General features: G+C 43.9%; 11 protein-coding genes across 12 annotated transcripts; 5 read left to right on the forward strand and 6 right to left on the reverse strand.

Annotated features, from left to right (window-relative positions):
- Positions 1-14,022: 14,022 nt before the first annotated feature.
- camk2n1a (calcium/calmodulin-dependent protein kinase II inhibitor 1a) lies at positions 14,023-15,293 on the reverse strand. The gene is made up of 2 exons (XM_071536844.1): positions 15,125-15,293; positions 14,023-14,135 (listed from the first exon to the last, which is right to left on the reverse strand). The coding sequence occupies exons 1-2, from the start codon at positions 15,291-15,293 to the stop codon at positions 14,065-14,067; spliced, it is 240 nt and encodes a 79-aa protein (XP_071392945.1). The 3' UTR covers positions 14,023-14,064.
- Positions 15,294-21,879: 6,586 nt separating this feature from the next.
- mul2 (mitochondrial E3 ubiquitin protein ligase 2) lies at positions 21,880-25,527 on the reverse strand. Its single transcript, XM_071536838.1, has 6 exons — positions 25,467-25,527; positions 24,567-24,728; positions 24,241-24,328; positions 23,991-24,111; positions 23,325-23,556; positions 21,880-23,133 (listed from the first exon to the last, which is right to left on the reverse strand). Exons 2-6 carry the CDS (start codon positions 24,681-24,683, stop codon positions 22,618-22,620), a joined length of 1,074 nt encoding a protein of 357 aa, XP_071392939.1. The 5' UTR covers positions 24,684-24,728; positions 25,467-25,527; the 3' UTR covers positions 21,880-22,617.
- Positions 25,528-25,633: 106 nt separating this feature from the next.
- On the forward strand, positions 25,634-30,706 carry alg3 (ALG3 alpha-1,3- mannosyltransferase). Its single transcript, XM_071536837.1, has 9 exons — positions 25,634-25,826; positions 26,333-26,432; positions 26,543-26,690; positions 27,208-27,368; positions 27,487-27,607; positions 27,724-27,929; positions 28,921-28,990; positions 29,243-29,418; positions 29,527-30,706. Exons 1-9 carry the CDS (start codon positions 25,643-25,645, stop codon positions 29,711-29,713), a joined length of 1,353 nt encoding a protein of 450 aa, XP_071392938.1. The 5' UTR covers positions 25,634-25,642; the 3' UTR covers positions 29,714-30,706.
- A 455-nt stretch (positions 30,707-31,161) lies between these two features.
- Positions 31,162-41,511, reverse strand: vwa5b2 (von Willebrand factor A domain containing 5B2). The gene is made up of 21 exons (XM_071536836.1): positions 41,373-41,511; positions 40,986-41,201; positions 39,872-40,097; positions 39,531-39,688; positions 38,962-39,093; positions 38,752-38,876; positions 38,264-38,440; positions 38,017-38,127; positions 37,044-37,246; positions 35,542-35,656; positions 35,126-35,311; positions 34,813-35,029; positions 34,330-34,664; positions 33,970-34,207; positions 33,529-33,879; positions 33,270-33,407; positions 32,857-32,985; positions 32,663-32,717; positions 32,242-32,325; positions 32,035-32,158; positions 31,162-31,929 (listed from the first exon to the last, which is right to left on the reverse strand). Exons 1-21 carry the CDS (start codon positions 41,509-41,511, stop codon positions 31,162-31,164), a joined length of 4,227 nt encoding a protein of 1,408 aa, XP_071392937.1.
- Positions 41,512-47,249: 5,738 nt separating this feature from the next.
- On the forward strand, positions 47,250-49,042 carry LOC139658693 (COP9 signalosome complex subunit 7b-like). The gene is made up of 6 exons (XM_071536846.1): positions 47,250-47,408; positions 47,646-47,721; positions 47,810-47,898; positions 48,063-48,265; positions 48,684-48,789; positions 48,872-49,042. The coding sequence occupies exons 1-6, from the start codon at positions 47,250-47,252 to the stop codon at positions 49,040-49,042; spliced, it is 804 nt and encodes a 267-aa protein (XP_071392947.1).
- Positions 49,043-62,995: 13,953 nt separating this feature from the next.
- Positions 62,996-67,846, forward strand: chrng (cholinergic receptor, nicotinic, gamma). The gene is made up of 12 exons (XM_071536847.1): positions 62,996-63,066; positions 63,843-63,979; positions 64,115-64,159; positions 64,451-64,575; positions 64,754-64,909; positions 65,511-65,608; positions 66,104-66,304; positions 66,447-66,561; positions 66,734-66,848; positions 66,969-67,233; positions 67,331-67,464; positions 67,625-67,846. The coding sequence occupies exons 1-12, from the start codon at positions 63,003-63,005 to the stop codon at positions 67,844-67,846; spliced, it is 1,677 nt and encodes a 558-aa protein (XP_071392948.1). The 5' UTR covers positions 62,996-63,002.
- A 2,109-nt stretch (positions 67,847-69,955) lies between these two features.
- LOC139658698 (phospholipid scramblase family member 5) lies at positions 69,956-72,666 on the forward strand. Its single transcript, XM_071536850.1, has 7 exons — positions 69,956-70,301; positions 70,389-70,466; positions 70,620-70,812; positions 71,868-71,979; positions 72,073-72,172; positions 72,357-72,415; positions 72,544-72,666. The coding sequence occupies exons 1-7, from the start codon at positions 69,956-69,958 to the stop codon at positions 72,568-72,570; spliced, it is 915 nt and encodes a 304-aa protein (XP_071392951.1). The 3' UTR covers positions 72,571-72,666.
- Positions 72,667-72,864: 198 nt separating this feature from the next.
- eif4e2 (eukaryotic translation initiation factor 4E family member 2) lies at positions 72,865-76,873 on the reverse strand. Of its 2 annotated transcripts, none has more exons than XM_071536833.1 (8): positions 76,742-76,873; positions 76,057-76,168; positions 75,837-75,971; positions 75,510-75,614; positions 75,122-75,274; positions 74,874-75,010; positions 74,211-74,286; positions 72,865-74,094 (listed from the first exon to the last, which is right to left on the reverse strand). In XM_071536833.1, exons 1-7 carry the CDS (start codon positions 76,759-76,761, stop codon positions 74,238-74,240), a joined length of 711 nt encoding a protein of 236 aa, XP_071392934.1. In that variant the 5' UTR covers positions 76,762-76,873; the 3' UTR covers positions 72,865-74,094; positions 74,211-74,237. The 2 variants fall into 2 exon arrangements, with proteins under 2 accessions (XP_071392934.1, XP_071392935.1); XM_071536834.1 differs by having other exon boundaries at positions 74,870-75,010.
- A 963-nt stretch (positions 76,874-77,836) lies between these two features.
- capn10 (calpain 10) lies at positions 77,837-85,685 on the reverse strand. The gene is made up of 13 exons (XM_071536835.1): positions 85,423-85,685; positions 84,103-84,357; positions 83,388-83,519; positions 82,899-83,095; positions 81,734-81,963; positions 81,379-81,520; positions 81,025-81,191; positions 80,652-80,908; positions 80,369-80,571; positions 79,308-79,563; positions 78,616-78,809; positions 78,431-78,476; positions 77,837-78,288 (listed from the first exon to the last, which is right to left on the reverse strand). The coding sequence occupies exons 2-13, from the start codon at positions 84,244-84,246 to the stop codon at positions 78,259-78,261; spliced, it is 1,998 nt and encodes a 665-aa protein (XP_071392936.1). The 5' UTR covers positions 84,247-84,357; positions 85,423-85,685; the 3' UTR covers positions 77,837-78,258.
- Positions 85,686-86,077: 392 nt separating this feature from the next.
- ccl20a.4 (chemokine (C-C motif) ligand 20a, duplicate 4) lies at positions 86,078-86,891 on the reverse strand. The gene is made up of 4 exons (XM_071536845.1): positions 86,760-86,891; positions 86,450-86,561; positions 86,260-86,337; positions 86,078-86,139 (listed from the first exon to the last, which is right to left on the reverse strand). Exons 1-4 carry the CDS (start codon positions 86,827-86,829, stop codon positions 86,115-86,117), a joined length of 285 nt encoding a protein of 94 aa, XP_071392946.1. The 5' UTR covers positions 86,830-86,891; the 3' UTR covers positions 86,078-86,114.
- Positions 86,892-89,449: 2,558 nt separating this feature from the next.
- Positions 89,450-91,116, forward strand: ccl20a.3 (chemokine (C-C motif) ligand 20a, duplicate 3). Its single transcript, XM_071536843.1, has 4 exons — positions 89,450-89,594; positions 89,796-89,904; positions 90,035-90,109; positions 90,237-91,116. Exons 1-4 carry the CDS (start codon positions 89,519-89,521, stop codon positions 90,277-90,279), a joined length of 303 nt encoding a protein of 100 aa, XP_071392944.1. The 5' UTR covers positions 89,450-89,518; the 3' UTR covers positions 90,280-91,116.
- Positions 91,117-107,500: the final 16,384 nt, after the last annotated feature.

A 107,500-nucleotide genomic window follows, 5' to 3' on the forward strand; every position in this document is an offset into this window, starting at 1 on the left:
CACACACACACAAACAAACACACAGTTTTTGTCTCAGCAAGGCAGGGGTGGATGAGAGGAATGGTGAGGGAGAGAAGAGAAAAGGAGAGAAGGTCTCTGATGTATAATTCAACTATGCAGTGGGTGGGCAGAGGAGATGGGGTGCGAGCTGGGTGAGGAGGGGAGGGGAGGGGAGCGGAGGGGAAGTTCGGAAGAGCAAAGGTGGGTGGGCAGAATGGAGGAGGGAGGGAGTGGGAGGCTAGAGAAGAGGATGGGTAGAGGGAATCCAGTGCTGCGCACCTCTTCTCACGTTACCCCCATCATCCATCACCGCAAGTGCTGTACATCTTTCACTGGGGATATGGGTCTGTATGAAGGAAAGTATTCTCAAGCTGTGTGTTGATGTTTTGTTTGAGTGCATGTAGTGTACCTAGACCCATCCAGTGAAAGATCAGCGTAGGCTGTTAGCGGTAGTAAATCATTTTGGAATGCATTTTATTTTTGATGTGCATGTAAACATAAGCAGTTTTAGATTTCACCTTAATGGCTGTCTGAGTAAAACAAGTTCCCGAAGAAGGCACTTTGCTTTCAGCCAGGTTTGTGCAATTACAGCCCACACGCTCAAGCAAATTTATACTCACACATGCACAAAATCAAGCTTCTGTCTCCACAGGGCAGATGGTGGCTTATAGCATTTGCACATTTGGCTCTTCAAGCCAGGAGCTTGGAGAGAGAAAAAGAGAGAGGGAGAGAAGAAGAAGGATAAAACAGGAATGGAGGGATGAAAGAAAACAAAGCAGGCTGTTGCACCCCTGGAGGGAAGAGCAGATCTGCTTTGTTAGGAGGCTGGCGTTGAAACCTCATTCTCTTACCCCCCCCCCCCCCCTTTATCTCTCTCCCTCTCACCCCTCCCTCCCTCTATATTGCTCTCTCCCGCTCCCTATTCGTTCTTACTCTCCTCAAGACGTTTACACGTTTCTGCCATCCACATGCCTGGCTGCAGGCTATGGGTGAGGTGAAACGGAAAGGAAGAGAAGCAGTTGATTTCAAATGCATGTTTTTTCAGGGAGGGGGGGTCTGCAGTGAGAGTGAGGGGTCTGCAGAGCTACAGTAGAGGAGGGGCTGGAAGAAAAACAACCACAGAGAGGATGGAAGAGAATTTAAAGAGAATAGAGGAAAATATGACCTAAATAAAAAGTGCACCTCTCCCCCGCTTTTCTCTCTGTCCCAGTTCAAGAGTGTGTGCGTTCATGCAAGTTTAAGGGCTATACAGGCATATCAACCCATGTGTGTGTTTGTGTGTTATTGTGGGTGGGTGTGTGTGTGTGTGTGTGTGTGTGTGTGTGTGGGTGGGGGTACAGTACCTCTGAAGCAGACAGTGAGCTGTGGTCCATAAAGGTCTGCTGTCCAGAGATAGTGCTCTGTTGTTGTTGCTACCCACTGATCAGCTCTGTCTCACCCACAGAGGGAGGCACGCACATACACACACACACACATGCACATGCACACAGAGCCTCCACCTCTTCCTTCCCCTCACTAATCCTCCCACATACTGCAGCCTCCATCATCAGTTTGAAACAGACAAGACTGACTCTTTAGTGGGCAAGTTGCAACAGGGTTCTTAAAGGTTTTGGTTGAAGGAGAGCAAGCATTTATGTTTTTATTTAGGGCACCAGGCACTTCGATCTTCTTAAATGGCTTCTTCCGTTTTCGTCAAGTTGACTAGAAACTGTTGGACATGTGAAACTGTTTCAAGTTTAGAGCTTTTTGCTGTCCATGTCTGTTCAGGTCATTTCAAATTAGAAAGAAGAAGGTGCTGGGATGACAGTAGCCCTAGAGGAAAAATCCATCCTAAAACACGGTAACACTGTTAAAAAACAGCTATTGGTGATGTACCTTGCATGTCTGGGTCTATTTTGTTGTTTGGCGGTGTATTTTTCTTATTTCAACTGGCCAAATGTAGATGAAGTCACGTCATGTCCAGATATTTACATTGCAGAAAGTTTTGCAACTATCTAAAACATCAATGGTACACAGTTTTGGTGTCAGTCCCTTAGAATCAAAGAGCAAGGGCTTCATTCCAGACTCTTTCTAGAGATTTTGCACCAGCGGTCAACAATCATGCAGGGAGAAATCCATCGTAGAAGAGCCATAGACACCAATTTCTTTGCAGGCAGGGAACATGAACAAGAAGAACATCTGCATCCCTCAACAGCTGCCCTTGAGCAAGGCATTTAATTCACAACTACAGCAACAGATATTCCCTGGGTAAATAAAGGCTGAAAAAGAGAAAGGGAGTGACATTAGACTTCTGAGACATTAGTGAAGGAGTGGAGAGTTATCACAAATCATATGATAGCCTGGGGGGGATATAAGGGTAGTGGAAAAGACGATGACATGTGCATTCTGTGGATTCACCTTGGACATACTTCAATAAAGTGTCATAGTACAGTACAGCTCCTCCGCCTCAGGGGGCAAAGACATGCAGTACCTTTTCACTTTCAGATGAACCCAGCTTATGTAAGATGAAGGTTCTGCAGAGTATAATAACAGAACGCTCGAGCCCAGTGTATGATGTGACCACACAGCACCCTGTCCTCGACTGACCAGGGTGGACTGTCAGTTATCTCATCTGTCTTGAGGCAAACCTGAACTGAGAGAGGAAAGAAAGCAGATAAAAGAAGAGGAACGGTAATATTGCGGCCCAGTGAGGACAGGAAAACAAAGTAGTGAATGGGAGAATTTGAGGATACACACCTTGGGGAGAGAGAGACACACACAGAGTAGATTTAATATCATTCTCTTCGGATCGACAGCTTATCATCTTCTCTCTGACTAATGCGGAAAGGTCAGACAGGGACTGGGAGGGTCATATGCAAAGTTAATATTTCAAAGGTTTGTACAAGTTCATCTGTTTCCCCCAATACATAGACTCATCGGGCCATCTCTACCAAATCAAGTATTATGGACAACATGCTAACACATTGAAAAGCTTTAGAGTTGAATGCCACATGAAGAAAAAAAACCATAAGAAATTAGGTGTTTATTTAGCAGCATTTAAAACCATAAAATAGCGCTGCAATTTCTGGGAAAATGTTGCCTGTTTGTTGATAAGTTAAATTGAAATTTTCAGCTGGGGTTATCAGTGCTGACCCTGCACCTCCAGAGCAAGAATTTCCCTGCGGGGATCAATAAAGTGTTACATTAAAGTACGTCATTCTGCCGAACGTCTATAATATTGTAATTAATATTATAATGTAATATTGTACTACTGCTACAAATGGCAGTGGGATTAATAGGGATTCCAGATGGGGACTTTAACTGAGGATCTAATGTTACCTTGTTGTTGCAGTACACTGAAGACAGGTCAGGTCGCTTAGAAGCAAGCTTCCGCCACCACACTGAATAATTCAGAAGAGGCCATGATGCCATCTGTGTGTGTGTGTGTGTGTGTGTGTGTGTGTGTGTGTGTGTGTGTGTGTGAGAGAGAGAGAGAGGCAGAATGTACCATGTCATGTTGTGGAAAAGCCAGGACACCATTTCAGTGGAGTGTGAGTGTGCAGTGATGGGCAGTAACAGAGTGGTTTCCTCCTGGTCTGTCCTCTTGGAGAAGCCCTATGGCCCATTTAGGATCAGCTTACAGATGTCCTACTGAGGGTGGACAGACTGAAAACCGACTCAGTGTTTTGGGGATGCTGTTTCCCCACTCCAGTGTTTGGGTGTAACACCCAACAAGTCCTCATCCACTTGCTTGCACTTGCTTTAGAAGAAGAGAGACTCTACATGAGACACTGCTTCAAAATAGCAGTTAGAAGTGTGTGTGTGTGTGTGTGTGTGTGTGTGTGTGTGTGTGTGTGTGTGTGTGTGCGTGTGTGTGTGAGTGTGTGTGAGTGTGTATGAATGCATGTTATGTCTGTATTGATTACAGGGCATGTCCTGAAAAATATCCCCTCCTGTAAGTAAAACACCAGTTTCATCACCGGTGGTATTTAGGTCAGTACATCACAATAGTGCAGACCTGCCATTGTCGACCATTTACCGTAATAATACCAATACTCTAATGTGTGGATGGGGCCAGAATTGCTGTTTTAGTGTGTGCGCGTTCATACACATATGTGCATGAGTATGACTCACCGCACTTAATGCATCATCTTCCCTCTCAGAAGGTTTTCTCTGTGTGTGTGTGTGTGTGTGTGTGTATGCAGCGTACAAGCGCGTACGTGTTGTGTGAGAATCTGGGTCAGCAACGTATGCTGTAAACACACTCTGTGGGATGGGGAAATGTGATGTGTGAGCATGTGTCAGTGTGTGTGTCATGGTCTTAAACATCACTGAATCCATCGGTGTTTGTTTAACAAACATTCAAGCCGTCATCTAGCCGGCAACAATTTCCAAACAGCCATGATTCACTGAGTAAACCAAACTTTGTCTCCAGCCAAATTTGTGGTTAGTATGAGGCCATATTCCCAGTTCTGAACATATCCCCCTGCTCATTTATGATCACGACATCCACTGCACACACACAAAGCTCGGTCAGCTAAGCTGTTTGCTTCTAGTATTCACACAGTTGGAAAATGCGCTCTGTGCTGATAGTCGTCAGTAATCATTCAGCATTACTGGGTTTTAGCTGAGTCGACTTTGCTATAAGTCAGTGTCATCTTGGGTTGCGATGACGTCAATCGTCCCGTCACCTGTGGCATAAGGCTCTGGAGTTACACACCCGCAGGCAAAGGATGTGGGCCCATACATCTCATTGTCATGAATAATGGGTGAAGGGATGAAGGCAGGATGATGCACTCGGTTAGCTCATGCCCCTGTTTACTCACTCCCTAAAGCCTCTGGAGGGCTCCACCTGCATCTAGACTTTTCCTTCAGCTCCAGCGATCTGACAAGAGACTTGGCTTTCTAAGGAAACTGTCATTCTGTATTTTTTTTAATGAGAAGGGGTATACGCTCATCTCTCTCATAGTTGCTGGGTGAATTTAAAAATAGTAATTTGCAAAAGTAGACCTGCACACAGCGTTACAAATTATTACAGACACATAAGCAACATTTTGCCCTGAATAGATATTCATCATTATAGTTCCCACTGAGTTTTCACCCAACAGTCATTGAAGTACAGGGACAAAAGAGGAAGATGAGGAAAGCACTTCAGTCTGTTTATACTGTATAGGTTGGCTGAGGAAAGGTTGAGATTTTTGGACCGCCTTGAAACATAAAAGCAAGGTTTTGAAAGGATAGTCCATATTCATGACTGATCTATTTCATACCTCTTCACGTCTCTGCCACCTTTTTCTCAGGTCCTCCTTATCCTATATCGACCTTTCCCTCTCCCTCCCGTCTCCCTGCATTGTGTTACTCAATTTACCCTATATCCAACGACCCCTCCACCTCCTTTCGCTCTTCTTCCCTGTCACAGTGGAGAGTGAATAATTCATGTTGGAGCTACTTGCTGGTGGAGATGAATCACGTGAGAGGAGCAAGATACATGTGCTCTCGCAGTCTCAGAGCGGCTCTTCTCTCCTCTCCAAAGACCCCGGGACAGCATAGGGGGAGCCACTCTGCTCCACTAGAGCCAACTGTACAGACACCAACCACCATACTAAATCCTGGCTGCATGACATTACTTTGCATAGCTTTCATGACAGTTACACGTGAGCCCTGCCCTGGCTGCTCCTTCGCCCCCAGAGCCCAGGCACAAAGCCACCAAAGAGATACTGTTGCTGCTCACTATACATTCACATGTGCCGTACCTGCATGGCATTACAGCTTCATGCATTAGCTGGGAGGAAGACTATGTGAAAGGGATATCCATTTTGGGAGATTTTTTTTATTTTCTTGTCTCTTGTGATCCTATACAACATTTATAGCATGATGGGCTTTAAATCTCTCAGGACTGTACAAGAATTAGCTACAGATTTATACCAACTGGTCGCCATAAAATATATGCCCTATAATCATTCTTTAGCAATTTATTTGACTAATAACCTCCAATGTTCCTGTATTCTAGTTATGCTGCTTTTTACTGCGCTGCTAAGTTGACCCCATTCACATGATTGTTGTATCAAACACAAAAAGTAAAAGTTTGTTGTTCACTGCTTGAACATGCACTGCAGATTCTGTGCTTTCACTCCCACACACACTTCTGTCTATGGAGAACTTCCCTGCTGTGCTTTTCTAACATAAGTCTAGCTAAATGTGTGTGTATGTGGGTCTGCGTGAATGTGAATGATTGTGTTCATGATTGTGTGTGTGTGTGTGTGTGTGTGTGTGTGCGTGTTTGCCTGAATGTGTGTTCTGCAGTCCTCTCATCTATGAAGTGTAATGTATCCCGATGCACACGTGCATCTCACATGAAGGCTTCACATGCTGGAATGTTGATGGACCCAGAACAGCAATTATTCATATGGCAGGACCTTCATAGTTTATGTGCTGTCAGGCAATATTATCAGACAAGCCTCTGCAACTGCATAGCTAAGCAACCAGCACTGTGGACTGACAAGCTGACAAGCTCGATACTAGAGGCCTGCTATGACTTCCAGTGACGCAATGCCTGTGTGACTGTCTATGATTTAATCTCTATTTTTTAGATTTTAGATTTTTAAATCCTCTTTGTTCTTTGTTCCCTGTTCCTCTCCCAGGTTAGTCGTGTCCTGAAGCCTGGAGGGCGTTTTCTCTCTGTGACCTTCGCCCAGCCCCACTTCAGGAAGCGCCTCTATGCTCGCTGCGACTACAACTGGTCTATCAAACACGATAGTTACGGAGACGGCTTCCAATACTTTGTGTATGTACTGACCAAAGGGGAGGAACTTAGCCCTGAGGATGCAGCTCTGGAGAGAAGGCTATTGGAGGAGGCCAAAGCCCCGCCTACTAGGATCACAACAACATTAAAAGAGGATAAGGAGGACTTCCTGAGTAATATTCACTTATAAAAAACGGCTGGATTAGGGGATGTCTCAGTCAACCTCGAAATATTTATATATGTATCTATAGACATACATATTGATATTATTTGTTTTCACCCAGCCTTTTAGTATGAATGAGGAACAGGAGCAAGCTCGTTACAAAAAGCGTGACAAAAAGCAACAAGAATTTTTTTTTTTTGTCTTCGACTTTGCCATGTGGATTCCATGGCCAAGTAATCAGAATATCGTTTAATGGGGGGTGTGCCTAATGCCTCACCTCACAACTTCCTTTGTTTCCCCAAATTTCTGCCTCACAGTCATTATCTGATTTTGTATGACTTCTAGTTATTACATATCTTTAGTTGAGGTCTGAGGATAGCTGTTCATACAGACATCAGTAAGGAGTGATTACTGTGGCAAAAATAGATTTATTCTCCACACCACCAGTGTGCCTGACTGTTAATGTATTTTAGCATCGGCCTTCAGCATAATATGAACCACCATGGACATTCTAATGAGATATTTTTACATTAATGTTTTTTATAATGTTTGTATGATTGCATGGTGTATACAATCGGCAGTGGAATGATTTTTTTAGCCATGTTAACAATGACTAGTATGGGTAATCATGGTTGCTTTCCTGTCATAATTTTCTTTCTATGCTGCTATCAATCTCTACTCTAGCTCAGTTCATGATAGAAACTTTTATTAGTCATAAACTAGTTAGCCATTCCAGTGGCCTTAAATGTATGTCAGAAGGAAAGATACTTGAACAACAGCCTCAGATTCTGTAGTGCACTACAAGCCTGTCAGTGTTAGACAAATCGCAAGGCAAGCCGGCATGTCAAGACATTGTATAAGAGCAGCACCAGCCTGCATGTAAAGTCAGTGTTAAAGTCTATTAATATGTCAGCCAGCACCCCCCCCCCCTTCCCCCCCTCCCCTCCTCTCCCCTTCCCCCACTGGTGTTGTCTGCATCTGTCCCACATCTCCTTTAGATTCCAGACAAAAGCTTGGCCTATGGAGACATGCTGTGTTTGATACACCTGTCAAGCACGCAGACACTACATGAGCACGCACACACACACACACACACACACACACACAAGTAATAGCTCACCCTGTGTGTTATTTGTTGAGGAAACATCAGATGAGTCTTGGGTCCTGTGCTCTCTGCTGCTTAAATATAGACCGGAGAGAGGGAGAGAGCCAGGCAGGCAGACAGGCAGGAAGGCTGGTGACTGGAGGGGGGACCACATTAATAAAGTAGAAATCATTTATTTTTAATTCTCCGCTGAGATCTAATTACTGTCTATTTTTAAGACTTGAAAAAAGGTGTGTGATCTTTCAGATGGCTCCTCTTTCTGTCCGTGATTTTCTGCTGGTGTAATGTGGTGGTTACTTTGTTTAAGTTTTTGGCAATTTGGTTGCAATGGAGATTTAATTGACTGTTCTTGAAAGGAATAAAATTTTGGAAAATAATCTTTTTTTGTCTCTTTTTTGTGTGCTTGATACTGAATTAGGATTCTCAAGTAATTGTGTAGACACAGTTACTATAGCGATGAAGTGACTTCACCCAATCTGTATTTTGAAACATGCAGACACACTCTTCCTCCTAAGGTATCACTTTTAGGTTTGGAGTGATTGTGTACCACTATCAGCGAGTTAGTGACCACACTCACTAACACACACACACACACACACACACATGCACGCACACACACACACACACACGCTATGACCCTATTAAAATAGATGTATCACTATCAGACAGTGATGGACTCATTCTCAGCCGCTCTGCCTCCCTCTCTTCCCCCACACCGTCCCGTTGTCCCAGGCACACCCCATTGGTTCATTTGACTATCATCAGGTTTCCATGGTGACAAATGAGTGCAATGCTCCGGCCACCCGAACAGGAGCGTTAAAAAAAACAGCCCTGGCACCTATTTGGCCTGGCAGGATGGACGACGGGAGGGTGCTTATGTAAGTCTTAAGTGGCAGTGGGCTCCATATTGACAATAGAGGCTTTGGCCTTGGCAGGGGGCCAGTCGAGCCCCACTGCAGGGTTGGGACAGTAAAAACCTTTGATGGAATCAGCTGTCTGTGTGGGTGGGTGGAGGTGGAGGTGGAGGTGGGGTACGTGCATGTTAACAAGATCAACATAAATAGATGTTGATGTAATGTAGTGTGTTACTTTTCTGCTCTGTTTTCCCCCCAAAGCTTTATGCAATTGCTGTTTTATTCTCCCTCTTTTCCTCGGTTTGGTGTTAGTTCCATTTAAATTCATACGATATAGGCAGTTCTTAAATTTGGTTTTCAGCTCCCTCAGTTGGACTGACTGATGTGCAGTGGCGTAGACCCTAACAGTGAGATTTAACTTGACTGGACTTAAGTTATGTAACTGTAGAGCGGGGCACAGGCCTCATGATGCAGGAGAGCTTCAGTAATCACTTTCTCATATACACAAAACCTCTTTTCCTCTTTTCTTCATTCTGGCTTTCTCCCACTGTTCCACTGTTTTACCCTTTTCTGCTCATCACCTGCATTATCCAGGTGTCTGAGACTATGATTTGGTGTGTGTCTAGGGTGGTGTGTGTGTGTGTGTGTGTGTGTGTGTGTGTGTGTGTGAGATAGTAGAGCCAGTATTCTCTCTGCTTTTCCTAATTGTCCTCCATGCTCTGTTGCCCAAGGGCAGCAACAACAGCGATTTACTGCATGCTCAATGCCTCTCTCTTTCTGTCTGTCTCTCTCTTTCTGTCTCTCTCTGTCTTTCTGTCTGTCTCACTCTCACCCCTCCCTCCCCTCTTCTGCACTCAATCCTTTCCCCTCGGTTGTTTGTATCGATTGGCCCTGAGTGCTTTTGGCATGTGGGTGTTTGGTCGGGAGTGTGGGGGGTCTGTGCAAGTCAAAAGGTCTATTGCATCTTTTCACCCAGGGCCTTTGTGTTTTAACTCTCACGGTGTCAGTGTTTGTGTTTAAACGTGCTCCATCATCACTACGTGGCGCCTCTGTAAGTTCTCGACACAGTTTGCACTCCCTTGAACTGCTGCATGTCTCCTCACTGCAGCTGCACTCCCAACTTCTTCTGTAATTCTTTAGTCAGTGCCTATATAGCCAATGGAGCCTCTGTCAGTTGGTGTAGACCGGTGTAGATAGTGTAGAGGGAATCACATGTCAATGGATGCCAATCTGCATTAGATGGTCGCTCTGAACTGTACTGTATATATGTGCCAGTCTCCCTTGGGACAGTATAATGGCATTATATACTGGATGGCAGGGTTATGTAACTGGAGGAGGAATATTAATGGATGTCCACTCAGGATGGGGGGAAAGGGGAATCATAGATCAAAGCTGTCTGCCACTGTTACTGTCTACCACTACACACTCTCAGATTGAACTGTTGGAGAGTGGCTTTCAGCTGTGCTTTGTGTGTGTTTGTGTACTTGAGAGACAACAACAGTGACAGAGAGGGAGGGATAGCGTGCTTTAGTGTTTGTTTGTTTTGAACACTCACACGTGTGCATGCTTGTCATGTTTGTGTTTCTATCCATCTCTTTCTGTGTCTGTGTGTTACATGGTGACAAACCATTGGGGAGGCATGTACAGCACGTCTGTGTTGACCTCAGCGTGGCCTGCTCTCCCAGCCCATCCGCTAGGTCAGGACACAGGAGCCATGAAGACCCTGACTTATATCTACAACTCCAACTAACAGTCAAATGACTTCTGACCCTCAAAGCTGCAACATGATGGCGGAATCCAGCAAAGAGGGATAATGTACAACAGTAGTAGGTTAGTTGTTTCCCTAGCCATCCCTCAGCCAGGTATCTATGCTGTATTAGAACTTACTAATATAAACCTATTCTTTCTCAAATGCTCTAGACATATTTTGATTTACTTTGTAGACAAACGTGTGTTCTCTTTCTTCATTCTTTGCACCTTCCTGAGGCTGAAAAGACTACAACATTCAAATTTTACCAACATTTCCTCTTGGAGGCAGAACAATTAGTGCAGCACTAACTAGTAGGACTTCTGTGAATGGGCTTTATAATTGTTGTCCAGAAAATCACATGCTCACAGTCACACACAGAGAGACAGGCGGGGCAGGGCTGAGACAATATGTGCCCAAATATGTCAATCCGTTTCCGGCCTTCCAGGGCTGCCCATTACTGTGAAAATGTAATTGTCTGTGGCCTCCGACAGCCACAGACACTCACAGACACACACACACACACACACACACACACACACACACACACGACAACAACAACAACAGCAACAGGATCAATAGCACTGTGTGTTGATTCAGTCCAGTGGTGATGTTATCAGAACAGTCAATAATCTCAGTGATGGGAACATGGTTGGGGGAGAGGGACTTTATAGCGATGGCACTTTGTTGATGTTCTGTGGTTGGAGGGAAGAGCAGTTCAAGAGTAGTGTTGGGATTGTTGTTCACATATTGTTGTCAGAACATGCAGCTTTTTATATATGTGGCAATTGTGGATGTTTTGACAAGCTTGCTGAATGCTGCTGCTGCAGTTTTGTTCAAACCCAAAGCAGAATTGCTTGGAAAAGTTAGGTCTGGCAGACCTAACACTTCAACAATGGCTATCAACTTACTGTAGTGAGATTTCAAGGAAAGCAAATGCATTGCTGTTATTTTTAACGCTTTACAATGCAGTGTTGTGTGAGTGGAAGAGGGGTGATATCAATGGACACAATTTCCTGACTGACACTGTTGGCAAACAATGTAGGAGTAGACTTCATCTTACCTCATCTTAGAAATCTGTTGATGTAATAAACCACAGAGCACACGGCTACCTTGATTTTTGAGGTTAATGAACATGGTATTGGTAATTTGTGTGACAATTGAAATGTCTCAACCTGGTTGGTGCACCAACAGAAACTGCTGTTTACATGGCCTGCTGTAGGCTTTGTGTGATAGCTATGGGAACACGATGAGGCCAGACTTTGATAGATGATCCTGTGGCCAGACGTGGATCCCCAGGGGTCTCTGGTTTAATGGATTCACTAGTCTCAGCTAGCACAGAGCTGTTTAACAGCTTAACAGATGGACCACTGTTCCTTCTTCAGTGTTTAATTAGGGATCAGCATTTATAGTCATGGAGGTGATGGCTGTGGAGGCCTAGGCCAGTTCCTCAGTGATTCCCAGTGCTACTAAGATGGAATGTTAAAATTAGATGCCCTTTGCTTTCCTGTGCTTCAACTCTATGTACTCTTTGCTCAGTAGATTATTAGTATTTTTATGGTTCAGACCCTATGATGTGGTGAGGTGATGTGCTGCATGTGATTTTCCTTCTACTATCTTTCATTTACAGAGAAAGCTGAGCCTACTCTGATGTTGGCTTTGTCTCACTGATTGATGGCTTCCAATGGATTGTTATTAGTGATTGTGTCTTGGAACAAAAGCCATACCAAAGAATCACATTTACATGTTCTTTCACCATTTATTAGTTCACCAAATACAGTGAAAATGGCATCATAATATACAATGACTCATTCTTAGAATGTCATGACATTTTTGTTGCTTTTTTGCTTCATAAAACGATGTTTCATTATTGAAAATATTAAGGTTTCATGCACAACAAACCATATCCAGTTTCTTTAAAAGAATGGTACAAAATAAACAAAATAAAAAACATAACTGTAATGTCCAAAATCGGTCAAATAACAACGTGTTATTTGAGGATACTCGTAAACAGTGCAATATACTCTAAAACTGCCATTTTCTAACAAATTCATCAACGAAGCTCAAGTCACAGTATACGATTTCTTAATAATAGTTTAACATTGATGTGTGCAAAAACCCCAGACACATTCAGTTAGTCTTTAAAAAACGTCCAACCTTTGATATAGAATGAGACCAGTCAACCAAATCTCTTAGATTCTCCGTTATGTAGCCTAGTCTCGATCAGTATATCCTCTCTGAAGTATAAATATTTTTGTTGATGAACTGTAAGACGATAGACTAGCATATCATTTAAATAACAAATATTTAGATATAAAAATACAAATATGAATTTTGTTAAAAAGAAGCGTGCCAGGGTAAGAGTGGTGGCACCTGTGTTGGCACCGGAGCGAAAGTTCATGCAAATAGATGGAGAAAAAAGTCGACTTTTAATTTATAGAAGACGAAAACACGAATAATTGCAAAATTAAAATAACCAAATAATAGAAAACATCTTTTCTTTTCCCATCAATTTCATGACTATTAGTTCAAACATTTACTATAATTTCCACATCTCTGCTGGCCTCTGTCGATATTTGAGCATTGAAAATGTAAAAAAAAAAATTAATAATAATAAAAAAAATAGATATGTGCAGGTGTATATTAGCTACATGAAGGCGCCAGCCTGCACCCTTAACCACTGGGGAGTAATGCAAGAAAAACTGTAGCCTATGGTTCAATTTAATCTGTGGATTAATGTTTTTTTTAAGGAGTGGGGCCAAAATAAATGGGGCTAATAAAGAAAATATTAACATTGCACCATCCTCGGATATATGTTTTTACATACAATGGGTCTCCTCTATTTAGTAGACTTGAGAGTTTGGTTGGTCTGTCTTTAAAAAGCGTTAGCAGCAACAGGAATGCATTGGACCAGTGCTGAAAGGACAGCTCCCTTGAATGCACCGTCGCTGATTGAATCAACAAAGCAAAGCGTAAAGAGGGGGGGGGGGGGGGGGTTCTGAGAGCTTAGCCTACCTACTGTACAACTTATTGAAATAGGGCTTGAATTTAGGTTCAGCCTCCAGTTGCAGTATTTTGTTGCTTACAGCGCTTTTGGAAAGAAAGAGATGGTCGTGAAGTAATGACAAGTTCATCCATCATAAATTCAGCAGAGGTTGAGACACAGAGCAGTGTCCGCCATCTCAACATCTTGCTGCGCAGCAGTAGTTAAAATCGGGATTCGATTGGAGAATTGCCAGCAATCCCATGATAAATCTCGGTCTTTTCCAGAGTCTCTCTCTCTTTCTCGCTCTCTCTCTTTCTCTTCATTTTGCCTTCTCCATCTTCCCTTCTTTTTCCTTCATTCCCTTTCTCATCCCATCCTTGTCTTCGCTTCGTGCCATCGTTTCTCCTGCAATCCTCGTACATGCACAGCCGACAAGTGCTTCAAATCGGTGATCAAAATTAAAAAAGTCTTCAAGGCATCGTTCCTGTTTAAACGCCTGGTGACGACTTGTCTGTCATCCCCTTCAGGACCTCGTCTATTCGGTCGTCCTCGATCACCACTGTGGAGAGAAAAGGGAAGATGATGTTTACTCACACTGACTGTCATCCGAGTTACACACGTTTTCAAAGACCCTGAGGAAAGATCACTACAATATCGCTATAATATCCCTAGAGGGACTTACAGTGTGTCTGTGGTACTCAATAGTGAGTTTGTCGTACTTTATGATACGATTTCTTCTATCTCCTATGATATCACTATAATATTCCTATAATATTCCTATAATAGGATATTCATATTTTGACTTATTTGTATAGTATCCGTCCTCGTCAGGGGAATACAGCGCACTAAATAACAAAGAGCAAAAGGGACAATATGTAATTCTAGTGCAATTCAAATAAATAAATAAATAAAATCCACCATTGCAAATCCCAAACCTTGGCGTAGACGCACTTGATGAAAACAACGCATTCCCGATAATGGCGCCGAGCCAGGCTTATCGAGGCTGCGTTTATTAGGCATAACCCCATTGTTTTACGAGTGTTGCATGGGGGGTATCCTTTCAGAAAGATCATTTCTCGTGCATGACTGTAAACAACGTTACTGTCGTCGATGCACAATTCAAAAGGAGCTCTTTGGAGCTCAACAAACCCTTTGGATAAACAACTATGACTAATCCTGTGATAGATTTTAGGAGCATATTATACAAATATTACAGCAAAACTACAAGTCCATATAGGAATATTCTAGTGATACCACAGGAAAAAAAATACTACGAAGTAGCCTACAATAAGATCACTATAAACTTACTACTGAGCACCACATGAACACTATAAATCCCTAGGAATATTGTGGGAATATTATAGTGATTTTTCGTTGGGGAAATTCTATAGGCTATTTTGTAGCAACAAAATCAAAAATCCCTGAATTATACGTAGGCTATTGTTTGCTCATAGGCATTTTCTGTCATACATGGATTAAGTATGGCCATGTATTAGTTATGGTGACAACCTCCCCAGTGTCAGTCCTTTCCATTTAACCATCCTTTACCTCGCTTGGCTCTGCCGATCTGTCCAAGCTTTGGGGGTCTTTTCGCCTGCGACGCAGCGAAGAAGGCGTTTGTGTCCTGCAGTCCGCAGCTAAAGGACATCTGACTGACCTCGCTGTCCGCCCCGTAGCCGCTCATTTTCCCCTCGTTGTATGGCAACACCTCGGACATTGTGGCACGGCGGAGAAGGATCACCAGCGATTTGGAAAAAAGACAAAAGTCGTCGGCGGTGGCTATATAATCGATATAGCCCTAGATCCCTTTTTGTGGTAGTTGCAGTGGTCGGGTTTCTCCTGCCGGGTTCCTGTTGGAGTGTCAGTCGGGGAATAGATGTGGATGCGGGGCCAGCCTCGGAGGTCCAGGTGGTGCTGTGGTCGCTGTGGTCTCTGGATGTGGTGCACTGTAGCGAGCAGGGAGAGAGAGAGTTGTGATCGCCTGTGTTGCTGGCTGATGTCTGGTGAGGGAAGTGGGAGATCCCGGGATCATAAAGGAAACCCAGGCGGAACGGTGAAGTCATCCATCCGGGTTTGAAGCGTGTGTGTGTGTGTGTGTGTGTGTGTGTGTGTATGTGTGTGTGTGTGTGTGTGTGTGTGTGTGTGTGTGTGTGTGTGTGTACGTGCGCGCGCGCGCGTACCTGCGTGTGTATGGTTGGGGACTCCGTGTGCTAGAGGAGTAAGGGTGACATCAACAGGCGAGAGATGTAATTGCTGAGAAAACCGACATTGTAGCAGATCTGAGGCTTTTCTTTAGGCCACCATCCCTGACGAAAAATAATATAGGAACTCAATAGTAATAATAATATTTTTTAATCACATAATATTGTTATTAATATAGGGATTTATAGTTTTGATGTCATATTTGTATAGTATCCTTCCAAATTTGATTATAGGATTATTATAGGCTATGTGTTTTTATTACTGGATTTCACAGAGGATCATTACCTGTCCTTCTGTGCCTCTGAGAACAGATCGGAAGTGCCATAAAATGACTCATTTCCTCGCACAGCCTGTAACCGAGGTTGTTTGGTTCGACTAGTTTATGGTAGAGCTGCCCAAAGACACTGGTGTTAGTGGTCGGTCAGAATGTGGGTCGGACAGGTGAGGTTGCTATCAAAAAAACATATTAATTTTCCTACGAAGCTACAGCAATTATTGTCTACTGTAACATAATATCATAGAGTATGAAAAACATACAGTTGTAGGCCCCCGGGACACCTAATGTGTCTGTCCGCGTTATGCGAGGGCCAGAGAAGTTTAGTTAACTTCAGCACCATGGACAGTACCAGCAGAACTCATACATGCATCTTTAGGCTGGAAATTTCTTATTCCAAAGCTTTTTCTTACTGTTGTAGGCTACCTTATATGTATCTACACAGTAGATGGTCTCTCATAGGGAGTATGAGCTAATATGTTAAACTGAAAGTAGGTGGGGCTGTTACTGGTCCAAACCCATTTTGACTCTATTACATGGGCCAGCTGACCGGCTTTTCACCATAACAAACATGTCATAAACCTATCGTTGTGTAAGAAGCAATGTCCCTTCGCTTAGCCGCTCTGCTGGGCAGCCAGACGGCATAGCTGGCTGGGGAAAGTGAACAGCTGACGGCCGTGGGATCAGTAGTGTTGGATATCTCCTCCGGGATAAGACGGGGGGGCGCCCGCCGAGCCACAACGAGCCCCTGCCTGTTGGCTGGCTGTGAGCGCTGGCTGCCCGCAGAAATGTGGCCCATATAACCCCCTTTAAAACATGTTACTGCGTCCCGAGAGCATTCCTGTTAACGACCAGTTTACGGAGGGTGGCTGCACCAAGAAAGCACGCAGCCAACATCTTTAGAGGCCGAAAGCAAACCCAAACGACTATTTCCAGACATGACAAAAAGCTGTGAGGGCAGCTCAGACGAGGATGTCGTTATGTTGTGGGCTACTCTTTAATAGAAACAATTTAATCTCCAAACCAAGAGTGGACTTAAATAACCGAAGCTTAGCATGGAAAAGGCATTCTTTTTGAATTGATGATTGTTGTCGTTGCATGTTGTTGGTATTTCATTTCATTTCGTTTCATGTCCTTTTTTCGTTTCATTTCATTTAATTTCATGCATGTATTGACGGCATGACTCCAAACTCTGACCATTTGACTTTCAGCATCACTATATAAGGCTACAATGTATTGGAGATCAGAAATCTGCCACTATATCCTAATGTAGTTTCCTAGGGATGAATCACAAAGCCTCCTCCTGTCCAATATGCTGTGGCCTCTAGGTGTCAACAAGACAACCAGTTGATTCATGCAGCAGGGTTCAGGCAAGGGCCAGGGGTTTCGCATGATGTCATCAGCTAGCGACAGAGTTAGAGGCCATGGGGAAAAATTTGACCTGCTGCCCCACACGGTAACAGGTGCTGCTTCATGCTCCTATAGGCTCCCCAGGAAAAGTAATGTGCTGTTGTTGCCAGCCAGCACAACTATTTAGGGCAGAGACATCCATGTGTTACAAGAACCACTCGGAAACCTGTCCTTCTTTCTTGTACCTCTTCCCTCAGTGATGCATTACCTCAGCCTCAGGCCTGCGTAGGTCACAGGCCACATACTGGATCAAACATATATAGAAGGGTGTAATCCCATATGCCCTCATCAATCCTACATAATATTGAATCCATGCTCAAGTGTAGTGACTCCTCATTCTGTCTGCCTGTATTTCAATTGATCTCTCTCAGTCCCCTTTCACGCCAAACCCTGTGGTCTCTCTCTCTCTCTCTCTCCTCTCTCTCTCTCTCTCTCTCTCTCCTCTCTCTCTCTCTCTCTCTCTCTCTCTCTCTCTCTCTCTCTCTCTCGCCTCTTTAGAAGGCAGCAGTTCTTAATGACCAGGCTCACTCAATCAGTCCCATCCTCTCTGACAAGGGCACCCATCCTCAAGGAACACTGTGTGTGTGTGTGTGTGTGTGTGTGTGTGTGTGTGTGCTCTTGAAGCACTGCCTCCAATTACAAATGAATCACAGTGCTGAGTCACTCACCCCCTCCCCCATCTCTCCCATACAGCGGACCAACCACTGCTGGGCTTATACACACACACACACACACACACACACACACACACACACACACACTGTGTTCCTCCTTAAGGAACACTAGCCGAGGAAAAAACACCAATAACAAGCCTGGAGCCTAGAGCCTAGATCCAAGATCGATTCTTAGTATCTGTTTGTGTATGTGTATGTGTGTGTGTGTGTATGTGTGTGTGTGTGTGTGTGAGTGCGTGCGTGCGTGTGTGTGTGTGTGTGTGTGTGTGCGTGTGTATGCATGCACATGTGTGTGCGCATGTGTGCATGCAGTTTTCAGGGAAACTAAAAGTGTAAGTGAGAGGACAAGGAGACAGAAATATAATCCAAATACTTTAGAATCATTTGTTTGTAATTAGAGGAGAGACACACACCATCTGCAGCCACGGACCAAATGAAAGTACTGTGTGTATCTCTCTCCTCGTCATGAAGATTAATGCTGTTTGTTTCCCTGCATAAACATCCTCCAATGGGCTGTGGGAACGTTGGCAGTGCTCCTGCCCTTGGATCAGTGAGCACACAGCTGAGATAGAAATGCTCACAGCTGTAGGCTGCTGCAGACTGTCTCTCTGCAGCGACACAGAGGCCTGCCTCTCTCACCTGACACCCCCCCCCCCCCCCCCGCTAGTCACTGGGTAAAGGTGCGATCCAAGCTGTATGTTTTGTCTTCTTTAGTCCCATATTGGTAAAATTCATGGGGGATTTTAAAGCAAAAAGTGTCTCTCAATTTCTGTTCTCTTACAGTTACTTTCAAGTCAGGGCAGTGCTGGCCTAAAGGTTAGAGAAACAAGCTTGTGACCGGAAGGTTGTCGGTTCAATCCCCGGCCCGGCAGGATAAATCTGGGTGGGGAAAGTGAAAAGCAGCGCTTGCCCCTCCCTTATTACCACCACTGAGGTGCCCTTGAGCAAGGCCTTTAACCCCAACCGCTCCAGTGGAGCTGCTCAGTGGCCAGCAGATCAGACTGTGGTTGTACTGTTCAGCTTCCAGGTGTGAATGTGATCAGGGCGTTCCTGAAAAAGAGGGCATTGCTCTCAGTGAAACTCCCCCCTGAATAAATAAAGGTAAAAAAAAGTCTCTTTTTCATTTCTTTATTGGCTCTATTCTGAAGACAAGGCAGATGTGAGAAATATCTCTGGGGATCTGATTTAACTTGTCAGTTTATTTCTGATGAGTGCAGATGTAGGCAAGGAAAAAACAACAATAACAACAATGGAATGGAGTTTAATACGCCGTCTGTCTGATACAATTTGAATGCTTTTCCCAACCTCCACTAGATTGCTTCCAAAACACTGAGCAGGATTTATGGGTTGATGGAGCTCTATAAATACATTGCAATCTGCTGCAAATTGAAGGTCCTGCAGAGAGGAAAATCCTTATATCTGACCATTATGTCAAGTGACTTTCAGAGTCCCTATGATAGCGCCTGCCTCTATCCCTGTCCCTCTCCTTGGGGAGGGGCGCTTGGTTTGTTGATGAGAGGAGAAGCTCTGCAGTCACGCTACTGTTAGAAAGTAGGTCACAGATCACACATTTCACTGCATGCCCAAGGCAGATGGGTGACAGCGGTAATTGGCATCAGGGACTAGCAGGCTGTAGTGGCTCTCTCTCTCTAGAGATACCGCATCTCTACCTTTTCCTCCTGCTGTCTGTCTCAATGTCTGCTGAAGCCTGTTAAAAATGCACACCCCCCCACCCCCCATCACGAACACAAACACCCAAGGTCATGTCAGGATTCCAGAGGTTTAGAGAAACATATCTTACCTTTGCTGCAGAACTGAAACTGTGCCATTTGCATTTCACAATTCATGTGTGATACAGGCAGCACTGTCGCTCTGTCTGCTGTGGTTGTGCTTCTACTGCTATTGTGACAACCTCTGAATCAAGGCAGACTGTAAGCTAATGTGCAGTAGAAACACAGGTGAAACATTCCCAGCGACTTCTCCATAATGCAATCCATAACAAATTACTAAAACACAAAAACATGCGCACCAAAACCAGCATTAAACAGTTGCCTCATCAGAATGATATGGATGATTTGAACATTATGTAGCACAAAATATCCACTTATTGTTGTGGAATGATAACAATAATGGCCACTGTGAATAAAGACTTTTAATAACTTAGGAAATTGATAATAATTGCTATAATCAAGCTAACGCTGCATAAACTCCCTGTATTTTAAAATGGCACCCCTCCAAAATGAGGTTTCACCTAACTCGCTACCAGTATCTGCAACCTCATTAGGCTTTAATTTCCACTACAAGCCCTTGAAGTATTCCAGTATTCTTTCTTTGGATGTGACACATCAGGGTCCTCACCCATGAAGCATAGCCAATTAAAGAATAATCATATCATCCAAATTGTTTGTCAGCCATCAGAATGGATTAAATAGGATGTCACAGCGTGTGTTAATTGCATGTGACTTGGAATCAGTCCACTGGAGTTGGTGTCTTCCCTTCCTGTGAGACAGTATGTATTTTCACAAGCTGAAGCGAAGAGAGATGGACACCTAGTGGCAGAGAAGCACTAGTCAATTTCATAAAATCTGATATTTTGAAGGAAATGCCTGTGCTTTTAAGCTTTGATCTTATCTATTTTCTCAAGGGAAAACAGTGCTGATGAACAATATCCTACAGACAATGAGAAGAAAAATAGCACTATTTATTTATATTTCAGAGATAATTCTGACATGGACCATGCATACACGGCAGTAAATGTATTATATATTTAATTAGAGACTCATTTTCAGAGCTTTCACTACTCTTACTCATTGGCCCACATGAGAATAACCACACCCCTTTTTGCTGTGATGTTTTTCCGTCCTCTCAATTATTCAATTATACTGGAATGACCATTGCACAGCGAAATCGAATGCCAGTGTTTTTCCATGCCCTTAGAGCTCTGTCAGTTGGTACAGTAATAGTCTGTTCCACGAGAGCTCCAGCTGTTGTTCCGCTGAGAGAGCTCATGAAGAATTTGTCAAAGTGAACCCTTACGACCGCTGAGGAAGATTTATGGGATCCTGCGCCCCCCCACCTGCTCCTCCCTCACCCCAACTCGGGCCTCGCGCCTCACCCCTCACCTCGCCCCCTCCTCCGCCTCCCCAGTCCCACACATGCTTATTAGTTTCTCCCTTTCCCATAGCACTGCTGAAAAGAATCTGGAGGTGGCTTTTCATCTCGCTGCCGCCCTCCGCGTCTCCTCGCCGCTTGTTAGAGATGACAGAAATAGTAAGCTTGCTGACTCACTACGCACAAGTCTTCTCAGAGACCAGGTGCAGTCAACAAGCATTTCGCGCCCGTGGAAAAACATCATCAATTCATCTCAGCTTGAGAGAGTCTTGTGAAACTCGTCAGTGTATTCAGACATGAGCTACTTTCCCACTGTTTGACAGGAGCAGCAGCCATTTGGTGAAACAGCTGTTGTTCAGATGTCTGTGGATCGTTCAGAGGCGCAGAAAAACAGCGCACCAAATCGTGACTCTGAAATAAGTTCTTAGCATATACATCTGAACAAATACTGTATATGATGCTGGATCTCCATCCTCAGATTGTAATAAAGTTTAGAATTGCCATTTGATCTTTTATAGAGAATCTTAAGTCAAGTGAGACAAGAATAGGTATGTTGTGTATCCTCCATTCATCCATAGTGGATAGTGTTATGAAGTATGAAGTGAGGTACACTGCACACAGAGTTTAGGGAGTGACGCTTTATTGACCTGATTGTTTCAATAAACCAACATTTTTCACATTGTCACCTGTCCTTTATTACAGGCTGGTGCATTGAATTAATCTTAATACTCAAGCTATTCGGTGTAACAGTACCTGGTTTCCCCACAAGCATCTTGGCACCAAACACATCTTGTTCCAGTGACTTCCTAAAGCTCAAACATTTTCAAAGTACTGTGATTGGGATTCTCTCCACTCGAAGCTAGTATGTTGAAGCTGGGTGGGAACAAAAGCTTAGCTCCTTATGACCAGAATCAAGCAGCCAAGTTATATGCAATCAGTCCATGACAGCAGCAGTCATATACTGTAAGTTACCGAATTAAGGCACAGAACAAACATGTAAGAAAATAAACATCTATCCCTATTGAATATATTTACACTTTTTCCAAGTACTTAATTTTCCCATTAATTACACACATTTACAATTTGAGCTAAAACTGAAACATACATGTGTAGTGATCAAAAACTTATACACAATTCACAATTCACATTTTGTTTACACATATGTTCATAAGAGCGCTAAAAACCCCTATTATAATAACTACAGTATTTAGATCACCAAAGAGAGTTACCTTTGTCCTTTCTAAAGTATAAGTGCAGGGGTTCAGACCTTTTAAGTGTAAAGCTGGTAGAGGGAATAGTATTTGCACGGTGGTCAAGTTCCACTGAGGTCATATGGTCACTACGGTAGCAACAGCTTTATAAAAGCTGCCTCAGGCCTGGTAGAGAGGCACCACTCTCTTGATGGTCTGCCTACATATGGGGCAGGTGGGTTGTGGAAGGGCCTGGTAGCAGCTAAAGCAGCAGCACACATGCCCGCAGTCCAGCAGAACACAGCCACGCGGCTGGCTGAGGCATATCACACAGGCGCTCTCTATGGGAACCTCAGCCCCGTCTTGAGAGGTCTCGGAGCCCGCTGACCCGGCTCCCGCTCTTGGGGCTCCGGCATCCAGTCTCTCGAACTCCCTCCTCAGGCGGTCCTGCTCCCAGCGCAGCCTCAGGTTGTGGTAGTAGCGTCTACCGACCCAGAGGAGGACCGCGGCCCCTGCCAGAGCAAAGACAGAGGCCAACACCTGCCACACAACCGCCTGGCTCTCCTGCTCCATTTGCAGGGTCTCAAAGTCTGATGTGCTCAAGAAATACTCTGAACCGTCAGTAGGGGGCCGCAGCTTCAGGGCACGGTCTGTGTCCAGGATCAACTCCCCTACACCTGTGAGAGTAGCACCAACCTGGAGAGAGAGGAGAGTAGGTGTGCAACATATCATTAGGATCAGCTCGTCTACGTTAACACTAGCATCTTGCTCTGGTGGTTAGCAAAAAGAAAACAAAGAAAGATGTCTAAAGCATTGAAAGTTATGTTGTTTCAACTGATTATGAATGAATTGTATTACATATCTGACCAGTTAATCTAACAACTGACCTTGAGCATTTCCTCAGTCTCCAGTTGCCCTTTAGGCTTCTCCCCACTGAGGTACTGTCCTATGATGTCGGTGAAGCCGTAAGTGGCCTGGTGGAACTTCTCATGGATGATCTCCATTTCCAGCCCAGAGGCCTCCAGAGGACACAGGACCCTGACTGTGGCCTCATCTGATCCCACCAGACTGAAGGGCACTGCATTCACTCTCTGGTGTAAGACTCGCTCGCTGTCCGTCCTGCAACAGTTGGGGAGGGGGATTACAATGAGTCTTTTTTTACCTATATGTTGCTACAGAAAAATATATCAAATATCATATGTCCTTGAAACTGAAATTAGGGTTGTATCAATTAGGACTGTGCAATTAATCATTTTATTGTATTCCAACTGAGCAAATCCATAGTATCTCATTTTGTAACGAAGATTTTTTATGGAACATTTCACAAACATGTATATTCATCCATATTGTAATTGCACTTTTCAATGAAAATATGTATTTTATCAGTATCGTGCAAAACTGTCAACACATCCCCAGTAGAAAGCAGGAAGCAGCCAAAGCAGTTTCTCAAGCCGGGCAGTGACAACAGATGAACTGGAGGTGTCATTGCATAATTCAACAAGGCATCTGTGTAATGTTGTTTTGTATTATTGTCTTGGTGTAATAGTTCTCACCAAGTGCGAGCGAAGCCGTTCCATACCAGCTTGTGTTCTCTCAACATGAGTTTCTGCACCACTCCGACACTTCCGTCCTGGAACTGACTCCTCAGAGGTTCCCCCACCGGCTGCACTGCCCCTATACACACATACACACACACATACATACGAGACAGAGACAGAGAGAGATAAGTTAACACATTTTTCAAGGAGAAGACATGACACATCAACTCCTGTCTGGATCATAAACAGCAGAAAAACTGATTACCTTCAATGACAACATACTGCAGACACTTCCCTGGAGTAACATTCAAAATGTCTGTGAGTTTTCCATCTAAGGACAAGTGTGGAGCATCCTGACAACACAAGAAACAAGACACGTATAGTATATTTGGCAGGTTTCTGGTTTGACGAAACTGCACATTGCATTGTAGGACTGTCATCCAGAGAGTTGACATGCTCTCTGAACATGGTCCAGAGCTAGCAATACATCAGTCATTAGCAGAGTGCAGTCATCTTCAAGAGGATTTCAGAGGATTATGACACATAATATAAAGTTATGTTCTGGACAAATATATATGATACTCAACTAACATTGAGTTTCTCCACTGTCTTCCGTTTCTTCCTGTAGACATAGTAGAAGATGCCAGAGATGGCAAGGCTGGCCCCAAGACACAGTGCCTCAACAGGCCTCACAGGAAATTCATCCATTCCCTCTGGGTCTCCTGTCACAGCCTTCAGAGCAGACCTGCACAGCTAGAAAGCCAAACATATGATGTGAAGGAGGCTCAACACATGAGACTGGGTCATGTGTGTCTACAAAGCTGCCATTTAAACCCACAGCTGCAACATTCAGTTCGACATTTCTGTGAATTGCTTTAAAATATCTACAATAGTGGCATTGAGGACTGATTGATCAGATATGTTTCACTATGGAACCAAACTTTTCAAGTCCAAGCTCAAACTTTTTTGTCCCTTAGGGGAAATCTGGTTTGCAGTAAAAAAACAACAAAAAAAAAACAGTAAAAACAATTAAAACACATGAACCAAAAGCACAATAAAATGCATAACAAATTGCCCAAACATATGTCCATATACACCACATTTTCTTAAATGGAGTCCAACTTTAAGTTGATATTTTAACTTAGCTTGCCATCAAAACACTCAGGTGTCTGCGAGCATCCAGTCACGTTACTTCTACTCGCCATGACAACAATAATCTTGAATAACAAAACAGCATACAAGTTAGTTAGTTAGTACTAACATCTATTTGTTAGATAACATGTTGAGAGTCCATTTGCTGTGCTGTAAGCTGAACTATTTCGCTAGCTCAATGCTAAAAGATTAGCTAGTTGCTAGGCCAGCAGGAGGACGAGCCATGCCATGACCTCTACACGTTTTTGATTTCTGCAGTTTATCATGCGAGCGACTAGAATTTGCGAACTGCTTGTCATAATTGTCCAACACGATTAATCATAGATTTGAACTATTTACCTGTCACAAAAGTCTCTCGAGTTGTCACACCCGGAAGAATGTGTCCAATGTTTTGTTCACGTGATGTGGGTGATGAAGCCAAAGAGCGTCAAGACAAACGTTTTCTGCGTCACGTGTCAGGGTACAGCGCTGTTTGACACGCGTGTTGCGGCCTCTGTCCACGTCGCTACGCCGAGATGGCAGGAGGAGGTGTAAAGAAAAAGTCTCCTGGTCCACCGTCCCGACTATGGGGGAGACTGCACACACTATGGCAGGAGAAGCATTTAGTCCTGTTCAAGGCGGAGTATACACTGTTGGTCGTTTCTGTTCTGTGGTTCCTGGAAATCGGGATAAATATATGGGTCATCCACAAAGTAGCGTGTAAGTAGCTGCATGGCTAGTTAGCATGCTAAGGTGTTCTGTGTTTGTTCTGAACGTACTTAAACGCTAAGTAACTAGCATTAGCGGACTATCTACTGCCACCTGTCAAAGTGAATTTACTGCCCCTGCATGACCACGTCCATCCGCTGATGTCTCCTACGCTCCAGTGTTAAAATGACAGTTGTAATTTGCTAGGCTTAAAGCTTTGTGTTGGATATTATTGTTACTGGCAACATTGTTGTAGTATAAACTCTTTCAAAACAGTCAGGAAAACATATTTTTTGCCTATTTAGCTAACGCAATGTTACTATTATAGGGATTAGCGTCAGTCATCTCATAGTTATTACTCCTCAATGTGTATGTTTGTTTGTTTTTTGCATTGCATGCCATTGTTCATGACAAATCAAATATATGAAAGGGTGAGCAATACTGACAATGATATTAGTATGGTATGACTTAAAGTTATCCCGTCACGCATGATCACAAGTATATCTCCGATACTGCAGACACAGAGATAGACTGGAAAGCCTACATGGATGAAGTAGAGGGAGTCATCAACGGTACCTACGACTACACCCAGCTCAAAGGAGACACAGGCCCCTTGGTGTGAGTTTCAAAGACCCGCAGTGCTGAAGTTTTCCGTCAAGCCACACAGTATCCAACCTGGAGTTAGCCCATGACTGCAGGCTGATCTAACTGGCACATTGTTGTTTCAGCTACCCGGCTGGCTTTGTGTACGTCTTCACAGCTCTGTACTACATCACCAGCCATGGGGTTAACATCCGCCTGGGTCAGTACATTTTTGCTGTCTTCTACCTCATCACACTGCTGCTGGTCTTCAGGATATACCACCGCACTAAAAAGGTCAGTCCACGGTTGCTTGTGACCAAAGCCACATTTATCATGCAACATTATGTGTATTATGGCATTATTATGATACAGCACTAAACTCCAGTGTTGTTGCCACTGCGCTGTGATCTTCAAGAGCCAAATTCAGGCCAGTCAGTTAGGGTGAGACACTTAATTCCTCTATATCTGGATGCTATCAGGCGTCATCACAATGTGGTGCAGTGCTTCTATGTATTCACGTAATATGCTATAGTTGCTAATGGTTCATTTTAGGGCTGCAACTAACAATTATTTTCATTGTCGATTAATCTGTCGATTATTTTCTTGATTAATCAATTAGTTGTTTGGTCTATAAAATGTCAGAAAATGGTGAAAAATGTCGATCAGTGTTTCCCAAAGCCCAATATGGCGTCCTCAAATGTCTTGTTTTGTCCACAACCCAAAGATATTCAGTTTATTCTATATTTATTATAATATATTATTATATCCGTTTATTATATCTATTCTATATTATTATTTATTCTGTTTCCAGGTTCCTCCCTATGTGTTCTTCTTTGTGTGCTGTGCCTCCTACCGGATCCACTCCATCTTCGTGCTGCGTCTGTTCAACGATCCAGTGGCCATGATGCTGCTGTTTGGGGCCGTCAATCTCTTCCTGGATGGGCGCTGGACCCTGGGCTGTGGCCTTTATAGGCAAGTGTGGACACTTTGATGGCTTATTGCAGGCCTAATACTGGGCAGCCTCTCACTTAATGGTCTGCCATCTGTGACATGATGAAATTACAACTCTGTCTCCCTCTCTTTCTGACAGTTTAGCAGTGTCTGTGAAAATGAATGTGCTTCTTTTTGCCCCTGGCCTCCTCTTCCTCCTCTTGTCTGAGTTTGGTTTCGTCAGGACTATCCCCAAACTCTCTCTGTGTGCAGGCATACAGGTAAAGATTCCTTATGACCGTGCGGTTCAATTCAATATCGGCCAGCTTTTTTACTGTAATGCAGTCAATTACTGTTCAGCTTAGCCAAGCCTCATCTCAATCTCTTCCTATCACAGCTGTTGCTGGGTCTCCCTTTCCTGATGGAGAATCCCATTGGTTATATGAGCCGGGCCTTTGATCTGGGCCGTCAGTTCATGTTCAAGTGGACGGTGAACTGGCGCTTCCTGCCGGAGTGGCTCTTCCTGAGTCGCTATTTCCACCTGCTCCTGCTGGCTGCCCACCTGCTCACCCTGCTGCTCTTTGCGCTCCGCCGTTGGAAGAGGTGAGACAGACATTGGCTGTGCCAAGGTCAGCGTTGGCTTTGTAGACAGAGATGAGCTGGAGTAAATATTGCCAGTTTGTTTGTTCCAGTACGCCACAGGCATTGGCTCAGTCAGCAGTAGTTGATCCTATGGACTCCAATGGAGGTTTGCCAGATATGAGAATTTTAACTGGTAAACGAAATGTGAGGCTTGTATGAGAAGATTTTGACTAAAACTTGCAACTGCCTATCCATGACGTGCATTGACAACGTGTTTTGTTGATGCTGCCATATTGACACCCTAACCCTAACCCTGTGACCACAAACTATACAACAAGCAACTATGAACAAGCAAACTTTTCCCCTGACTTTGTAAAAAAGGAAAGATATTTAAAAAAGATTGACGTTGCAAATAAACTCCCTGATCTGTCATTTCATGATCTATACATTACCTGCCATATCTTATCCACAACCTGTCTCCGTATTCCGGCAAAAACCCTTAAGGTGTACAAAAGTACTGATGGGTAGGTAAACTATCTAAAAATACTTCATCTTAAAGAGGAAAAGTTCATTTCCAAGCAGGTAAGATAATGTTAGGCTCCTAAATTGTTGCTACTACATCACATCTCTCCTTATTAGTGGGCAAGTTTCACCCCCTTCGTTCCGACACGATTATTACAACCAACAGCACATATGATATGACAGGTATTTAAATTTGTACGTGGTTAAGTGTGTTATTTATTAAAATGGCGATGGTAGGTACATTCTCTCACTAATTGTGAAATTCTTTGGGAGTCAAACAGGAAGTCAGTATGGCGGCAACAGACCAGTGACACTGCAAATCACGGATAGCAATATTTCATAAATAGGACTTCCTACCCTCAAGGGAGGTGTTAACAACATATACTGCTATGCACTCATTGTAGTCATGAAGTTGAATTTTCACACTTTTATTGTTTGTTTGTTTTGTTTTGTCTTCTGAAAAATAATGGTCTACCTCCTCTCTTATTAGGCCAGGAGAGGGCATTCTTGAACTGCTGAAGGAGCCACGCAAGAGGAAAGTCCCTGCTCAGAAAATTACTGTTGATCATATCCTTCTATTCCTCTTGAGTCTACACCTCTCTGTAGAATATTGTTCCTCACTATACGCTGTGTTTTCAGAACTGTAGCCTCAAATGACAAAATATTATACATCACTTTGAACAGTTACAGCCACTTGTCTCTACTACTGTTGTTTCTGTTACTAGTCGGAAAAGTTACATTGGCCTAATATGTGGGGAGTAACTTGTATCAGTGAGTGAGTGAGTGAATGAATGTGATCCTGGTATGCACAGCCCTTTATGCCAGACCTTAACAGAAAATCACAGATTGTGCTGATTCTGTTTACCTCTAACTTCATTGGCATGTGCTTCAGCCGCTCCTTGCACTACCAGTTCTATGTCTGGTACTTCCACACGCTGCCTTACCTGCTCTGGAGTGGAGGAGTCAAGAAGCTGGCCCACCTGCTCAGGTGAGAGGAACTATATACCACTTTGGTTTAGCATTAAATTTACAGTGAAGTATGTCACCAATGCCTAAATCACATGTCAATACCTGTATGTTTTGTGTTTGTGTGCAGGGTCCTAATCCTGGGTCTCATCGAGCTGTCATGGAACACCTACCCGTCTACTAACTACAGCTCAGCCGCCCTCCATGTCTGCCACCTCATCATCCTCCTGTGTCTGTGGCTGGCCCCGGCTCCGGCCCCGGATCCAGCCCCAGCAGAGGCACACGGGGATGGATCCGTCAAGGACAAGCGCCAGTGAGCTACAGCCGGACCGGACCCAGGCACAGCAGGGTCTGATCAGCCGCTCAACAGCCTCCACCCTCCTCTCGGCGACTCCTCGCAACACTGACGCAGAGGGCAGGTCACTGGGGTAGACTGTCTTAACATAAAAGGAGCTGTCTGATGCTTCTCATCTCAGCTCACTGCTTAATGTGAAGAAAGCTAACATGTGGTGGTGCAGTCTGCAGACAGACACCTAAATGGAGAAATGGTATGTGTTAGTCCCATGCAGTTGAGGAGATGAAAGGAGAAGGAAAATACGGATTCTCAGGTTCCATTTTCAAAAAGATAATTGGAAGAGTGGAGTGTAGCGCTGAGGAGGAATTGTGAATGTTTTGCTGTGTTGAAAGATATCTTAAGAATTTAGGCTACATAGGCTATAAATCTACTTATTTTTATGGTAAAACTACTTTCTGCCCATGATACATCTTATCAGGTAATTTTCACTAGTTTCATAGATTTATCATTTACTGGTGCACAAAAGGTTATTTTGTACATTGTTTTAAGAGAGCAGTATATTATACTTAAAGAATGTCATTAATATACCACAGAACTTGAACTTCACACTCTAAGCTTTAAATTCATTGCATATCAGACATAAGCTTTTCCACCGGGCACAATAGTTATTCTATAGTACAAGGCCAAAAATAGTATCCAATAGTTATATACTTTGTTGACAATCTTGCTTAGTCGTCTGTAAGTTTTGTTTTTCTAACTGATTCATCTTCTGTTGTGAGTGTGGCTCAGCACTCTCATCAATACACAAGTAGATTCAATGTGAACGGTATGCAGTAGACTGAAACGGTGTGAACTTTTATATTAAACTGAGCTGCCAGTTAACCTTAGTAACGTGCAGGTTTTTTGTTTGTTTTTTTTTGCATGCGTGTTTTTGTTACACATGAAGACAAATGGACTAATTCCAAGAATGTGTTTTTATTTTGCAGAACAATAAATTCATTGCTGTAAAGAATCATTCATGAATTAATCAAAGAATCATCCCAATTATTCATTCACAACTGAAACTTGTTCAGTACCACCTGATTAAGATTATACATTTGGCAAAGTACTACATTGGCTATAAACTAAAATTACTGAGTAAAAGCCTATTCAGATGGTCAAGGCATTCTTGTGATTGCATAAACCATATTTTTAATAAAAGGCCACTTGGTCTATGTCAAGTAAAGGGTATTCCTGTCACATAAAATATAAATGTTTACATCAATAGAATTTCTCATGTGCAACTTAATAATAGAAGGATCTTGGCACTGGATTATGGCATTAGTTTACCCTGCAGATAAAATCATACAGGATATAGCCTTTCATGTAAAGGCATTGCTTCTTTGGAGTCACAATCGTAGATAAAAAGTCAGTAATGCTACTGTTAATTAGCCCAGTAGATCTGGCTCAATTTCCCCAGTGATGGTTGTCTCACATGTTATTGGGGTTATAGCACAACATGTTTAGCTTGATGTTCTCATCCCAGTGGCGCAGCAGCAGGAACAGCTGTCTGGCAGCTCCCTTTAGCCCAGCCAGGTCCACTCCCTCCGGCAGTTCCTGACAGCGCAGCCAGAAGTCTGCCTTAGCCGCCACCAGCTCCCACTCCATGAAGTAGCCGGCGCAGCGGTGCTCGAGCCAGGCCAGAGCCACGGCCGTAGCCCAGCTGGAACCCTCCAAGTCCTCCTGAGCCAGCTGACTGCCCCCCTGCAGCTCGGCAGCGACCGGCTCCACCGGAGATCCCTCACACACGTCTGTCTCTGAGCCACGACCGCTGTCTGCCTGGCCGTGGCTCTGGCTCTGGGGGTGGCCACCAGGTAGCTCCAGGGAACCCTCCTCGGAGCTGGGGAGGTCAGGGGGCGAGGTGACGGGGTCTCGGTCAGAGAAGTGCCGCCGGCGGAGCCTTGGCTCCAGCGTCAGAGGAGTGTCATCCGGAGTGTGGTGGAAAGGAGGCGCAGGGGGTTTGGTGAGGCAGGAGGAGGAAGCAGAAAAAGTAACATGGTGATTAGTGGGACCACCAGGAGGCTTGGCAGAGGAGGAGATGGATGGAGCGCTGGGGGATGTGCAGCGGAAGGGCGGGCTGAGGCTGCGGCGGTGGAGGCTGTAGGGTGAGGCCCTCTTCAGGCGGTCCAGGGGGATCTGGACACAGTCGGAGTAGATCTCTGTCAGCAGGAAAGCTCCTGATGCCAGCTGGAGACGCACCTGAGGAGACACCACGCATATGGAGTCATGAATCTGTGTGTGCATGTGCATTAGTGCATAATGTGTGTGTGTGTGTGTGTGTGTGTGTGTGTGTGCGCGCATCACCAGAGGCAGGTAGTCTGGAGCTTCAGTTTCAACTTGTTTCTCAGTCTCTGCAGACAGACAGTGGGACTTCAGAGGAACCTGCTTTCCTGATGAAATAGAGGACCTGAGTCTGCCCAGAGGGAACCTGGAACACATACAGAGAGGTGTTTTATGTTTCGTACACAGTTCATATTTTCCAACTGGCATTTTTTTGTGTGTAAGTCTCACCTCGAGCCAAAGAAGCTCTCCATTGACTTGCTCTCTACAGATCGTTGTGAGCGGGTATATGAGGTTCCTGATACGGCTGGGGGGCTAGTAGGGTAGGCACCGGCCCCTAAACCTGAGAGAGGGTGTGGAATGAAAAATTACACTATAATGTTATATCAGGACAGTAATTAAGTAATGTTCCTTTTCCCTTCTATTTACTCCACAGTTTTTTTAAAACCACTACACGCTTATCCTGGTTACCACTGAACAGACAGGGGTTGTGTGTCTTACTCAGAGGCACTTTGATTAGTTGACAGTGAGTAGTAGTTCTGGTTCATCTCCACCCACCCGGATTTTCCCCAGTCAGTTCAGAGTTTTTAACCAGTCTTCTGGTGACAAACCTGCTTTAACCTAAACTGTTTGAGGAGATGTTCAGCAGTACTTACTAGAATCCCAGGATGTAAGGCTACAGGGCGAGGCAGGAGTGTCGTCCTTGTCTGAGAGAAACAAAGACAACACCACATAACCTTGATAATTAAATTATTAAATAATTCAACTAAAACATGGTAACCAGCAATGGTGAGGGGGCTAAATACTTCAGACATGGCTGGAGGTATCATCATGTAGCTTATCTACCTGTGGAGTTCCAAGTGTCCTCTATCTCTTCACTGTCTCTACTGGAGCGCCGTCGGCCCAGACCAACAGAGTAGGCCCTCTGCCTGCGACTACCTGACTGGGAACTCCGCCTGTTCCCCAAACGCACCCCTATACACACACACACACACACACATACACACACACACACATACACACACACAGACACACACACACACAGCACAAATGGAGAAGAAATGTGACATTCAAAGGGGATCTCGATCCACACAAAGTTATGGAATCAAACCCTTGCATTGCTCACATTTTTAACAAATTATAACTGCTGGGTTTCTCTGTGTGTGTGTGTGTGTGTGTGTGTGTGTGTGTGTGTGTGTGTGTGTGTGTGTGTGTGTGTGTGTGTGTGTGTGTGTGTGTGCAATGAGTGGGTAGCATACCTGTGTTTTTGACTTCCGTGTTGTCTGCCAAGCCTTTGCTGGGGTTGCTGTCAGTAGCCGTGAAGGTTGTGTACATGCAGATGATGTTACAATGCTTACTGGTCTGGATAGCCTTCATACGGTATCGCTTAGCTGGACCTGAGAAACCATCACACACAAGAACACCTGAACAGTAAGAGGTATATATAGCACTTAAGGTAATTGTAAATCAATCAATCAGAGAAATAGTTTGGAGAGGTTTTTACACTCTGAACCTCACCATGTTCAATATCATTCTCCTTCTCTGCCATTTTCTCAAAGTCTCTGATGACAGAGCGAGCAGTCAGTTGGTGAATGATCTCCTCCCACGGTTCCCCTCCTCTTCCTCCTCCTCCTCCTCCTCCTTCTCCACCCCCACCTCCGCTACCCCCTGTTGTCCCCTGGCCCTCAGGGGGCCAGAGGTGCCCCAGGTCCACAGTGACCTCCCAGGACACGGGTCTGTCACCCAGCAGACCATGAATAAGGGAGCGGCACTGGCCTGGAGGGGGATCTGGGGGAACAGCAGTGAACAGGTACTCCGGGTCTGTGAAGCTGTCCCAGTCCAGAGGAGAGGCAGGGAACAGCAGCCCATCTGAGGATCAGAGTGAGAAAGAGAGCGATAGATGGATGGATGGAAGGAAGGAAGAAATGGATAGTCTTGCTTTTCTCAGTGCTAGCTTACTGGAGTCGGTGAGACTTCTGCGGGACAGTGCTCCTCTTGGAGTGGGCTGTGTCTCCCCGTCACTTTCGTCCAGCCTCCCTCCCAACGTTTGGTCGAAGGAGACCCTCTCTAGAGCTCTCCTCAGACGGTGCATGTCCAGCTCACCCTGGGGGGAGGAGAAACTGCGTGCTGCCATGGTTGATCGAGCCAATGTTTTTTGCCTCCTACGAGAGTCCTCACCTCCACACAGACGCCCATTCTGGTTGTATAAGAAAGAAGGAAAAAACAAAGAAGCAAAATACACCTCCAAACAACAAGATAAGCCCAGAAAATCACCAAAAGTTGTTTTTTATAGTGTTTATTCCTTTAATTCATTTTTACCTTTTTGGCCCAATTATCGGTGCTTTCAGCGGAGAGGTTCTGTTGCCATGGTGACTCTGCCCAGCGAGACAGGGATGTCCTCTGTTCTGGAGGGGGCAGTTTCTCGAGGCCCTGGGGCAGGGACCCCGTATCCAGCAGGGCACTGGAGGGAGGATCAGAGAGAAAGGGCCCAGCTGCAGAGTCAGAGATGGAGGAGGTGTGTGTGTGTGAGTGGGACTGTGTCTGTAGACCCCTCTCACTACTGAGGGAGCAGCGAGTAAGGACGTACTGCTCCTGGACATAGGAGCTCTGCTGGATTCTCCTTCTCACATCGCTGGACCAGTCTAGCTCCACACCTAGAGAAGACAACAATTAACTGTTAACCACTATGGGATATCCAGTAAGTCTATGTGATTTTTAAAATTTGTCGCCAGACTGTGCTTACAGAGTATATATCTATTAAGTATTCACTACATGTTTATGTTCCAGTGGTGATTTTCTGACCTGGGCTGGTGCCAGGCTCTGTGTCTCTGGCACAGGAGAACTCAGAGGAGATTTCTCTGGAGATCTCCCGCAGTGCCTCCTCCAAGTCTGTGCCATCTGCAGATGTCATCATGGGCAGGAGCTCCGGGGCAGGAGGAGGTGAGAGCTCGTCATTTGACAGGCCAAAAACTGAGCCCGCGGAGCCACGATGTACACCTTTATAGCCCCGCCCTTGAGCCTATAAAATAAGAGAGCTGGTTTGAGCGCACAGATAAAGGATCTGTTTTCACACATGCACACACTTGTCTCTTCCAAAGAATATAGTGACACGTACCTCTGTCTTTTTGGCTTTGAATTTAGACATATCGTACAGAGTGCAATATCCGATCAGGCGATTTCCAGGGTAGAGTGGTGGGATCTCATTGGGTGAGAGAAGAGCCTCCATGTTGTCCGGCAGGTACCAGTCAATCCGTACATCAGTCAGCACAGGCTCAAAGGCCTTTTTCAGGGACTTGATTAACTGAGAAGATAGACTGACCTTAGTCATAATACAGTTTATAACCCAGGCTGTAAATTGTGTAAAGAATTAAACTGAGAAGGTAATATTTCTAAAGGTCTTGTGACCTACTGAAAGACAATCATAAAGTACAAAAGCTTAGTGTTTTTCTCTAGCAAACCAAGAGATTATCCCCATCATTTTTCGGCAGTTTTCATTTTCCCCAATAGGTGGCAGTGCTGCACTCCTCTGACCTTGGGCTGGAGTCTCTCCTCATCATTGAAGAACTCTGTAGTGCCTCCTGTCAACTTGGCAACGCCCTGCAGGAGCCTCCTGCAGGCTCGGGGACCAAGGCCCAGGCCAAAACATCTGCAAAGGTGTTACTGACATTCAGTTACACTCACGTCGCCCAAGAAAACTGAGTTATGACACCACAAATATCATCTGAGATCTATCTTTCCTTTCTACTCTGACTCTGTCACATTACTCAGTGCTCCTTGGTGCGATGTGCTGCCTGTGATATATGGATTCACCCACTCAACACTTCAAGTGCCAGCCATTTTACACCTAATCTGACATAAATATTTATCTTTTTGTGACACCTAATGGCATATGAAGGATACCTTGTGCCTCGGGGAAGGGAAATTTAGAGTCGTCAAACAGACAGAACTGTTATTTGTGACACAAGCCATTTGGCTAATTGGGAGTCTGAAAAGAGCAGGGGACAGACTAATCGAAAAGGCTGAGCTCTCGAGTGCTGGCTCTAAAAACAGCTTGTCTGTCTGGACGCGTTGATACGGTTTGTACTGCATGAATATGGTATAAGATCAAGAAAGTAAATGAAATAAAGAATGACATAAAAACCAAAAGTGTTTGGTGGAGGGTTGTGTGAAGATGTATCACCATAATAAGAGAGTAAGCCTTTGTTTTTTAGGGTCTAGGGATAGATAGACTGCAATGTTAATAACATTCATTGAACTTGGTTGAATTGCATGTTAGTGACCAAGAAAAAGCACCCATGTGTACAGTTGGATAGGGACGGCCATAATACAGTGTTGGACAAAGCCGTTCTAACAGGAGAATACTAATGAGGGATAAATGGAGTTATTGAGCAATGCCCAAGGGAGCAGTGAGGGACTGGGTGAAGCCGGAGGGGCGGGACACTCACTGCAGAGGAGAGCACTTAACGGGATTACTGGGCGGGTCTGAAAAATACCTCAGCCCCTTCTGTGCTTTCTTTCACAGTGCTTCGATCACAATCAGTTCTTCAAGCTCCCTGTTTGCTTCCCTATGTCTTTCTCTCCCTCCCTTTCTCTCTCTCTTTCTCTCTCTCTCCCCCACTGTGTCTCTGTCATATTTCTCACCTCGTTCCTCCTGCACTCACTGTCTCAGCTACTCCCCTCCTATCTTTTTTCTTTTCCTCAGCAGTACATATTTGTTAACTGGTTATTCCAATTAATGTCATTTTGTTTTGTTTTTGCCAAAGACAGGCAGGTCAGGTGAACTGGAGGCAGGCAGGTCAGGTGAAATTGCCCATAGTCGTGAATGTGAGTGTGTTTGATGTAATATGGTACATGACATGTATATGATATGCTATGTAAAGCCCTTTGAGACATGCTTGTGATAAGGGGCTATATAGATAAACTTGACTTGACTTTCGCCTCAGACTGGGCATCCGCCTCACACCTCTCTGCATTCAAAGTGATTTCCATACAGTAAATATCTAATTGGCAGTTTTGTTTTTGAGCCCCCATACCTGGCAGCGCATGTGTTTCTGCGGACCAGCTCCAGCACTTTGGCCACGTTGCTAATGGTTCCATCTGTGATGATGAAGACCTGGCGCGGGCACGAGCGCTGCATGGGTTGCTGGTACACCCAGGACAGCGCCCCCAGCAGGTTGGTGCCTCGCATGTCCGCCCTCATCCTCTGGACGTAGTCACATGCCTGTACTAGAGTGACCTGGTGTGTATACATATACACATATATGTATATATAGAGAGAGAAAGGGAGAGATGGTATCAGATCTACAGTAGAATAAAGATTACAGTAGAAGAAAGAACTTATAAGGCAGTGAGCATCACATAACAACACCTGTCCAATTACATGTCCTTGCCTGTGTAAACATCATCATTTATGTTGATGAGATAAATTCATTATGTTTGATATCAGATGCCCCAATTACCCTGTAAAGGTTAGAGAAGAATTGAATCAATCCCTGTCCAATAAAGAGAGAGTAAACATACACAGTGGTAAGCACCTGCCTTAAAGCTACCTCAAATCACACCGTGGACAAACATGGCTGACAGGAGAGGGGGTGGAAGGATATCTCCTACCATAGTTAAAATGCATGAAAGGTCACCATATGGTCCAGAGTCTGTGTAAAGACTGTTTGTCCTTGCAGACCCTGGTCTGGCTAAAACCTGATACTCTGCTGCTAAGGCAACCCAAGGAACTGACCTATTGCCTGTTTACTGAGGAACAGAGAGCGGACAAAACAGAACAGAAGGTCCTGCATGGATCAAGATCATCAGATTTCAGAAAACATGATTCAAAATATCTGCGTGCAATGTGGATGAAGTATGTTTTTCCATGTTGAACATACACAATGTTTGATATTTTGTGTGAAGGGCAGAGTCATAGAGCATCCTCTATCTATCTCTGAGATTAATATATCAGTTATCAAAAGCGTCTGCTAAATGACATAATGTAATGTAATGTATAAAACCAACATCGGTGCACAGCTTGCTGGAGGTGAACAGGGCCTTGATGGTGGTGCCGAAGCCCACAATGTTGAGCATGGTGCCAGACGGGAGACTCTTCAGTGCTACCATCATGCCTTCCTGAGGAAACAGGACAGGGTAGACAGGACATCTAAATGTGCAGTATTGTTCATTTCCTAAAATTACAGCATTAAGCTCCATATATACTATTCTCCTCTTCTTTAGTTGGTGTGTTTTTGCGCTGACTGGAGCTCACCTTTATGCGATGGATGTTGGTGCCGCTCATGCTGCCGCTACGGTCGATGAGGAAGAGCAGCTCTCTGGTGGCTTTGTGCAGCTCTGGAGGCTCACACAGCAAGTCAGGACAGAAGTTGAGCATCAACACAGGGCAACTCAGGATGTCCTTGTGGTGCCGCCTCCTCACAAACTCCAACTGCAGGCAAAGTCAAAAGTCATGTCAACTTCGACAACCATTTCATGCACTAACATAGTCACAGCAAAGGCTGACAGTTGTGTATCTACAGCTGCATGGCTACATAGTGTGCCTATATAGCCCTTCACAGCTTTATATGTGTGCTTTTTGAAATACTGGGACTTCAAGCGTGTAAGGTACATTAATAAATGTATTTTGGCAGTGCCTTGTCCTTTGATTTCCATGCTATTTTTTGTCAGTCATGTATCAAGAGCATGAAATATGAACAACAAATAAAGAGAGGAGGAAAAGCAGTGTGAGGATCCACTAACCTTCTTCTCGGATTCTGAATCTTTGCGCGTAGAGCGAATGAAATCACGGCGGGAGGAGATCAGCTGCTCATATTGGCTGAAGGAGAGCCTGCCTCTCTCCAAAATGACCAATGGGCTGTGAGGCTCTGTGGAAGAGTTTGTGGTTCGAAGTCATGTACAAAAAGCAGAAAATAAAAATGGTTGCAATAAAGAATATTTTGCATGGCTCACCACTGAGGTGCAGAATGACCTCTATGTTCCTGTCGTACGGATGCTCCTGTGCCAGCGTGATGTAGGTGGCAGAGGCACTTTGGGCGCTGGGGTCTGCATCGGCCCTCAGAGCATGAGTGGGGCTCTCCAGTCCTGAGGATGGGTTTAGGAAGAGTTACAGTACAGTACAGTACTTAAAATGTAGAGTTGATTATAAATGCGCTATTTTTGTCTCAGCTCTATTAATAAGTGATGAGTGATGATGACTTTAGTCATGATGCATACACACCAATAATGCATATTGCATGGTAGCTTGAGTATACTTATTTCCATTTGTAGAACACTGGTGGAGCAGATTAATTCCTCCTGTATACTCCTAGCTGCTTTGCACCTTGTGTTCTGTTTGGATCCAGACTCTCTCTCTCTCTCTCTCTCTCTCTCTCTCTCTCTCTCTCTCTCTCTCTCTCTCTCTCTAAGCCCAATAACTCTGCTTTCTGGCTCGATTCCCCACATATATTTTAGCTCCAATACTTCACTGTGGGTGAGTCAAGAACCCCTGAGTCTAAATCACTGGAGGAGACAGGCAGTACCAGCCAGTAGGCATGCCCCTCTGACCAGCAGCTGGAAGTTGAGTTCATATGGTGCCAGGTTGGCAGCTGGACTGGTGAAGATGGCATGGGCGCACTGCTGCTCAGAGCCCAGCGCCCGTTCTTGCTTGCCCGAGGTGGCACCGAAACAGCTGGTTGGTCTGAGGAGGAGATTATTTGAGAAAATAACTCAGAACACTGTAATATACTGTATTTCAGTGCTGAGTCATGGCAAACGTGCAGTCATTTGTCTAGATTACAATCATTTAATGAAATGTACAAGTTTAGAAAAAAAATGTCAACATATTTTCACTGTCAGTTGTAACAAATATATTGTTGCATACCCTGTTTCATCTGATTTCCCCCCATTTTCACTTTTGCTTGCAGTCATCTGGCCTTTGACAACTGGGGTAAGCAATGTGGGGTAGATGATGCGGATTGCTCCATTTTCTAATGTGGGGAGTTCTAGTGTGGTGCTTATGATAATAGACACTATATCCATGGGGCCAATGACTCCTGTACCCATGATGAAGGTGGTTCTCTCCAGGTCCTCATCCAGGATCAGATGCCCTGGGGGCAAAATACAGCAGTTATTCATATCAGAAAATAATGCATGGTTTTATCTTGAAATCAAAATAGCCAAAGGTTAGAAAATAATTTCTTCTTGTGTTGCATGTGTGACATTTTCCCATATCTATGGTGCCACAGTGTCCAGTGGAATACTAATATGCATGTCCACTTGATATATGTTTATACTAAGTGAAAGCCATTTCAGTATTAGGCAGACAACCAAATCCATTTTCCTCTGTTGTCTGTCCTTAAAGACTCTCCCTCTATCCTCAGTGAGACTAAGACAGGACTAAGAAGGGACACAGCTGCATTTGTATTCAGGTAGAGATCAAATCAGTAGAACATTATCCTTAGGTTCCTCAGTGGTTGAAATCATCAGATTTGTGTTTCTATTATATCTGCAAAGATACTTTTTATCGACAGGCAAAATACAGTAGGTTTGAAAAATGTGTGTTCTTAGAGGAAAGCAATTTGCATGATGCATTATAGGAATTTCAAAACAAAGACATATAATACAGTGCATTCCTTGGTGTTCAGATATTCCTCATGAGGTCTGTGTTTTGTAAAGGCCTGATTGTCCTTGTATTAAACAGAGGAGGACCAATGACCAGTGTCTTCTAGCGGTATCCATAAATAGATTAGGCTGATTACTGCTCAATAATTGTGGGCTGATTTATTAGAAAGTTGTCTTGGATAATGGGTGAATCAGTAGCCTTGGCAGCATGAGGAAAGCTGAATATTCAACATAGAGGCATATTTCATTTCTTAGATGCAGACGCCATATGAAATCATATCAGAGAAATATATGGGCACATCAGCTCCCTGGTGTAACTCAGATTTGTTCCTCCATTGCCCCCTCCCTCCCCCCCCCCCCCCCCCCCCCCTCACCGTTGGTGCACTGCATGTCTAGGTTGGAGCTCCCGCAGCAGCCCCACTCCCGGCCGTTCCCACACTGGCCGTCAAGAGCCGAGCCAGAGCAACAATCCAGGCAGCAGTCCTTCAGCTTCCCTCGGCTCTGGATCTGCACCCCCACCAGCCGGCCTGCGATCACAGCCTCAAAGCCCACCACAACCTCCTTTTCCCCGAGAGGGTACACGAACACACCTAAAGAGGGGTTACACAAACACAAAGAAGAGGCACAAACCAGTGAGTCCAGACTTCTGCTCCAACCCGGCAAACAATCAAACTACACAACATGTAACTTATTGTATACTGTCTAGTGTTTCGCAGGAGATATGCGGTAAGTGCATGATAAAGGTCTGAAGCACATCTCACCTTCAACAGACTCTGTGTCCGCGTTGGCGTAGGTAAGCTGTGTGGTGATGCCCAGCGAGCAGCCATTGGCGCAGGACTTGATGCAGGAAGCCTTGAGTAGCAACGGTTCCCATGTGGAGCGGTTTCTCAGTCCCACCATCTTCTCAGGTCTTCGGGGCACCAACAGACCTTTACTCTGCTGGGTACACAAGAACACAGGTGCAGGGGCCGGTGAATTGGTCTGAGCCAAGTGGAAGAGGTATATGTGAGTGTGCATTTAAATCCTCTCATTTTCCGTTCTGTGTTTAATCACACTAATCTTGAGAACACCAAGCCACAGCAAGCAAAATTGATTAAATCAGCCCTGATTTTCACCACCTTGATTAAATTCATCTTAAATGGCATAACTTTAACATTTTTACCTATATAACTGCCAGATATCTCTATTTAAAGATATCAGCTCTTAGACATGTAACCAAGCTATCTCCTCTCTCCAGGTCCTTAGCAACCAGCTCTGAGTGTTTGAGAGTAAGAGGCCTGGTGAATCATTAACATTGCAGGTCAACACTTACTACTCTATGTTTCATGCGTGGCATATGCCATCGATGGCCAACCTCTATGCAAATCTCACATGGACTCACAACTACAGCCTTACTCTCACCTAGCCACAGGGAGCAGGATGATAAGAAATGGTTGATTATACTCTGCTGGGTTTGCCAAGACGAAAGGGTCAGTATAGCAAAAGGTGGAAGTTCTCTTTACCCTAAAGATGACAATGTTACATATACATAATATATATATAATCTAACAAAAATGAAATAAAAAACATGATCAAAAAATTACTTTTCACACTAATCCCAACTTTTTTCAAAGTCTGCATTTGTATAACTCAAGCTGTAGGGAATGACAGTAAATAACCTTCTTCATGACTGACCACTTAATAACTTTAAGTGCAGCAGGTGCAGAGACCAGAGTTAGATCACAGCTCACTGAATGGTAGATGGCACAGAACTGTGTCTGTGTGTCTGTGTGCATGTATATGTGTGTGTGTGTGTGTGTGTGTGTGTGTGTGTGTGTGTGCGTGTGTGTGCGCATGTGTTTGCTCTGGTTCAGGTAATGGTCTTTTCACATCTACCTTTTTAACAAGATCAACAGCCTCCATCTGGCTACCGTGCTCTCAGCTCATAACAGGCAAATAAATGCCTGGTTTGTTAAAGTAGGGCAAACTACTGCAGCCAGAAGACACAACAGAGGAAAAATACAATGCAGCATCTCTGTTCAGACTGCTGAGGCTCAGAAATGTGTCTGTTAAAGCCTGCCACAAGCCGCTATAGCTTTATCACTAAGAGAGAAGAGGTATTGCATAGATAATGATTTCTTAATATTTAATGAGGACTGTGTGGCACACACACACACACACACACACACACACACACACACACACACACACATACACTTCCCTTAAAGTTCTGTCTGAAACTCAACTGCAGATAAGTTGCCTTTGTAAGGAAACCACATTGGTTATTCACACATTGGTCAATATACAAAAATATGACAATATTCAATAACACATTGTGGTGAATGGCAAGATTTTTTGTTATTTAAAAAAAAATTATATTAATAGCAAATCAAAAGCTTGCCAAGTTAAAATTATACATTTGGTCTGTGTGGTTTGATATTCCAGTCTGGGTGTTTGCAGTAGCACAGCTGACCAAGAGTTACAGCCGTAGGCAGTGCTGCAGTCCCCTTTGGCAGTTAAAAGCTCCAGATAAAATGCAAAATCACCCAGGATCACTTACTGTGTTTCTGTCAAAGGTGCTCAATGCAGTATCTGTTAATCCGTCTCTGTGTCCAGTCTCTGCATCACTCCACCATCACATCTGCTCGTGAGTTTCCTGATGATAAAACCGTGGGAGTTTTCCCGGTGACAGAAACCCTGTTCTCTCTCTCTCTCTCTCTCTCTCTCTCTCTCTCTCTCTCTCTCTCTCTCGCTCTCTCTCTCTCTCTCTTTTTCGCTTTCTCTCTCTCTTCTCCCTCTCTCTCTCTCTCTCTCTCTATCTGCATGTACAAATACTTTTGTATACAAATACTTTTTGTATATTATGAAACATATCTCTAAACATACTCTGAAGTATATGTGAAAAATATTTTTTGCAGCATGAGGCAAAGGTTCTATAAAATAAAAACGTTCCTGTCAATGGATCTTACTGCTCTGATCAATCATCAGTGCAGAAGTGCAGTGTGCTGCTCTGCAGCACAGCCTGCATTTTCTGTTGACTGAAGTGTCATCTGCTTACCTGCTCTGACCTGAACCACAAAGCTGATCAGAAACGTTGATCTTGAACCTGCTGTTCAGGCACAATACACAACCGTAAGTGAGACAGAGTCTGCTTTTTATCCAGACAATTGGCTGTGATGGTAGCAGCACCATAATTCATGGTTAATGGCTCAGCCAGGGAGAGGAGGGGGATGATGTGTATCTGCCTCTCCCACCAGGTCAGCCAGATCAGCGCAGACAAACCCTGCACAGCTGTAGACATGGGGGAGGTGAGACAAAGTCTTTTAGACCCCCATGCTACAGTGTTTTAGTAAGTCCTAGGCTACAAACCTGGAAGAATAAAATCACATATTAAAAAGGGAAACATAAGAACATAAAGTGGCAGGTCATGGCTCGCTTTGCCATCTGTTTTGTTGGATATGTTTATTTTACTCTATGTAAAATATTATGACAAAATAATATTTGTTACAATATCTCTCCTTTTGATTCAATTTCAGACTTTCTAATGCCATCTGCTGACCAAATCCCAAATGATCCAACCAGGAGGGACAACCTGACACACTTTGTATTCAAGAATTTTTACTCAATATTATGTATTTCCTTTCGACAAGAGAAATTATGGATTTCAAAAGGAAATTCATCATGGATTTATTAGAAATGAATCCCCAAATATGCTAACTCAGCTAGATATTCAACTGCAACATTATACCTAATATATATTATATGATATGCTGAACAAGGTACAAAATACTCAAGGTACAAAATCTCTTTGGTGGGTTCTTTTTTCTTGTTTCTGAAATTGATAGAAGGATGTGAAGGAGCAACTGGACTACCAGACATGAAGAGAGCACTGTGAGTCAGAGAGGAGGTTGAGGTCATCCCATGCGCAACATTCACTGCAGTTCGATCATCAGAGAATCATTTTACTGCCCGACAGAAACAGATCACCACCTCTGGTCTCTCTGTTCCAGACATTTTGAGACACACAGGGTGTTGCAGTTCGACATGATGGCGGTGTTGAATTCATATAGGCTACTTTTCCAAGGTTGAGTCAGAAGATTGTGACCCATGCCACCTTGACAGTGATACAGTTTAGTTCTGTGTATCAGTTGGTGTTTCCAGGGGTTGTGGATGCTGTAGCCCATGCAAGACCTTTGGTACACTGCAAATGTCTTAACTCCTGTTGTATCTACTACAGATTGTCATGCATGTTGGTCTTCCATAAGACATGTAGTTCAGGTTCATCAGTATCAGACACAATATCAGAGATATTTGACAAATGTTTGTAAATATCCAGCATGTCTTAAATTCTACCATGGTGATGATTCAAATTTGCTTTATCATCAGTTTTCTCAAAAATAAAAAAGAAGCTCTCTAAGAGGTCAGTGTTGTGCTTCATTTACTGTAGTGTGACGATCCTGCATGATAGTGAAAGCTAATTCAGATAAAATACACCATTTGCATTGGATCCTTTTCAAGTGACAGAACAGATAAGACAGGACATATTCAACTTTTATTGCTATGTGGTAATACTGTAGTAAGGGAAGGCTTCACAGTCCGAGCCAGACTAAGGGCAAGTGCTAAACACAAAGTGCCTATCAGTAGCCAATGACCATCAGTTACAGTAATCCTCATCTGGAACAACAACCCATGATTATTTTAAAAGGCATCTGGCTGAGTAATCCCACTTCTTGAAATAACCATCTAACCATAAGCTTAATCATACTACTGAGAATTAAATAAGCTCAAGGAATAAGCTGATGAAACAGCAGCTACACATTCAATTCATTTGAGTTAGTTGTGTGGAGCAAATAAGGTGTGGGGACTCTTTAGTCTCCCAGGTGTCCACTTGAAAATACCACCAAGTTGGCCTAACTAACAAGGAATGTAGATGGAGACGATTCTAATAGAAACTGCTTTACTGTATGTCAGTCAATTGACATACAATAATTAGGATATGTTTTGAATTAATGTTTTTTTTATTTCAGTAATAATATTACAATTACCAATAATGAAAGTAAGACTTTATTTGTGATATTACTCCGCTCTAAAAATGAGATTTAAGATGAATAATTCAAAAACTCCTCCACCATCCCCTGATTCATTTTCCTACGTTTCCTTAGATGAGAAATGGCACAAAAGTTAACTTTTTTCTCAGTGGATGTATTCTTACTACTTTGATTTTATTGAGCAATAGGATGAAAGGAACATTCAACATCAATGTTGAGAGAGAGAGAGAGAGAGAGAGAGAGAGAGAGAGAGAGAGAGAGAGGGCGGTGAGTGTCAGAATAGTGAAATAACCCCTTTTTGATGTTTGAGATGGGAGGCACTCTACAGTGTGTTTTGATGTTTTGTAGGCTATAGATCTTGAGCTTGCACCAGCTTGCACACACAGGTTCATGTCAGTTTTGGTCAGTGTCTTCCCAGTCTGTATCCCATGCTGCCTCCATGTGGCCAATCTTTTCCAACTGTCTTATATGAGGTTATAGTTTAGAATTCATAAATGCTATTCCTTAACAAATTAGTCTGCAATTCAAGTGTTTAAAGTAGGCCTAACTGTTTTTGTAGTTGTTGTTTTTTGTAAAAAAAAAAAAAAATAATAATAATAATAATAATAATAATAATAAAATAAAAAAAATAATATATTTTTATATTTTTAGAATAGTAGAAGCAGTAAGCAGCAAGCAAAAGGTAGCCTCCACTGAAAATCTCTGTGGCTCTCACTGTAACAGTTACCATCTTTTCCAGTTTAATCTCGATAGAGTCCAGATGTCATCACAGGTTCAAGTTGTCCACGTTTATCAGATTGGTCCCTTTACAACCACAAGAAAATACTCTTTTCGGCATGTGAATGTTTGAAGTTGGCTCTGATTGACATTAATCAGTCAGCTGGCATCAGTTGAAAAGAAATATCAAGTCACATATAACAAAGACTAGTGAGTATGAAAGTCACGTTAGTGTTAGTAATAGTAAAGCTTTTGTAAACTAATGTTAATTTAGCTAATAACTCTCTGGCTGTGGCTAACTCAGGTGAGCTAGCTAGGTTAGCTAGCATAATTTAGCTAAAGTGTCTGCTTAAACGTTAGCAGTTAAACATGCATTTTGTTTGTTTGTCTTGGGACACGGAGGTTTCCTAAACTTTCTTAAATAGATACACATTCAACTACAGGCCCTCATTTGATAATATTTGCTCTTAAGGAACTGCATCTGAATAGATTTTTGTTGTTGGTATGATTTAGTGTAATGTGTTAGTATTGCACAAGCATTTAACGTTACACTGTAACTTTAGCTAGCTGGGAAGGGGAGGAAAGCATACATAGTTAGACCTACATAACCTACATGAGTATACATAATCTAAAAGTCATACTTCCTTTGTTGTGCTAATCTCTAGTGAATGCCGTAACGTTAGTGAAATTAAGATATTCTTCACTCTGTGGGGATATTTAGTCAATACTTGTTATTTGTAGCCAGCAACTTCTGTGCCAAGACTTAAAATGTTCTCAGCTGACTTTAGCTACAGCTAGTATAAAAGAAGCCCTAATCAAAACTACAAACAGTTACAGTTTATTAAGTCAAGGTGACGTTTGGCAGTACAATGTTAGTGTCTTTGTTCATCCCAGATGGCTGGGGAGCAGAAGCAAAGCAGCCAGCTTGAGCAGATCATGCAACTTGCTCAAGGAGCCAAAGGATCAGATCTGATCAGCCTCATCAACCAAGTGTTGGGGGCTCCTGGAGTGTATGCCTTTGGGGAATTTCTTGAACTTCCCTGCGTTCAACAGGTAGTGCACACATACATACACATAGATTAAGTATATGCTTCTTACATGCCACTTCTGTCCTGAGTACAGTCACAGCAGAAGACAGTTATTCCCAACAATACTTGAGTGCAGTGTTAATGAATGTAATTTTAGGATTGTGACACCAGATGTCAGCGTTTTCAAGTCAGCTGTAGCTTCTCAATAATAGTGGACTGGGCTGTGTACTTCATCTTGTTTCTCCTTTTCTCCCCGCTTCAGCTGTCTGGTGGTCCAAACAGGGGCTATTTTCAACTGCTAAACATTTTTGCCTATGGCACATACCATCACTACCAAGGTGCAGTGACTAATTTGCTTTCTGCTCAGAGTCTGCAGTTTCCTCTAATGGAGGGTAAGCGTTACATGTATGTTGCTGTTGTTTGCAGCTTTAAAAGACACTCTTCCCCCTTTGAATGACATCCAGAAAAACAAGCTGAGGCACCTGTCTATTGTCACCTTGGCTGCGAATATGCAGGTAGAATTACAATCATGTAATTATCACAGTACTAATCAACACAAATTATAATTATTGTAGAACTTTAATTTTGTTCATTATTTCCACACTTTATCTATTATTCTACCTACTCTAGTGTTGATTCTGTCTGACCTACCCATCCGCCATCCATCATCATTCCCCAGGTTATCCCGTACTCTGTCCTGATGAAGGACTTGGGACTTGTCAGTATTCGGCAGCTGGAGGACCTGTTGATTCAGGCGGTGTATGTAGACGTGATTCGAGGGAAGCTGGACCAGTGCAAGCAACACCTGGAGGTGGACTTCTGTATTAGCAGAGACATCCCATCGGAGGGAACCAGCAGGATCACTAACAGACTCACACAGTGGTGAGCAGGCTTTTGTAGTTTGACTTAATTCATTGTTCAAAGTTTTTCCTGTATTTATTTTTATTTTTATTATGACTTTAATAAATATAATGATCATCCTGGTTATTTTGCTCAATATTCTGATCCTAATTACTTAATCACAATTCTTAGTATTGATGATTTGAGGAACAAAGTTCTTATACTGCACTTTTGGCATCACATGTCAACATCTTGACTATTTCCAACCACTGCAGACACTCTAAATGAAATGTTTCAGTATTGCCAATGAACCAGGATTCTAGTTGTGGAAACTAAAAGAGCAATATACTGTATGATTATGCATGATTAGTTTGCAGCCCTACTTTGGCATATAACAAATAAATGGTTTGATTTGCTTCAGTTGTGTTCAGCTCATTCTATTTCTGCCCACTGGGGACAGGTGCAGTGAGTGTGAGACTGTCTTAGCCACCATACAGCAGCAGGTGGGCAGAGCGAATGCGATCAGAGAGGCCCGCTTAGAAGCTCTACAGCAGACTGAGACTGAGGTGAGAAGAGGGAGACAGGCTGATGCAGACACAAAGAAGGCTTTGTCGAGTGAGTATTTGCGCCTGACCTCTCTCCCCTCAGGTAAGGAACATCCGCCGGCAGCTGCTGGTCAGCCCCACTACATCAAGCGAGGACCTGGGCTCCCTGGGGGAGCGAGAGGAGGAAGGAGCTGTTGCCAACCCTAACCAGAGGGTTGAGCGCAGGCTTTCGCCCCTCAAAGTGTTCAAGAGCCCAGCCTCTCAGAATCAGTGACCATCAAGGCATCAGTCTGGGCCAATGCCCCGCCCCATGTTGAGGCTGGGCCCGGGACACAGAGGGCCTTCTTGTTTTGCATAATTCCTCCAAGTTCATTAATGGTGATTCATGAATAGAACCTAAACTCTTTCATCTAATAATATAAGCTAACATTTGTTTCTTTATGTCACTGTTAATAGACGTTTTTTGCCAGTTGCCAGTTATTCAATAACAATATTACATTTTTCTAATCTCAAAAGGGTCTATGAATTTTAAAAAATATTAAATTTTTCTAATCTCAAAAGGGTCTATGAATTTTAATTTTAAAGGATTTATGTCTGGGCAATCTTTTTTTTTTTTTTTTTTACTCATAAAATCATCATCCAACCCATCATTATTATGACATTTAGGTAAATTTTATATTGCATTATTGAACATTTGATGGTTGTGCATTTAATGGTAGTTAATGTGATCGTTGAGGTCCTAATAGATCTAATTAACAACATGTCTAACAATGACCCAATACAGGCCTGTGCAGACGAGCTGTTTCTGCTTGACTATTGTCAGGGGGTTCAAGTGTCTGTCTGTGCTGAAATGTTGGGAACCCCTTCTCCCTTGCGTACCCCACTGACCTAGATTTCAATTGTTTTCTGGCTGAGACAATGGGAGAAATGGTTTCATAATTGAACACAATACCTGGGTGTTATTCAACACGATTGTTGTTAAGGTTCTCATTGTGGTGTGATTTTGTGTTGAGCATTGTGCGGTTACTTTATGTAACCTACTCATGCAGCCCCCCAGTGAGGAGTCTGTCCACCCTGGGGTAAAGATATATCACTTGTAGACGGACCAACAGATTATTGTGTAATTGCTCGCATCTCTGCAGCCTGACCACTGCAACCACTGCTGTGTCAAACCCAAACATACTTCTCACATGGGCTGTGAAAAATTTACCAGGCCATGTTGCATATAGACACATCCTCCGTAAGCAATCTGGTACTGTATAGCCATATCTTGACAGACAGTAAGACAAATATCCATTTCATGGGCTCACAAAAAATTTAGGCCAGACTCTAGACAGTTAAGTAATCTACATTCAGGGGAGTCTGTTGGCCCTAAAGAACAAAATAAACCCAGGGTATGACCCACTCATTATGTGTTATTGGCCTTCATGCCATGTCAGCTCTCCACAGCCAGTCTCGTAGTTTAAGTCCTCCCACATACGGAGGGAAATCGCCCGCTTCTTCTTGAATTGAGGATCAAAATCTCATTTAGTCACTATGCTTTGACATCACAGACACCCGTCACATATATGATTGTTTGTATCCATCACTGGAAAGAGTAGATGAGATAGAACATCCCCAGTGGAGTTGTAGAGACAGAGACAGGCAGGCGGAGGAATAAAGAGAGGGAGGGTACAGTGCTCTATGCCCGGTGGATAGATGAAGAGTGAGCAGAAGGCAGATTAATCAAAGGACATCAAAGGCAGATGGATGAAGGGAGGGAAGGAATGAAAGAGTGCCGCCCGTTTGTCCCATGCCGTTCCCGCTCCGCTCTGCCTGAGCCTGCTCTCAGATCTCAGGGCCATTGTGCCGCACGGGTGCATGGAGGGGGCTGGGGCGCAACACACACAACAAATACTCATACACACACACACACACAGGAAAGTCTGAAATCAACAGTTTGAAAAGGAAGAAATGTAATTTTCTATCTCTTCTATCTACCCCAACTCACACCCTCTCTCCCTGTCTACTTTCTTCTGTCTCTCGCTCTCTCTGAAGCCTATTTTTGTTTCTCATCCTCACGCACATAAGGCCACTTGTAATTTTCCAACATCAAAGCTCGGCCATTTGAATTTAGCAGAGTTGGCTGCACAAACTTTCACTGAAACATAAACACACAGTCACACACTCTCTCACACGTATGTTGTTGGCAGTGTGAACTCTGCTGTCAGCATTGGCTTGTGGCAGCGGTGGCCGGCTCTCTTTGATAATGCTCCGCTAGATTCGGCCGCTGGTCTTTTTATCCTTCAGCCAGTTAGTTGGCTCAAAGATGACTCCAATTTGTGTTCCTCCTTTGGGTTACCGGGCGGCACAGACTTTTTTCTGTGTGCAGAGTGTGACCAAGTCTCTCTCCACTGCCTGCGGATGTACAGAACATTGTGTTTGTATCAATTCTATATCTGAATCACTTTCACGTCTGCAGACTTTTCTACCACCTAATGCCTGCAATATTAATATGCACTGAATCATATTAGTGCATTGCATAGAGAATTTTGAATTAGATTCATAGCTTTCTTTCGTTACTGATGTGAAACATTCACACAAATAGAAGTGGGATCCAAGTTGTTAGCCACTCTATTGCTTTTGTTCAACACACTGAATGTATAATATGTTAGAACAACCTTCAGTATCGAATGGCACCTCCAATTGCACAGCCATGTTTCAGTGGACTTGAGGCTTAAAAATCCTTTATTCTGTCTCTTCCACTTCTTCTCTGCTTCATGAATGAAGTGGATTTAATCAATGAAATCAATAAGGGATCATAGCATTCACCTGGATTCACCTGGTCTGTCTATTTCATGAAAAGAGAAAATGCAGCTTACAGAATGTTACCCTGTGAGCTTTAAATGTCTTAATGTTGACAAACTACAAAACCAGATAGAGGCTGAAATCCTGACATTTTCCAGATTTAAGGCCTCAGAGACATCTAACACATCAATCTGTGTGATAATATGCATCGTTTGTCAGCAAGAGATTTGCCTGTGGCATTTTCAATTTAGGCTCTATAAAAATGCTAGAAGTATGAGTCCCATAGGAAGTCAAAACAGTATGTCTCAGGAAAAAAAGACTATTCTGCATTTATTGTGCTTGAGCAGGTGCAGTGACTGGACATATACGAAAAGTTAATAAATGCAAGCGCTTAAGATGAAAACTTTAAATCTGTTGAATGAATGACCACTTCTGGACTTCTAAAAACACATTGTGATCATAAACACTCTTTTACTGTATCTTTATGTAACAAAAGCGGGAGTTCAGCTGAGAAAGACAAAAGTGATGTGAACTGACAATATTTTAATGGGGGGGATAAAGGACTGTAAGTGATCAATGGAGGCGGCGGCCAAGTGATGCCCGGGGGACGGCTTTGATGTGGGCATCCTCAGAGAGACGCCGGGGACAATGCCCTCTTTGAGGGGCATGGAGAATGGCAGACGCTTCTCTCTCCCTCTCCCTTGCTCTCTCACACGCCGTCCCTCCCCCATCGCTCCCTGTCACCGTCCCTCCCCCATCGCTCTCTCTCTCTCTCTCTCTCTCTCACTCAACCTATCTCTCCATCTCCAGCTCTCTCTGCTCATGCTGTGACTCTTTCATTTAGACTTGCGTTGACCGTCTCTCTCGCTCTGCATTCCTCTACTCCAATGTCACATCAGCCCATACCCTTAACTGCACAACTTTCTCCCTCTTCCTCTCATATTAATTAATTCAAACAACACCCCCTTCCTTGCCGCCCAGCCAATCACTCCACCCTCCCCATTCCCCCTCCCTCTCTCTATCTCTATCTCTCTCTCTCTCTCCCTCCCTCTGTCTCCTTTCATAGAACCAAACCTCTTTGTAATATCCAGCCTTGGCAAGTTGCGCCCGATTTGCTGTCACAGTCTTAATGAATTCATCTGTTTGTGTATTGGCCATGGGAGCATCTCTCCCTCCCTCTCTCCCTCTCTCTCTCTCTCTTTCCTATCTTCTCCCCCTCCCTCTCACTGGTGGTGTTCCCCTGGGGACTCTATATATACCAGGGACCACTCCAGGCACCTATTGTTCCTCTAAGTAAACTTACAGACAGATGCCCTGCACCACAGTGTGGGAGAGAGCCCAGAGAGTCAGGAGGAGGGAGACAGTTAGCGACCGCCAGACAATAGGACCTGGACACAGTGAGCGCACCACCGGCTAGCCTCAGCTCCAGCAGCTCTGCATCCTCTTCGGTCATCCCGTGCTTCTCCTGCCTGTCTGCTTGTTGCCACGGAGGAGTGGAGGTCTGATGCTCTGACACCATGCTGCTGGTATCGCTGCTGCTGATGGGGCTGGACTGCCTCCTGGGAGCCCCGACTGGGAGAGAGGTGTACAGGATGCCACAGAGCGCACTCAAAGGTAACAGCGCTGCAATAAGACGTTTTTTTTCAGGACTTAGTGTTTTGTTTTTCTTAATTTTTGCAGTTTCTGTTGAGACTGTTGACCACAGTACTAATCACAGCGCCTTAAGCACGAACGTTGTAGACGCCCTCAGGGGTGGAACTGAGTGTAATTGAAAATAATTTGGGGAAACTCATAGTAATTGCATTGGAACTACGTTTCAAATTTCCTGAAAGTCAAATGTTTCTCTTTTTATTTAAAGTATCATAGCGAGAACCCCGTAAAGTAGTGATGTAAAGTAGCAATGTTGTGATGCTTCAGGTTTAGAGTGAATATTTCTCAAGGTGTTGAGGAGAAAAAACATCTGGTCATACTAAACCAGTGGTCCAGATCAGAGCACCCACACTACCAACTTAACTGTGGAGAGTAGCATACATTTAACTGCATTTTGGGTAAAACAGCAGGAAAATGTTAATATGACACATTCACAAATGCTGTGTATTTTCAGTTGGATTACATGTTATGTAGGATGACAGGCGGCAGGCTCGGATCAGTATTTCCTCTAGCGTTCTACTGAAGAGCAACAGGTGTGTGTCCCCATGTAGCCAATGATGCAATACGATGTCTTACCAAAAATCATCCCATGACCAATGCACTTCACCATTACTCTTCATAGACTGTTTTCATAAGAGCAAAGATCAGAAATGTTGGGCTATCCTGTTTTCGTCTTCTCTAGCCTACATTGTGCCGGTTACATCTTTGTACTTTCCGAGGAAAGCTTATCAGAGAGCTGCTGTAAAGTAACGAGTCTAATCCTGCGGTAGCGGCACAGTGATGAGGGACCTCTGGCCTTCTCTGGTTGAAGTGCTGAGTACAGCGGAGCCTTCATACTGGCGGTGGTGATGGCGGTGTGTGTTTGGAGTGTTTAGAACAAGGGACTCGGGGTCCCAGCCGCCCCGGGGCTGCCAGCCTGTGTCCCTAGGGCCTGTCCCTGCCCGCCAGCCTCTGCCCACTCAGCCCTGGCCTTCTAATTAAGTCTTCAATCAGCATTGTTGTTGTTAGCGGCCTATCCTGTGATGTGGCGCGGCACAGAGGGGGGCTGCAGGGTCGGCGGTCCCATTGAAGTGTGTCTGTAGAAGCCTCACCAGGGCGCTGAGCGTGAGCTAGCTCCCCTAACACGCTGCCAATGAGCTCAAAGAGCAGCATGAGAAAAAGGGGGCTACTCACACACACACCAGAAAGCTGTACCAGTTCATACAAACACTCACATACACACATAGACTGTTCCCACAGACCATGACTATCTTCTATGTAATGACCTAGATGTCCTTCCCATTGACCTGTTGCCAAATTTTACCTTCAGAAAGCCTTATAACTTTGTCAGAATTCAGCAAACCTCTGAACATGTATGGATCAACATTATGTCCTTTTGAATAGTCATCACTGGTGCTTTGCAGGGTTACAGTACTCACAGACTTTTCTATCTCTTTCTTTTCTCTCCTTTCTGTTTCTCTCACCTCTTTATCCATTTCTGACATCTCTGTGTCTACTTATTTCTCTTCTCCCTCGTCCTGTCCTCTCCTCTCCTGCAGCTCTGTCTGATCGCGGCACTGTGGTTCTGGAGGCGGCTCTGACCAGCGCTCTGTCCGCTCTTGAGCGCGCCTCATCTGAGAGGAGTCGCGCCGAGGCCAGCTGCAAGGGCTGCGTTCCCTGTCTGTTTCAGGACTGTGGACAGCAGTCCGGTTCCTGCTGTAAGTGAAAGATTCTTCTCCGCTCTCTTGCCCTCTCTCTTCACCGTTACCGGTATTACCAGTGAATGCTTTCTTAGCCTGTCTATATATATAACTCCCAGATCTCTCCCTCTCGCCCAACAGCCTCTCCTGCCAGTGCCTTGTCAGAGCCCAGGTGTGATGTCATCACTAAGGTCCAGAAGCTTCAGGACGAGGCGGAGCGGAGCTGGGCTCTGAGCCAGGCCTGTGCGTTCTACCAGCATCGCTGCCCGCCAGGCGAATTGGACAAGGAGAGCTGCATCAGGATCATGGGCGAGAGTTGCAGCGCCCGCGTCCTCCAGTGCAGCCTTCTTAACACCATGCAGAACCTGGAGCCCGCTACGCTGACGCGTGCACAAGGTGAGGGGATACAGGTGTTCACGGACAAACATTCATGCATATCACAAGAATGAAGAATCAACACTAGGATGAAAATCAGTAGCGAGGCATGAAGCTAAAATTGTCATCTGCTTATTTACACGGCTTTTGTAATCAATCTAAGAAAAGTGGAATTTACTGCATTTCCTGACCACCCATGTCCCTCTGCCCCAGCAGCAGTGTGTGGTCAGAGGTTGTCCACCGTGCAAAACATCACGCAGCCTCGCTCCAGGATTGTGGGGGGCTCCCCTGCTCCTCTTGGCAGCTGGCCCTGGCTGGTCAACCTGCAGCTAGATGGTGGCCTGATGTGTGGAGGGGTGCTGGTCGACAGCTCCTGGGTGGTCACTGCTGCTCATTGCTTCGCTGGGTGAGTGTGCGTGTGTGTAGCAATGGTTTTTGTAACTGTAATAAGGTCAGCGATTTGTATAATTTGTCACTGCATCATTAGAGATAACTGTATCTCTCCCTCCTTCTCTCTCCCGCTCTGTTATTTTTCTGTCCTCTGCAGAAGCCGTAGCGAGAGCTACTGGACGGCCGTGGTGGGGGAGTTTGACATCACCAAGACCGACCCTGGCGAGCAGGTTCTCAAAGTCAACCGCGTCATCCCTCATCCTAAGGTAACATAACATGCTATGTGTGCATATGTAGTTATTATTGGCTCCTCCACCACTGTCCCCCAGTCAACCAACCAAACAACTACACCAATCAATCAATCAATTAATCCATCAATCACCTTATCATTTAAACCCTCTCCTCTCTCTGCAGTTCAACCCAAAGACATTTAACAACGACATAGCCTTGGTAGAGTTGACTTCCCCGGTGGTCCTGTCTGACCACGTCACCCCTGTGTGTCTCCCCTCCGGCATGGAGCCTCCCACTGGCAGCCCATGTCTGGTGGCAGGCTGGGGGTCCCTCTATGAAGGTGAGGGGAATAGCACATATTATATGACATGTACTTTCACTGTTCATGGGCTTATCTGCTAGCAAGCGTGAATGCTGCTATGAGTGGTTTTTTGTTTGTTCCCTTCTTGAGAGAAATATATGCTCCTGCACAGGACTGTAAGTTTGTAAATCTGTAAGCTGCAAACATGTACATTTTTAAATCTGTTGATAGTCAACATATTCGCAAGAATCCTTTGAAGCCAGCAGGAATCTTGTATTGGCAGGATGAAGACATGTATCTTTAATCTTTACTATTCTAAATTGATTTGATTCTAACTGTCTGTTCTTTGCTACTGCAATGACCCATCCCCGGGATCAATCTTATTTTCGGTTCATCCAGTTTTATCAGAGAAATCACCATTTCTCCAAGTATGCTCCTCACTCATCACTGCAAATTACTTTAACCATAGTGTATTCCTGTGTATCTTCTCTACAGACGGCCCGTCTGCTGACGTGGTGATGGAGGCCAAGGTGCCCCTGCTGCCCCAGAGCACTTGTAAGAGCGCCCTCGGCAAAGAGCTGGTCACCAACACCATGCTGTGTGCCGGCTATCTCTCTGGAGGCATAGACTCCTGTCAGGTGGGTAAAACAACTGAAGTCTGACTTGAGTTGAAGACTAGTGTTTCGTTAGCCATTTTAGATAAAGAAATTACCTGACATGCATCATTCAATATATCTTAAATATACTTAAATTACCTACTGTCCTTGAAAAGGTAGTTGTTTTGAATTACTTGCTATCCATCATTTGGTGAGAGTAGGTGACACTGTTTTCAAATGTTTGAAAACAGTAACACCTACGCTTTGCTCCTTTCAGAGAAATTTGTGTTTGAACACTCTCTATTTAGCATCACTTCAGCATCTCATAGGATTTAGAGATAAACTGTGGTGAGATACAGAATCTGTGACTTTCAGCACCCGTTTTCCAAAATGATACCAGCTTTTACATTTTTTTTCTGTGTCTTCTGTAGGGCGATTCTGGAGGCCCACTGATCTACCAGGACCGAATATCAGGTCGGTTCCAACTCCATGGCATTACTTCCTGGGGAGATGGCTGTGGTGAGAAGGGCAAGCCAGGAGTCTACACACGGGTCTCTGCATTCTCCGACTGGATTCAGGCTGAGATACAGAGTGAGTTAAACAGAGTTTACAGAGTTTTGTGCAGAGGATTATCATTGACTTACAATTAGTGAATATTGCATACATTATTGACTGGTTATGTACATTTATTATGAGGCAAAGAAAAAAAATTCCAACATTTGAATTAAAATCATCAATGTCATCTGTGGTTGTCCTTCATAGAGTCATTTGGGAGCCGTGAGCCAACGTGTCCAGAGCTCCTGAAGACCACAGAGCTGTCTGAGGAGGAGCAGAGGTCAGAGTTCAGCTCTCTCTGTCGCTTCTACTCCCTGACCTGCCCCCCCGGGCAGACAGCCAGCGCCTGTAGCCGCATGGCCGAAGACAAGTGCCTCACCCGCTTCAAGAAATGCCGTGAGTACCATTATGTAATATGTTTTTTTTCAAATGTACAGCTTGACTCATATGGAGTAAAATGATGAAATGATGCTGTGATGTGTAACGCAGCGGTGTCTAACCTGTCGCTCGCTCTCTGCCATCTAGAGTTGCGTTCGTTCCTGCAGACCCTGTTGGACCTGCTGCAGAGGGCAGAAGACTACATCAGGGACAAGGTGGACTTGACTTTCTTCACCCAGACTCTGCCTCAGCTGGTGGAGCACATCTACAGCACAGCTTTCACTCACACCAGAGAGAGGAGGGACTTGGGCCTGGGCCAGGGTCTTGCGCAGACCGCAGGTACACTATTGACATACAATCTCCTGTCCAAGCTTGAAAAACTCTACATATAAAGCAAAAAAAATATAAAGCGACCTAAGCAAACAAAATACACCTGCTGCAATGTTATGCAGTCCAACATTCTTTGCTAGATGAATTGGTATACTCAGAAATGATTGTGTTGATTGTATTGTAGGACATATGTTGTAACAGGTGTATTATTCCTTGCAGAACAGCTAGTCGGTGCTGTGCTGCCAGAAGAGCAGGGACCTCCTCCAGTTCCCCCAGCCTTGTTCAGAGAGGTTGGCCCCTTGGTGGACGACTGGGAGAAATACCTGAGAAGCCTGGCTGAGGACCTAGATAAACACACTGACACATCAGCAGCAATCTCCTCCACACCACTAAGACAGGAGGACAACTTATTCCTGCAGGTAGGTTAAGGGCAGGGTGAAAGAAGACAACATTTGTATAGGAACGTCTGTGTTTCATACAGTAATTAGTAAACTAAAAAAGGAAAATCCACTCTAAAACACTTTAACACTTTAGATAAACAGCTATTGGCAATGTACCTTTCAGTTATGGGCCCATCTAGTTGTTTGTGGTGTATTTTTCTTATTCATGTGAATAACTGGCCAAATGGATGATGATGTGATGTGATGTCAAGTTAATTCTAACACAGCTGCAATGGAGTTTGATAGCAGAAAAACATTATTACGTTATTTACCGTTGATGTTATATAAAACATCAATGGTAAATAATAAGGTTTTGGTGTCAGCCCCTCAGAATTGAAGAGCAAGGACTTCTTTCCAGACTCACCATTTTGCTCTGATGTTACAATCATGCAGGGAGAAATCTATTGTAGAAGTGGCAGAGATGCAGATTTTTACCATAATGCAATGCAGCCGCAAGACATGTTGCATTTTGAATAAGTGGCGGGACTCACTTTTTCTTGACTGGAAAAACGATCTTGCTCTCTTGCTCTTCCTATGCTATCGCTATCGGTGTTGCTACCTCCACCTACACATATAACTCAAGTAAATCACAACAGATCATCACAAAATAACTCCTGGAATGCACTGAACATCACAGATTGATGATATATGACAGTGTAAGAGAGAGAGTGGGTCCTTTTTATGCAAGGGATGTCGTCATTATGTCGTCATGGTGGGGTCTGTGTGTGTGTGTGTGTGTGTGTGTGTGTGTGTGTCTGTCTGACACATTCTTGTTAACACATTAACTCAAGAACAATACATGATAGAAACTTCACACTTACACCACAGGTTCCCCCTATAGAGTAGATGATCTGATTAGATTTTGGAGCAAGTGGCTGCATTACTTTACATATTAATTAGGAAAAACTGATTTTCTTGAAACTACTATAACTCCTTAACACTTAACGCTTAAAGATTCAGTTCATGTTAACACCACCCGTGTGTTATGTGACAACAAGTATTTTGACAGAAAAATTTGCTAATTAATGCATTAATTAGTTAATAACCCCATCAGCATAAAAGGATACGTTTAATTTATAATGGTGATTATGTTCCTTTAAGGCTGCAGGCCTTGGTGTCTTTGTTATACACATTTTTTTCTTGATTTGTTCTCTCATTTAGACAGAGAGTGCTTCTCCCTCTTTTGATGTCAATTTATTAGACTCCAGCCTTGATATCTGACTGTATTTTTACATTTCCATCTCTATTTTCATCTCCAGACAGAGGAATCCTCAGTGCAGCGGCTGGAGGGAGAGTACCAATCTGTCATTTCAGCTCTGCGCTCCAAACTGGGTTCCAAAGCTGCTCCTCCCATCCTGCACCTGGACACAGCCTACCTCCAGGAGGAGTCTCCCAGCATTCCCACTTTTCCTACTGCATTCGCTGGAACACTAATGCACACCAACCCCGCCTCCTCCCAGGAATCCCAGGGGTCTGGGTCGCTTCTGACAGTCCTGATGGGTGAAATTCAGAAACTCAGGACACGAGATGGAATTCTGACAGGAGACTCGACACAAATGAGTGAAACATTGTCTGATGTAACACGTCTTGTCACATCAGAGGATCCTACTTTTCTTGAGAATGGAGTTGTAACAGAATCAACATCCCCACCGTTCCCGCTCCCAGTCCGGTCCACAACTGTCATCCAGCCAGTCGTTGAGGGCGACCACATAGCAACAACCGCCGACCCCAGACACGCTGCACTTCCTGTCCAGCCCTTAAACCTCCACAGGAAACACAGGAGCCTTCTTCGCAAGAGGCAGCTACCCGGCGCCAGTGGGAAAAGTATGTATTACACTTAGTTTTGACAGTAAATATTTTTGCAAAATAATCCATGTAATGTTTGGTCATGGGAAAATGGTATTTCTTAATGGAGCACATCTGTTCCTCTAGTTTGTCCCGGAGTGAGAGAGTCCTCCCAGCATGTCAGCCAAGTCAGAGACTCTTACCGCTGGGTCCTGGGCATCCCAACCAAGAACCTACGCATGAGCTTCCAAGAGGTAAATAATCCTTGAAGAGGTGAAGATGGAGAGGTTGAAAGAGGAATATGTGCATTCACAGAAAGGAAGGTGACAGTTGAATCATTTTGTAACTTTTGTATTATTCCTCTCTCTCTCTCTCTTCTCTCTCCCTGCCTCTTTGTTTCTCTCTTTGGTTCAGGTGTTAGTTGATCTGAGCTCCAAGAATGATCGAGGTCTTTACGAGGCACGGGTCAGAGTGGTAGTGGGAGGGCGACCTTTGACCTTCTACAGTCTGGTGGGCCTGGAGAACGAGTCTTTCTACCGCAGTATGCCGAGGGTCATTGCTTTGGCACTGGATGCACTCAAGACATAACTTTATCCTAACGCCAAGCGAAAACACACGAAAGACATGATGAGTCAAATGAGAGATGATGGAGCAAAGACTCTGTAATGAAAGAGATGATTGGAAAGCACCAGAATACCCTTGGGACTATTTTCTGGCTGGGGAGACGCACACACACAAACTTTGATTCCTCCGCCCTCGCCTGTGAAAAGCATTATTTCGAAACATTTCACCCCGTCTGAGAGCCTCACTTTGGCTCTAAATGAACACACAACCATGAATGTATCAAGCCAACTATTGACCACCTATCGAGCCACAGCTTGTTTTATCTGGCTGGTGTTAGACACAGCCTTTTCTAACTTATGAGTCTGTACAAAAATGATAAGTTATTTCATAATGTCATAATGTCTTTTGCAAAGGTTGAGCCTCTTGTGAAGCACACAGACTGTATATATTATCCATGTTATCTTTATTCTTACAATATTTATTTGTATAGAAAAAACGCTTTGTATTTTTGTAAAAAAAAATGAATAAAATTGTAATTAATTATATCAGTTGTTCACTTGTGGTATTGAATGTCGTAGCAAAAAATTATACATTTGACGTATTTCCAAGTTAAACTTTTGATATGAGATACTCAAATTAGCTGACAGTAATGCTGCTAATCCTGCGGTATTTAGCTGCTGATCTACAGCAGAGGAGGGATCAGCAGGTCGGCCCAGACCCCAGCTTACTCTCTCTAGACAAGTTTCGATGCTGAATGGTCCCCCGCATGACCCCAGATTGACCTCAGCCCTGACGCCTTAGGAGTAAGCTTTCCCATCAACACAGCAGCTGTGCTGTGGCTACCGATGCCCCCCACCTCTCCATCCTCTCTCCTTATTCCTGGATGGAGAATTGTAATTGGACCCCGGACTGGGGTGACCTTTAGAGCCTCTTGTTGCATGAATGTCCGTCTGTCATGAGTCAGAGCGTTGCATATGCAGACAACTGTTGCTCGCTTTGGCTCTACCGGAAGTATTACTTTAGAATCGTAACCAGTCCTCGTCTTGACTGGCAACTTTCGTCCAGTTCCTTGTCACCGTTTGAATGTTGTGACGAGCAGCTTGAAGGAGCTCAGTCAAAAGTTCAGGACCGGAATCTGCCCACTAATCTCTGGAGAAAATGTTTTTTATTGCCCAACTCATGCCCTGAAAGAGGGATATCCAGGGATATGAGTGTGACAGCTGAATAAACACACACACACACACACACACACACACACAGACACACATACGTTTGTTTCAACACATCAACTACATTCCTGCGTCTGACTGGTTGTGTGTGTGGGAAATGAGCCCAGCACTGGCAGGAACATGAAGTATTTGTGACAAGTGTCGCCCCCCCACTACTTTCAAGCCATAAACGAGAGAACAATATCACCCAATCTCCACAGAGCCTGGTCAGTCATCAGAGTGTGTGCTGTAAAAGTCTTGTCACCTGTCCCCTCCATTTACTGTACTGTGTTTTTTCTCTCTCTCTCTTCCAGACACACTCCCTGTTGTGGCTGTCTTCCCCCTCATCCTCATCTAATCTTTCTGCCTGTGATCCTATCTATAACAGAGAACACAATTAGCTTTGGAACGAGGCCCGTCTGATGGAAAAACCTGCTAACTGGCTGTTTATATGTGTACAGTCGTGCTAAGTTTGCCCTGTTAAGTTCCATGAGGGATTTTGTTTTGTTCATGACATACTTAGGATGCTTGAATAACAATAGCCTACAGCCTGAATAGAACTACTATACAGTATGTCTTTTGCTGGTGTGCCCTAACGCTGGAGGGCAGCCATGTACTGAGTACAATGCCCAAACTGTGCATCTCATGTTCTCCAGTGTGTGCGTGTGTGTGCGTGCGTGCGTTGTGTTGTTGTGACAGCTGACTATGCAGTACTAGAAATACACTCTTGGACCTAACCCTAACCCTAACAATCATCACTAACCCCCCCCTTCCCACCCAGCCATTCCTCTAAACCTCAACCCTCCCTACAGCCCAAACCCTGACTCCCATACTTCTGCTTGGAAACACACACACGTACGCACTCACAGGCCAAGTGCCAGCAACCCCAAACAAGTTGTATTCATGTAAATCAGATTACTTGTCATAGCTTTGTCTCAGGCAGCGCAGCGCAAACAGACACACAGATGGATTCAGGATCTCCGCTCTCTCTGACACTCCTCTTGATGTTTATTATGATATCTACCACAGGTAGGAATGCTTTCTTTTCCATCCGCGGCTGTGTTTGGGAGGAAAGTTACAGTATCTTGATATTTAGGGGATTTTCAGTATGACTTCAACATGGCTCACCAAACCAGCATGTTCAGTGATGAATAACTGACCGGTGAAAAAGCAAAGATTATGGCTTTGTCCTCATTGTACTGTTATTGAATTAGACTACATTATTTGGCAGGATTTTAAAAGAGTCGCCTAATCAGACTTAATGTGCTGTGCTGTACTGTAGGTGTGAGATTTGTTGAACAATGAGTTTTACAATCCCTTGTTAATGAGTTGTACATCTGCCTGACCAACTGTAATACAGTGTCATATTCTGTCTACCTGAAATGAACCATCGAGCCATGTGTTTGCCGTGACGTCCAGTACATGGGCTTGAAATCAATGTAACACTAGTCACCAGTCAAATGTTGGCAAATTTTGTTTGTGGCCGGTACGTTTGCCAAGCCTACAGGCCACTTAGACAAGTAGCCAGCTTGTCTTCAATTAGTCTTTTGTTTTGCCTGCAACAGTTCTTACTCTTTTTTTCTTGCTCCACCAAAAGGAAAATATTTACATAAGAAGAATAGGAAAATGTCTTCTCTATTTATGTCCTGATTTGTACGTATGTACAGGGTTTCTATTGGAAATGGAACTGGGATTATAATTGAAATGTGTTATTTGAGGGAATATTTAAGGTATGCTTGATTTGTTCCCATCAGTCCTGTTTGTCTTTCATATTTCTCCCTCTGTCCTATATTGTTTGCCTGCAGCATCAGCAGTCAACCTTGAAGGGGACCTTTTCAAGGACCTAATGAAGGGGTACAACAAGAACGTTCGGCCCATGGAGCGGAGCGGTGACATCACTCAGGTCTACATCAAGATGACCCTCACCAACCTCATCTCCCTGGTGGGTGAAGTTTGGTGTCTGTCTGTCTGTCTGTCTGTCTGTCTGGTGTTTTTGGATTGAGCCAGTGGGTGGGCCTGTGAGAGAAGATTCTTTCCAAATAAATAAAAATAATAATAGATACACATCTGTCCTCAGAATGAAAAGGAGGAGGCCCTGACAACCAGCGTCTGGATAGAAATGGTAACCCAACACACAATATATGCTCGATCTACTGCCTTGGCCCCAAGGTTTTCTCATTTAACGTTCTGTTTTTGGCTGCTTTGCGATGCTGATGATAGATGATTTTAAACGTATATACTGCTGTATTTATTATAAGTCACTCTGGATAAAAGTGTCTGCTAAATGCCTAAAATAGCAGTGTAATGTAAATGCATGTACTGAAGCAGAAATGGTCACAACTGATATACCACAGCACAGTATATTAGCAAGACACGGCCAACAAAGGCAAACCCAGAGTATTCCTGTATGTAGCAATGGTGTGACTACAGGCTCAGATGGGACCAACCCCCCAGGTCAGCTCTGTATGGGAACATCACCTCCGAGCTGCGTGTCCCCTCCAAGAGCATCTGGCTGCCCGACGTCATCCTGGAGAACAAGTGAGTGTGTCAACCTTCACTAAGTTTTTTTTTTTTTTCTGCCATTGAGCAAGCCACTTAAAGCTGCACAAAGAAATAATAAGATTAATACAGAGAAATTATGTTGTTTTTTTTATTTTCATTTTTTTTTGCATGGGCCAACAACTTTCCGTTCACTTCTGATCTGTCCTGTGTGCAGTGTGGATGGACAATTTGAGGTAGCGCTTTACTGCAATGCCCTGGTGTCTTCTGACGGCTGTGTGTACTGGCTGCCTCCTGCCATCTACCGCAGCGCCTGTGCCATCACCGTCAACTACTTCCCCTTCGACTGGCAGAACTGCACCATGGTGTTCCGGTGGGTAGAGGCACAAGTCATGATACTTTGATATGACTTGACAAAGCTCAGTGAACACTTTTTCTTCAAACAAGATCAAATTTACTGCCAAGATTAAAACCATCAATTTCAATTACATGGATACCCCAAAGATGTTCAGCATTCTGAATTTCCTTCATGAATGGGCAGAGTAGAGAGTAGAAACATGAGAGGAAGCTCTGCTGCTTGGGATTCCATTCCAAAACAATATCTTCTGTATAAACTTTTGGGACAAAAGCATTACCTGAAGTTCACCATTCAATATCTCTCAAATATAAAGGATTCGGGCTGTAACAGTGTGAAAATGTTTTAACTACGGACTTAAGTTACATACTGTTCTTTAAAAAGTGCCATCATTAATTTTAGATTTTTGAGTACGTTATACATTTTTTCATATATACCCATGTTAAAAACCAGGTTCTTTTTAATGCATGCCACAGTCTTTCTACTCTCTCCTGTCCGGTCAACCCAGGGACAATACTCCCAGCACACATCTCTTTTCACCACGCTGTCTTGTAAAAGGTAATGGATGTATTTGTCATGGTGACAGTTTTGTGGATAATTGTCTTCTCCCTGTTTACAGCTCCCAGACTTACAGTGCCAATGAGATTGAACTGGTTCTCAAAGAGGAGGATAACCAGACGTTGGAGTGGGTGGATATTGACCCAGAGGCTTTCACAGGTACAGCACTCGACTGCAACCAGGGCTAATGAGTAATCAATACTGTTGGTCACACAATGGATAACCAGCATGATGCATTTGATACATCTTAAATAATTTTAGTAAATAGAATCATCATTAGAATTAACGATAACCCTTTAAATTACAGGCAATTAATTACGCAGTAATTACTGGAAATAATATCCAAGTAAAATAGATATAATAACCAGTTATAGCATTAGAATCACTGCTAATTACAGAGTAATATACAAGTTAAAAAAGTCTCTTTTATCTGTAATTGCATTTGATAAGTGGAACTACCGCACACTTTAAAACTTAGAGAGGTGTCTTTCTCATACGAAAACTAGTTATTAGATCTATTCTATTTGGATATTACTTAGTTATTTCCAGTCATTACTGCAGTTAATGGCATGTAATTTAAAGGGTTATCGAATTATCTTCTAAAAAGCACAGTAAAATGTTTTTATGCAATGAAAACATAATAAATGTTGTCAGAGAATGGAGAGTGGGCCATCAAACACAGGCCAGCTAAGAAGGTGATCAACAATCAGTACACTAGAGATGAGCTGGATTACCAGGAGGTGGTCTTCTTCCTCATCATCCAGAGAAAGCCCCTCTTCTACATCATCAACATCATTGCTCCCTGTGTGCTCTTCTCCTCCCTTGGCCTGCTGGTCTACTTCCTACCTGCCAAAGGTGAAGGTCTTTCCTCTCTGTGTCTCTCCATAAGCCATTGAAACTTTCATCAACTCTTTATCTCATGGATATAGATTTTCATCAAGACAAATCTCACATCCCCAACTGAATGTGTTTTTTTTTTGTGGTTTGGGTTCGGCAGCTGGTGGTCAGAAGTGCACAATGTCCATTGCCACTCTCTTGGGCCAGACTGTGTTCCTCTTCCTTATTGCTAAAAAGGTTCCTGAGACATCGAGGGCAGTGCCTCTTATTGGAAAGTAAGAACACATGCATCAGTCTTAACATTTCACTTGTTCAAAGTCTCTCAATATCATTTACCTTATATAACACGTCACCTGTGGCCTCCATTACAAGGATGATCCTATACAGTGCTGAAATGGATGTGATTTATCATCTAACCCAGCGCATTACGGCTTTCTTTGTCTGCAGGTATTTGATGTTCGTGATGTCAGTGACCACCATGGTAGTGATGAACTGTGTGATAGTTCTCAACGTGTCCCTGAGAACCCCCAACACTCACAAGATGACAGACAAAGTCCGGAAGGTGAGTCTGTGGCCAGACCAAACCCTCGTTCTGAATGGAATTTCTATTGAGCAGCTCTTGAGAAGTCCAAACAGATCTATTTGGCATTGGGATTACCCTTTGACACTGTGTCACCATCAGATCCTCCTAAACATCCTGCCTCGGCTGCTGAGGATGCAGATGCGGCCCTGGACGCCGAACAATGACAACACCTCAGAAACAGGCAGCGGTGAAACTCGCACCCCTGAGAGGAACGGTGTCTTCCTGGTCCCCTGCAGACGCCGCAGCTCCATGAGCCTCATCGCCAAGGCGGAGGAATATGTGATGAAAACGGCTCGCTCAGAACTCATGTTTACCCAACTCAAAGAGAGAAACGGATTGATGAAATCCGTATTAGAGAAGCTACGTAAGTATTTGAATTAAATAGAGTTTGTCTATAAGTGTATGTCAGAGCATGTTTCCCCTTACGAATATGTGAATATGGGGTTGACCTTTGCACCTAGATGATGGGCTAGAGGCGGGAACAGCAGAGCAGCTTGGAACCAGTCTGGCAAAGGCTTCTCCAGAGGTGAAACAGTGTGTGGCCTCCTGCAAACATATTGCCGAGAGCGCACGACAGCAGAGCAACTTCCAGAGTGTAAGTACCACATTCATACTCTTGCTCGTCTACTCAGGGTTAAGTTCAGTGTTTCATTAAACGAAATGATGCGCGTATATAAACTCTAGTGAGATAAAAATAGATAGCATAGAATACAATAGGCCCTCACTGATGATTTCCAACTTTTTCTCAACCCCAGGAGAATGAAGAGTGGTTCCTGGTGGCCCGGGTGATTGACAGAGTGTGCTTTATTGTCATGGCGTTGGTGTTTTTCATCGGCACTATTGGGATCTTCCTGATGGGCCATTTCAACCAGCCTCCCTCCACACCTTTCCTCGGGGATCCCAGGAAGTACCTGCCTCCGGTAGAGAATCTCACAGATCCAGCTGAGAGTGGGATAGGAGCAGACCTCCTGGGGTGAACCGGGAGGAAATCTCCAGATTTCATCCCTTCAGCCAGAGTGGAAATCCGACGATTTCCCCTGATGAACCCCAGTGATGACTGGGACTCGGACAGAACGGAGAAGATACAGCTGTATGGCAGAAATACTGTACACTATTTGCGTATCTTACATTTACGCAGGGGTGTCATTTGCTCCTGTGGGTCTGTGGACGACACAAGGTTACATCAAATTTACTTGTTCATTGTGGTGAAGGATCCACTGCACACTTGTGTGGATGGCATGCCTGATCCATAATGCTGCACACTGGTATCAGCTGTATCTGACTGTTGAGGTTGTAAAATGTGGTCGTTGTAAACAATGCTGTATAACAAAAAAAGAGCACAATGTTAAGTATAAGCAGCTCTTCTTGTTATTAGTGAGCTCTCAGTTCTACCATCCTTCTCATTCAGCTCAGTCTTTGTTTTAAGTATACATTTTGATTTGCTGTCGGCCTTGATTAATTGTTCACTACAATGAGACCTTTCATTGTATTGATAGCACATGTAAACAGTGAACAACAGGAGGTTTTACAGCCAATCTAATGTCCCAAATGTTCAGCTTTTTATCAATAAAAGTACAATTTTCCACATTCCTCTGTTGATTATACTGCTGATTATCCCGGACATCTGAATCTCTCAGTACTGCGTGTGTCACATCTTCTTAGCGGCACATGGAGAACATCACCCCACCAACTATCCCCTAAACACACACCCACTCTGCAGCCCCCACCTCTGGAAGCAGGATTTCAATTACATGGCTGAGTGGTGCCTTTCTACCCCAACAAAAGGCAGATCCGGCTGGTTGGGATGGAAACGGAGTCAGGGGGTGAGACAGAGCCAGGGAGAAGAGTGGGAGTGAGATCTCCAGACACACACACACACACACACACACACACACACACACAAAGCCAAACATTACTACGTGAATACTCACACAAACACATAAGAGGGCCGTGCTTAACCCCTCCTGATCATGACAGCTCATAGACATTCGCCTGGTCCTTTCCTTCTCTCAGTACTTTGTTCCTTCAGATTATCTTTCTACAGTCCGTAGATGCCTGGAAGTGGACCACAGACGGTAAGAAAGATACATTTAATGGTCTATTGTGCTATTTTTTGTCTTTATGTTGCTTTATATCGAATTTAAGCAGGGTGAAATACTTTAGGAGGATGCTAGCCACTTGGACACCTGTTGTAGTCACTCTTTTAGCACATCACCTCTTTGTAGCAATCACTGTCTATATGCAGGACATAAAGCAGAGCTACACTGTGGTACTATGATAATCTTTGTTGCCTGAATCAGACTTCTGTGATAGTGAAATATACACTACTGCATATAGAAGGTAATCACTGTGGGACGGGACTGCGAGTGGCTGTGATGTGAATAAAAAGCAGTCGCAGGCTGGCAGCTGTGATGAGACCACTCTGTCTTAAGGAGGGGGGGGGGGTGTTTATATGGGTGCCAGGGAACATCTGAGCCTGCTGCAAGGAACACAGTGTGGTCTGGGAAAAGCTGTTTTCCCCTAACAGAAGTGAAGTCTGAAAAGGAGCATTCTAAAACCCTCCTTCCATAGAAAAAGACTACTTTGTACTCTTAGGACTGATTTTTTTTTTTTTTTTAACTCTTTGGCTTTTTCCGAGAAGAGCACCTTGGATTTTGTTTTTTTTGTACATACCCCCCAATCCCCAAATAAACACCTCTCCGTCACATAATCAAGATAAGCTAGTGTTGCTGTTCTTTGCTAATCTAATCTTTAAATAGACATTGGATGGAACAGAATTTGTTGTGCCACATGAGGACAATTCAGATACTGTCAGCTAAGTTGTCCCTTACAGAAAAGTATACAAAACTGACAATTACTTTTTCTATGATTGTCTAAACTTTCTGTTTTTATGTCTGACCTTATATACATTATATATTTTCTTTATTCTCGTATTCAAGAAAGGCTGAACATTATGAATTTAACGACTGCTTAAAAATTGTCTCAGTTCATACCTCTAGAAATGTCATTCTTACATAGTCCCATATCGAGAATAATGGGACGTTTGTTTATTTGGTTAATTCTGTATTTATTTTTAATCTCAGGCCATGTCAGCAGTGACCAATCAGCCTCTTCCCTTTGGTCGACTGGAGCGAGAGAAGCACATCCAGATGATCTTCAGAGCTTTCCATAGCCGACGCAGGCCTTGCTGTGAGTCCCAGGATTCACCTGGACCCAAACCCCACCCAGCGCCTCCTGACTGGGAATCTGTAGAGAAGCCTCCAGGTCTGGCGCTTGAGAGTAAGATGGGGAACGGTCATGTGCAGCCACCAGGGAAGCTGAGCAGGCCAGAGGTGGGGGAGCAGTGGCTTGGAGAGGCGGTGGGACCAGACTCTATGGCTGTGCTGGATACAGTCAGTCAAATACATATCACAGCTAGACCAGAGCTGCAAGGTCAGAAGAAATGAGTGTGCATTTGTGTGTAGAAACTGATTCTTACGCGCTGTGGTTTGTCCATCTCAGACTGCGTCCTTATTGCAGGTCCACAGTGTGTTCCCAGGAGGATCTACCGCATCACCACCGGAGGCAGCAGAGTGCAGCTGTTCGTGGCTGTGGAAGGTACAGCTGCCTGTCTAGCTGTTTGTGTCTGAACAGAGCCGACAACATTCAGCTCATCTGTTTACTAGTTACTCAAAAGAGAGAGTGAATGTGTATCCTCTTCTTTTATTTCACTTTGATTCTCACTATCCCTTGACCTGTCCCTCCTGTCAGAGAGTTCCTGCGTGTGTCTCCAGTGTTGTGGTCCAGCTCGTTCCTGTTCCTTGCAGGGCTTTGACCCCCAGGGCCGCCAGGTCTTCTACTTTGAGAGGCCTCTTAGGGTGGATGCCTGCTGCCTAGGCTGCTGCCTCATGGAGATGAGGGCCTACACCCCTCAAAACCATCTCATTGGCACTGTGTGCCAGAGGTAGGCCAATCTGAATCTGCTTGTAATTATCAAAACTGGGACCAGGTTTAGTTTAGATGCCTTAATTACTACCTCTGAAGCTACATAAGCTAATAATTAATGGAGTTTTTTTGCAGTGATAAAATCAGATTTTAACAATGGCATCACTGAACGTCCTCGATCACATACCTATATGAATATTGGGAAATATGTATATCTGTACTAGGTCCACTTTAAACCCTTCTATCCAGGGTACTGCACCAGCAATCTTTATACTTAGACTTCAGACTTACCACATGAGCCTTTTTCCATTCTATGACTGTTACATCAGGACCTAGTACTGTTACAGTAATGTTACTCCTAGCCTCCAGCCAGCCTAGGCCCTGGACCACTATAGATGCTCAGGCCTGTAAATAGCAGGGGGAGCCTTTAGTGTTTCACACAGCCAGGGCGAAGGCTAAACTAGGGAGAGTTAACACACAAAACAGCTGTCTGCATGGAGCCACACCCACAGACCTGGACTGAGCTGGGAAGGAAGGAATGCAGCATCATTCTTTGCTGCCAGTTTCCCTTTGTCATATTATCCATTCCACAATGTTGGCTAATGCAGTTCTTATGGGTGAAACGGCACCGCGTCTCCTATAGCCAACCCAAATAGCTTCCTTCTTCAACTGGCCCTAATCTGACTCCAGGGTTTGTTGGGGTTCCCTTTGTGTGTTAAGTAGAGTTTTCCGGCAGCAACACCCAAATTAAGCGGTGTCCAATTAAGACGGACCTGGCAGAGGTTTCAGTGACCAGAGATCTACTTGGTATAAATATTCTCTCGGTTGTTCTAGAATAAAGCGTGGCCCAATTTGAACTCTTCTGATACCAAGCAAACAATGGTTTTAGCACTGCAGAACCATGACAGCTGAAAATGTGATCACCCAAGCATCAAGGCTTGGTGTGTGAAGCAGTTGCCAGTGTATCCCAGGTTGCTTATTACACACTTATGTAAGGAAGTGCGTAAGTTGATGGGGGTTGGGTTGTGCGTGTGCGTGCGTGCGTGTTTGTGTGTTGGCTGCCTGTGTTGTCAGGTGGAGCATGTTCACTCCTCTGCTGGAAGTGTGTGATTCAGATGGAGCATCTACGATCAGAATCCAGGGCTCCTGCTGTCCATGCCGTTGTTTCTCCAACCAGGAGTTCCAGGTATTAATACAGCTCATAATAAAAATGTAATACTGATCATTACTTTCCAGCAGTGGATTTCATACAGTAATATCTCTTTTAATCAAACGCCAGGTTGTTTCAATGATTGGTGAGAAAATGGGCACAATATGGAAGAAATGGCCTGGCTTCAATGACGAATGTAACATGGACCATGAATATTTTGGGTTGGAGGGTGAGTTCTACTCCCAATTCCAGTCAAGGAACAGTCTGTGCATTGTTATGAAAATTTTCCAGGAGGTCATTTCATTGATTGCAAAAAGCTTCAGCCATGTGGGCCTTCAGGATGTAATGTTATATTTTTCCCCCCCTTTCCAATCACTAATTCTACCATTTGTAAATCTATTTCAACCCTGCAGTCCCTCGGAATATGGAATCACACACCAAACTGCTCCTGCTGGCAGCCACATTCTTATTGGTAAGCAATTGTACAGTATACACAGATCTATAATCGCCAGTTTATGAAGTTATATTGTCGTGTTACAATAAGATTAATTAACCCTCTTGCTGATCAACTGACCTGTTCCCCGCCTTTTTTCTCTATAGAATCACATGTTCTTTGAGATGAGCTGATCAAACGGATCATCGATGAGTAAACTGAGATCATTGCATGTGGACTACAGTGACCAGGAATACCAGCCAAAACACTGATATACAAAAGATTGCAACATCAAATCTATATATATTTGTACAATGAAGGAAGGGCTGACGTGGCAGAAAAGATGTTCTTTGGAACGAAAGAATAAAGCAGAACTTCACTTTCTGTTACAACTCATCAGTTGACGTTCAGTTAAAATACTAATTTACTTGATCTCCTGACAAAGTGACGCAGAACCAAGTTGTAGCAGCAGATGCATATTTGACATTTATTGCTATAATCCTTCAGGTGTACATCAGACAGTGCTTCTTCTCATTTGACACACACCTGTTCCCAGCACCACACATCCAATCCTAGGCAGCATTACAGTTTTTTCTCGTGAAAGAATTTTTTGCAACGACTGTAGGCGCTTTCTTAACACAGTTCCAAAAAATGCTCCCGAGGGATTGATAAAAACTGTAACAGGGAGGAGATAGACTGAGCCGCAAGCCCTGACCCTGGGCCAGTTTCATACCTTTTAGTACAAAATGGAAGGGAGTGGGGTGGGGTGGGGGGGGGGCGATGGGCGGGCCAGGCTCGCTGATTTCAGATCAGGGTTTCAGGACTCCCATACAGCTTGTGGGAGGGATATTACAGCAGAGCCCGTCCCATGGAATCTTTAGAGGCGGAGTAAAGACAAAACTGACAGAGGGGAAACCTGGTTCGGGTCGGGCTCGAGGCCAGGCACAGTGATATAGGCAGCTTGGCGGTCCGTTCTAAAGACGCCGGTTATACACACACTTTCCGCCCACCTTAGGATGGTCCTCATCCTTTGGGATTCAACTTCCAGGTCAAAGATGGAGAATCATTGCTGATTCAATTAAGTGATCTTTGAAGTGGACAGTATTTACAAATATACTTTTGTACACAATAATAGTAATAATTCTAGTTCAAATGACCAGAGGATTTGTAGTTAAAATACAGCACTATAATAAAATAACTTCTACCTGCAACCCTGTTTGTTTAAGAGTCCCAATAAAACAGATCTACATATATGTACTTTTACTTTAACAGAGGGAGGTGTGATGTTATGTTAAACAATAAAATTAGATCTATTTATGTCACAGATTGGTTATGTTGCGTTTTGTCAAGTACACTTCTTTTGTCAACAGTTACTGACCAGATCACCAAACATCTGTCAGGCAGTCTCCCTCTGGTGGCAAGTAAGAGTTGTTGCAACTTGCATTTAAAAAAAGAATTTTTTTTTTTAAAAAGATCCACAGAAGATTCATTCCTCTCTGGTTGATTAAAAATAACACTTCTTTGTCTCAAACAGAGCTTGGTTCCATGTTCTGTTGAGAGGGTTTTCGGTTCAGTTCCAATGGTTTCCACGTGTGATAGAAAGAAGGAATGGTCTCGTTGCCTGGACCCTTGCTCTGTCTCCATATTAAAACAGTGCCAATCCATGCAGAGGTATCCTTCCCTGGACGCTTCATCCCCAACACATCACACATTCATATCTAAAACATCACAGGACACAGACAGAGACAGACAACATGAGCATGAAACGACTGAACAAAGCAATTCAGAGAAATATTATTCCAAAAATTTCCAACTACCACACAACAGTTCCTACCCTTGCAGAGACTCTCTGTGTCAGGGGCTAACGGCCACCGCTAGCATTCACCAGACCATGGAAGTCTTCCCAGGCTCTGAAAACAAACAAAAAATGCAGTAACATCTATGGAAGGGATCACACTTATTACATTGAATGTGTTGCTCTATGATGGAAGTTCATTTCAAATGAGAGAATTTGTTTCAGCTGCATCATTTCATTGCAGATGCACAAAGTTACGATGAAGGTGTTGCATGCATTGGCTTGTGTGTCGACAAAGCATGCAACAACAACAACAAAAGTTTTGGCTCATTTTTTTCTAGCTATGTGACATTTTTCTGATAAAAACATTTGTATTTATCAGTGAATCAGAGTTACAATTAAAAGTTATGTTGTAATACTACAATCGATAACTACATCTAATAAGTTTTACTATGTTTGAACCATGAGATCCTTACATAGAACTCAGTTTGCAGCAACACAAATGCAGTACAGATTAAGTGTGATCCCATGAGGAAAATGGCTGGGTTTCTACTATAGCATATAAGAGTCATGTTGCCTCCTGTGTGAGAAAATATATCAATGTTAAGTTTGTGTGCATGCATATACAGTATGTGTGCCAGTGTATGAGAAAGAGAGAGGTAAGACAGAAAAACAATAATAAAAAGGGTGAGACATACATACTTGATGCTGTCTGTGTGTGTCTTGTACTCCATGATGGTGTTGGGCGGCAGGTTGAGGACCCTGCGCAGGGTGTCTCTGATGCGGGCAGTGGTAGCCTGGTCACTGGCTGTTTTGTTCCAGATGGAGATGATGTCCTCCTGGGGGAAACATATGGGGAAGCAGAGAAGGTGTGTCGGTGCGTGTTCAGGCTGGTACTGCATGACACATGTGCAACAAGTGTGTGTGTGTGTGTGTGTGTGTGTGTGTACCTGGAAGCGTACTGACACCACAGCCCCACAAATCTCCTCTCCCACCATGAACTGCTCCCCCAGCATGGCCAGGATCAGGTTCTCCCAGCAGCGAGATGCCAGGCCCTTCCTCAGACGGATGATCCACTTCCCACCCATCTTATTGGCATCGTCCTGCATACAGCACACACAGGGTTAGAGAATGGGCTTGCATTTAGAAAGCCAAATGGATTCAGTGTATTACGAGATGCTATGGTGGCCCTGTTTAGTGTACAAGATAATCAATGTTCTTTGATGGGCCCTGAATAAATCAAAACACTTAATCGATTTAGGTAGCTTTAGGCAAAGGCCTGAGATGGTCACACCATACACGAGTAAACATACAGTCTAACCAGCAGCAGATACCCACCTCCCACATAGGTTTAATGCCTTCCTTGAAGAGGTGGAAGTCACTATGGCCAGTCAGGTCACCGGGCCGGATCATGTGACTATAGAAACGCCAGAACTGCTCCACCTTGGTTAGAAAAGGGCAAGACAGTTTTATATTGTCAGCCGTGAGGGATTGAATCTAGAGTCAACATTGAGTTCACTGACAAAGTAGGTCTGTATTTATAGACTTGGGCTGTGTCTGGCTAAAGGAGATGCAACAAAACCGGAGAATGTCCCCTCCCTATCTGTGCCCACTAAACACATCCTGGACGCGATACAAGGCAGAAATGTGGAGAAGCAGACAGACCGAGGCAAAGCTGCCAATCTGTTTGATGTTCTGTTCGTAGCTCTGGGTGCTGGCTGGTCTCCCTGGGGTGCGTCTGGAGTACCAGAAAGTGTAGTTGTACTGAAGCGGGTGCTCTCCTGCCCCTGGTACCACCATCTGAAGAGGAGAACGCAACTTTACACACACACAAGTAAAAGGTACACACATTAGTCTTTTCTTTAGTTTTTTCTGTCAAGCTCACCTTTTTCTTGGCAATGTTCTGTTCCTTATCCTCGTCTTCAATTTTTTCCTTCTCACAGTCTTTCGGTGAGCCTTGGTCCTGGTCGTGGTCTCCACTGTCATCATCTTTCAGACTGCATTGGACATAAACAGAGCACAGACATTAAGGAAGGCAGACTCACTTTTCCCCAGTGCATTGCAATGATGTACATCGGGGTATGATGCACATGCACACCCCACTGTAACTGCCCTTAAAGTTAATATGGCACGCCACCCCAATATCTGTCCGTGCTCCAACAGTCCAGCTGCGGCTAAGGACGTGTTGGCCTAGAGTCAGCCGGCTCTGCGCGCACCTGCCCCCGCCTATCAACAACTCACACGCCGTGGATTCAGCAGAGGCCCGCGGGGCCTGGACGCCTTTCACCAGGCTAAGCTAGAGCTAACAACACGGCATGTTCTCCGGCATAACATTACTGTTTTACTCACTCCAACATTTCAGCTTTTTTTTTTAAATGCACCGATTTTTGTGGAACATGCGGTCGTGTGGGTTTATGAGCAGAGACCATGCAGGACCATGCAAAGCTGACACACCTCTCTTTCTACACGCAACGCAAGAGCATTCATTACGTTCCCTGGTGAATTTGCATTCGCGACGGGGCGCCCATTCCCTGGCAGATAGTCCATAACAAAAAACTTTGATTACTCACGCGTCAAATTTGTTGTTCATTATTTTCTATGTGGGAGCCTTTCGGAGTCCGACCACAGCCTCCTGAATTCCGCAGGAACGGCGGCGCGCACAGCGGACTGGCGTGTACGCGCACACAGTGTATTGGTCAGTCTTGTTCGTCATGTTGATGAGCATGTAGAGCTCATGGTGACAGCTAGGAATCTGACTAAGTTATGAGCAGCAGTATTCCTGCAACCTGACTTAAGAAATGTAAAGAATGTAAAGAAAAGAAAAAGTCAAGACAAAAGTACACGGAAATACATGCTGATTTTATGGGACAGATCTTTTTTTTATTCATCACATCTTTTACAGGTGACTCCCAGACAAAATAAACAAATAGGCTGAGCCAACAGACACAGTCACAGTACAGTACCATTGAAATCAGTTAATTATATCATTTAAAAGTCTTTGTCAACTGTGGCTCCAGTGAAGCAGTTACCAGAAACACTGTGACTTCTGCACGATTTTCTGCACAAGCACACCGGACAAGGGTACAAGCAGGCAGACACACACACCCACACACATACACAGCTCAACACACACACAAGACCGTCAAAAAGACCGGCGGCTTCTTCATATGAACTAGCCTCCTCTGATGTGCCGCATCCCTTGTTTAATCCCCTCCATCCCTCCGCTTGCCGTCGGTTCCTGCAGCCACTTCAAACAGCGGGTCAGTTCAGGTCCAGGCAGAGCTTTGGACCGAGTCTGGGGGAGGGAAGAGGGGGGTGGGCGGGTGCTGGGGACTGAGGCTGGAGTCAGAGGCCAGGCGGACTGCCTTGGGTCCAGCCTGACTTTAGGATCAGCAGGGTTTAATAGGAGATAGTGTTGGTTGAGAACAGGTTTGGTCATAAGGTTAAAGGACAGGGTCGGCGCCCTGTCCGGGCCCAGGACACCCTGTGTGTCTGTGTCTAGGGGTAAACAGTGCAGCGTAGATATGGTGTGCAGTGTTTGGGGGTGGGGGTTGTGGCATGGTATGGTATGGTATGGCATGGTATGGTATGGTGTGGTGCGGTGTGGTTGGCTCTGTTGTCGGAGACCGTCCCCTCGCCCCTTGGGCCTCTGTGAGGAGCTTCATGAGAGGGCCCTTTGTTCCGGGCCGGCAGGCGCACCAGCGAGCGGACGAGCAAGAGCAGCGGCGGGCCTCTTCAATGGTGGCTGTTTGTTTACACCAGCCAGCCCCGTCATCCTTCATTAGCAGCCCAGCCCACCGACAACCTCTGATGTCCTAATCGCCGATGAGTGTGTGGCTGCCCATCAGCCCTGAGCCTCACCGGTTCAGGATAAAGGGGTTTCTACGAGTCCCGACACAAACATTCCCACTAAATCTCTCTGCCTTCTCAGCCACCAGTGGACACACACACACACACACGCACACACACGGACGCACACACACGGCCTCCATGGTGAGGGCGGATGGGAGAACTGGTTCTTTCATCATGGGCCAACAGGCACAGAGAGGTGAGCCCACGTCAGTGGAGCAGCAACACAGTCCCAGAACTAGCTACGCATCACAGAGATGTGAGAGACCTGCCGCCCAGGGAGAGACAAAGCAAGACAGAGAGATTATTCACTGCTGCCATCTACTGACCACAATTACAGAGTTGAAAATATGGCCATAAGCAACATCAGTAATTTAACATAATGTAAAATGTTAGTCCAGTTCACTGACCTCTTGAATGGCTCTCCCCAGCCTCTCTTGACTTTTCACCACCCTCCTGAAAACACACACAAGCTTTATCATTTTTCCAATGGCATCAAACAAAATCAAATAATTCAATCTATTACTATTATCTGTGTAATAACATTGTGATTGCAACAGTAGCATTGTAAAAAGCAATAAGGAACAGAGCCAACCTGTGTATTTTGCGAGCCAGGTTGAGGGTGAAGCTGCCTGGGCAGTCAGGCTGATATGTGGAGGGCACTATGGCATAAGCTCCAGGAGGAAGACAGCAGGCCAGGCTTACATCCTGGGTGTAGCAGTGAGGGACACAGCTGGCCACAGGATCCTCATCCCGGGGTAAAGTCAGCTCAGATACTCCTTCTGGGACCTGGATACATACACAAAATCAGATGCTCGAAAATCACAATGGCAGCTTCCATTGATCATAAGTTAATAGATCTGAAGACATGGCTAAATCTACATTATGTTAAAGGATAATACAGTTTTTTTTTTTAGTTTGTGCCAATAATTTCCTTCATATTATTCCTGTTCAACCACACAGACAGTGTAGTTGAAGATATCAGGGCTTGTTTCCTTTTCCATTTGCTGCCATTCAGTTTTGTACAGTATGGAAAAACAACTTCCAGAGACTTGAACATTACCCTAGCTACAAACTCGCCTTACAAACTTTATTGTCATATCAATGTCTTTGTTAGCCAGGACAGCAGCTAATTTCAAGCTAGGTTTGACACTGTAAAGTTTGTATTCTAAAAATCACAAAAAATGAATATGCAAAATGATAGCCATGCAAAATGATTGGGTGAAATGTAAACTAGACATAGACAAAAGTAAATGGGCAATAACTCTCCTTTAATATTTGACTGACCTTATAGACGTGGAAGCCAATAGGGTGGAGGTCAGTGTCAGGCTGGCTCTGGTGCAGGGTAATCCTGACATTAACTTCTGATGTCCCTGCTGGATCATCACACACAGTAAATGGGAACCAGGGGTTCTGCCAGTGAGAGAGGAAGTTCCTGCTTCCTCCAGCGTTCATTCCCACCACCCACATGCCCTGGAAGTAACTGCTCTCCCACTCTCCATCTGTTACCAATGGCAGTGACGGTCCTGGGGTTTTCAGGGCACTGAGGAGGACACAAACACTGTCTTAGGTTAAAGAATTCATCAACACATAAAAATCATATAGACCTAGCACTTTACACAGTCTCCCAATATGAAACCATGACAATATGAAACTAGGAAAGTACAGTCCCTGAAAAAAAAATGTGTGGGCTAGCTTCCGCTTGAAAGGTTAAAAGGTTGAATTTTATTAAAGTCCCCATGAAACGAACTTCCATTACTTTTACTTCCTGGAAAATCTTAAAGGGCAACCTCATGCTACACCAGTGGGTATAAATAAAAATTCCAACCAATAAAACCATTGCAAATAACTATAATGATAATAATAAATCATTGGTTTACACTGTAGAATGAGCCCTCCCCACTTTAAGTCCCACCTCAACATCCTGTTTCAACAGGAAATACTTCAAATCAAGGAAGTAAAGATGCCATTTCATGGGGTCTTTAAGTGGTGTTTCACCAGCAGATGTCACTATTCACCCACTACCATTCATTCATCATTCATTTCTATCTTCTAAACATTAAGAAAAAAACTTTTAAATATCTATCTTTAAATATATAAGTGTCAAAAAGTTGCATTTATTCACACATCTCCTAAAGTGCCTGAACATTTTAAAGTTGGACTGGAACAGAATAGATAAAGATGAAATTCTATAGAAGTTGTTAAGAGTCCAAAATTTTGGAGAAAATAATATAAATAAATAGTGGGGGATTTCCCTGTGTGCGCCGGCTTTCAGCTAGCCCACTTACTTTAAGACTGACAAAAGTCAATTGAGCGTTGATTCTTCCTTCCCCTTTGGTGGTCATTACCTGAGGGACGTGGCAGAAGAAGAAAAGCCCCTGATGAGAAAGCGGGCCTCGGCTCCTGGTAGGAAGGTGCTGGGGATTAGCAGGTAGTATCCAGGCTCCAGCTGCCCATGGAGAATCACCTCTCTCTCATAGGCGTGGCAGTGAGTGGAAGCACAGGGAGGCTTGTTCAACGTCCGGCCCAGGTTGAAACGCTTCTTCTCCACCTGGTGAAGTCAAACACGAATAAATAAACTGTCACAAAGACACACACACCAAGCTTTCTTATGTAAGTCATAATACAAACCTTCCACATGTGTAGAGCGATAGCCTGGTAGTGCTGGTGCTTTGTGTTCTTGCTGTCCCCAAGTGTTGTTTGTGCGTATTGCTGTGTGTGTCTGCGTTTCCTATGCTGCAGCAGGGATACCAGCACCTCTCCTCTCTCACACACTTTGAGCCAGAACTTGGGGTTGCTGCTATAGTTACTGCTGTTACGGCAACCACCAGCAGAGTGCCCGTTCACCCACCGGCCAACCAGCTGATGGCTGTGTGTCAGCAGATTTCCTATTAGAGAAGAGAGTTGTCAAGGGCCAAGTACACTCATGACGATTATGGCTGCATGCAAATCGCAATCACTGACTGCAAGTTCGAAACCCTCTTCATCAAAATACAAGAATCACCAGTATAGATGCTCTTTAGGTGTCCCTCTTCATTGATGGGGTAGCCCACGGTGACATCATCAAACTGGGACAGGAATTCTGTCTCATCCAACCAGAACTCGCCCTCTGCCGTCCGGCCCTGTAGGTCCATAGCACAGGCAGGGGCGACAGAACTCCAACCTGCCCCACTGCAGAGAGAGAGACAGAGAGAGAGAGAGAGAGAGAGAGACACAGAGAAAGAGAGAGAGACAGAGAGAAAGACAGACAGTGAGAGATGAGAGAGACAAACTCAGACTGAGGCTAGACACATCTACAAGATACACATTTACACTGGTGCTTGCACACACGTACACACAGACACAGACACACACCTACCTCCCTATCCAGGCGCCTCCCCAGCAGCATCTTCCCCAGGGGTTTCTGATCCTCAGCAGTCGGACCTGACCCCCCGACACTGTGCTCACATCCAGCCACTCCATCACAGTCAGAGCATGGTACTGACCCAGCTCACTGGCACCTGGAGCAGGCAAGGAGGCAATCAGGTGATACAGCACCGGATCAGTTCTAAATACATAATCGCATTTCTTATTTGGAAAAAGTAACTTCTTCCCTCAGATCAACAAAAAAAACCTGTGTGCCAGTTTTATAATTCCACAGGTCAGCTGCTTGAAAAAGGCTTACTGAGAGCATTTAGTAATCTCTTGAATCTGCAAGAAAACACTCTCCTGACCTCCAGGGCTGCTGTGAGTGGAGCAGCTGAGCGCACAGCCATCTTTCACTGGGTCCAGCAGGTTCAGGTCCAGCCTTCTCCTCCTGACCCGGTCACTGTCCTGTTCTGTTCCCTGCTCCTCCTCTGCCCCTCCGTCTCCCAGGCTCCAGCGCTCAGCCAGGCCCCCAGTCAAGTCCACCAGGGCCTCAGATACCTGTCCTGCCCACAGTCGCTCATACGAGCCATGGAGCCTAGGGGGATGGAAGAGATGGGCTATTGGATTTTCAAATTCCACTACACGTGTTGCACTGCACTGCCATCAGTGTTGTGTCATTGTGTCACTCCACAGAGCATGTTGTTTCCAAGCAGCAGAAGGCAAGAGTGTCTGGACCGTATTCATCAATATGCACAAGTACAGCTTAGGTATTTTTTGCTGTGTGCACAAATGTTAAAAAGAGAACAAAAGCATGCACATCCAAATATGGTGTCGACCATAGTAATGATGGAATAATGACATGGCAAAATAGTAATAAAGATTCCCACACACTTTTCTCCATGCAAAAAGAATATGGGTTAATTCCAACTTGTTTCAGTTTATGCCTTCATCAGGGTACGTGAGCACAAATAAAGTAAACAAAAGCTGAACTGAAACAAACCCCAATACAGCCACAAACTATAGCCAGACACTTATATAGTAGGTTACAGATATCTGATTTTTGTTTGTTGTGAGTTTGTTTGTCACTTATGTAGCAAAATGTATAGGCCTACTTTAATTGAACATCATAGCCTATGCAGATGGACAATCATTTTATGATTATTAACATGAGTCATTACACCAGAAACAACAAACTTTATTTTGCATCATTTCAATGCACTATATGAGGAGGCATGCGGGTGTCAGCCATCATGAATTGAACCTTGGCAGGTTTTTTTTTTTTTAGCTTGGATGTTTCCATTGGACATAGCACAACATCAACGCAATGCGGCCAGTGGAGCAGCTTTCACTGATTTCAAAGGAAGCATTCCCTAGATGGCTGATGCCATGACGGCCAGTGGCTGTGGTGGAGTTTGGGCATAAGGAAAGGTTCTAGAACCTTCTTAAAAGAACCACCAAAAAGATCTCTTATAAACCAAAGTTCACGGCAGGATAAACAGAGAGAACATTGAAATTTGACAGGCTACTCACTTGGCGTAGGCCTTCTCCAGCAGAGGTACCCAGAAGGCAGTGGGAGCGTGGCAGCGGGAGAAGCAGAGAGTGGAGTTGATGCAGGGCAGGCGGTCGTCAATGGTCACCTCTGTCCAGTGTCCGTGCTGCCAGAGGCGAAGCTGGAAGGAGCCCCTGTACTTGCAGTCACCCCACTGGGGCTGGTCAGGGGGCAACACCTAGAGAGCAGCACTGAAGGAGTCACTACAGCAGTGTTTCACATGGAAAACATTGTAGGCAACTGACACACTTATTCAAAGCAACTAAGAATGAGTGGGCAAGTAGGGGCTCAGTGTCTATAATCACTGGTGTGGTTGCTGCTGAACCTGTGACTTTCCAGTTACAGGACGGTCAGTGTAGCCACTAGGCCACTCTGCTGCCCGCAATGTAGTTCTGAGCAGATAGTCTTGTGTCAAAGCTGCATAACGTAAAGCTCTATTCACATCTAAATGATCACACATATTTCTCTACCTTGTTCATTAGATGTTTGTTCTTGAGCAAGATGGTGCAGGCACAGAGAAACCAGCAGTCTCCTAATAAGCCCTGCTTTGCATGACCCAGGTTGATGTTGTCAGGGAAGAGAGCTGGCGACTGGCAGATCTCCTGCAGACGTGAGATGGAAATAAAGGAGAAATCAGACACACTGGGAAACTTAAAGGAACTCTAAGAGAACAATCCATGTAGCGGTGGTGGCTGGAGGTAAATTTTCCTTAGTTTCAAAAAAGGAGAGAAGTCCGCACTACCAAATAAATTACCAATGTTTATTATAATGCACAGTAGCAGACAAAGAAACTAATGCATTTCAGCACTAAGCCTTCTGGAAACGCTGCTAGCTGATTATTTATTTAGTAGTTCTGACTTCTCTCCTTTTTGCAATCTGTGTGCACAAGAGTCGGCACCCTGAAGGCATCAAGAAGAGTTTGAGTTGAGTGAGCAATTTCTCTATTCTTTAAATTTTCCTTAGGTGTCATATTTGGTCTTAATTTTGGTACTATTCTTGCTAACTATTCTTATTTGGATACTTAACGTATTATTATTATTAAAGCAAAGTCATTTACATAATTCTAAACACTGACCCAGTACTCAACTGTGTTTTTGAGGGAAATACATTTTGTTCAGTTGCCCAGGACAACTGAATGAACAAAGGGGAATCACTGCCACATTTCCCTCAGGCACTGGGCCTTACCTGTGGGCGTTGCCAGGTGATGTCTCCCTGCAGCCTGGTGATGGGAGTGGAGCTGTCAGAGAACAGGGACGAATCATCAGAGGGGAAGTCTGGGTCCTCAAACAGAGGCTCACCTCCACACTCACTCCTCTCCTCCTCTTTCATGGCTTCTGCGTCTCTGAACCTGGATGGTACTGGGCTGGTTGGTCTAAAATCAGCTAGCTGTGACCAGCCTCACTATGTCCTTGTTCATTTCACCGGTGTGGCACACCGTACCTGTTAAATATATCAGTGGCATAGCATTAGTCACGGCAGTGAAAAGCTTAAAACGTTATGTTATGCATGTTAATTTATATATAATATGTATCAGCACCACCAGAAACCTGATGTATCTTGCTGGGCTGTGTACAACTACTTTACCCATATTAGAGAAAACCATAATTACGCCACAAGAAGGAGCACAATTGATTTGGTTCCCTTTAGGATCAAAAGCTGTATGGGGAAGGACACCCTCCCGTACTCAATACGCTACCAATGAGCATTAAGATGATTAACTCTGTAGTTAGCTTCAAGTCCTCATTGAAAAAATGGCAAATGAGCAGCATGGAACAGTAGTTACTAGGTTGATGTTCTAGGTACAGCACTTTATCTGCATTGTATATTGTTATGATTGTATGGATTAGTTTTGTTGTATATTGTATACTGTAGGCCTATATTGTGATTGGAAGATTTGTGATTGGATATTTATTACGATGATGTTCCAGGTATTTCTCCAGCCCGCTGGCTGCCCCTTCAACACCCTCCACACCCCACCCCTAACCCCCCCAAAAAGGACCACAATGGAAATAAGCCTTTGGGTTTTATTGTGTTTTTATCCTTTTGATGATTTCTGTATCTGAGGCATCCCTGGCTAGAGGGGCCACTTGTATTTTAATGATCAATAAAGAATTTCAACCAATCAATCAATCAATGCAGGGATGTAGTGAAGGGTAAAGCCACCTCTTTTCATGTGTGTAATTAAGTTACCCTCCTTTTTATACGAACAAATATTCATGACATAACTTAATAGTATTACAATACAGTAAGTACACTAACGTTAAATGAAAGCGTGTCTTCTCAAGGAAACATCATTCCTTGTTGATATTGGTGGTTACTGGTGGTTACTAGCACTGGAGTTCATTGTTTACCCAGCCATTTATTTAGCACTAACGTCCTAACCACTGACATACAGAAAGAAAAGTTGCACTGTATATTGTGATGTATTTGTTTCCATAACGTAATGTAAGGTTAATATCAGAACAATTAATTATCTGACCCACTCCTCTGTCTCATGTATCTTACCTTGCTCCTCCTTGTCCTGCATCGTCCCGGTCCTTGTTGTCACTTAACGTTAGCTAAGTTAGCTGTTCATAATAAAATAGCGGCTAGCTCCCTTTAGCATATAAAGCATGAATGTAGCGTTTCCTATCGCTTAATCTTTACATGGTATCAGAGCTATCATCAAAATCATAGAGTTACAGCGCTAATTCAACAGCATAAAAATATTACGGCAGGATAAATTCAAAGCAGATATAGTCAGGCTGGTCTGAAAACATTAACGTTGAGTCTCTTCCGGCAGGACACCTAGTTGGTTCATTCATAATGTGAATCCTTCCTATGGTGCTGGGTGTGGCTGCCACCTAGTGTCAGTATATTGAATTACAAATACAGTCGCCCACTGTATTGAGAAAACTGGATGTGATTGTATGGATGAATTTAAAAAAATGAACGGTTTTAGAAAAATAATGACATTTATTCTCCAAAGGATTACAGTTACAGTTTATGATAAATGAACATCAGATTCAGATGGTGGGGTAGTTTAACAAGGAATCAGCAAATCATCTAAAAAAATATAACCTATATTTATCCAGAAATGATTTTTATATGGTTTTACAAGGTATGATATGCAATAAATTAAATTCATCTTGAATGTCTTCATGTCTTCAAGTCTGAAGTTGATTTCCTCAGGTTCTTGTCATGAGTGTAGGTGCTGCTCACTGTTGGCCTTTAGGTTTGGTGCTTGGAAAGAAAACAGAACTTGTAAGCCATCGACCCCACACAAGACTGTTGAAGCTTTATACAGTTAGTATGTTTTAGTGTTTGAGTGTAAAGATGGGTTGAATAGAGATATCATCTTACTTTATGTGCTCCATGCCATCCTGGACCCACTTTCTGGCAGGATCGGCACAGACAAGTTTGCCTTTCATAGTTCTGAAACTACATTAAGACAAGAGAAGTCTAAACGTTATTACAATAGCAGAGCGAGCATCACGTAGTTTAAAGCAGTGTACGTTGTTTTTGTGGCACAGAAAGCAGCATTGTTTCTTACACTACTGCCTTGATGTTGCAGACACCCGTGTCCTCTTGGATCCGGTAGTGTATCAGCATCTTCTTGGCAATTGGATTTTCAGTGTACTGTGTGCAGCAAAACCTCTTAGGACCTTCAGAGGAGAGACATCACAAACATGTTTAAAACACCCCGGATAAAAGGACCATAAAAGAGACTGAGGTTTTAACATTTTTGATGAGCCACAAACAAGAGACAACTCAAGTTATGTCAAAACAACATAGTGCAATGTTTTTACCATGGTGTAGAATGACTAAGATAGTTGGTGTGTGACAGTTCACAGCCTACTTACTGCTTTCACCCAGGGCTACCAGTGCCGCCAGCACCAGCAGAGTGGAGAGACACACAGCGAGTCTTGGCATCTTCACACAGCTCCTCTCAGGCAGTGAATTGTCTTCTGATAAGTGCTGGATACTCAGCTTGAATGAACTGATAAAGGCTGTGTCTGACATTGTAGTTTAAATACCGTCTCAGATGGCAATGTCTACAGACCGCATACCCACTTCAAGGAACAAGCTGGAAACGTGTGTATTTGGGTCAAGCGGGAAGTGTGACACGCACATCTGGCCGCAGTGGTACAAAATCCCCTTAATTCTCCTGTGGGCTATAATGAAAGGAATATACAAGAATCTTTGAAGGTGCATTCATGCTTCTTTAAAAAAAACACCCTCACATGATCTTACCCTATATGTTAACAAAATAATTGTCTCGTTCATACATTTACGTATACACATGTCTAAGAATACATAAGTTATATTGTGTTGTTATTTTATGGTTGTATGAGACTATGATACAAAAAAGATACCATTAAAACAACAATATTTTTGACTTATAGGGGCTGATTCATAAAGGATAATGTCATGTTCTTCTGTGTGTTTCCTTACTGTATTTACCTAGTGAACTTTCAATTGCCTACTAATTTTTGTCCCATAATGTTAACATCACTAATTGTTGATGGCAAATGAATATGCTTTTCATTGTGTGTAAAATGACTGTGTGACTCCTTTGATGTCTACATTTATCCAGCCATAGCAGAGGCTGGATCAGTGTGAGTCATAACCATACCTCACGATTCACTCTGTTGACCTTAATGCTTTTATAGCAATAATACCGGTACACAGGCAACATTTTGTGGGAACGTAGACAGGCAATTTTCCTAGCACTTATGACCTGTTATTGACCTAATGACATGTTTTCTTTTCTTTTCATATTTTCCTTATACCAATTATGATTTACACTGATTTTGTTAGTTGTGAATTTGTCTGCAACCCTGCAGGATATCACACATCTATATTACTTATAAAAGTTGCTTTTACTGGTGGTCTAATACTTCAACAGTCAAATTATTCTCAGTTGTGTCCTTTCACATTCATGTAAGGAAAAGTCGTCATGATCTTGCTTTAACACAGGATAGCGTTTAGTCTCATTCATAAAGTGCGGCAGATTTTAAAATTAAAAATGATATTAAGTTAGAATGTTGTAACCATAATTTATATATTTAGTTGTACATGGTGCATTACATTTGAAAATACATGTTGCAGGATATGAATAGCGTGGTATGTATTGCGTATTAAACAAGGTTGTGGTTTGGGGGGAAAGTTCATGATGTGCTGAATTAGGAAGAAATGAACTATCATGACCTATTTTAGTGTTGCCCAAGCATTTTCCCCTTTCGTTGGAGGCTTAAGACGATATTGCAAGTGTTCCTCTGACCTCCTTTTACAACCTCAAACAAACCCACTTGTAGCAGCCCACATCTATGCAGTCAGTGCACATCATGGCATATTTACAGTAAGGCACTATCTTCAGCTGTCTTCAGCTGAACTTTTTTTATTTAAGAATTTCAAATTGCTATCAAGTCTTCTGTCTTGTACAGTATCACGTCTGTGTGGTGACCTTTTCAAAAGGAGTCACACCTTTGAATTCCCCTCACAATTCCCCATGTTCTGTTTGTTCTGTAAAGGCCTGGTGATATTAAATGACTTGTGACCTATCTGTGAATTCCTGTGTATGAGTCAGTATATAATTAGATGTTCTATTCTATTCTATTCTATTCTATTCTATTCTATTCTATGCTATTCTATTCTATTCTCTACTATACTATACATTGAATTTTATGTATTTATGTTTTGTACATGGAAGGATTTATGTACATTGTATTTTATGAATTCCATGTTCTAAGTTAATATACATTGTATTTATGTATTCCATGTTCTAAGTTAATATACATTGTATTTATGTATTCCGTGTTCTAACTTAATGTACATTGCATTTTATAAATTCCGTGTTCAAAGTTTATGTACAATGTATTTTATGTATTTTCACCTGGCTGCAAGAAGAATTGAATTGAACTGAACTGAATTGAATCAAATATAAATATACAATATGCCACTGTGCCACACTGTTTTGCTCAGCTCATTCAGCTTCTTTTACATATTTTTGATAAATATTGTGTCACCAAATTCACAGCCCCAAACAGCCCTAAACTGATGACTTTGTATGACCATAATGGTTAGGAGTGTGTTGTGTTGCTCCCTCTCTCTCTATCGAAACTCTTTTAAATTAACTTTGCAACTGTACTAACTGTACTGTACTTTCAACTATGTGCTGATATGATCTGGTGTGGCTTGTGGTGACGTACTGTAGTAGCTATGCAAAAACATTAGAAAATCACTGTCAAAGTGTGAAAAAGGTGTGAGTATGTAAGTATTTAATGTGAATAAATATCGCAGATAAACATCATTCATCTTATTAGGGATGTTCATGAATAACATTAAACATTAGAGCCTCTGTCTATTACTTCTCCCTCCAATCACTGAAAGGTGTTCCCTTTTTCTTTCACAGGGGAAAATGAGGGGGAAATTTTGTAGTGGTGCAACAGAAAAACCCATGTGCCTCCTTTATGGCTAGACGTTTCCTGCCTCTGTAATGGATATATAAGCCTGCAGTGATGAGCAGCTTCTCACCACAGCCTCCACAGCTCCTCCTGAGAGACAACAGGCCAGATAACAGCTTAGCTCAAAGACAACTGCCGCCGACACAGAAGAAGACATGGTCCAAATCAGAGCTACAGAGATGGCGCTCATGCTGCTGGCCATTGGTCTGTTGGTCGCACACACAACTGCAGGTACACACTGAGTTTACTCTCTCACTCTCTCTCTTTCTCTGTCTGTCTGCCTTTCTCTCTGTCTCTGTGCTATTTTGTTTCTTCTTTATTGCATTTACACAATTTCCTCTACTATATTTGTCTACAAATCTCTTGATGGACTTCTCTCTCTCTCTCTCTCTTTAATAATCTAATCAGATTGTCTTTTCTTTCATTTCACAGTACGTCATGAATGCTGTCGAAGTTACACTAGGAGCAGAATACCATTTCGTGCCATCAAGGGCTACTCAGTCCAGACTGATACAGAGATGTGTCACATCAGTGCCATCATGTGAGTATGCAGCTTTGGGATGATGTTCGGCTTCTGTTCCTCAACCAGAGAATGGTGCATAAGACATAACGCCAGTGCTTAATATGAACATATATACTTATATTTATTTATTTCCTTTTTTATTTTATAGTTTCCACACAAGAAAAGGAAAAGCATGCACAAATCCTGCTTTGGACTGGGTGATGCAGTATGTCAATCGTTTAAGGTGAGATTCCCAGCAAAGAAATCATTCAAACAAACTAGTCTGTTCACAGTCACTTAGCAAAGCTGCTGGCTGTGACATATAGCAGCAACAAAAGTTAAAATAATGACTTCTTATATCATTATTACAGGAATAAAGCACAAATGGTTCACAACAAGACCTCCAAGGCCTAATGAAGTTATGCTGGTTGCTGAGGAGGGCCAGCAGACACGACTACAGCGAGCCAACATGCAGTTTCACATCTTCTATCTGTCTCCACGCTGTCTGTGACCTAGCAACCAATGAGAATCCATTACTGTGCAATCCAGTGACAAATTCTGTCTGCATTTGGTTGACCAAAACACTGTTAATAGAAAAAAAATGTTTTGCTATGCAATAAGGGTATATAGTTATATATAGTTATTTTCATAGTATTTGTTTGTATAAGATGTTGTTTATATAAAATGTTTTATATATATGTATAAATTGCAGCAATAAATTTGTGTTGAAAAATAATAATTTCTTCAATCACTGAATTTGTGGGCTTAAAGTTGGGGAACAATGAATAGCAGTATGCAAGTGAATCATATCATATGAATCAAAGGTGGTAATAGGCTTCCTTATCATATTGACAACACTGTCACATGTGTATTGTTGTCTTTACACAGTAGCACTGCACGTAGCACAGCGTGCACATGTCCACTCCCCTGACAGCATACCATCGCTTATCTTTACTACCCTGCTTATCTTCTCATGGAGAGAAACTCCAGCTCTGGAAGTTTTGCGATCTACAATCATGACCCAGCAAACAGAAAAACAGGATCTAGTGAAAGTCCACTGACATCAGCAGGAGGAAGTCACTGCTTCTTATTTGAAGGAAGTAGGAATACAGGTGGACCCACAGGCTGCTAACACTGATATAGAAAGTATACTAGGGTAAGGCTTTGTTTTATTTATAGTTCATAGCACAGATGTCTGCTATTAATATCTATTATACCATGGAGAATGGGTAGTTCTTTCTTTCTTGTAGAAACAGAGTTGAAATCATAAAATAATGAAGCTGTACAGTGAAAAATAAATAATGACCTGGCTACTGTGTTTTTTCCTCTCATTATTTTATTCCATGATCACAGAATGGTCTCTTTCAGATTCTCTTTCCCTAGAATAAATGTAGGGAAATATTTGAACACTAGATGGAGGTAGTATCACTTCAAAGATGAAGTGCAGTAAGATCATATTTTAGCAACTCTGTTACGGTTTTGTTACTGTTACTCTTTTATTGGGCTTGTCATTTTAATATTATTTGTAATATAAAAACAAATATATACTATATTTATAATTATATACCAATACATTTGTCCCTCAGTGTGGCAGTGTTCAATGCTAGAGCACATGCTTGATGAGGACTTCAGCTGCAACTCCATGCCATTTCCTTCAACCTTAGCATCTTCATGTGTCCACATCATGGGTAGATTTCAGGTCTTTGAAAAGTGGTTTCCTGAATTTACTTTTATCATGAGAGATGTGCCTCAGTTTCCCTGGCCATCAACTATAACTGTTGGCAACACCGACAAAGCTGAACAAACTGAGCGTTTTCTCCAGTTGCACGAATCCATCCCAAATGACAGTCCAGAGCCACGCTCCCAGCCACTATTACATCACCATCGCTGTTCTGCACGACTGCACAGAGTGCTTTTCTATGAATAATACAGAGAGACTGGGGAGGCAGGGAGACGGACATGGGGCTTGGTTACTAAATGACAGAGAGAGTACATGCTGTTAGAAATGGAGCGATGTAGACTATGGAAAGATGGGGTTGAGGAGTAGAGGAACTGGAAGAGGGACATTCTGCAGGGAAGCATTGTCGAGCCACAGTCCATGCTGAAGTAGGAGGAGAAACATCTTCAGTATGAGCTCAGCTATTCACAAACCAAATAATCACACCAGACTCTAGTGCTTGGGTTTTGAAGTACTTTATTGAGTTTATTTAATCAGTCATAAAATCTCTCCACTTCATGTATTTCAGCTATATCTACTGTGCGAGTTATATGAATCACTGATAGAGGAAACAATATTAGAGAGTCACCACAGAAGGGTCTAATGAAGGAGAGAGAAATAGCAATAGCATGGCCGGTCCCAGACTGTCTGAAGGAAGACAAGGTTACAGACTGCGTTCTCCCACTGGGGAACAGGCATTAGTATAGAAGGAAATAACATATTGCACTCTGAGATAGCCAGACAGGTCCTCTATCACCGCGCGTGCACACACACACACACACACACACACACACACACACACAGGCAGGCAGGCAGGCAGGCAGGCAGGCAGGCAGGCAGCCAGAAAGTCTATCATGAAACTCAAACGCAGATAATGAGACAGCAGCCTCAGTCAGAAAGGTGAAAACGATCTACTTTCTGAATTTGGAAATTGCTTGAATTGGATGCCGAGTGGCACAATTGCAGCAGCACCAGGAAAAAGATTATACAAAGTACATTCATAACTACACAATACATTTTGTCGCCGTTATAATCTCTCTCCCTCTTTTCCCTATTTTGTCTCCCTTGGTCTGCTTCTCTTTGTCACTCGTTCACTCCCGCGAACAGACAGACACACACAGTTAACACACAGTTAACTGAGCACACTATATAATTAGACAAACAAAAAAGAGAGGGATGAAACATCTAAAGGAGAAGAGACTCCAAATGATTACACATTCACTCCGCTTCCTTCCCCCTTGCTGCACACATAACCACCAATTAGAGGAGGAGAGGAGGATGAGGACAAGCAAGCAGCCAGAACTCTATTTGTGTCTCTATCTCTCTCTTTCTCTCTTCCCCTGAAGACTCCCAGAGCCGGGGAGGGAGGAAGAGAGGAGAAAATAGAAGTGAAAAACAAGAGCTATATAAATAAAGAAATCAGAGTGTTTCACATCCGGTTGGCTTATTGGCTGAGACGTGAGTCAGGCAGATCTGGGCCACAGTTGCACTCATTGTTCAGTGAGCTTTTCCACACAGTCCAACCCAGCGACAGCAATGAATGTTGATTGTGACCTTTGCTCCTTGTGGTACAGTGGAAACAGTGTGCATGTATGTGAGCATGTGTGTGTGTGTGTGTTTCTGTCTACGTTTTCTGGATTTTCATGCGCCCACTTGCCTTTTGTCCATCACAGCAGAGCGCTTTCTGATCATTTCTGGTGACGTCAGAGCGAGCCACGGGGCACAGTCAACGGTCGATGGTTTTTATGTGATCCATACCAAACTCACCGACAGCGTTGAATGTTCACCGAGGCAAGCAGGGGAGTGGGTGTGATCGTGAGCCGAGCTGACAGACGAGGCTGAGTGTTTAGAGGAGGGAGGACAGTCAGTCAGTCTGTCAGTCAGTCAGACAGGCAGGCAGGCAGGCAGGCAGGGGGACAGAGACACAACCGAGGATGTCAGTCAAACCACAGAGGTCGGGTCGCACAGCAGAGGGACATAATGATACTGGACAGTGACAGAATGAGTCCACTGTCCACAGGGCAAGGATGCACTGCTGAAGTTGTACTGGTTATGTTGTACACAGCTACAGGCACAAAGCACATCTGATAAACAATGCTGGGCTAAACTGGAATACAAACTGAGAAGATCTGTTTGCCGTCATTTCCCCCATCAGGTACTTGAAGTTGAACTTCAATTCTCTGGTTTAATATTGGCCATAACAGCATCTGAAACACAGATGAAGAGGAAGTGGTTTTAGCATTGTATATTGTACAGTATTATTGTTCGGTGGTTAGCATACATCGATACAGTATACGACCTAGCCAGATAAATTCTACCATAAAACTGCTGTAAAACTAATGCTGTACTGTTCTATTGCAGCCCTGGCAGCAGCCTCCCTGTGTTTTTGCATTGCTTGGGAGCGTTATTACAATATTACTTATGGATATTTAACGCGGGGAACAATACTTCGATGTCCTACTGTGCAGCCAAGCTTTTATAGGCAGCCTTCGCCTGGCCACAGACTGAGTGCTCCCATTGTCAGAAGCAGGCCGCTGCCGGGGGACAAACAACCACTGACAGTGTCACTCCCCGCTGCGCAGATCCAGAGTGACGTCAGGACGGTAAGCGCTGATCTATGGTCATTCATCGCCCTATTTCATCGACTTAAGGCACTGATGTCATTCAGCGTGCTAGCCTGCATCCATTACTCTGCCGGGCGGGGAGGCCGACGTCAAGCTACCATGCTAACACGCTCATGACAATGGAGGACTGATGCATCATGCTAATGCTGCTATAATTCAGAAACTCATACATAATAGACAATTTGATGTCTAGCAAGTGTGCTAGGTCTTGGAAAAATTGCCCCTGCATTCTCTCATGTCATCCTCTCCTGTACCAGTATACAAATTCATTTTTACAATCAAAGAGAAATCGATGCATGGATACTAGGTAGTCTTGTATCCAGTATTATAGGTAATTATTTCCAATTGCTTAGTAAATACAAATACATAAACATGAAAGGCCGTAAACCAAGGAAAATAAAATGAAGAAGACTGCCGGCAGAGTGTTTGAGAGCTTTTTCAGCACAGATAAGACACCAAATTCATAAGCCATATTACATCTTCCCCACTCCATCACAGCCACGCACACACACACACACACACACACACACCCTTACTCACACCTCACCCCACAATGAGACCTAAAATGAAAAATAGGCGGAGGGGTTAAGGGAGAGGAGAAAAGGGGGCTTTGCCATGGCAACCCCAGTGTCAGCCAGGCATTTCTTCTTAATCCCCCCCAGTTCAATGTCGCGCCCTCTGAGGGACCCCCTCTCTACAGCTGAATATTTCTTTTGTGTGGAGGGACTCTGTGTGTGAGTGTGTGTGAGTGTGTGTGTGTGTGAGTGTGTGTGTGTGTGTGTTTGAGGGAGGGAGGGATCAAGGAGGGGTGCAGGGGGATCGGGGTTAGGGGGGAGATCATAGCTAACCCAGTTTGAATGAGGGGCCAGGCTGCAGGCCGCAGAGTCTCAACATTACACAGGGGGTACAAACCAGAGATCAGATCACACACAGACACAGACACACATACATACACACACACACACATACACACATTTAAACACTGTGTTGATGGAGGGAGATAATCTTTTGAAATAGCAGATAATTACACCATATGGCAAACAGCCGGGCCTTTCCTCTCCGAAAGCCAATCACCGAACGAACCCCACACTTTATTTTCTACCGTGAAACTCTCCTGGTCTCTCGGTCCGCCTGTACAGGCCGCTCTACATCACTGACAAAAGCGGTTTTGGAGGAGTGGGTGGGGAGAGGCGTCAGCTGCTAGACAAAATAAAAAAGGCTCTATTTGTTCCCGACAATAAACGTCCCCGTCTTGGAGCGCCTCCACAGCTGCAGTCAGATAGGCTTTCATTTCTAACTGCAGGGGAATAGAGAGCGATCTCTCCTTCCTGCACTGTATGCCGCTTTTTAGTCGGCATGATGAACGACGGCCGAATTAAATTCAGGGGGTTTAGTGTCATCATTCTGTGATGCCACTCCTCCAAGATACTCAACCAAAAAAAAAGAACGTGTCACATGATGAGTCTTTGCCAGTAGAGAAATTACTGCCACTTGTACAGTGAGATTTATGAAGATGTCTTTTTATGTACTTTTGTGGGTGTCGGATATATTGATATTGATATATACCTGATACTGAAAGGATCTTCAAGGAGGCACAAAAGTCAGCTTCAAGAGGCACACTGTGATCACCTACAGAGAGGAGACAGAGACAATAATAATAACATATGAGCACAAAACGGTGAGACATTCACCCCGTGAGGTAAGAGGCACATGCTGGAGATTGATTTCTGCATTGCACAGAAACAATAGAAGCGGCACCGGCAGGCTTGTCTGGGAATCTGAAAATCTATACTCGAATTTACAATCAATTTGATTTTCACTAGAAAGTTTTCTGAACAAAAGAACGAGATGAATGTCCAGCGCATCCGCCGGAAATCCCAAAACGCGCTTCCCCCTGAGGCGGAGCAATGAAGAAGGTGGAGGAAGTGCCAGTGGTGTGTCTCTGGGGTGGTCTGATGTGGCCGTGGGCGAGGCTTTAATGTAGCTGCATGTCCACTGCAGTGTATACTGTACATTCATTCATAATGACTAACAGACCTGCAGTCTGCCTGTAGGGGCCTCACACGCCACTCCATGCCTACACACACATATGCTCCACTTTAATGGCAGCTTTCAGACTTTATTGGAAGTGTTCTGCGCTGTTCCAAAAAAATATATATATATAACCAGGATTTTTCGTGGCGGGTGAAAAATATGGCTCAACTTCATCAGCAAAATGAAAAGTAATAAACTTCAGTGGCTGTCGTCATGATGTGGTCTCCAAATACATATTCTTCTACATTTGTCCGCTTACAGGCGGCTCTACTGTGTCCTCATTGGCCTGAGTCTTGACCCTGTGAGTTGGACTGATTATATACTGTGGTCATTAAAGTCAATTTACAATATGTACAGTAATCACTGTTTGGCTCGGAGTGATGGTTCACTACCTCCTAAAGATCTGAGCTTCCGCAACATCTGGCTATGGTATTACATGCGACATAGGCCATTCCACTACTTTTAAAACCGCTATAACTGTCCCACTGTTATTACTGCCAAGCAAGCCTTCAATGCAACTACTGAAGTATGTAACATAATTTGATTCTGAAGTCACACACTTCTTTGCAGCTTCTAGCTAGTGTAATTTCTGCTTCTCCTGCTCAGCCTTTGCAGTCTTTCTCCTGTGTGGCAGATCTTTCTCACCTCCCTTCCATCTCTCTGTCTCTCTCTGGAGCAAACTGCTAAAACAATGGAAGAAAAATATCAACTCCTCCCTCACCACCCCCGAGATGCGAAACATCTATTTTCAACTCGATGCATCAGCTCGAAGCTGTGTGAGGCTGTGAAAAGCAGCTTCACTCGTGCGCCTCGTTCAGGGAGCAATCAAGTAAAACTGTCCATACCTGATAGGAGAACGAACGTTAAAAAAGAACAGCAAAAGTGCTCCATGCCAGTCCAGTCCATTAGAGAGCAAAGGGCACATTGTAATGCAAAGTGCAGTCCGTTCAACAAGTGCAAAGACATAAACCAAAAACAAAGAGACCAAGCTAGTATCTTGGGTCTGATTGGCAGGGTGGGGTCGTGGGTTGACCCCTGACCTTTTTAACCCCAAGGAATGTTGTCGTGCTGGTGCGTGTATTGTTCCTGCCTCCCCGAGGAGCGGCCAGCCATGCCTCAGATGAATGTGAACGCTGAATGTTCCCGAGGGCTTCTCCACTCTCCCAATCCCCTTCTTTCTCCCCTAATCCTTTCTTTTCTACTCCTCATCCTCGGACTTTAACAAACAAAAGGTATCAACAGGTCTGAGAGCGGGCTGTTGTCTTCGGTCTGAAGTGCGTGTCCACACAGAAAGGCCGCTAACACGGGTGCCACGCCGACTCTCTCCGTTGACCTAAATGACCGGCAAAGACGCAGTAAAAGGCTTCTAGGAAGACTATGCTCAACCGAAACCTGCCTTGCTTCATCACTCATCAAATAAAACCCCTCTTTTTACCGGTCCACCTTCCAGATCTAAGAGCTGTCTGTATCTTCAGGCAGTCTGTGCGTCTGGCTCTGGAGGAAGTCACCAGCAGCAGAATAAGACTGACAGATGAGAGGGCCAGACAGACAATTACTGACCAGGTATGTCCTTTATACCCACCTAAGGCTGGTCAGAGGAAATGGAGGAATTTATGATGTCATAAAAAAGTTTCAGAAGAGAAGTGCCTGAGAACAGGTTGTCTCTGGAGCTGGGGCCATAAAAGACTCCTGTGGTTTCCCCTCCCTCCCCCTGGCTACCGCCCTAGATGATAACACTGCACTAAGTGCCACTGGGTTAGAGCAGACAGAGACATGCAGCAGACACACACTGCAGACTACTGGAGGTGCATAAATCAACAAAGAGAATTGCATACATGTAAGACTTGGTAACATCTTGGTAACGACTTGCAATATTCTGTGCCAATCATTAAAAAAAAAAAAAAATTCATTAACCCAAAAGGCATGTTCTACAGAATTCCTTTTAGCCTCATTGGTAGGACTGGACTTCTTAAAAAAAAACACACAAAAAAAATCACTTACATGCTATTTCTTTGGTCCATTTGCAGGTGCTTTCCCCCTATCCATTTCTAACCTCCTCATTACAGTTTAAACCACAACAAAAACAAAGCTAAACTCGAGGAACATCTTTAACAAGAGAAGCACCATCTGTGGGCCTAATCTAAGCAGGTGGAAGGCAGAAAACATTTGCATGTCTACTAAAACTTTCTGTGTAGCCCTTTTCTCTTTGCATGCACACACACACACATCTATATGTACACAGCACAGCCCTCCAGACACATACAGACAGACACACACTCCCGGGTCTTGTTAAAAAAAAAAAGAAAAGGAAGAGAGAAGGTGGTTATTTGCTCTACAACCTCACTAAGAAGGTTTCCCATTGTAAAAAGGAGTGGCTGCACAGCCCCGTTTCCTTTCATCCTTCTCCTCAAGGCGCGCTGCCTTTGTCTCACAGAGGATGGAACAACCGGCCTCCCGGCTACGCTACAGCGGTCAAATACCTGGGAACTACCAGTGGCCTGGTGGGAAAAACAACAAGAGGAGGAGGAGGAGGAAGAGAGGAGAGAGGAGGGGGAAGAAGGTGCGAGTGTCAATCTGACAAGCAGCGAGACTGGCCAGCTGAGGAGGAAGAGCCTGTTAAATAAAACCTTAAATTAAATCTTAAAAAAGGAAGAGAGCGGGGGAAGAAGTTGTGCAAAGCTGCTGAAAGCCATAGACACCTGGTGGCAAACTATACTCAAAAAAAGATATTAAAGCTTGTGAAAATGAATTAATTTGTTGTGTATAATTTCCCAAACTTGAAACATCATTTCTCATTTCTTTTCCTCCCAGTTTCAGTGCACTTCTCTTTTTCCCTTTTTAAAGGTACTTAAAGCACAATTAAGAACTTTGAGGTTAAGGAGGGCAGGTCTGACATTCTTCTATTTTTTCTTCTTTTTTTCTCCCCTTCCATTTCTGCACCTTCCTGCCAGCTCAGCAGAATGAGAGCAGTTCCTGTTACGGGGAACTGTATAGGGGTGAAGTGAGTTTAAGTCTTCCCAAAACCGACCACAGCCGGCTGAATGTAAAGCTTTACGTTCCAGTCCACACAGCCTGCCTTGGCAACCAGTCCTCACTGTCACACCTCATAAAGCGTAGCTCGGGCTGTGGGGTTGTATTTTAAGTCAGGGGGAAAGATAAGGCAAAATGAGGACAAATGAGAAGAAAATAAGAACGCACCCATTCAAGTGAGAGAAAAGTGAAGAGAAAAAGAGAAAAGCCCACAACAAAAGCCCTTTAGCTAAAACTCCAATGGCAAACCTCCAGTATATTGAATTGTAATTTGACTATAAGAAAAATAAACTTCAAGGACAAGTTGCAGCAGGAAACATAAGAAGGTGAAAATGCCATTAAGGGATTGTTGAGATCATAATCCTCTCTTCATTTCTGGTTTCCCTTAGCTGTTGAGAAGGAAGTGAGGACCCACAAGTTTATTTTCAAATAGTCCACAAAGAATGCCTGTCATTTCCTGGCGTTCCCCACTTCCATATGAAAGCCCCCTTTCCTTTAGGAACAATGGGAAAGATTCCAAAATTTCCATGGGGAATTTCTTGTATGGCGATACAATAGACAGCTCGTTGTGACAGAATGGAGACAGGCTGTTTCTTTCAGCTCCAACAAGATCTGGACTAATGCGGTGTTTTTGTCTAACAACTAGTATGCTTCATGATTAAAGGAACCACAACAGCTGTACTGTCTCATAAATGAGCTCAGAATGAAGTCTAATGGCAGACCTGAATCTGTCTCTGACAACCTACTGGCAAATCTGTTTTATCTCCTAGGATGTTGCTAACGTACAGTGCAAACCTCTAGATAAAAGGGGCTTTTGAAGCATTAGGCAGTTTGGGCAGATGTCTGACTTTGTTAAGTATAGCACATAGTTCAGCAGAGTACAAGGCATGGGGAGTGGTTAAAATCAAAGAATTTGGGAGAGCAGATGTTCTAGGTTTAACAGGCTTGGTTTGACCAGGTGAGAAGAGAGAGAGAGAGAGAGAGAGAGAGAGAGAGAGAGAGAGAGAGAGAGATGTGGGAGAGAGCAGAAGGCAGCTGTCTAATGATTGTGAAGTTGCCCTAACCCCTTAATCAGTGTTTACTGATCCAGAACCTTACCTGTGACACCGATAACCCAAGGAAATTATTTCGAAGGCTTGTGTATACATACACACACACACACAGACACGCATGCATACATACACACACACACACACACGGTCACACACGAGGCGCAAGGGTTTGTCAATTAACTGAAAGAGTGTGTTTGAGTCTTAAGTGAAAAGAGTTCAAATGTCACATGCTGCCGAACAGGCCAATCCGCTCTTGAAAGCCACCTGGCTCGACCTGAGCCTGTGGCTAGACAAGGGGTCAGAGGTCATCCACTCATCTAGATAGGCAGTATGCCACAGTCCCCGAGGCAGGGTGCAGGGGTCTGTCCATTACCTAACCTTTCCATTTACCCACCAGCACAAGCACACACACAAGCAAGCACAAACACACACACATATGGACACCAATTCCTGCCTCTCTAACATCAGATGATCCCATTCAGACCAAAAATATGTTACCTTTGACTGGATCAACCCAAAGTGTATCAACTAAAAAATCTATTATTATAAGATTGGACTGCACTGTTATAAAACTGGTTCTCCCAGCATCTTTGGCTTTGGATCCAAAGCTGTTTTATAAAGTCTGAGGTAGTGAAAAAAAAACCCAAATAAACAAAGCACACTCATTACCTCTATTTCTGGGGGATATGGTGCATCATCCACTAGGGACCTATGCTTTTTATGTCTTCCAGATGACTCAGAAATAATGAATGAAGAAGATTTTGCACAATGTATTTCAGTGATTGAATGGAATAATGAGGAAGAAGCAAGTGTAGTAGCGTGTTCCTTCCTCTTTGTGTGAGCGTTCAGCGGTTGTTGGTTTGCACGAGCATGTCAGGTAAGGAACTGGGTGCCTGGGAGTCATGTGACGGTAGGAGAAGGGAGAATGAACTCCCTGATCCTAGCAGCATGGCATTGTCGCTGAAAGCAAAAACTATAGAAGATTTCTTTTTGTCTGAAATCTTTTCTAAACACTGTGTAACTGTGAAAAACAACAGTGATCCGTGGTTAAGGGCCTCTCTGTTGTGATAGCAGGTTTCTCCTCTACATAATTGCAGGGTGCAGCTGATGAAACTCGTCACGTGTGAGAGTGGGTAGCACAGGAATGATGATCACAGTTCCAGCAGAAGATAAGGAGGCCAACATGCAGCCAGGCCGCTCCCCGCATGGCAGGAAGTCGGTGGCTTTACTCCATTCACTCATTCCACTCTGATAGCCCACTGAGAGCAATTTCACCTTGAAAACTAAATTAAAGCCCAACAACAGGGACATACGCCGCTCTTCATCGTGAGTGAGCAGGAGGTTGCTGCTTATTCTCTCCATGGCGGACAAAGCTAAAGTGAATTATGTGTAACTCGGCCCTGGGAGAGGGACGGAAGTAAGGATATCACAGTTGATCATATCAGGGCCTATCAGTACCCTTCACTCACTCTGTTGCCCCCTGTCTCTCTCTCTCTCTCTCTCCCTCCCTCTCTCTGTCTCTCTCAAAGATAACCTGGACTAACACTTGAAACAACCAGTTCCACTGAATTGATTATGTAAAAAACAATTAATTGCAAGCAGTCAAATACTACTTCCTTACCAAAGTATTAGGTAAATATTTGTTTTTTCAAGAGGGGGCCCTTATGCATTTTTTCCATTAAATAGGACCCCCTATACAGTCCATAGCCATTAAAATGTTGTGCTGCACTAAGCGTCTAGACCTACTATATCCAGATGGCAGAAGAATTTATGGAGACTGCCTCATTAACCTTAAGGCACTTTAGTGCTTGGCACTGCACGCTGAGAGACTAAGCACGCAGTTTCTAAAGAGACCTCAAGAAAAAAAAAATACATCTCAGCTGCATTTCAGGAAGGCAATTGCTAAACTACCTGGAGGGTCAACACTCACTGAGGATGAACAGAGTGGCACAATATGAGCCTCAAAACTGAGTCTGAATTGCTTTTTATGACTGAAGTATGCTAATTTGGCCAGTGAGCATCCTCTCAAAATGCCCACCCTGAAAATGGTAGGCTAGCCGTTTCTGCCACATGCTGGAGGCCCAAATTCCGTGAGGAAGTCAGATGCGCCAAAACTATTTCCGAGAATTCAGGATGCGCAAGAAGCTTGCCATGTGGACTTGCACTATTTCCAATTTCCAATTACATTTGAAAACATGCTAGCCAAGGTTTATCGTACATTATACCTCTTCAAGACAGCATAAAATGTTTTAATTGTACCAGTTTGTACCAGTGCGTATTCATATTTTCGGTCATGCGTTACGCACGCATCCACACAGGCGGATCACATCATGAGTCACGGCTTCGAGCAAGACGGGTGGGGGCCGTGAATGATCGCTGTCTGTTTTTCTGCTCTTCAGGTGTCTCAGTCTGAGTCTCTGGACCAGGAGGGGTGGTGTAATGTCGATACAATGACAGATGGTCCAGACAAAGCCGGTGCGCATTGTTCGGCTGAAAAATAATAGCCACCATTTATCAGTGTTCGCCGACTTTCAGGCCCATTAGGAATAAGCGACTGTCTGCTGAGTGAAATGAATCAAAGTTATATTGTTTGGGTGTTGGAGAGGCATCTACTGAGATTCTTTCGGATCCCGCTGGGTGTTTAAGCATGTCGTTAAAACTTTGCATGCTATAGAAATGGCATATATCTGTAGAAATATACAGACCGTCGATGCATCCTGCAAGCATAACCTAAAGCATAAAAGTTGAAGTGTGCAAAAATCGGCACTTCAGCTGGCACAGACTGCTCGGGGATCACGTTTTCCTCGGGCCACACGAATATGCCCCTTACGAAAGGAGCTATGAAAGACATCCTTTTTTCCACTGGCATGTTGAACAAATTCACATGCGCTGATTTGGAGACATGTGCAGCCGCCTATTACTAGAGCCGGAGCGCCGGTCCAGACCTCAGAACATTGTCACAGAGTTTCGCATTCATTCATTTTTGTTTTTCAAACCATGTGCATATTCAGCAGAAAATTCACGCTTTCCTCAAAATAAATCAGGGAAATATACATATCAAGGAAAACAGAGTTCAAAAGCATCAACTTAACCTAATTAGTACTCACATCGACTAATAATAATTTCCCTCGACTTATTGCATCAGATTGCACAGATTCTATTGAGAAAAGATTAAACAAAACACTGAATCTATACATGCTCGCTATTTTTGTTTTACAGTTTATACATTTTACACGGTGGCATACTTACCAAAAAAATCGACTGCAACCCCCCTGCTCGCCAAACAGCAGGATTCACTGTCCTGACGAGGCGGACTGATGTGTTAGGAGCGATTTCTTGAAGTCTGCCACAGTGGCATTTTCACTCTCATCACTTCCATCCAAGGCCAACTCCACACTGAGCGCCTCCCGGTCTCCGATCCACAGCCTACGTCTGTTTGAGAGGCAGAAGGGAGGGCATCCGGTTTACATGGATCACCGGGAGCGCCGGGATTGGCTCCGAGGAGATAGCTTGATAAAATGCGCGCTTTCCATTCGACGATAAGGCGGCGGGGAGGGGGCACGTCGTGTATTATTCAGGAGAAGTCGGGTGGGGAGTGGAGGAGGATACTTGGGGCAAGCGGCATATGCAGACAATGCCCTGTGTCTCTCTGATGTTCTGTTTTCATTGGTGTATTCATTGACTTAAACACTGCGATGTTGAAGTCAATGAATATAGCATGGTTTCAAATAATCTGTTCATTTTGGTAAGAATCCAATTTGAGGATTCAAGTTGCACTCTTGTTTCCCCACATGAAAAAATCACTATAATATTCCTATAGAGTGTCTGCAGCACTCTATAGTGTTTATAATGACCTTATTGCATTTAATATCTCCTATGGCATCACTTTAATATTCTCATAATATTCCTAAAGGGAAAGCCGCTGTGGTATAGTGTCGTCCTACAATTTATGGGATTACTATATTTCTTTTTTGTAAGGGTAAATTTAATAGACATGAAATATGCTGCATGGACTACTCAGTTTGAAGGGACCAACTATAAATAAATCAACCATTCTTTTAGTAGATCATACCTTGAGAAAGTCTGTGTGTGCTTGTGCATGTCTCTGTGTGTGTATGTGAGTGTCTCTGCGCGCATGTGTGAAGTGTGTGTGTCAGTGTGTGTGTGTTCCTCTGCCCCTGCTGTATGTAGGCTACGAGAAAGCTAGAACTGCAGAATTTTCCACACAGGAGTAGGGAGGAAATGGTGCATGGATAATTCCCTCTTCAGATCCTCTGGTACTCGGAGAGTACTCAGCTGAATCAATACTGCTCAAAGCTTTCTCATGTTCCCCTTCTCACATCAGTGCTACTGTGGGGAGGCAGTAGGCTACCAGAGGAGTGCAGGTCATTCCATTTTAGCAGGCGTTTTCTAGAGAAGATGCTTTGAATGAAATCGTCCAACACCCTCCTGTAGGCGTAATTACAATACTATATCACCCCTGACACATCGGCCTCCCCCTCATCGACACACACACAGACACAGACACAGACACACACACACACACATGCACGCGCACACACACACGGATTCACATCCATAATACAGAATGTGAGGTGTTAACCTGCATACTGAGCTAGTGTGTGAGCAGACAGAGAAATCCTAATAACCACAGCGGGGGCTCTACTCTGACCGGTAGCCATGGTGATTGAACACATTTCTCCACACAGCAGAAAGGCAGTCTGTCTGTGCTGCACCACACAGGCCTTTATTAGGGCCAGGCCCGTGGACTGGAAGGAAGGAAGCGCCAGGTGTAAGCTCACAGACATCCATTTAATTGTGACTCCAACTTTATGACTCTTAAGAGGTCGTCGACCGCAAATTAGCTCTTGTTGGGAACTGTACTTGTCTCCATTAAACTGATGAAATTTGCGCACCCCGGTGAAGCAAGTCTCAACAAAGCAGCACATCGTCTGATTATTGTGTGAATTGGAAGTCTAATTTGCATAACTGGTGGGAATAATGCTCTCAGAAGTAACACCTAGATTTATTCAGTCTAATTTCAAACATCCAAATGAGAGCAACAGCCTTGGCTAGATTTCCTCTAAGCTTGTAATCTCTCTTTCCTCTTAATGTAGCTGCAGCCTCAATCACAGTTTCAGAACGTTCACAGCTCTAACAGTTTGCGTGTTTATGTGTGTGTGTGTGTGTGAGTGTAACTGTTGTCACGCGAAAACCTTGTAACTCCAATTTTGGTGCTATTCGTGCTTTAATTTTAATTGAAGGATTACATGGTCCTCTATGGGTGAAGAAAATACTACAACCACTTCGGCTTATGAAACCCTTTCAACACCCATTTAAAAAACTCAAAAATGTATGGTGGTCGATCTGAAAACAAGGCTGTTTTGCCTTGTTCCCGAAAAGTTGACATTTTGGAGATAGGAGGTTTTCACCTGACAGTGACGAATAAAAGTGATAAATGTGTGTAGGACTGTGTGTGTGCATCCATGCGTGTGTGAGCTAGATTGACGTACTTATTTACCCTCATTATGACCATATGTGTGTGATTTGGCCTCCTCTGTTCCTGGTCTCAACGCAAACGGAAAGTGTGTCTGATGTGCTACTGTAGATTTCCATGACAACGTATTAAGCCCAGGCTTAAACCATGGCTGTACCATACTGTGCCTAGTAAGAGTGACATCTCCCACTGCTTTAGTAATGAGTTGTCTAACATTCTGCCATCCTCTACAGATGGAGTAAACAGGCCACTCAACACTTCTGAGAATTATCTAGGCGCAAACCATTCAAAGTTTTAGTTTTAGCAGTAACACTTGAGAGAGTTTAACCTTTCATGCAAACCAGTGGATGCATTTATCCACAAGGTGATATACAGATATCAAACATATTGGGTTATATCACACATGGGTAATTTGGGGACTTCCAGGGGTCCTGAAGAAGAGCGGCGGATATTAAATGTTAAGCTCAGATGTGTTCTTCTTGCCATAGCAATCAAGACCAATAGGTTTCCAGCCTCAACTCAAAATGGTAAGCAGCTATAAAATCTGGATTATCATTAGACACACACAGGTTTTGTTTACTTGATGGGTCAGAAAATCTTCATATAGCTGTTTTCTGGCGACTGTTCTCATGCAGCTAATTGCGATCCACAGTGTGAATGCCTTATCTCGCATCACAAACAGTATGGTAGAGTCCCCGCTAAGTCCGGACCACCTCTACCCGAGCCTCTGTACAACCCTACTATCATGCATGCCTCCTGTTGGCTTTCATTCTCTCGTGATGCCAGGAGCGAATTCTCCGTCTCAATTAATCACTGAGTTTCTAATGGAATGCTTCCCTTCAGGATGGGGCCCATCACAGAGGGGGCTGTAGTCAGTGCTGTTGGTGAAGCCGCTCTGATTGCCTGAATACACTCCCAGCTTTGGAGTCACTGCAGATGTCTGCTAATTGTGGTGATTATGGTGAACGGAGGGGGGTAGGAATATGTAATGAATTTCCCATTGCTTTCATGCCTCACATCCTTTGGTTATGTGCATCTGCTGTACAAGCAGAACATCCGCAGGGTTTGGAGACAGACAAAAGTGACACAGGGATTGGGCATAGGCTTTTGGATGGGCAACTATTATAGCACCGAGTGTAGCCAAATTGGGTCCGTTTATTCTGTTGGTTCTGTTCATTGGTAATAAAATGCAAGCTTGGATTCCTCTCCTCTCCTCTCCTCTCCTCTCTTCTAATCTTCTCTCGCTCCTCTTCCCCTCTCCTTTCCTCAAACTGCTCCTCCTTTTAAAATCTCTGACTGGGTGCACCACTTTAAGCTGTGGATGACACACAAAACAGCTTTTCTCATTGGCTAAAATCAGATCCAACTCACATTCATCCACAATGTATCTGTCACATGAAACTAGCTACAGACTCCAACACTAGACTTAAATGATATCTAAAATCCATTGTGAAGTGCTTTGTGAAAAACACGTCTCCTCAACAACATACCAAAAACCCTCTTTTCAGTTTGAAACAGGAGAAATGTATGTGGCTGTGGCATGGTGGTAAAATGATGCCTGTATGTAAATTGGGTACACAGATATTGGGTACACAGATTAAGAGCCTATTAAATTGAGAGGATTATACATGCAACCTAAATTTCTTCATGTTCTGCTCAAAATAGTTATCATGCTACTCTG

Source organism: Centroberyx affinis, unplaced genomic scaffold (assembly GCF_046629955.1).
Source record: "Centroberyx affinis isolate AG114_WGS23_722 - 3 ecotype Tasmania unplaced genomic scaffold, CSIRO-AGI_Caff_v1 ptg002950l_1, whole genome shotgun sequence".
Taxonomy (NCBI): domain Eukaryota; kingdom Metazoa; phylum Chordata; class Actinopteri; order Beryciformes; family Berycidae; genus Centroberyx; species Centroberyx affinis.

What these genes read in the sequence shown, in the direction of transcription:
- camk2n1a (XM_071536844.1), bottom strand. Translation starts at nt 15,293, where the DNA reads ATGTCCGAGGTGTTGCCATACAACGAGGGGAAAATGAGCGGCTACGGG. An exon ending in GATCGGCAGAGCCAAGCGAG is followed by an intron (nt 14,136 to 15,124) that starts GTAAAGGATGGT and finishes TTCTCTCCACAG; the next exon opens with TGGTGATCGAGGACGACCGA.
- mul2 (XM_071536838.1), bottom strand. Translation starts at nt 24,683, where the DNA reads ATGGATGAATTTCCTGTGAGGCCTGTTGAGGCACTGTGTCTTGGGGCC. An exon ending in GCAGTATGTTGTCATTGAAG is followed by an intron (nt 24,112 to 24,240) that starts GTAATCAGTTTT and finishes ATGTGTGTATAG; the next exon opens with GGGCAGTGCAGCCGGTGGGG. An exon ending in AGACTGAGGAAATGCTCAAG is followed by an intron (nt 23,134 to 23,324) that starts GTCAGTTGTTAG and finishes CTCTCTCTCCAG; the next exon opens with GTTGGTGCTACTCTCACAGG.
- alg3 (XM_071536837.1), top strand. Translation starts at nt 25,643, where the DNA reads ATGGCAGGAGGAGGTGTAAAGAAAAAGTCTCCTGGTCCACCGTCCCGA. An exon ending in CTCTGTGTGCAGGCATACAG is followed by an intron (nt 27,608 to 27,723) that starts GTAAAGATTCCT and finishes TTCCTATCACAG; the next exon opens with CTGTTGCTGGGTCTCCCTTT. An exon ending in GCGCTCCGCCGTTGGAAGAG is followed by an intron (nt 27,930 to 28,920) that starts GTGAGACAGACA and finishes CTCTCTTATTAG; the next exon opens with GCCAGGAGAGGGCATTCTTG.
- vwa5b2 (XM_071536836.1), bottom strand. Translation starts at nt 41,511, where the DNA reads ATGGTGGGACTGAGAAACCGCTCCACATGGGAACCGTTGCTACTCAAG. An exon ending in ATTCAGAATCCGAGAAGAAG is followed by an intron (nt 38,441 to 38,751) that starts GTTAGTGGATCC and finishes CTTTGCCTGCAG; the next exon opens with TTGGAGTTTGTGAGGAGGCG. An exon ending in CCGATAATTGGGCCAAAAAG is followed by an intron (nt 34,208 to 34,329) that starts GTAAAAATGAAT and finishes TTATACAACCAG; the next exon opens with AATGGGCGTCTGTGTGGAGG.
- LOC139658693 (XM_071536846.1), top strand. Translation starts at nt 47,250, where the DNA reads ATGGCTGGGGAGCAGAAGCAAAGCAGCCAGCTTGAGCAGATCATGCAA. An exon ending in AACTTCCCTGCGTTCAACAG is followed by an intron (nt 47,409 to 47,645) that starts GTAGTGCACACA and finishes TCCCCGCTTCAG; the next exon opens with CTGTCTGGTGGTCCAAACAG. An exon ending in CACATACCATCACTACCAAG is followed by an intron (nt 47,722 to 47,809) that starts GTGCAGTGACTA and finishes TGTTGTTTGCAG; the next exon opens with CTTTAAAAGACACTCTTCCC.
- chrng (XM_071536847.1), top strand. Translation starts at nt 63,003, where the DNA reads ATGGATTCAGGATCTCCGCTCTCTCTGACACTCCTCTTGATGTTTATT. An exon ending in TGACCCAGAGGCTTTCACAG is followed by an intron (nt 65,609 to 66,103) that starts GTACAGCACTCG and finishes AAATGTTGTCAG; the next exon opens with AGAATGGAGAGTGGGCCATC. An exon ending in AGCAGAGCAACTTCCAGAGT is followed by an intron (nt 67,465 to 67,624) that starts GTAAGTACCACA and finishes TCTCAACCCCAG; the next exon opens with GAGAATGAAGAGTGGTTCCT.
- LOC139658698 (XM_071536850.1), top strand. Translation starts at nt 69,956, where the DNA reads ATGTCAGCAGTGACCAATCAGCCTCTTCCCTTTGGTCGACTGGAGCGA. An exon ending in AGCTAGACCAGAGCTGCAAG is followed by an intron (nt 70,302 to 70,388) that starts GTCAGAAGAAAT and finishes TCCTTATTGCAG; the next exon opens with GTCCACAGTGTGTTCCCAGG. An exon ending in GCTGTTCGTGGCTGTGGAAG is followed by an intron (nt 70,467 to 70,619) that starts GTACAGCTGCCT and finishes CCCTCCTGTCAG; the next exon opens with AGAGTTCCTGCGTGTGTCTC.
- eif4e2 (XM_071536833.1), bottom strand. Translation starts at nt 76,761, where the DNA reads ATGAACAACAAATTTGACGC. An exon ending in AGAACATTGCCAAGAAAAAG is followed by an intron (nt 75,972 to 76,056) that starts GTGAGCTTGACA and finishes TCTCCTCTTCAG; the next exon opens with ATGGTGGTACCAGGGGCAGG. An exon ending in AGATTGGCAGCTTTGCCTCG is followed by an intron (nt 75,615 to 75,836) that starts GTCTGTCTGCTT and finishes TTTCTAACCAAG; the next exon opens with GTGGAGCAGTTCTGGCGTTT.
- capn10 (XM_071536835.1), bottom strand. Translation starts at nt 84,246, where the DNA reads ATGAAAGAGGAGGAGAGGAGTGAGTGTGGAGGTGAGCCTCTGTTTGAG. An exon ending in TCTTCTGCCACGTCCCTCAG is followed by an intron (nt 79,564 to 80,368) that starts GTAATGACCACC and finishes TGTCCTCCTCAG; the next exon opens with TGCCCTGAAAACCCCAGGAC. An exon ending in TTGGCTTCCACGTCTATAAG is followed by an intron (nt 78,810 to 79,307) that starts GTCAGTCAAATA and finishes GTATGTATCCAG; the next exon opens with GTCCCAGAAGGAGTATCTGA.
- ccl20a.4 (XM_071536845.1), bottom strand. Translation starts at nt 86,829, where the DNA reads ATGCCAAGACTCGCTGTGTGTCTCTCCACTCTGCTGGTGCTGGCGGCA. An exon ending in TGCAACATCAAGGCAGTAGT is followed by an intron (nt 86,338 to 86,449) that starts GTAAGAAACAAT and finishes GTCTTAATGTAG; the next exon opens with TTTCAGAACTATGAAAGGCA. An exon ending in GATGGCATGGAGCACATAAA is followed by an intron (nt 86,140 to 86,259) that starts GTAAGATGATAT and finishes TTTCTTTCCAAG; the next exon opens with CACCAAACCTAAAGGCCAAC.
- ccl20a.3 (XM_071536843.1), top strand. Translation starts at nt 89,519, where the DNA reads ATGGTCCAAATCAGAGCTACAGAGATGGCGCTCATGCTGCTGGCCATT. An exon ending in GGTCGCACACACAACTGCAG is followed by an intron (nt 89,595 to 89,795) that starts GTACACACTGAG and finishes TTCATTTCACAG; the next exon opens with TACGTCATGAATGCTGTCGA. An exon ending in TGTCACATCAGTGCCATCAT is followed by an intron (nt 89,905 to 90,034) that starts GTGAGTATGCAG and finishes TTTATTTTATAG; the next exon opens with TTTCCACACAAGAAAAGGAA.